This window comes from Capricornis sumatraensis, chromosome 17 (genome assembly GCF_032405125.1).
Source record: "Capricornis sumatraensis isolate serow.1 chromosome 17, serow.2, whole genome shotgun sequence".
Classification (NCBI taxonomy): domain Eukaryota; kingdom Metazoa; phylum Chordata; class Mammalia; order Artiodactyla; family Bovidae; genus Capricornis; species Capricornis sumatraensis.
Window position 1 is genome coordinate 57,743,014 of NC_091085.1, and position 142,943 is coordinate 57,885,956.

At 48.6% G+C, this 142,943-nt stretch overlaps 1 protein-coding gene and 1 non-coding gene across 6 annotated transcripts; one reads left to right on the forward strand and one right to left on the reverse strand.

Moving 5' to 3' along the window:
• Nucleotides 1–20,461: 20,461 nt before the first annotated feature.
• On the forward strand, nt 20,462–113,784 carry SCARB1 (scavenger receptor class B member 1). 5 transcript variants are annotated; one of them, XM_068989555.1, is made up of 13 exons: nt 20,462–20,769; nt 70,028–70,185; nt 73,329–73,470; nt 77,719–77,922; nt 80,390–80,485; nt 82,746–82,861; nt 85,507–85,673; nt 92,613–92,731; nt 98,181–98,254; nt 102,980–103,031; nt 103,880–104,026; nt 107,918–108,046; nt 112,885–113,013. In XM_068989555.1, exons 1-12 carry the CDS (start codon nt 20,644–20,646, stop codon nt 108,044–108,046), a joined length of 1,530 nt encoding a protein of 509 aa, XP_068845656.1. In that variant the 5' UTR covers nt 20,462–20,643; the 3' UTR covers nt 112,885–113,013. The 5 variants fall into 5 exon arrangements, with proteins under 5 accessions (XP_068845656.1, XP_068845658.1, XP_068845657.1 ...); XM_068989557.1 differs by having other exon boundaries at nt 107,921–108,046; XM_068989556.1 differs by lacking the exon at nt 107,918–108,046 and having other exon boundaries at nt 112,885–113,784.
• Nucleotides 113,785–121,716: 7,932 nt separating this feature from the next.
• Nucleotides 121,717–121,789, reverse strand: TRNAG-UCC (transfer RNA glycine (anticodon UCC)). The gene has a single exon. It is a non-coding gene; the product is annotated as a tRNA-Gly (tRNA).
• Between the last annotated feature and the right edge of the window lie 21,154 nt (nt 121,790–142,943).

Genomic DNA, 142,943 nt, shown 5'->3' on the forward strand with positions numbered 1-142,943 from the left:
CAGTCTCATCATTTGGCCCATGCAAAGTCTGTTTATATTCTTTTAAGAGTTAACTGAATGCATTTATATGAACTGTGCAGAATAAGCAAATCCACAGAGAACGAAAGTAGAGTGGTGGTTGTCAGAAGATGGAGGAGGGGGAGCAGGGAATGACTTTAAAATGGTATGCTGGGGTTTCTTTTTGAGGAGATGAAGATGTTCTGCAATTAAATGGTGGTAATCGTTGTACAACATTATGAATATACTAAGAGTCACAGAATTATACACCTTAAAAGACTGAATTTTATGAATAAAATTGTTTTTTAAAAGAGGAAGTTAAGGGACTTCCCTGGTGGTCCAGTAGTTAAGACTCCACGCTTCCACTACTGGGGGCACAGATTCGATCCCTGGTCAGGGAACTAAAACCCTGAATGCCATATGGTATGCCCAGAAAAAGAGAAAAAAGAAAAAAAAAGTTGATTATTTTATTTATTTAAAAATTAAAAAAAAATTGCTCTCACTGTGCAAATGCGCACAAATATATAGAGATGCAAACTGTGTGTGTGTGTTTTAAAACTTCCATTGTTTTTAACAGGGAGTGATAAATTGGGAGTTTGGGATTGACATATACACACTATTATATTTAAAATAAATAACCAACTAGGATCTACTATATAGCATAGGAAACTCTGCTCAATATTCTGTAATAACCTAAATGGGAAAAGAATGTGAAAAAGGATAGACACATATATACGTATAACTGAACAACTTTGCTGTACCCCTGAAACTAACACAACATTGTTTATCAATTATATCCAATATAAAATGAAAATTTTAAAAAAATTCCATTGCTTTTACCTTAGCATTATAATGGTTACCTATAATATCATAAGGATGCCAGATCCTAGGCCTGGGGAGGGGTTAGCAAACTCTGCTGGTTAAATACTGTCAGGATTCTGTGAGACGGGGAGGAAGGGATGGGGAATGGCTGCTGGGTAGACCTCCGCTATTGGAGTTTGGAATGAAGCTTTTGGAGGTTTTAAACTCTGAAAAAAGTTATAGGCAAAGAAGTGATTCAAAATAACCCCATGGTTTAACAGTAAAGTGGGTAAAACAAGTTTAACAGCTGTTGTTTTTTTTTTTTTCTCTTTGGCTGTACCTTGTGGCATGTGGAACTTCCCAGATCAGGTATTGAACTTGGGCCCCCTGAAGTGAAAGCCCAGAGTCTTAACCACTGGATCTCGAAGGAAGTCCTCTAACAGCTTTATAATAATCTCACGCTGGCCTCCTTGATGTGTTTTAAAAATAATAAATACCAAATTCTTCAGAATTAAAAAATAATATTTATTTATTGGTTGCACTGGGTCTTTGTTGCTGCAAGCGAGATTTCTCTAGCTGTGGCCAGTGGGGACTACTCATCATTGCAGTGTGCGGGCTTCCCATTGTGGTGGCTTCTCTTGTTATGGAGCACAGGCTCTAGAGCCTGTGGGCTTTATTGGTTGTGGCTCACGGGCTTAGTTGCTCCACAGCATATGGAATCTTTCCACTAGGGATTGAACCGGTGTCCCTTGAATTGGCAGGCAGATTCCTATCCACTGTACCACCAGGGAAGTCCCTCAGAATTTGTAAGAGTGGAACAAGTAGCTGGGGGACAGGCAAGGGAGGGGACTGAATTCATCAGGTAGGCCTTTCTGTTTATCTTGAATCTTGTAGCACTCAGGCTCTAAAAATCTGAAGACTTGGCTTCCAATCAGGGCTTGGTCACTTCTTGGTTGTGTGACCTTGGACAGAACACCTCACTGTTCTGTGCCTCAGTTTCCTCATCTGGAAAGTAGGAATACTATGGGTTCTGACATCAGAAGGTCAGTGTGATGATTCAGTTAGCTAAGATGTAAAGCATTCAGAATAGCACCTGGCACAGTCCAGGGTCCCTCAGTGTCAGCTATTGTTATGATCAACATCAGTTATGCATTGAAGTGTGTGCTCCAAGAAGCCATGTGGATCCCTAACCTCAAGCACCTTAGAATGTGACCTTATTTGTTTATTTATTTGGAGGCAGTACTGCACAAAGTAATGCTGAAAATTCTCCAAGCCATGCTTCAACAGTACATGAACTAAGAACTTCCAGATGTCCAAGCTGGATTTAGAAGAGGCAGAGGAACCATAGATCAAATTACCAACATCTGTTGGATCATAGAAAAAGCAAGAGAATTTCAGAAAAACATCTGCTTCATTGACTATGCTAAAGCCTTTGACTGTATGGATCACAAAAAACTGTGGGAAATTCTTCAGGAGATAGGAATACCAAACCACCTTACCTGCCTCCTGAGAAACATGTATGCAAGTCAAAAATCAACAGTTAGAACTGGACATGGAACAACGAACTGGTTCCAAATTGAGAAAGGAGTACATTAAGGCTATATATTGTTACCTTGCTTATTTAACTTCTATGCAGAGTACATCATGTGAAATGCCGGGCTGGATGAAGCACAAACTGGAATCAAGATTGCTGGGAGAAATATCAATAACCTCAGATATGCAGATGGCACCACCGTTATGGCAGAAAGTGAAGAAGAACTAAAGAGCCTATTGATGAAAGTGAAAGAGGAGAGTGAAAAAACTGGCTTAAAACTCAACATTCAAAAAATGAAGATCATGGCATCTGGTCCCGTCACTTCATGGCAAATAGATGGGGAAACAATGGAAACAGTGACAGACTTTAGGGCTCCAAAATCACTGCAGATGGTGACTGCACACATGAAATTAAATGACATTTCCTCCTTGGAAGGAAAGCTATGACTAGCTTGGACAGCATATTAAAAAGCAGAGACATTACTTTGCCAACAAAGGTCTATCTAGTCAAAGCTACAGTTTTTCCAGTAGTCATGTATGGATGTGAGAGTTGGACCATAAAGAAGGCTGAGCGCCAAAGAATTGATGCTTGATGTTTTTGAACTGTGGTGTTGGAGAAGACTCTTGAGAGTTCCTTGGACGGCAAGGAGATCAAACCAGTCCATCCTGAAGGAAATCAGTCTTGAATGTTCATTGGTAGGACTGATGCTGAAGCTGGAGCTCCAATACTTTGGCCACCTATGCAAAGAACTGACTCAATGGAGAGGACCCTGATGCTGGGAAAGATTGAAGGCAGGAGGAGAAGGGGCCAACAGAGGATGAGATGGTTGGATGGCATCACCGACTCAATGGACATCAGTTTGAGCAAGCTCCAGGAGTTGGTGATGGGCAGGGAAGCCTGGCATGCTGCAGACCATGGGGTCACAAAGAGTCTGACACGACTGAGCTACTGAACTGAACTGAACTAACTGTGAGGCAGATAAGTTCTTAGCTGCCAGACCAGGGATTGAAGCCACATCCCCTGCACTGGAAACACAGAGTCCTAACCACTGGACCACCAGGGAAGTCCCAGAATGTGACCTTTTTTGGAAATAAAGTCATTGCAGATTAGTGAAGATGAGGTCATGCTGGAATAGGGTGGGCCTCTAATCCAAGGTGACTGATGTCCTTATGGAAGAGGAGACAGACACCTTTTATCAAGTCTGTGGGTCAGCACTCTGGTACAGCTTAGCTGGATGTTTTGCTCAAGCCCTCTGAAGACACAAAGGGAGAAGACAGCTACATGATGAGATGTGTCTACAATTCAAGGAACACCGAGGAAGCCAGCAACCACCAGAAGCTGGAAGAGGAAAGGAAGGATCCTCCCCTAAGAGCCTTCACAGGGAGTGAGGCCCAGCTTAACACTTTGATTCTAGATTTTAGCCTCCAGAATTGTCCAAGAATACATCTCTGTATTTTAAGCAGCCCCTTTTGTGGCAAATATTTTGTTACAACAGGCCTAGGAGAGCAATACTATATCTATTCAAAATTATTTGATAAATTCAAAGAAAAGTGATTCTTTATCTATTTCTTCCTGTGTCTGGGATGAGTTCTCACAGCTGAGATCAGGTAGTGAAAGTGGCTTTTGAAGGTGTTTGGACTTTGTCCTGAAGGCCCTGAGTACTCCTCGGGGTTTTAAATTAGAAAATGACTGTTTCTGAGGTGAGTTTTAAGAAGCTGTCTGCCTGTGGGTGGAGGGCGGAAGAGACAGTTTAGGCCAGTTGGGGGATGAGTCGGTCATCCAGGCAGCATGATGGTGTTTCAGTGATGCTCAAAGTGTGGTCTTGGAAGTAACAGCATCAGTGTCTCCCAGGAACTTGCTAGAAATGCAAAATTACAATCTCATTATAAAATTATAACCTACTGAATTTGGCACCCTGGGTAACAGGGGGCAGTACTTTCAACCCCTCCCCTGCCCCCAGCCCCATCAGGTGACTCTTTTTTTTTTTAAATTTATTTTATTTAAAAAAAATTATTTTTTATTTATTTAAGAGACGGGAATACGAGACCACCTGACCTGTCTCTTGAGAAACCTATATGGAGGTCAGGAAGCAACAGTTAGAACTGGATCTGGAACAACAGACTGGTTCCAAATAGGAAAAGGAGTACGTCAAGGCTGTATATTGTCACCCTGCTTATTTAACTTCTATGCAGTACATCATGAGAAATGCTGGGCTGAATGAAGCACAAGCTGGAATTAAGATTGCCGGGAGAAATATCAATAACCTCAGATATGCAGATGACAACACCCTTATGGCAGAAAGTGAAGAGGAACTAAAAAGCCTCTTGATGAAAGTGAAAGAGGAGAGTGAAAAAGTTGGCTTAAAGCTCAACATTCAGAAAACGAAGATCATGGCATCTGGTCCCATCACTTCATGGGAAATAGATGGGGAAACAGTGGAAACAGTGTCAGACTTTATATTTTTGGGCTCCAAATCACTGCAGATGGTGACTGCAGACATGAAATTAAAGGATGCTTACTTCTTGGAAGGAAAGTTATGACCAATCTAGATAGCATATTGAAAAGCAGAGACATTACTTTGCCAACAAAGGTCCATCTAGTCAAGGCTATGGTTTTTCCAGTGGTCATGTATGGATGTGAGAGTTGGACTGTGAAGAAAGCTGAGCACCGAAGAATTGATGCTTTTGAATTGTGGTGTTGGAGAAGACTCTTGAGAGTCCCTTGGACTGCAAGGAGATCCAACCAGTCCATCCTAAAGGAGATCAGTCCTGGGTGTTCATTGGAAGGACTGATGCTGAAGCTGAAACTCCAGTACTTTGGCCACCTTATGCGAAGAGCTGACTCATTTGAAAAGACCCTGATGCTGGGAGGGATTGGGAGCAGGAGGAGAAGGGGACGACAGAGGATGAGATGGCTAGATGGCATCGCCGACTTGATGGACATGAGTTTGAGTGAACTCCGGGAGTTGGTGATGGACAGGGAGGCCTGGCGTGCTGTGATTCATGGGGTCGCAAATAGTCGGACATGACTGAGTGACTGAACTGAACTGAATGAATATATTTTGCTGTACCAGGTCTTAGTTGTGGCATATGGGATCTTAGTTCCCTGACCAGGGACTGAACCCAGGCACTCTGCATTGGGAGCATGGAGTCTTAAGCCAATGGGCCACCAGGGAAACCCGCTCTCTTGTATGAGCACCAGTCATTGGATTTAGGGCCCACCCAAATCCTGGATGACCTCATCTTCACTTGATCCCACCCGCAAAGACCCTGTTTCCAAATAAGGTCACACTCACAGGTCCTGGGGGTTGAGACTTGAACATAACCTTTTTCAGGGCACACAGTTTCACACACAACATATGGAAAGACATGAAGAGATTCGAGAAATATCAAAACAAGAGAAATCTTAATGATTATTTGAGGGGAGGAAGGAGGGAAAACAGAACAAAGAGTAAAATGACTCAAATACTGTTACATAAATAACAAAGCCTGGAGTGACGCTGGTGTCTTGCTCCTCTCTGAATGAGTTCCTTAGGGTAGGGTTTCAGGAACTTGATTCCAATATATTGGGATCAGTAAACATCTTGCTGAAATAAACTTTCTGCCTGAGAGCCTGTCTCCCTTACCCGTGGGGCAGGTCTGGGGAGGGAGGAGCTGGAAGGGCACATGCCCTTCACCCATGGAATCCCCAGCTGATCGCACTAACTTCAATTCAGAACACAGTGGAAATCCAAAATCAAGATCACAGAGTGCTGGGGACACCTGAAGCTGCTCCATGTCTTAGCTGCCTCAGAGAAAGGGTGGGATGGGAGACCATGGGCCTTTCTCAAGGAGGAGCATCTAGAGGACCAGTGGATGCGGGAGTCCCTCCTTTCTGACTCAGGCTGGACTCAAAGCATTTGCTCTCCTGGCAGCTTGTTTCCCTCCCTTCTTGCAGTGCCCAGAGGTTCTGATCCCCTGGAGGACTTGGGAAGACACAGATCACCAGGCCTCACCCCAGAGGGTCTGATTCAGCAGGTCTGAGGTAAGGACCCAAAGTTTGCATTTCTGTGCTGTTCCCATTTCTAAGAATGGAGAACAGCAGCCAGAGATGAATGGCTCCGAGCCCTGGTTGCATGCAGGGGTCACTGTTCTGTGTTGTGCTTTGTTGCTCAGTTGTGCTGGACTCTTTGCAACCCCATGGACTGTAACCTGCCAGGCTCCTCTGTCCATGGGGATTCTCCAGGTAAGAATACTGGAGTAGGTTGCCATGCCCTTCTCCAGGGGATCTTCCCGACCCAGGGATAAGGGGAGTTAAAAATACTAATGCCAGTGCTGGACCCCAGACTGCCAGAATCTTCAAGGATGGAGCATTACCTCTGACTTTAGAGCACCCCAGGATTCTAAAGGATAGTCAGGTTTGAGGTTAGCATCATTCTATCACTATGATTGGCTGAGCAGTAGACACAGTGTCCACAGTGTCTGGACAATAAGACAAAGGGGTGGTTGCTGGGGGACTTCCAGGTTAATAACCACTATCTTACATTGCAGAAGGTACTACAGCAGGGAGACAGAAAGAATCTGAGTTCTCAGTGGTGTCCATACTTGATCACTGAAACTGAGAACCCTGAAGCTGCACCATCTCAAGACTTCCTGAGATGTGGAAGTAATAAATGTCTTTACTATTAAACACAATGGGTTGGTGCTTTCTAGTACTTTCAACTGAAAGCATTGCAATTGCTACAGATGCGAAATCTTTTGGCAAGGAGCCAGCAGCCGTAATCAACAGCTTTATTGATTTCTTTATTCTGTGAAAGTCTACTGAGGGCATTCTGTGTGTCAGGATGGTTCTGGGTAGAGAAGAGCTTGAGAGAGGGCCTTGCTGCCATAGAGCTGCATTCCAGTGGGTGAAGACAGACACAAAAGTAATAATTTCAGATAATGTTCAAGAAAGAAAATAGAGTGGTTTGAGAGTGCGGGAGACTGGGGCTTCCCTGGGAAGGTGACATCTGAGCAGACACCTGGATGAAGAGGAGCCAACCATGTGAACATCCCTGCAGGAAGGATTCCAGGTAGAGGACACAGCAGGTGCAAAGGCCCTGGGGTGGGAGTGAACTTTGTTCAAGCATCTGAAATGTGGATTGTGAAGGTGGCATGATTATGGCAGAGGTTTTCAGGGAAGTAGCTAAAAGCACACAAAAGCTCCACAGTCCAAATTTCTGTCTCAATTTCTTAGGGCTTTTGTTCTTAGGCCCAAAGTGTATGAGCTCTGGTTTGCTGAAATCTGAGTGGAGTTTTTCAGGCTTCTCTTCCTAACTCAAGAGAACCACTTAACCTCTCACTGTGTGTGGTCAACTGTACACTGGTTTTTTTCAGTGAAAGCCAAGTGTTTGTGCTTCAGCCTAACTAAACGGCTCCATCTGCAGTAAGTCTCCGTCTGTTTTGCTATTTTTTTTTCTGCCAGAGCAACATTTTCTGTTTTGCCCAGAAAACTTCAGCTCCTGTCATGCCCCCTTCCTTTCCAATACCCACATCCTTTGCCTGGGGCCTGCTGAGGCCTGGGGCCATATCCCACAGCCTCAGAGCAAGAAGATGGCTAGGGCTTTCCTGGTGGCTCAGTGGTAAAGAATCTGCCCATCAGTGCAGGAGACAAGGGTTCGATCCCTGGTCCAGGAAGATTCCGCATGATGTGGAACAACTAAGCCTAACTATTGAGCTTGAGTTCTAGAGCCCAGGAATGGCAACTTCTGAGCCCACACACCCTAGAACCCATGCTCCGCAATAAGAGAATCCATTGCAATGAGAAGCCTGTGTACACAACTAGAGAATAGCCCCTACTCACTGCAACTAGAGAAAAGCCCGTGCTGCAGCGAAGACCCAGCACAGCCAAATATAGATAAATAAATAAAATTGTTTGAAAAAGGAAAAAAGAGGATGGCCAGGCAGGAATGTTGTTGAGGCCAATGTTGGTACAAAGACTCTTTTAGAATAGAAAAGTCCTTTGCCCTTTTAAAAAACTCCATTCAACTTCAGAACAGCAAAGTTGCCAGTTTCTTTCCTAAGGGGGATATTGTTTCTGGGCACCAGGCTGAGATGTGTGTGCCAGAGGTGGCTGAAACCTAGGTACAAGCAGATTCCAAAAATATTGTTTGGCAACCAATGGATGGCGACACTATTCTGCACATTGCAGCCAGCTACAGAAAATCCTTTAGGCAAGATGTGGTGGTACCAAGGGGGACCACTGGACACTCACTCACAGGGCTTTTTAACTGTGTTTGCCGAGAATTTCCAAGGGAGGCGAGGGGGACACAGCCTCACACAGGTCCCAGACCTGTGGTGACAAAAGTATTATTTTCACATCAATGAGTCTATAATGCCACCTGAGAAAAATGCTCTCAGGGAAAGAAATCTGCTTCAGGGAGGGTATATTACAGAGGTCACAGAGTGGACCTGCTTCAAAGCAAATAGGATCAAGTTACTTCCTGCTTAAATCCCAGGGATAAAGCCCAGACCCCTCCCCAGGGCTCACAAGGCCCTGAAGCTCTGGCCCTGGCCCAGGTGCCCCACTTTTCCCCCTGCCACTCCCTGAGATGCAAGCTTCCTAGCCTCTTGTGTGGATCATCTGTTGTGTTCAGGCTGTGCTCACCCCAGGACCTTGTTATGTGCTGTGCTCACTGCTCTAAACACTTTTCACAGGTCTCCATTAAAGTCTGGCTCCAGTGACACCTTCACAGACAGACCTCCCCTGGCCGACCCATCTCAAGTAACTCTCCTGTCGACATCTTCTTATCTTCTTTTCATGACACTCTGACTTCACCCTGCCTGATTGCTTATGTCTGTCTCTTCCACTGCTATGAAAGCATCACGAAGGCAAAGACCTCGCTTGTCTTCACAGCAGGGCCCAATGCAAACCCATTCCATGGTTTGTGGAATGAATGATGGAGCTACCTGACCACATCTGGACCAGCCAGGGAAGGCTTTCTAAATTGACATCTAGTGGACAAGGAGGGCCTCTCCTCTGCTTAGTTTTGTTTTGTACTGTGCAGCATGTGAAATCTTAATCTTCAGATATATGAGCTTATTTGATTCACATCTGCTGCTAAGTCGCTTCAGTCGTGTCTGACGCTGTGCGACCCCATAGATGGCAGCCCACCAGGCTCCTCCGTCCCTGGGATTCTCCAGGCAAGAACACTGGAGTGGGTTGCCATTTCCTTCTCCAAAGCACGAAAGTGAAAAGTGAAAGTGAAGTCCCTCAGTCATGTCCGACTCTTAGCAACCCCATGGACTGCAGCCTACCAAGGCCCTCCGTCCATGCGATTTTCCAGGCAAGAGTACTGGGGTGGAGTGCCATTGCCTTCCCTGATTCACACCACAACCCTCCAAAATAGGTATTATTAGCCCCATTTTACAGATAGGGCAATTGAAGTCCAGAGGAGTAAGTGTCAAGTTGAGCCAAGATTTGAACCTGGACTCTCTGGATACAGACTTGCTGTTTTTTATGACTATGCTTTCTTACTTCCAAGCTTTTGCCCTCAGAACATTGTCTCTAGGAGTCTCTTCTTTCCCAACTAATTCCTTTTTCACCACCGTATCAGTTCCTGTATCTGTCAGGTTCCAAGAAGGAAGAGAACAGTGCACCTCAAATAGAAGATTTTGAAGAGGCTTTAATACAAGGACTGTTTTAAAGCTATTAGGAAAACAAGAGATCATGAAGATGTTCTCCCTCCTCGGGCTGAAGATTGGAGGGGAGGGAATGATTTTAGAAACTGGAAGGAGAGGGTCTGCCTTGCCTGGAAAGGATCACTACCAACCTGAGTGTTTCTGTTATCTGTTGCTGCTAAAAAAAACAAAACAAAACAAAAAAACACTCCAAAATGTAGTGACTTTGAAGCAACAAAAACTTAGAATTTATTATCTTCTGGGTTGAATAGTTCTGGAATGCTGAGATGCCTGACAGGTCCACAAATGCTAGTTGCTAGCTGGGAGTTCAGCTGGGCTGTTGTCTGAAGGCGAGGTCCTCACTCACAAGGCTTGGGCTTCCTTACAGCATGGTGGCTGAGTTCAAGAAGGAGTGTTTTAGGAACTTCCCTGGTAGTCTGCAGTTAAGATTCCACACTCCTAACACAGGGGGCCTGGGTTCAATCCCTGGGGAACTAGATCCTGCATGCCACAACTGAAGATCCCACAAGCCACTAGTAAGACCTGGCACAAACAAATAAAAACAATTTTTTTTTAAGGAATGTTTTAGGAGGTGAAGGCAAAAGCTTCTGATGGCTCAAGGCCCACTCTTGGAGGCGACACAGGGTCACTTCTGCCACAGTTCAACCTGTGATTGAAACTAATCTGGGTCACAGTGTCAACCCAGATTCTGGGGGAGAGAAAATCGATTCACAATAAGAGGAGTAAGAAGGGGATTAGCAGTATAAATTTTTTAAAGTATTTATTTGTGTTAGCATGGAGAACAAGCTGTCTGTTAAATTCAAACCTTTTATTTTTATTATATTAATTTATTTATTTTTGGTCACACCATGTGGCATGTGGGATTAGTTCCCTAACCAGGGATTGAACCCACATCCCCTGCATTGGAAGTGTGGACTCTTAACCACTGGATCACCCTAGAAGTCCCAGGGGTATCTTTAATCTGTGGAAATATAGCTGGAGGAGGCTGGAGAACATCTCATTTTTCGTCACTCACCTTCTTGGGGTCTCCTAATTCCCATTGGCTAGAACCAGCTAAAACACAGAAGACAAGGGAGCTTGCTGACCTGGTTCCTGTGGGTCATCTTCTTAAGGAAGACATTAGGGTGGAGAAGCAGAAGGTGGTTTTGAGGGCGAGGATAATATCCTGGCATAGGACCTCCCACTCTCAATTCTGCAAGAACTCTTTTTTCCTTTGTTGTGCAATTTCTAATTCTAGGCCTCTGTGATTATTTATCTGTCATCAGTCTTCAGGACCGAGAGCTCCAAGAAGACTGGTGCCATGGCTGCTTTGCCCACCATTGGATCCCCCCAGTCCAGCACTGTGCCCGTCTTTACTCTTGACTTTCAAGTAGCAATCGGGGAGATGTATCGCTATTATTACTATTTTTTAAAAAGGAAATTGTCTTTGTCTGTTCAGTCTGCTGTAGCAGAATACTACAGACTAGGTGACTTCTAAACAGCAGACATGTATTTCTCACAGTTCAGGAGGCTGGAAGTGCAAGACCAAGGGGCTGGCAGATTCTGTGGCTGGCGAGAACCCACTTCTTGGTTCATAGATGGTCACAGGCTTCCTGGTTCTCATGTGGCTGAAAGGGTGAGGGAGCTTTCTGGGGTTTCCTTTATAAGAGCATGAATTTCATTCAAAAGAGCTCCAACTTCATGACTTCATCACCTCCCAGAGGACCCATCTCCAAATACCATCACGCTGGATGTTAGGATCTAATATTTGAACTTCTGGGTGGGGAGGGGGAAATGGGATGCAAACATTCTGTCTATAGTAGGAACATACACAAAAGTAGAGAAAATCGTGCCATGAACTCCCATGTACCTGTTTCTCAGATTCAATTATTATCAAGTTTTTTTGTTAAGGTTGCTTCATTCATTCTTTTAGTGAATTATTTTGAAGCTAGGCTTAATCATGATGGCCTTTCCCCTCTACATCTTGCAGTATGTACATCTAAGAAGTATGAACAGGTATTTCCCTGGAAGTCCAGAGATTAAGACTCCACCCTTTCAATGCAGGAGACATGGGTTTGATCCTTGGTCCGGGAACTAATCTTCCACATGTGGTGTGGCCAAAAAAAAAAAAAACAAACCAAAAACCATAATGCTGTTATCACTTCTTCAAAATTAGCAGTCATTGAAATATATATATATCTATATATTATAGGCTGCGTTGTGTGGCTTGGAGGCTCTTAGTTACCTGACCAGGGAGCAAATCCACACCCTCAGCAGTGAAAGTGCCAAGTCCTAACCACTGGACCACCAAGGAATTCCTGAAAGATATTTTAAAATCTAAATCAGGTCAGGTTACTCTTCTGCTATGAGACCTATGTGGCTAAAAATTGGAATTTTTTACCATGGCCTAAGGAAAACATGATAACTAAATTTATTGCACAAACTTTGAGAGTAAGAGGGGGCTGCTATCAGTAATGATGTTGGGACAAGAGATATAAACTGGGTGGTTGTGCTGAGGGGCCAGCCCTTCATGACGCCATCTCTGCTTATCTGATCCTTGCACAGATGGGACATCTCCTTGCACAGGGTCTTTGCATTTATTGGCTATTTTGCCAGAATGTCCTCCCTGGTCTGTCTCACCCTTTTGGTCTCACCCCTCCACCCCCTCATTTCTCTGTGGTATTACCTCATTTGTTTCTCTCATTGGCACTTTCGCATCATCAACATCCTTATTTACTTGCTTAGGCATGTTTTGTTTTGTTTTAAAATCTCTCCTACTAAAAAGGAAGGCCAGGCCAGAGTGGGGACTGTCTTGTTCATTGTTCTGTTCCAGCCCTTTGTACACAGTAGGCCTGGCACAGAGTGGGTGCTCGCTGAATATTTGCTATGTAAATGAATGGATGGGTGTAGATCCCTTCTCTGGGCCAGTCCGGCAGGGCCAGGTGACCTCAGAGGAGCCTTCTGGGTCCTAGGACTGGAACCATCCTCACATCTCCAACTGTTGTGGGCTGTGGGAGCAGACAAAGGCTCTTCTCTTGCAATCTGGCAGAAACAGAGCAGAGTTATTAGCCCCTGGCATCTGGCTGAGCCCTCCCACACACTTATACCTTTGATCTGGAAGGTGGTTTTGTGTTGGAGGCTTAGCTCTTGCCAGGGAGGCATGCCTCAAGTGCTGAGAGGCGGGGGCAAAGGTGAAGTTCAACTCCCAGCTCTTTGAGAAGGAAGGTGTCTGGAGATGCCCAAGGTGGTGGATGATTCTGCAGGAAGTGGGGCTTGACTGAGTCTCCTAGGGGATGTGGGGGGCAGTGGTTTGGAGACCTCCACTAATATTAATATTCATACAATTGCAAGAGTCTGTGTGTTTCCAAAATGGCGTCAGTGAAGGATGTGAATACCCAGGGTGACCCCAGCATCAGCTTGGGCAAGAAACACTTTGAAGTGCAAAAGGGGAAGGTGGGAGTGCCTGAGCCTGGGTTATTGTGGTTGGTAACCGTGCCACCAGCAGGAACCATGTTGTGGATCCTCTCATAGGATGTCAAGCCAACCAGGCGTCTACTACTTCTGAAGAGCGCACTGTTGCATGGGGAGTCTGTAAACACGATCACTGTATCTCCTGCTGGTTTAAACACAGCAGGTGTGGGACTTCCCTAGAAGTCCAGTGGTTAAGGATCTGAGCTTTCACGGCAGGGGGCACGGGTTTGATCCCTGGTGGGGGTAGTGCAGCCGCAAAAATCAAAACAAAACACAGCAGATGTGTTCATTAGACACAGAGAGCAGGAATCACAAGAGCGTGGGCCCTAGAAAAAGGGAATTCTTCCATGAAGCTCAACTGTTTTGTTATTCATTTAATGACTTGTCCCCCACTACCCTCTGCCGCCGTTACTTAATTAAACTGGGTCTTTCCTCCTTTGTTTTTTCAGTTTGCTATTTCTGCAGCCCTATTGTATTGATAAATACAATAATAATCTACTTTCCTAAATTCTAAATAAGTGTTTTTGGATTGTAAAAAACAAAATGCAAGGGTCATTTTCACCTACTGAAGAGAAACAGCTCCTAAGAAGTCATTTGCAACAACATGAGAAATCAGCATTTTAAGGAAAATCTATCCAGACACACTTCTTTCTCAGGACCTTTGCACTGACTGTTGCCAGGGCCTGAAAAAACATTTCCCCAGATATCTACATGGCTTGTTCCTGCACTCCCTTTAAGTCTTTGCTCAAATGTCATCTCACAGAGGTCCTCCCCCAACCACTTCCCTTTAAATTGCAACCCTCCCCACTGGGAGCACTTATCCTGTATTTTTCCTTCTAAAGCACGTATCATGCGCTAATACAGTTCAGTACAACAGAAAAGAAATTTAAAAATAATTTAGTAGCTGCATATATATGTGTGTATATATATATTGTCCATGCTGTGCAGCCTGGGAGATCTTCATTCCTTGACCAAGGATCAAACCTGGGCCTCAGCAGTGTGAGCTCAGAGTCCTGACTACTGGACTGCTAGGGAATTCCAGTAGCTGCATTTTAAAAAGGAAAAAGAAACATGCAAAATTCATTTTTATAATATATTTTTATCTAGCCCAACATATCTCAGTGTTATCATTTCACTGTGTAATCACTATAAAAATATTGAGATATTTTGTGATCTTTCTTTCACAGTAAGTCTTTGAAACCTGGTGTGTATGAAGGACATAGCAACTCTCACTTGAGGCAAGCATGATTTTGAGTGCCCTGTCACCACACATGGTCAATGGCGATCATATTGACTAGTGCAGCCCTGGCATGTCATATAATTGACCAGTGATTATGCTTACCATTTACTGATCTTGCTTGTCTCCTGGAACAGAAGATCCACATGGCCAGGGAGCTTTGTCATGTTCATTGCTGGGTCCCTAGTCACTAACAGAGTGACTGACACATAATAGGTGTTCACAGTAGGTGTTCATCAACTGAGTGATAGACTGCCCTAATGGTCCAGTGGCTAAGACTCCACACTCCCAATGAAGGATGCCCCTGGGGGCTCGACCTCTGGTCAGGGAGCTAGATCCCATGTGCTGCCACTGAGAGTTCCCATCCTGCAAAGAAGATCCCACGTGCTGCAGTGACATAGGCTCCAGATGTGGCCTAAAGTGATAGCTTTTGGTTCCTGGTTGGCTTTTTCTTTCTTCTCTGTGCTTTCTCTCACTCTTGCCACCATCTACCCAGCTACTTCCTCTTTTCCCTCTCTCCACTCTTTCTTCAGCTAAGAGAGTAGTAATTCACATCTAGGCTCTGGAGCCAAGCAACTTTGTTCCATCCCGGCTCTGCCACTCACTGGCTATGATTCTCTGAATCAAGTCATTCAGCTTCCCAGAAACACTTCTCATGCTTTGCTCTGGGGACTAATGATTCTACCTGGGCTGGGGTGGAGCAGACAACATGTGACAGCCTGCATGGAGTGTTGATTCCCTGTTTTGCTGGCACTGTGTTAAGCATGTAACCAGGATGCCCACTCACACCAGGCAGTGGGCACTGTTGAGATGATCTGTACTGCCTAAATAAGGAAGAAACCAGGGCACAGAGAGGTTAAGTGACTTGCCCAAAGCCAACCAGCTATGCAATCTGGATGCAGAGGTGTGTGCGTGTGTGCTAAGCTGCTTCAGTCCTGTCAGACTCTTTGTGACCCCATGGGCTGTAGCTGGCCAGGTTCCTCTGTCCATGGGATTCTCCAGGCAAGAATACCGGAGTGGGTCGCCATGCCCTCCTCTAGGGGATCTTCCCCACCCAAGGATCGAACATGAGTCTCTTAGTCTCCTGCATTGGGAAGCAGGTTCTTTACCCTTAGCGCCACCTGGGAAGCCCAGGTGCAGAGGTAGGTTTATTTATTTATTTATTTGTCTGTGCTGAGGGAGAGCGGAAAGCGAGGTCAGGGAGATGAGGGTAAGCTTGTGGGCTGTGATAAGGACTTTGACTTTTACTCTGAGTGAGGTGGGAAGTGTAGGAAAGTTCTGTTGTTGTTTGCTTTGTAACAGCTTTATTGACATATACTTCAATGATGCTATAGTTCCAACTCACTCATTGAAAGTGTACACTTCAATGAATTTAGTATTCACACAGCTGTACACCAGCCCCACAATCAATTCTAGAATGTTCTATTACCCCCAAAAGAATCCTTAGTAGTCACTCCTGGTTTTTTCTGCCCCTACCTCCCCTCCCCTGCAAGCGTAGGCAAACACCAATCTGCTTTCTGTCTCTATGGATTTGCCTACCCTGGACATTTCACAGAAATGGAATCACAAAGTACATGGTCTTTAGTAACTGTCACTTTCACTTGGGGTCATGTTTCCAAACTCATTCCATGTTGCTGCCTGTATCAGCACTTCATTATTTAATGCTAGTATTTCATTGTGGGGTATTTCATATTTTATTTATTTATGCATCAGCTGGGGGATATTTGGGTTGTTTCCATTTTTCAGCTATTGTGAATAGTGCTGATGTGTGCAAATTTTTGTGTGGACACAGTTTTCATTTCTCTTGTGTATCCCCAGCAGAGGAACAATGGGGACTTATGGTAATTCTGTGTTTAGTTTTTTATTAGAAAACTAATTAATTTACATTTTGACAGTGCTAAGTCTTCATTGCTGCACTCAAAGTTCCTCTAATTGCAGCGAATGGGGGCTACTCTCTAGTTGTGGTGCACAGGCTTATTGTGGTGGTTTCTCTTGTTGCGGAGCACAGGCCCTAGGGCACATGGATTTCAGTAGTTGCAGTTCCTGGGCTCTAGGGCATAGGCTCAGTAGTTGTGGTCCATGGGCTTAGTTGCCCTGAGGTATGTGGAACCCACCTGGACCAGGGAATAAACCCTGGTCCCCTGCATTGGCAGGTAGATTCTTAACCACTAGGGAAGTCCTGTACTTAGTCTTTTGAGGAGCTATTTCCAGACTCTTCTCCACAGTGGCTGGGCCATTTCACAATCCCACAAGCAGTGTATGAGAGTCTCAATTTCTCCATGTCTTTGTCGACACCCTCACCAACTGTCTTTTCCTCATGAGGGGATTTTGAGCTAAGGAGGAACATCGTCTGACTTGGTGTTTACAGGATGTCTCCAAAATTGACGTTGATTATATTTTGTTGCTGTTTTTCAGTTGCTGTCATGTCCAACTCTTTGCAACCCCATGGACTTCAGCACACCAGGCTTCCCTGTCCTTCACCATCTCCCAGAGCTTGCTTAAACTCATGTCCATCGAGTTGATGTTGCCATCCAACCATCTCCTCCTCTGTCACCCTCTTCTCCTCCTGCCTTCAATCTTTCCCAGCATCCAGGTCTTTTCCAGTGAGTCGGCTCTTTACATCAGGTGGCCAAAGCATTGGAGCTTCAGCTTCAGCATCAGTCCTTCCAGTGAATATTCAGGATTGATAATATTGTACTGTCTTTTATCTTTCTTTTTCTCCTGCATCTTTGTCTTGCCTTGTCCTGGCAAAGCCTTTCTCTGAAACATGATGGAACATCTTTTCTCCAACTTCTTAGGTCACTCCCCACCTCCCCCCATCGGATGTGACTACCCCCTAGCAAGGTCATGGCTGGTCACGTGTCTCAGATATCCTTTCATCTCTGTCTTTCTCTTGTCAAGTGACAGTGTGGCGTGACATGAAAACACTCTTGCTGCGGCCTTGGGGGCTCTCTTGGGTAAGCGTCACGTACATTTGGACCTTGAAGATTTGAAAGTTAGATTGGGTGAGATGGTCAAGGCGAGTCAGTCCTTGCTGAGGGAAGCTGGGTATCAAAGCAGAGGGTGATGTCAGGATGAGGACAGATCCCAGATTGTACTTAATTAGTTAATTTCCAAGAATTCCAAAAATCAGCAAACATAAGGCAATCCCCAGAGCTGATGGCCGCTGTAGGCCTTAAAGAATTCAAGGCAAGGATATTAACTAATTAATGAATTGGTCGATTAATTAAATAAGTAATTATTTAAAGCCTTTAATGAGTATGTACGAGATGTCAGTCATTGTTCCAGGTGCCGGGGATACATCCATGAGCAAAAACAGGCCAGTCTGTCTCTCTTGGGAGCTGGAGAGAGAAAGAGGCAAACAAATAAATGAAGAAGACAATTTCAGATAAAATGGGGTGAGTTGATAGAGTGATGGTAAACCTACATGGGAAGGAAATCCAGAAAAGAGGGGATATACGTATATGTACGGCTGATTGACATTGCTGTTCAGTAGAAACCAGCACATTGTAAAGCAGCTATACTTCAATAAAAATTAATTTTAAAAAAAGAGTGACTGGTGGGTTGGGACTTTCATGTTGGACAGATTCGACAGTGAAGGTCTCTTTAAGGAGTGAGGTTTGAAGTGAAACCTGGAGGAGAAAGAGTCACACCTGGGCAAGGGCAGGCAGAGGGAATGGCATATGCAAACGCCCTGTGGCTGGAACAGCTGTTTAAGGAACAGAAAGAAGGGCCCGGAGCCTAGGGTACAGAGAACAAGCTGGTGAGGTTGGGAGATGCAGGCAAAAAGGTGGGCAGAAGCCAGGACAGCTAAGACCTCGGGGCAGCAATAACAAGAATAGTTAGCTTTATGGTGCTTTCATCCCGGGGCACTGTTCTATGTCCTGTTACATCTTCCCACTCATTTAATCCTCACAACAGCCCTTGAAGAGAGGCTTTTATTTTTATTTATGTATTTAGTATTCTTTTGATATGGACCATTTTTAAAGTCTTTATTGGATTTGTTACAATATTGTTTCTGTTTTATGTTTTGGTCGGGAGGCATATAGGATCTTAGTTCCCCCACCAGGGATCGAACTCACACCCCCCTGCACTGGAACATGCAGTCTTAACCACTGGACTGCCAAGGAAACCCTAGAGAGAGGCTCTTCTTATTTTCATTTGATAGGTGAAGGAACTGAGGTGCAGAAAGGGCCAAGCCACTTTCCCCAGGACCCTAGGGTAGGAAACCCCGGAGTAAGGACTTCTTGGAGCCTGTCCCCATCTGACACTATAGCCACCTGATCCAGTCACCTCTGCCCCAGCCACCCTGATCTAGGTCGGGGGTTGGGTCTCTGCTCCTGGTAACCTGGACAATGTTGGGTCTCCCGAGGAGAAGACAGTGGTAGGCAAGGCAGTCACAGCATCTGCTTGATACATACTGACTCAGGCCAGGCTGTTGCTTAAGGATGGGCATGGAAGAAGGCTGCTTCCGGGCCAGGGTTGAAGAAGAATTTCATTCTGAGCCCTCAGGGACTGGGCTGCCTTACCCATGTGTTGGGGATCCCTGCGTGACCCCAACTAGACAATGAGGGGACTGACTTATATCAGGGATCCAGGACTCAGTGCAGGGTCGGGGGGCCTTATGGAGGACTGCAGGGGGGCACATGCCCATGTTTTACTATTTTGGGGGGGTGTCAGTAATCCATCATTCATTTCCTCACCTGCCCATCCTCTGTCTTCCTGTTCATTAGAAAGCAGACACTTGGATTTGTTGACCTAACCCGCTGTGCCTGTTTCCTTATCTGCAAAATGGAGTCGGTGTGGGCAAGGCTCTTAGCACAGAGCCTGGCTCCCAGAAGGCTCCTCACTGCTTCATTCTAAAATGTTCCTTGCGAGCAGACATTCCTAGCCAGGCAGCGTTCAAGCTACTGAGAAGGGGAGGGCGGGGGCAGAGAGACAAAGCTTCTGCCCCGTAGCATTTTAGGGCCTGGCGATGGTCGCAATGCAAGAACAAATGAACGTGGCACATGCCTGGTGGCGCCCCTTGATAAGGGTGAGGGGAGAGCTGACGCTATTCTGTTTCACACAGGGTGGCTGGGAAGGCCTTTCCGATAAGATGGCCCCAGCAGTCGTGAAGGAAGAAGCCGGGCAGATACCTGGGTGCGGGTGGGGGGCGGACAGAATTCCAAGTCGTGGGGAGTATGAAGTCCAGAGGCAGGAGTCTGCTAGGCTTGTTCCAGGCAGAAAGAGGCTGGAATAGAATGTGTGTGCACGTGTGTGTGGGGTTGGGGTGGGGTGGGGAGTGGGAGCATGGGGCTAGCTGAGGACGCAGAGGTGGGTGCGGGGTCGGGGGGGGGAAACTGGAGTTCCTGCAAGAGTTGGGAAATTTCTACTAAATACCAACAATGATGACGGTCAGGACAGAGGAAGTGGGAGGGGAGGAGGGGTGAAATGAGAGTAGGAGGGGGAGGGAGACAGCGGGAGGAGGGGGAGAGAGATGCGGAGGAGGGAGGAGATGGAGTTGCTCATGGTAAGGGATGAGCGGGGAGCAGGTGGGAGTGAGGAAGCGGGGAAGGGTTAGCAGGTGGAGGCGAGCCTGGTCCAACTTTGCACGCGGGCCACGAGGGCCCCGGGGCTCCCTCCGCCAGAAACGGAAGCTAGGGCGCCGGGTTCCCGGCGGTGGCCCCGCCCCAGTCGGACCGTCTGATCCGCGCCCCGCCTCGAACACGCCCCTTGCTAACTTAGGCCCCGCCCCTTCGCCCATGCTCGCCCGCGCCGGCCCAAATCCCGGTGCCCAGGGCGTCCCGGGGGGCGGTCCGCCCCAGTGATGGCGCATAAAACCGCTGGCCACCTGCCGGGCCGCTCCTCCGTGCGCTGCGAGCCTCGTCCTCGGAGTCGCTGCCTCTATCACCTCCGTCCCCGTCTCGGTCCCTCCACAGGCGCGGAACCCCGCGAGCACCGCGCGGGCGCCGGGGCGCGCAGACATGGGCAACCTCTCTAGAGCGCGCCGGGTGACCGCGGCGCTGGGTTTCATCGGGCTCCTCTTCGCCGTGCTGGGCATTATCATGATCGTGATGGTGCCCTCAATCATCAAGCAGCAGGTCCTCAAGGTGGGTGAGGGGCTTGGCCTGGGACCCGTGCGCGGGATACCGTCCGAGGCTGGAGGGCGTTGGGCGCCCGGAAAGGCCAGGCGCGCAGCCGGCGGGCTGGCGACCCGGTGCCGGGATCCGCGTGCCCTGGGCCCGGGCCCCTGAGCACCGGAGAGACCAGAGGGCATGAGGCAAGCCAGTTGGCCATCTTTCCCAGGAACCTCCCCGACTCAGGACGCAGGCTGAGTTTGGGGGCCAAGGAGGGCCCCCAGGGCCTTCTGCTGGAAGCACTGGGCTGGGGTTGGGGAAGCCTTGAAGGAGAGACCACCTGGGAGCCTCACCTCACCTGAAGGTGAGGGGTCCAAGGCGGGCGTGGAGTGTGCTCGTGTTTCTGATGCCGCCAGGAGAAGCCGAGGGGCAGACTCCATGCTTGCCTACCGTACAGCAGCCTCTGACGGTCTCTGGTAGAACTGGCACTGCACTTTGCTTGCTTCCTGTGAGCGCAGGCGGACAGGAACCCTCCAAGCATGTGCATGTGAGGCTCACATGGGTGCCCAGGCCGCCACTTGTTCCTGCTTCCAAAACCTCCCCATGCAGACCCCGTCTTAAAGGCAGAATGGGTTGCCCTCTCCTCCCCTGCGGCTGCCTTCCTGATGCAGATTGGCAGTGATAAGCTGCTTTACTCCCCAGATCCACGCATGGGCAGGAATAAGCCCAAGGCTGCATAAACAGGGTCCTTCAGGAGCCCACAGCCTGAGAGTTTTCCTCTGATCCTAACCTTATACACCACTGCCCTTTCAACCAGGGAGACAAATTAAGGCTGTCAGCTGGCCTTCAGACCAGCAGACTCTGCCCTGGGTGTCTGGGCAGCCTGTTTGAATGAGCCTGGAGTTACTGAAGGACAGGCAGATTCCAGAGTATCACATTCGAGCTAAAAGCATTCAGAGTTTGAGGCCAAGGCTACAGCACCTGCAGGGCTCAGAGGGGAAACTGAGGCTTACCTTGGTGCCTCCCAGATACAACCGAGATGCAGAGCTGGGATAAAGATGTGGCTCTTGTCACTTGCTAATTGATTGCTCTTTCCCCCTGCTTTAGGTGAGTTTCTTGAGAATGAGGACTGGGTCACATTTCATGTCCATGCCCCATGCCCAATGCAAGATGCTTGAGAGATGAATGAATGAATGAAGGCTGTATCTGCGTAGACCCGGCTGCCATTTTTTTGGCTTTAAAAATGGTTTTTCTTGAAATCTCTGGGCAAGTGGTTGTCTGAGTCATATTGGCCACACCATGTCCTTTGTTTTGTTCTCAAATCTTGTCCCATTAAGTCCTGTAATCTGATTGCAGGGAGGTCCTGGCCAATGGTGACACTGAGTTCCTAGTTCCTCTTAGTGGTTTTTTAATTTTGCCTGTGAAGTGGCGGGAAAAAGTTTTGTGGGGAGACCTCAGAGCAACAGAACTGCGTCTTTTTATCCCATGGTGGCCAATGGGTGTTTTTGCTTTGCTTTTCAAAGTAGCTGTAAGAAAAAAAAAGAATGTAGCTGTGAGAGCTTAATCTCAGTGAAAGCTGGCTGTAAATGCCTGCCAATTTTGTAGTTTCTGTGCTGTGTGCGTCATGGAGGGATGGTCTCTCGTGTGCTGTACGCATGGTGAACCCTGTCGTGATCCTGTGCAAATAGCCTCTTGCCTTGGGGGCGGCGGGATGGGGATGAGTGGAATTTATAGTCGATGAAGAATCTTGTCAACCCAGTCCTTCTTGGACTTAATGCAGGTGTTTTCTTTTTATGGCAAGTCAGAAGGATGTGTGTGTGTGTGTGTGAGTGTACATGCGCACATACATGCCCTACCTAATTTCTCATTCCTCCTCTGGGCTTCCAGAGAGGAAAGCGCCACTGTCCTCAGTTGTCCCGGAGCTAAGATTTCCAGGCTTAAACTTGAGGGAGAGTCACCCAGCATCTACCACAAATATCCCAAAGGTGATTGGTCTGTGGCTGAGTGGTGTGAAGACACGGAGGCGAGCCCAGCCTGTGCCAGCTTCTTGGACAGCTCAGGCCACGCTCTGGCCAAGAGCCTTCCGTCAGAAGACTGTGTTCAGGAGACTGAGTGAGTAGTACGTTAGGAGAGGAAGGGATGGCCTGTTGGTGTTTGCTTTGGCTGCACGTGTCCATATACAACTTGAATGGGAGGACTTGTGCTTTGATTTCTACTGTTTTATGCTTTGGGGTTAATGAAAGAAGTCCATGTATATAAAAGACATGCATTCTTTTTTTAACCGAGAAACTGTTTCTTTTCTTTTTTAAAATATAATTTTATTTATTTGTTTTGTGGCTGTGCTGGCTCTTCAGTGCTGTGCGGGCTCCTTTCTAGTTGCGGCGAGCAGGGGCTCCTCTTTTCGGGGCACAGGCTTCTCATTGTGGTGGCTTCTCTTGTTGCGGAGCAGGGGCTCTAGGGCACTCGGGCTTCAGTGGTTGTGGCATGGGGGCTCAGTAGTTGCGGTTCCTGGGCCCTGGAGCACAGGCTCAGTAGCTGTGGTACATGGGCTTAGTGGCTCTGCAGCATGTGGGATCTTCCTGGAACAGGGGGTCGAAACTGTGTCTCTGCCATTGGCAGGTGGATTTTTTATCACTGAGCCACCAGGGAAACCCCAGGACATGCATTCTTGTTTGTAAAAAAAAAATTCAAGTTGAGGGAAAACAGGGCCTCTCCCCCAGCTCATTTTATTCCCCTTCTTGATAGTACCAGCATCGTCCAAGATTATCTTCGTAAGAAGACTTTTATAGAGCAACACATCATGGATGTGTATTTAGACATAGACATATAGACATAATATATACTTACATGTATTGAACTATACTATGTGTAAACAGCCTGCAGTTTGCTTTCCAATTCACAGATATCATTTGAAAAATTTTCCATATCTGTCACATTTTCACTGTTGCATAGTATTTCTTTGAATACTGTACACTTACTTACCTGTTTCTCCATTGACTGATAATTTTCTCATACGTGCCTTTCTGTGTACGTGGATAACCACTTCCACCGGGTGCATTTCTAGAAGAGAAGCCTCTAGACCAGAAGGTCTGTCCGTTTTGAATTTGGTCACAGCCTAATGACCCCTCTGACGATCAAGAGCATTTATAATTCCATCCAGAGTATGAAACTACTCACTCCCCCACATCTCTGCCATTATTGGTGACGACCAATTTATTAGCATCTTGAATAATTTTGGCGGGTTAATCTGATGCGTGTAATTTACGTTTCTCAGGTTGCTGATGGGGTTGCACCCATTTTGACACTGGTGTCAGTTTCCAGAGCTCAGGGTTTGCAGCCCTGGCCGTGCCCTTTGCTTGCTGGGGACCTCAGGCCAGTTACTTCACCTCTGAGCCAGGGATTGTGTCTGCAGCTCTGAGGCAGGAATCAGATCTAATTTGCTTCCTGTCAAGATGATGAAGTACAAAGGTGATGACACGTGTGTCACACCGCCCTGGATGTACCCGTTTTCTCATTTGAAGGTTATCACACGCTTGTAAGCTGTTGTGGTGTTTTTCCTTCCTACAGATAAGGAAACTGAGGCATACAAAGCCCAGAGACATGTCAGGGTTCACACAGCTCATGGCAGTTATGGTCAGGAATCCCGACCACAAATCTGGGTCTACACTTCAATAGGGGAATAGGAAGGAATGCAGAAGTCTTTTATCCAGTGGATTTCTGGGCAGAGATTAGAGAGAAAGAACTAGATCTTTATATATTTGGGCACAGAAAAGCAAAGCGGCCGAACACATGACTAACGGGAAAAAAAGCTATAAGGTTCTTTGTGTTAAAAAAAAAAAAAAAACGCACTCCACGAAACTCTGTATTTTCACTAGATTTCTATCAGTGCATGTGAAAGCGCAGAAGATGTGGAAGGGTGCACCAGACTGACAAAAGTGGTTACTGGGAATCGGGGGTGTGGTGGGGGAAGCATGCTTTATCTGTGAAGTTCATACCTCTTTTTTTAATAATTAATTAATTTGTCTGGGCCAGGTCTTAATTTTGGCCTGTGGGATCTTTTTTTTTTTTTTTAGTTGCAGTGTGCGGAGTCTTTTTTAGTTTCGGCATGCAAACTCTTAGTTGTGGCTTGTGGAAACTACTTCCCTGACCAGGGATTGAATCTGGGCTCCCTGCACTGGGAACCCCCTGACTTTTTCTTTTTAAACATGGAGAACATATTCATGTATTCTGTGTTTAGTTAAAGGTTAGTTATGAATCCATAGCTTTCCCCCAAAGAATGGCCAAATGAGTTCAGTACAGAGTGTGGGAGGCGCACAGCCGAGGGGACCTGTGGATGGAGCTCCCTGGGAGAGGCCTTGAGGGAGAATGAGACTCATTTCTTCTCCTTTCTCCCCGCCAGTGGGGAGGGTTGGATGAGAGGTGTTCAGACTGAACGCATTTAGGAGTGTAATCAAGGATGACTTTGTGCCAGGCATCTTTGTAAATGTCAATCATCTCAATTAGTCCTGGGAGAATTCTGGGACACACCTCTCATTGTCATCGTCTACAGTTAGGGAAACAAAAGCTTAAGAGAGTATTTGCTGGTGTGTGTGTGTGTGTGTGTGTGTGAAAATATCCTGAGGCAAATCCCAGGAGGACGGTCATGCTTGTATCCATAGCCTCGAATGGAGCCTGGCATGCGTGGCCCTCTGTTTGCATGGATTGGGAACCCTGGGCTACATCTCTGGGCATGTATTCCCAAATTACTGGCTGTCTCTGGTCCACCAGGGGAGGTCCTGCTGGGCCAAGGGAAAGGGGCTTATCTGCTGGGCCACCATGTGTAGAGATGGACTTGGTAGCCTTCTTCACGGCCAGGGGTGGGGAAAGTGGGAAACCGAGTCTCTCTCTCTCTTTTTTTTTTTTAAATATTTTATTTATTTTGGCTGTACCGGCTCTTAGTTGAAGCATGTGAGATCTTTCGTTGTGGCGTGTGGGATCTAGTTCTCTGACCAGGGATCGAACCTGGGCCCCCTGCATTGGGAACTCAGACTGTAAGCCACTGGACCACCAGGGAAGCTCCTTCTCTGCCATCTTTAAAGTTTTATAGTTGGAATCAGCCTTGGGTGCTTTATCCATTCATTTTTCCAGCTGCCAAATTCTTCCCTCACCTGTGTCCCCTGCTCGATAAATGACACCTCCATTTGTTCCCTCCAAGTATAGAGACACAAACCTTGGGTTATCCTGGATGCATTTTGTGGTATCCTTGTATCTGCTCCATCAGCAAAATCTATTAGGATTACCTTCAAAACATATTTGCATTCTGACACCTTCTCAATACCTTTACCATTCTGGCCTCCTCCATTCACCATTTGGACTGACGCCGTAGTCTCATCTCTGGTCTCCATAGACAACCTGATCACGTGCCCTCTCTGCTTACAGCCCTTTGAGGTATCCCCATTTCACTCTGAGTGAATACCAAGGTCAGTTTGGTGACCTGAACTCCCTGCCATGATCCAGCTCCTGTTACCTCCTTCACTGCACCCCCTGCCTTGACCCCCTGTTCACCTGCCGCAGTGTCCAGTCTTCAGCGTCCTTGAGCCCACTGAGCTTGGTTCCACCAAACTCTGGCTTGCTTTCCCCACCGCCCTGAGGGCTCACCCCTCAGGCGTGCATAGCTCGCCTCTCACGTCCCTAAAGCCACCCCCAACTTATGTTACATGTTGATTTGTGCATTTTCTTTCTCCCTCGTGGGCAGGAGTGGGGGCTGTCCTGTCACTCTCTGTGTAGTGTCCCCAGGACCAGATCAGTGCTTGGGTTCACAATGGGATGGTGGGATGAACAGACCCTGAGTGCTTTGAGGTTGGGCTCTTTCCTTGGCCTTTCCCCACCCCAACCCTCAGCCTCCCTATTTTTACCCCCTCTCCCTCTGCAAGGGCCACCCATGGAACCATGCTCTGCCCCAGTTGCTTTTCACCAAGGCGTAAATGCTCAGTCGTGTGTGACTCTTGGTGGCCCCATGGCCTGTAACCCACCAGGCTCCTCTGTCCATAGGAATTTTCCAGCAAGAATGCTGGAGCCGGTTGCCATTTCCTCCTCCAGGGGATCTTCTTGACCCAGGGATTGAACCCACATCTTCTGCATTGACAGGTGAGTTCTTTACCATGGAACTGCCTGGAAGCCACCAGTTGCTTTTCTCTCTCTGGCAGTTTTCTTTTGTGCATCAGTTCAGAGGTGGGGGTTGGGAGAGAGAACTGTTGGTAGACACCAATTAAGCACCAGATACTGTTCTAGGTGTTTTACCTGCAGTCACTCACTTCATTTAGTATCTAAATAGCTTCCGTTGCCTCCTTTTTTATTGAGGGAAATGGAAGCACAGAGCCGAAAAGACACTTGCCCCAGGTCACACCGCTGTAGTGCTCTGGTGGGTAGCTGTAGCTCTAGCTGGGTGGGCTGTTGCCCTGTGGACCCTCTCTTCCCCACTCTGTATCCCTGAGAGCTCAGCTTGGTGTTTGGAGACAGGGCAAACCCTTCCCCTGGTCTCTGCTTGGGTCCGCTATCCCTTGTCCTTTTCCTGCACAGACAGTGGGGCGGTAGGGTCCTTCCCAGGCTTTTCTCCTGATCATCACCTCCCTCAAACTGTGAGTGCAGGTGCCTCCCGACGCCTTCCCTCCATGGCTGTCCGATAGGCCTGGGTGGGCTCTAGAATCACCGATGCCAAGGGAAGCTGGCCTGTGGTCCCAGCAATTCTCAGGGTGTCCCCGCTGTCCTGAAGGGTCTGCTTGGCCAGCTCTGTTCCCTGTCCCCTGTCTGGGGCTCCAGAAAGCCCCAGGGGTCGTGTCTCGGAGGGTGTCAAAGTGTTGAGGGCTGACTGCATCTGGCTGCCTCTGGCCATGGAGGATAAGGCTGTAGACTTGACTCGTGGCCACCGATCGCAGGGGACGCACTCCCTTCTCAGGGGGCAGTGGGCTCGCAGGTGTGTTCCAATTTTGTGGTGTTTTTCTTCCTCTTTCCTGCCTGGGGCTTCCTACCCCTCTGGTGTGTGAGAGGGCGGCTTCCACTTACTCCAGAGCCAGGGCTGAAAAACATGGGCTATTTTTAGTTTCCCTGAGTGTCGGTTATTTTTGTTTCCCTCTGTATCCTCATGGATTTGCTTCACCAGTGTGTGTGTTTGAGAGTGTGCTGGATATACATGTTGATGTATGTATATGCATGCCGGTGGTACATGTGTGACGCACAAACATGTGTTGGCATGCACCCATGCACACTTGTGTGTGACCATGTGCTGAAGCATGCACACATTCATGTTGCGTGTTGGCATGGGGTACAGTGTCTTTGTGATAGCGTATGCGTGTATGTACATGAACACATGTGTACACATACATTGACATGTGCCCAGACTTGGTTCTTGGCACACATGGGTTCACACGTATTATTGTTATCCATGTGTATATGCGTGGGTTCACATGTGTGTCGACACATGCTGGGCGTATAGTTACACATGTGGACACACATGGTAACACGTGTTCTGAGTGTGTTGGGGTGTGTATGCACACGCGTGGCCATGTGTCCTATTGCGGTCTGGCCTTCTGGAGGCCTGGCCCGAGGCTGTGTTCAGTGCACCTAAAGAAAGAAAGAAAGAAAAAGTGAAGTCACTTAGTCGTGTCTGACTCTTGCGACCCCATGGACTGTAACCTGCCAGGCTCCTCGTCTATGGAATTTTCCAGGGAAGGATACTGGAGTGGATTGCCATTTCCTTCTCCAGAGGATCTTCAGGAGGGCTTCCCTGGAGGCTCAGATGGTAAAGAGTCTGCCTGCAGTGCGGGAGACCCGGGTTCAGCGCTCCTGGCTTTTCCCATTTCGTGACATGTTCCCCAAGCCTTCCTAGGATGACTCATACTTGCCAGGCCTTCTGTCTGACCCATGTGATTAGCTAGAATTTAGAGAAGCTTGGCTACCTGGAATCATCCTGTTACGACTTCAACATGTAGCAAACGGGACGGAAGTGAGTGGATGTCAAGGACTTGCTCGTTGAAGATTTTCATTTTCTCTTGGGCAGTTTTATTCTGCTGGAACTTGGGCCCAGGCACGTCTGCTCCGTCAGTGACTGTGGATCTTGGTGCCTGGAAGCATGATCCTATGTGCTTGGTCAGCAGCAGAGAGGCCCCCCAAGGCAGGTTTCAGCCACAAGGCTGACTTCTCTGGCTCATCATCTTAGAATTAGAGAATTTGGTTACAAGAGCACCTACTCCCCCTCTCCCCACCCCGCTTCTGTGCCATAGAGATCCAGCAGCTTCATTCCCATAAACACATTTAGAGTGCAAAGAATTCAACTGTAGGTAGGACTCAGCCAAAAAAAAGACAAAAGGAGAAGTTCTTTAATGTGCCTCATCTCCTGCCTGCTGGTTCAGATGTGACCTTGGCCTCCACTGGCTCTTGGAGGGGCCATGGGAGCTGAAATGCAAAGAGAAACAACAAACAACACCAAAAAGCTCATTCTTGGTTTTGGGGCTCTCTGGGGCCCTGGAGCTGGCGAGTTACAGCCTGTCCAGGGGTGCCTGGGACCCACATTTGAAGCTCAGAACCTCCCTGAACCCAGAGGTCCGGGCCCCTGGTGACCCTGGGCGCAGCTGGCTTCATTGTCTGGCTTCCTTCCCCCACCTCCACCCCATCATTTCCTCCTGTGCCCCGATTTATTGCTTCGTGCTGGGTAGGAGGAAGGAATAGGAGTGGCCCGACCTGTGCTTGCTTCCTGGCATTTGGGGTGAAGTTCCTTCCACCTTTTCTGGAAGCTGCTAGAAGGACTCTTGAGACACTTTGATGTGTGGTCTCTTGGGCTGCTCTTGAACTCAGATGCTGGTGTCTCCTTATCTCCCTGACCGCTGGCCATTGGCACGTCCCTGCACTAAAGCCTTTCCTGGCTGAGGTCACACGATCTCACACATCTAATGCTATCTTTGTCTGGGCCCCTCCTAAATTGATATCCTAGGCCCAGGCCTTTCCCCTTGAACTCCAGCCTTGAGCATCCAGTGGCCAGCTCTGTATCTCAACCTGGGTGTTCAAAGGCAAGTCATGCTTACTCTAGCCAGCGCTTGACTTCCCATCACTGCCCCTGCCCCAGAACTTCATTCCTCCTGCCACGTTCCCATCTCAGGCCATTGCTTCTCATCTGCCAGCTCCCCCGGCCAAAAGCCTTGGGGTCAGCCTTGACTCTCTCACTTCCCACGTTGGACCTTTTGTTTTTGGCCTCATCTTCAAAATATTAGCAGAGAGACCTCCCTGGTGGTCCAGTGGCTGAGACTCCACGTTGTCGATGCAGGGGGCTCAGGTTTGATCCCTGGTCAGGGAGCTAGATCCCACAGGGTGCAACTTTTAAAGTTCTCATTCCAGGGCTAAAGATCCCGCATGCTGCAATTAAGAGATTTCGCATGACATAACAGGAGAAAAAAGGTCCCTCATGCCGCAATGAAGATCAAATATCCCCTGTGCCCTAGTTAAGATGTGGAGCAGCTAAATAAATAAACAGATAAACGTAAGATAATAAATAACCCGAAAAACACAAAAGTAAAAATATACCCAGAGTCCAGCTTCTCTCCACACCCCAGGGCCACCACGCTGGTCCAGGGCACCAGCCTAGATTCTTGCTCATCTCCCTGTGCCCACCTTTGCTCCCTGGCTAGGTTTTTTAGCACAGCAGCCGAAGCGATCCCATGACATCTGCAATCAGAGCATCACCCTCTTCTGCTCAAATAAAGCCCGACAGTGGGCCCACACCATCCCCTCCGAGCCAAGGTGAGACTTTATGTTGGCCCTTAAGGGGCCATCCAAACCTCACCCCTTTCTGTCCTCCCCTTCAGCTTGACCTTGCACCTGGCCCTGCTGGCTGGTCCTCAGACTAACTGGCCTATCGGCCTTATTGAGTTCTTCCCTCGCCCACAGCTCTTTCCCTGATGTGACGTGTGCGTGATTCTCTCTCCTGCCTCCTTTAGGCCTTTGTTCGGACCTCGCTTTCTCATGGATCTTTCTCTTTTATTGTTTTGGTCTCACTGTGCAGCGTGCGGGACCTTACTTCCCCTACCAGGGATCGAACCTGTGCTCCTTGTAGTGCAAGTGTGGATTCTTAACCATGGGGCCACCAGGGAAGTCCTTCTCTCGTTGAATATTGCAAGTTTTCTTCCCTTTCCCCGGTGCTCCGAACCTTCCTTACCCTGCTGTTTTTCTTCTGTTGCCTCGTCATCCACTGAGATACTGCAGAATTCACCTTTGCATCCTGTTTATTGCTTATTGTATGTTTCTCTCTGTGAGAGTGTCAGGCCCATGAGGGCAGGGACCTTGGTTTTTGTTCATTGCTGTGTCCCACGCACTTGGAACGATGCCTAGCACATAATGGTAGGTTCTCGAATGGTTGCAGATGTTTAGAAGACGAGAGTGGTTTCACAGGGAGGTACGTGACCAGTGGGAAGTTGTCACCCTCTATGGTGACGTGGGGGGGCTCCCCTCCCCCTGTGTGGCTGCACTCGACATGAAGTGGTCCCACCTCTCACTCACTGCAGGAGCTCCCTCTCCGGGCCATCTACTCCCGCTCACGCCACCCGTGTCCATTTTCCCTGCCACAGTAGAATGTTCTTTATTTTGTTTCTTCTTATTTGGGATTATTTTTGATATTTCTTTCTTTCTTTGGCTGTACCTCACAGCCTGCGGAACTTCCTTGACTAGGGATTGAACCTACACTCCCGGAAGTGGAAGCATGTTGTCTTAACCTCTAGACCACCAGGGAAGCCCAGCTGCACTTATATATGTATGTAGTGTATTTATTTATGGTTGTACTGGGTCCTCGTTGCAAGGGTTGTTTCCAGTTGCAGGAAGTGGGGGCTACTCTCTAGTTGCGGTGTACCGGCTTCTCATTGAGGTGGCTTCTCTTGTTGTGGGGCTCCGGCTCTAGGGCTCACGGGCTTCAGTAGTTGTGGCCCACAGGCTTAGTTGCCACGCGGTGTGTGGAATCTTCCGAGACCAGGGATTGAACCCATGATCCCTGCATTGGCAGGTGGATTCTTATCCATTGGACCACCAGGGAAGTCCCCCTATGCTCTTAAAAATAATGTAAATTGCATCATTTCACAATACGGATGAAAACCTTCTTGGGTGTGGTGTGAAACCCATCTGCTCCTCACAGCCTGTGAGCCCCTTTCCTGCCTCCACTCCCTGCACTTACTCTGTTGTAGCCTCACAGACTTTTCTTCCTGTTGTTTTTTGTTTTTGGTTACGCCACGCAGCTTACAGGATCTTAGTTCCCCGACCAGGGATCGAACCTGGGTCCTAGGCAGTGAAAGCATGGAGTCCTGACCACTGGACAACCAAAGAATTCGCCTCATGAGCTTTTCTTTTCCTCCCGTGCACAGGTGTTCTTTCCTGCCTCAGAGCCTTTGCACAGACTGTTCCTTCTCCCCACAAGCCTTTTTCCTCCTGACTTTTATGCTGGATTCTTTTCTTATTTAAGCTCAAATGATACTCTTGACGATTACCCCTTTCCTCCCCACCTCCCCACCCTATGAACCTACCCTATCTGTGTTATAAGCATTCCATGTTATTATCTTCTAAGCTGTCACCATTCTGGAATAATACTGTTCACTTGGTTGAGGTTCCCCGAGGCAGGGGCCTTGTCTGTCTTGCTCATGACTGTATCCCGTGGTTGGGAACCCTGGTCTAGGGCAGAGACCTGGCTGGGAAGGGACCTCAGGCCGAGGCAGTGAGAGGAGTCTAATCGGGATCTTCAAATTCATGGATTTGGAAGGAAGACTCTTTGGCTTCAGTGCTGGCTCTTCCCCTTCTTCCCCTCCTATCTCCCGCATCAGAGAAGACCTGGGAGCCTGGTCTTTGTGGTGTGTTCATGGATTCAGGACCTGAATCTCAACAAGTCCTGCCTGTGTTCCAGAGATATCTCTCTGACTCCAGTGACTGGGTGTTTTTCCTGGCTGAGCGTTGGTGTCTTCTGATTGATTCCTCCTCTGCCCCAGTTCAAAGGGACACCAGTTTATGAAAGTTGTCATTGGGGCCGTCTGGAGGTGGTAGGTAAAGAAACAGCACCTGGCTTGGCCCAGGGACCCAGGGAGGTGTGGAGGCTGGCCTGGAGCCACCTCACTCTGCCTCTCAGAGGGAGAAGGGTCCTCCTGCTGACATCTTGGCTTCAGCTGGGTGGCTTGGATTGGGGGAGGGGTGGTATTCCCCTCCCACTGCATTGAGGCCCTGGTTCATCATTAAAGTGGAATTGTTTACGTGTCTTGTCCTCATGGGCAGAAATGGCGTGAGGCTGGAGTTGGGAGATCCAGGTCCAGTTTGCTGGTGATACGTACTCCCTCTGTACGTATAGGATCTCATGTCGTCTCAACCAGGCAAAATCATTTACCTGCACTCAGTAAACCACGAGTCCACTGGGTTAGTATTGGCCTAGAGGGTGCAGAGAGAGGGTGGGGAGGGAGCTTCCTGTGGCCCTGTTGTTTCTCCCGTGGGTCCTGTAAGGGGTCCAGCCTGAATGCAATCCAAGAGATAAACATTCATTTTTAAACCTAGGGCTCAGATGGGCACCTGCGCCACGTGAGGGAGAAACTGGTTGCTTTTAATTTCCCCATGGGTCTCCAAAGGGAACTTTATGGAGGGACCTTCAGAGGTAGAGAATTTTCCCAGTGGCTGGGGTAAAGTTGTAGTATGAAGGCTCATGGGCTCTGATGGTCAGGGCTTGTCTCGTACGCTTATCCCTGAGCTAATCGCTGTAGTTTGAGAAAGGAAGGGACTGCCCTGATTGGTCAAGCTTGGATTAAATGCCCATCCTTGGAGTTGGAGAGGGAGGTCTTTTTTCCCCCTAAAGCAGGGAGACTGAGGTGGGGTGGGTGGTGCCTTAAAGGGAAAGGGTGGGAAGGACTGTTAGGAGAAGGAGGAAAGGATGACAGGTAGCAGAAATGATTGATGGATGCTTTTCTCCAGAATAGCTTTCTCACTTCATCTCACTGCCTCTCACTGCCTCTGCCTATTGTAGTGTTAGAGATTATTTTCTTGTCACTACCTTGAACTGCTTGAGAGGGTGGTAACTGATCAGCTAATTGTTTCTGTAACAGAATGTTTCATAAACTCAGATTGTTAGATCTGGCACTCAGTTCCATCTTTTATTCTTTCAGAAAACAAAAACCCAGAGGGAGCAAGGATTTAAGTAAGGCCAGAGAGCAAATTAGCAGTGAGTATCTGCCTGCAGTGCAGGAAACCCAGGTTCGATCCCTGGGTCGGGAAGATCCCCTGGAGAAGGAAATGGCAACCCACTCCGGTATCCTTGCCTGGAAAATCTCATGGACAGAGAAGCCTGGTGGGCTGCAGTCCATGGGGTCGCAAAGAGTTGGACACGACTGAGCAACTAACACTGTCAGGGAAGACTGTTGCCAAGTGGGCAGGGAAAGTGGGCGAAGGTCCGATGGGCTGGGGGAGCAGGGCTTGGGAGAAGCCAAGCAGTTGTGAAAGCAAATCATGAGCTAATGTTTTTCAGGTAGAAAGTTCCCAGGGTCCCTGTCTGCCCACCCGCCCACCCACCTCCTGGAAGCAGGATTGGGAGGAGGTGTTTGTTGTAACCTGGGAGAAGTGTCAGGGCTGGGGTGTGCCAAAGTGCAGGCTTTGTCTTTCCCAGGTGGGAGCCACCCTTGGTGTGCACTGGAGGGGGTGGCGTGGAAGAGAGGTAAGCCAAGTTTCTCACCTTCATCAGAACTTGCCCAGGAACAGATGCAGAGGAGTTGACCAGGAATCATTGTAGCCAGCAGGTACATTCTGCAGTGAACCAGCACACCTGTCATCGACAGTCCCCCGGATGAACTCCTGACAACCTTGTTGATCCTTGTCCCAAACCCTAGGACATACCCTTCTTCACCTAGGACAGTGAGGAGGTCGGTGTGGGAGTGACCCTCCTGGACAGCCAGGCCCCGGGGGTCTCTGGGAGCATCCCCTTGTGCACAGAGAGTGCCCTGTGTGCCCACATGAGACCCTTCCACCTGAATGAGAAGCATGGGACAGACTGGAACAGGGGGAGATGGAAGGCAGTGTTGACATGTCACCATCAAGGTCAGGCATGGCTTCTCAAACCCCCAGGATTCTCTCTAGGGTCTGGCCAGAGTTTTGGCATCCAGGAGCTAGGTGGACCCAAGAGCGTAGACTTTGGAGCCAGGCAGCCTGGGTTCAAATCCTGGTTCTGCCCTTTCTTAGCTGTATGTCTTTGGACAAGTGACTTAACCTCTCTGTGCCTTATTTCCTCCTCTGTAAAATGGAATTAATGAAAGTATCTCCTATACAGGGCTCTTATGAAGATGAGGGGGTGGGCACATGTAAAGTCCTTAGAACAGTGGTCCCAGCCTTTTTGGCACCGGGGACTGGTTTCGTGGAAGACATTTTTTCCAGGGACCCAGGTGTAAGGGGGATGGTTTTGAGATGATTTGACGCATTACGTTTATTGTGCACTTTCTTTCTGTTTTTCTTACATCAGCTCCACCTCAGATCATCTGGCATTAGATCTTGGAGGTTGGGGACCCCTGACTTAGAATAACAGCTTGGCAAGTGTCACCTGAGTTTTTTCTCTTGTCATCATATTAACCTTATACACACACCCATTGTAGGATTAGTTAGTTGGTCACTTTACCAGAATGGGACTGCACTATGCCCTCTTTCCAGCATCTTGCTTTTCTGACGCCATCTCTTCTCTGAATTTTCCCCAGGCACCTGGGTAGCTTTCAGTGGGTATATAGATGATTGAACATCCCACGGTTGTACCAGCCATTCCCATGAGCAGTAGTGTTCTTTTCCCACCCTGATGTTTCAGTTTGAAAAATTTTGTTTTGGGAAAGTTGCGAACACAGTGCAATGAATTTCTATAAGCCTTCTCTCAAGCTCCATTGATGCTGCAATTTGTGGCATTTGTGTCCTCTGTCTCTCGTGGCCAAACCATCTGAGAGTTGCTTGCGAACGTGATGACATCTCACTCTGGAGCACTGCCGCGTGCGTGTCTTAAGGACAGGAATATTTTTTTTCTGTAACCACCAGTCACCGTCACACGCAGAAAGGCTTGTGATGGCTTGCTTCTTTGATCTCATGCTCAGATGACATTCAGAGTCCCTTACTGTCCCATGAGCCCTATTACAACAATTTTTTGTCTTTATTGTTTGAATCATGTCCTGTGTCTGGTTGCCTTCTTTCTCCTCCTTTAATCCAGACTATCCCTCCAGCCCTGTTCTTTTTACCGAACCCTTCACAACATTAGCGTTTATAAAGGGACAGGCCAGTATTTTGGCAGGATGCCCTTCAATTTGGATTTGTCTGTTTCCGCGTGAGTGCACGTTTTCTTCTGACAGATTCCTACACAAAAGTCTCCTTGTTTGAGTCAGATGGGAGTAGAGTCGGGATGGATGTTGGGACTCCCCTCTCTCACCCCCAGCTTGGCAGCCAGCCCCCTCCTGCAGCCGGCCTGGGCCCCCCCGGGTGAGTTTGAACCTCCCCTTGGACTGGAAGAAGCCCCTGATTCCATCCGGCTTCGGCTCTTTCAGCTGTTCCTCCATCTGCTTCCTAATTTTCTTAGCTCTGATTCCTTGCCCTCACGCCCAGGTGTGTGATCCTTCCAGCCGCCCTCAGCCAGCCTGCCCACTCCCCTCCAGCCCTCTTCATCTCCCAGGACCATGGAAGCGTGATGGCCTGTTGCCGCCTCATCCTCTGGCCTGGGAAGGCATTGCACCTCTGGGGTGCCAGAGGCTGTCTGGTGGAGATTAGATGGCAGGTGAGGGCCTTCTTGTCTTCCCCGCATGTCCCTCTGAGCCTTACAGAAGTTCTTATGCCAGGTCCCCCTGACCCCATCTGGCCTCTTGGCTGGCGGATGAAGGTCACTCGGGCTTTACTCGGCTGGGAGCCTGCTGCCACCGGAATCCCTTGGCAGCTTTGAAAGACCAACTAGGCCTCGGGACTTCCTTCGACTGCCTGTTCCCAGGGTCCCCAGATTCCACCAGCTGCAGCCTCCTGCTTTGGATTTTCAACTTTGAATTTTGTCTTTGCTGCGTTTCTCTTGTTGCGGCGCACAGACTCTAGAGCGCAGGTTCAGTAGTTGCAGTGCATGGGCTTAGTTGCCCGAAAGCACGTGGGATCTTAGTTCCCTGACCTGGGATCCAACCTGAGTCCCCTGCATTGGAAGGCGGATTCTTAACCACTGGACCACCAGGGAAGTCCCCTTTGATTTCTTTTTATTGTGAAATGTTACATACTTGTCTAAGACACACATGTTAAATAAATATCTAAGATAAACATCAGTGTGATCATCTCCAGATAAAAAAGCAGAACCTCAGCTGCCCTCCAGAAGCCCCTGCAGAAGAACCTGTGCTTGTTTCCAGCTTGCTTGGCTTTTTATTGTGTTACGATGTCTACATCCCTAAACACTGGGATTAGTTTTGTCTGATTGTGAACTTTACATGATTGGGATCTTACTGCTATGATCTGACTTCCTGTATTCTCTCAAAATTCATACTTTGAAATCCTAATGTCCAAAGTGATGAAGTTAGGAGGTGAGGCCTTTGCGAGGTGATTAGCTTATGAAGGTGGAGCCCTTGTGAATAGGATTAGTGCCCTTTAGAAAAAACACCCCCCCCCCCCCCACCACCTCACAGAGAGCTCCCTTGCCTCTTCCATAATGTGAGGACGCAGTAAGAGTCTCTAGCCCAGAAGAGGGTCCTTACCCAACCAAGATCTCAGACTTCCAGCCTTCTGTTTTTGTAAGCCATCTGGTCTATGGCATTTTGTGAGAACCACCCAAATGGACTAAGACAGAAATTGGTTCCAGGAGGGGCTCTGCAGTAATATACTTGAAAACGCAGAAGTGCTTTGGATCTGGGTAATGAATAGAGGCTGGAAGAGTCTTCAGGTGCTTACTGGAAAAGCCTATTACTGCCATGAAGAGATCATTAAAAGCAATTCTAAGGACTTCCCTGGTGGTCCAGTGGTTATGACCTTATGCTTTCAATGCAGAGGGCATGGGTTCAATCCCTGATTGGAGAACTCAGCTCCCACATGTCACCCTCATGCTGTGTGGTGTGGCCAAGAAAATATATTTTTTTTTTAAAAAAAAGAATAAAGTGATTCTAGTGGGGGTTCAGATAGGAGAGTTGTTGAGAAAGCCTCTGGTTTGTTAGAGAAACCTAAGAGGTTGTGAGCAGAATGTTGGTGAGGCCATTCTGATGATATCTCAGGTGAACAAGAGGAACTTGGAAACTGGGGGAAAGGCAGTGTTGTGAAATGGCAGAGAACCTGGCTGAGCTGTGATTGTGTTGCAACGTTCTTGGTAGAATCAGTGGGTGATGAAAGCGGCTACCTGGCCGCAGCTGGTTCTGAGCACGGTAGCTCTGGAAGGCTTATGATCAAATGCCAGCAGAGGGACAGGACTTAAAGATAGAATTGATACTCAAAAGGGAATCTGATCTTTAAAAATTGGGAAAATTCTCAACCTATCTGTATTGGAAAACAAAAAACAAAGAAACTGCCTGTTGGGAAGAGAAGACCAAGGGTGTGGCTAATGACAATTTGATAAGATTAGTGTGTGTGTCAACAAGACAGTCTCCCACCTGAGCAGGAAAATAGCCAGATTGGACTGAAGAAGATGGGAAGGCGTGAGGTGGGAGGCCGGGATTCTTAGATTTTCCAGGATAGGACTAGGGAGCTATTTGACTGGGAAAGTAACTGGTTAAAACGAGGGAGGAAGGACCAGAAGGCCATTCAGAGATCCCCAGGGCTTCCTCCTCAAAAGTGAGGTCATTGCCCACGTTTCAGAGGACCTCTGCTCAGTGGAGCCATGGGGCCCGGGCTGCCCCCACCACAAACCCAGGTAGGTGGAGCCACCAGGGGGCGAGTATCGCCTGGAGAGCCTTAGGCCTGCAGCTACCCCCGCAGAGCTGTGGGGGCCCAGCCACAGCCCCAGTGGGTCTGGAAGACAGGACATCAGCCCAAGGATGGGTTCTTCTTGAACCTTGGAGTATATGTTGATTACCCCATTAGGTTTGGGGGTCACCTTGCACCTGTTCCTTTTTTTTTTTTTTTCTATTTCTCCCTTTGGAATGGGAGTGCCTATCCTATACCCGTCTCACCACTGCATTTTGGAAGCACATAACATATTTGATTTCACAGGTTCACAGCTGGAGTCTCGCCTGTTCTTTTTTTATTTTTTAAATTTATTTTTATTTTTTTATTGGAGTATAATTCCTTTACAATATGTGTTAGTTTCTGCTGTACAATAAAGTGAATCAGCTATACGTATACATATATCCCCTCCCTCTTAGACCTCCCTCCCACACCCTCCTCACTCATTTTTGATTTATATAGTTAGATGAGACTTTGGACTTAACTTTTGGATTGATGACTTGTGAGAGAGACATGGATATGGGGCAGCATTCATTATGGCCTGAATGTTTGCATTTCCTGGCCCCCCACCCCCCCGCCCCCCACCAATTCATATGTTGGAAACCTAATACCCTCAGTGATAGCGTTGGGAGGTCAGGCTTTTGGGAGGTGATTTGGTTATGAGAGTGGATGGAGCCTTCCTGAATAGGATTAGTGCCCTCATAAAAGAGACCTTAGAGAGCTCCCTCACCCCTTCCACCATGTGAGAACACAGCGAGAAGTCTGCACGCCAGAAGAGCACACTCATTGGACCACGCTAGCACCCTGACCCCAGACTTCCAGCCTGCCGCCTTATGAAATGAACATCTGTTGTGTATAAGCCACCCACTTGGTGATGTTTTGTTACAGCAGCCCAGCCCTGATGGAATAAGACACATACTCTGTATTTTTTTTTTTTTTGTCTTGTTCTTGCTTCCCATTATGTTTGTGAGACCCATCCATGTTGTTGCAATAAACTACACCCCATCTTCATATCTGTAAAATATTCCATGAGGCTGTCCTGGTTTCTCCATCCTGTGAGCATCTCCACCTCCAGGTTATGAACAGTCTTGGCCCTCGCCCTCAGAGTACACAAGCCTGATTTCCTCTAGGGTCCACGAGAAGCGGCAACCCTGCTGGTTCCCGGAAGTGCCAGACTTCCGAAGTGATCCAATCAGTGTTCAGTTTCATCACAGGCTTTTAATTTAATAACTTATAGAGGTGAAATTCATATAACATAAAATTAATCATTTAAAGGGATCCATTCAGTGGCAGTTAGCACATTCACGGTGCTGTATAACCATCACCTCTGTCTGCTTCTAGAATGTTTCTATCACCATCCTTTCTTCCTTCCAACTCCCCTGTCCCCTGGCAGTCAGTAGTCTGCTTTCTGGCTCTAAGGATGTATCCGTTCTGGACGTTCCCTATAAATGAAGGCCGACACTGTGTGGCCCTTTGTGCCAGGCTTCTTTCCCTCGGCATTATGTTTCCAAGGTTCTTCAGGTTGTAGCCTGTGTCAGCCCTTTACTCCTTTTTATGACTGAGTTGTATTTCACTGTGTGTGGAGGAAACACATTCTGTTTATCCATCTATCGGTGAGGGACACTTTGGTTATTTCCACCTTTTGGTCACTGTGAATGGTGCTGCTGGGGATTTGTGTGTACACATGCCTGTTTACTTTCCCTTTTAAAATATTGTCTCCTTTAAAAAAATTATTTTATTTTTGGCTGTGTTGGGTCTTCGTTGCTGCATGTTGGGCCTTCTCTAGTGCTTGGCCTTCTCATTGTGGTGGCTTCTCTCATTGTGAAGCACAGACTCTAGGCTCTCAGGCTTTAGCAGTTGCAGCTCCTGGGTTCTAGAGCTCGGGCTCAGAACTTGTGGTGCATAGGCTTAGTTGCCCCAAGTCATGTGAAATCTTCCCAGATCAGGGGTTGAACCCATGTTCCCTGCATTGCAGGGCAGATTCTTAAACCACTGGACCACCGGGGAAGTTCCTTTGTCTCCTTATGTTTCTTCTTCTCCTCCTCCTTCTCATGTCTCACCCCTCCCTGCCCCTGCCCCCATCCCCTGGGGGGTATGTCTTTAAATAGGACATGTGTGTCCTTGTGCCACAGGCGGTGCCAGGGGTCTGCTCAGAACAGTGGTCCGGAGCTCAGTTTTGAGCCAGGTAGGTGTGGCAGCCCATCCTGGCTCTGCCTTTTGCTTGTGCGTGACTTGGGGCAGGTTTCCCAAGTCTCTGGGTTTGGTTAGACTCCCATAAAATGGTACAAACCACACCTTCCCAAAGGGTTGAAATGAAGATCGAATGGGCTAATAGGTGGCAAGTGCTTTGAGCTGGGCATGGCCAGGCAGGTCCTATGCCTAGCACATGGGCTGCCAGAGCCTGGGAAGAGAGCAGACCTCTTTCTTGGTACCCGACTCCTGCTCTTAGCCCTACACTTGTCCCTTCATCATTTGGAAATCTATCCACGTATTCTTGTCTGCCCCGTGGCTTCTTCTAATGCCTGGATTTCCGGGTTTATATTCCTCTCATTTTATTTATTCTTTTTACGACGGGTGTCTGGTTCCTTCCACTCCTGCCTCCCCAAGCAGCAAACATCCTGGAACTTCCCATCGTAAAGTTCTCACATATTTCCTTGGAATGTGCAGGGCCTGGGGCAGCCAGGTCGTAGGGCACGCATGGGAAGGGGGAGGCGCGGGAGCCAGAGTCATCAGATGTGCCTTCCAGAAGGGTTCTTGCCATGCCCTCCCACATCTCCTCCAGCGCCTGATACCATCTGGCCTTCTAGAATGCCAGCGGTTGCCATGGGTGTTGTTTTGTTTTGCCTTTCTGAGTTGTGTTCGATCCTTCTTCCATTTGTAAGCCAATGGGAGGACAGGGTTAAGGCTCAGAGTTTGGGGGGGCCCAAGGGGGGTCACACAGTAAACTGGGGATAGACCCCAGGATTTGGACTTGGTTTAATTAGAAATCTTTTGTCCCCAGTGACCGAGGTCAGCTGCAGGGAGAGGACAGAGGATGCGAGGGGCATCTGTTCAGCTGCAGAGGCTCAGTGGGAGAGTTCAGGCTTATTCAGGATGTGGAGGGATTGTGGCTGACCCCACGTACCCTGGGCTATTGTCTGCGGTCAGCGTAGGGGTCCCCTCCTGCTAAGGGTGTGCTTGTGGTCACCTTGCTGTGTAATTGACATGTGTATCTTAATTTCCGAGGGCTTTGTCTTCACGTGGCTGTCCCCTCTGTAAGCCTCTGTGTCCTTGTCTCTTATTTCATTTAACTTTTGGCCACACTTTTTTTATTTGGCCACACTGTGCACATGCAGGATCTTAGTTCCCCTGCCAGGAGTCACAGCCACGCCCCCTGCAGTAGAAGTCTTAACTGCTGAACTGCCAGGGAAGTCCCCTCCCTGCCTTTTCTTATCTGTCACTGAACTTAGGACCCACCCTCAGTCCAGGAGGACTTCATCTGGAGATCCGTAACTTGTTCACATCTCCAGAGACAGTTTTCCAGTGTTGCCTTCTGAGGTTCCAGCTGGGCATGACTTCTTGAGGATACTGTTTGACCCAGAACCAAGTGTTTGTCCGACCTTCGGACCGGCAGAACTCCAGGTTCAAATCCAGGCCCTGGCTCTTGGGTTCTCTAGGAACTTGATTTTCTTCTGAAAGTCAATGTCCTCTTCTGCAACTGGCAGCCCATTTTCTCAGTTCCCACAAACTAAAATACAGGTAGAGTGGCCTCTGATGTGGCATGACAGCTTAAGACACGCCACTTAAGACAGCTGGACGGGATGTGTCGAGACAGCCCCTGCTGGCACCAGAAATAAGGAAAATAAAATAGGGGCACAGTGAAAAAAATTGAAAGTGGGGACTTCCCTGGTGGCCCACTGGTTATGACGCTGAGCTCCCAGTTGCAGGGTTCGCAGGTTCCATCCCTGATTGGGGAACTAGGATCCCACATGCCATGCATAGCCTGGCCTAAGACAGGATAAATAAAGATTAAAGTTTCTTAAAAAAAAAAAGCATACAGAAAAAGAGTCACAACTGCGATTGAAAAAAAAAAGAAAAGGCAGTACATGAAAAGTCATAGCTCCCTTGCCCCACAGCGGGTCCTGGCTCCAAAGGCAACTTGTTTCAATAGTTCCTTCCTGACAAACAATGTTTGTGTTCACGGGGAGCGGGATGTCTTCCCGTCTCAGGCCCACCCACCAGGACCCCGCATGCCTTTCTCCACTTTGGGTTTGGCACTAAGGGGTTATCTGGGAGACCTTTGTTCTAGCCCGGACACCCTCCTGTTCCTGGGCTGAGGGCCTGTCTGTGTGTGTACAAAGCTGTGGGCTTCGTATACGGAGCGCTGCAAAGGGTGGGGCTGTTTCTCTATTTACTGCTGAAGCAGTGACCAAAGGCCTCGTGCCTTGGGACCTGACAAAGGAAGACACAGGTTGGGATCCATTCTGAAGAAACCTTCCTGCTGGCGACAGCCATGGTGTCTTCTGGAACTTTCTCAGGGCAAGTGTGTTTCCTGGGACTTCTGTAACACATGATCACAGATGTCTTTTATTTTACTTTTTGACCACACCTCAAGGCATGTGGGCTCTTAGTTCCCTGACTAGGGTTTGAACCCACACCCCCTGCATTGGAAGGTGGAGTCTTAACCACTGGACCAATGGAGAAGACCCATACAGATGGGTGGTTTAGAATAGAGATGTCTTCTCTCTCAGTTCTGGAGACCAGAAGTCTGAAGTTGAGGTGTTGGCCATACTCTCACTAAGGAGCCTGTGTCTTTTGGTGACTCCAGGCACTCCTTGGCTTGTGTCCTCATCCCCCTAGTCTCTGCTTTTATCTCCCATGGCGTCTGCCTCTGTATCTTTGCTACTGTGGACACTTATCATTGGATTTAAGGTCCACCCATGTAGTCGAGAATGATCTCATTTTGAGATCCTTAATTACATCTGCAAAGACATCTTTTTCTGGGATTTCCCTAGTGGCCCAGTGGTTAAGACTGTGTGTTCTCAATGTGAGGGCACAGGTTCTGTTCCAGGTTAGGGAACTAGATCCCACATACAGCATGGTGCGTGCAGCCAAAAAAAAAAAAAGACCTTGTCTCCAAATAAAGTCATGTTCACAATTTAAAAAAAAATTAATTTGGCTGTGCCAGGTCTTTGTTGTGGAATGCAGAATCTCTTAGTTGCAGCATGCAGGATCTTTGGTTGCGGCATGTGGGTCTAATTCACTAACCAGGGATTGAACTTGGGCCCCCTGCATTGGGAGTTTGGAGTCTTAACCACTGGACCACCAGGGAAGTCTCCACGTTCACAGGTTTTGGGGCAGAACTTCCTGTGTGCTCGGCACCAGGCTGCCTATGGTATAGGCTCATTGGATCCTCATAACCTCTTCTGAGTTGCGGTAATGTTTATTTTCCCCCTGGAGTCATGGAGGCTCAGAGAGGTTGAGGCACCGGCCGGAAGTCACACAGCTGGTGCAGCCAGAACTTGGACCAGTGCTTGAGCTCCTCACTTTTGTCCCAAGGTTGCAGCCCAGCCTCTCCCAGAATTCAGACCAGGTTGGAGAGATGTTTTGTGTGGTCCATGCTGCTATTAAAAAAATGAAACTGGTCACCAAAGTTTAAAGATGGGCCGATGACAGATACAAATCTAGGTTTCTAGGCAGTGGTGACAGTTTGGAAATTCTACGCGGCAGCCATTGGCCAGGGACTGTCGCTGTTGGATGAGGTCTGTTCCTCGGTAGGCCTCTTTCTTGCCAGGTTGATGTTTCCTACTTCCATGGCCATGGGGAAGTGACTTGGCCCTTCCAGGCCTCAATTTCCGTCTCTGTAAAATGGGGATAATCATAGCCTTGGCCTCATGGGTTGTAGCTGTGAGGGATAAGTGGGTTGATAAATGGGAAGTGAGTAAGTGCTGTTGGCTGCGGTTGTGAGCTGTGAGGTGGCTGCATCAGGTTGGCCTTGTAGCTGTTAATTATGTGTGCATGCGTGTGTGCTCAGTCATGTCTGACTGTTTGTGACCCCATGGACTGTAGCCCACCAGGCTCCTCTGTCCATGAGATTTTCCCAGGCAAGAAAACAGGAGCAGGTTGCCATATATAGGGGATCTTCCCGACCCAGGGATCAAGCCTGTGTCTCCTGCACTGGCAGGTGAATTCTTTTACCACTGAGCCACCAGGGAAGCCCAGCTGTTAATCATCAGCCCTCTTTTGGAATAAATTCAGACTTAGTTCATGGAGGTCGTCCAGGGTCCTGGGTGATGGAAGTGTTGGCTGTAGCGGGAAGCTGGGCAGTCGAGAGCCCCTCAGGGTTCTGGTGCTACTTATGTCCTTAGGTGCATTGTAAATCTCGGTTTCCGTATCTCTGACAGCACTTGTGCTTTTTGCCTGCTTAAGTGAGGGAATAGTGAAAATAATTTTAAAATATAATTTATGACTATAATTATCATTCTATTGATAGTATATGTGACAGTATATATATAGGGAGGGTGAGGATTCAGAAAACTGGCCATACTTGGGCAGTTATCTCATCTTCCTGAGTTTCCTCAATGTCAGATGAGATGATGTTAGTGTCCACGGCATGGAGCTCTCTGAGGGATCCAGGGAGCAAAGTGCTTTTGAGTGTTCCCCACCCTTACAGAGAGCCAAGGGGATGGTGGGGGTGGTAGAGGGGGTGGGGCTGATGGGAGTGGTGGGGATGGGGGTGATGATGGGGGTGGTGGTGCTAGGGATGGGAAAGAAGGGCGTGTGTCAGGGCACATGGAATAGCGTCGCCTGGGGAAGTGGGAGCCGAGGTGGCTGCGGCCACGGGCCTGGGCTGGGGCTGGAGCTGGAGCCTGTCCCTGGGGGCATCCTGGTCCTCCCTGTCTTGTCTTGCAAGAGGATGACATCACTGACCTCCATGTTCCCTTGGGCTCCGGCAGCTGTGATGTGTGGCCTGGGAGCCCAGATAAGTGGGGCAGAGCTGTCAGCAGTCCCGGCCACCTGTGTCCTTGGCGGGGGAGGGAGAAAGGCCGGGGGCTGGGGCAGAGTCCAGCTGAGGCTTTTGATGTCCTTTCAACCCGGGGGAAGGAGGGTGAGTGTGGGGAGGGTGTTTTTTGAATCCTCTTCGTGGTCTTGGACTCGAGCAGGCTTCAGTGCGTGTTTTCTGAGCAGGTACCATGAACCGGGCATTGTGCGGGGCAGGGGAGCTGCAGTCGCGGACACCCCAGGCCAGGTCCTTCTCCTCTGGGTGGGTGGTTGGGAGGGCCTCCCTGAGGAGGGGCTGGTTAAGGTGATGAGGAGTTGGGCGTAGGAACAGCAGGGTGGACCGAGGGCACAGCAAGCGCAAAGGGCTGGATGTGGGAGGTTGCTTACTGCACTGGAGGAAGAGGAAGCCGTGGGCTTGGGGAGCAGGGACAGGGAGAGGGTGGTGAGAGGTGAGAGGCGGGCTGAGGGCTTGTGGGACCTGGGGAGGAGTTTAGATATGGTTTTCAGTTCCTTGAGATGCCAGTGTTCCTGAGCAGGGGAGCCCACGATCTGATGCGTGTAACAGAGCCCTCTGGTGCTGTGAATAGAAAGCGGGGGTGCGGTGGGGGGGAGGGCCGGGGGGCTCGGCGAGGAGACAGTGTGATTGGAAGGAGCGAACAGAGTCCAGATCTCTTTTGCAGGGAGAGTCAGCCACATGTGCTGACAGATGAGACTTGCGGTGTGGGGGCAGAAGAGAAGTCAAGCTCTGCAGTTTCTATCTGAGGGACCCCGTGGATGGTGGAGCTGTTTTCCCAGATGGAAATATCCAGGAGGGCGATCAAAAGCAGGTGGAGGGACTTCGCTGGTGGTCCAGCGGCTCAGATTCCATGCCCCCCATGCAGCGGGCCTGGGGTTGATCCCTGGTTAGGGAACTAGATCCCACATGCTGCAACTAAGAGTCTTTGTGTGTGCGTGCACAGTCGCTCAGCCATGCCCGACTCTGCCACCCCATTGACTGCCAGGCTCCTCTGTCCGTAGGATTTTCCAGGCAGGATACTGGAGTGGGTTGCCATTTCCTACTGCAGTATATCTTCCTGTCCCAGGGATCGAACCATGTCTCCTGTGTCTCCTGCATTGGCAGGCAGATTCTTTACCACTGAGCCCCTTGGGAAGCCCCAGCTAACAGTCTGCATGCCACAACTAAAAAAAAGATCCCGTGTGCCACAGCTAAGAGCTGGTATGGCCAAATAAATAAGTAAGTATATATATAAAAGGAGATGGAAAGTATAGGGCATAAATCTGGTCTTAAAGTCTTGGTAGGACAACTCAATCACACCAAAAAACAATCCAATTAGAAAATAGGCCAAGGACTTAGAGATTTCTCCAAGGAAGATATACAGATATCCAACAGGCACAGGAGGAAGCACCCTGCGTCACTCATCATTGGGGAAATACAAATCCTAACCACAGTGAGTGATCACCTCATGCCTGATGGAAGGGCTGCTATTAAAAAAAAATGACAGTGATTGGCCAGGGCGTGGAGAGGTTGGAACCCTTCTGCTGTGTTGGAGGGATTGGAAAATGGTGCAGCTGCTGTGGGGTAAGTCTGGCAGTCAGTGCCTCACTCAGAAAATGAAAACATAGAATTGCCATCGGATGCAGCAGTTTTACCTGTGGGATACACATTCAAAATAATTGAAAGCAGGGACTTGAAGAGATAGGTGCACACCCTTCTTCATTGCAGCATTATTCACAATAGCCAAAAGCTGAAAACAACCCACGTGTCCCTCCATAGATGGAGGAATAAACAGAATGGTTCATCCATATTTTGGAATGGGATTCAGCCTCAGAAAGGAAGGAAATTCTGACACAGGCTACAATATGGATGAACTTTGAGGATATTGTGCTGAGTGAAATAAGCCAGTCACGAAAAGAGACATATTGTATGATTGATTCTACTTACGGGAGGTCCCCATGGGAGGCAAACTCAGAGAGACAAGGGATAGAAGGGTGGGTACCAGGGGCTGATGGGAGTACAGTTTCAGTTGGGGAAGATGAGAAGTTTTGGAGATGGGTGATGGTGATGGTTACACAATGATGTGAATATACTTCATGCTGCTGAGGCGTAGACTTAAAAATGGTGAAGATGGTACATTCGATGTTAATGTGTATCAGAGCACAATTTTAAAGTCATGATAGATTTTAACCTGAGGGAGGGTTGGTACCTGTCCCCTTCTTGCCCCCCAACCTCATCCCAGTGGCATGGATCGGGTTCAGTAGGTGGTAGACCGGGCCCCCGGGTGATTACAGCATGCCCAGCTGCTTGCAAAAGATGAAGCCTTTGAAGGTGGCAGCCCTGAGCCTCTGATTCTTCCAGGCTTACAGCACCATTGCGCCATCTTACGAGACCTTGGCAAGTTTCCCAACGCGTTCTTGAACCCGGGCCAAGGTGAGTGGAGGAAGCTTCATTTAGCAACCGTCGTGTGGCCTGTCTACACCCGGGTGCCTTCTTCAGAGCAGTTCATGTCCTTGGTCACTTGGCGCTGCCACCGAGGAGGAAGGGGAGGTACTCGTGTCTCCATGGGGACTGACGGGGAGGGGACAGGGGTTGCCACATTAGTGGTAGAGGACAAAGAGTAAATATTTTTCAGCTTTAGAGGCCAAACAGGTTCTGTCTCAGCCTCTCACCTCCACATGGTCCTCTCTGTGGACATCCTTGAGACATTCTGAGCGGGGGCTGTCTAAATGTCACAACAGCTTTGTTTGAGGACACCAACTTGTGAATTTCATGTAAATTTCATGTGTTGCCAATAAGTATTCTTTTTTTTTTTTTTCAAACATTTAAGAATGTATGGATGGGAGGAGAGTTTGGGGGAGAATGGATACACGTACACGTATGACTGAGTCCTTTGGCTGTCCACCTGAAATTATCACAACATTGTTAATCAGCTATACTCCAATATAAAATAGAAAGTTAAAAAATAAAATCAAAATGTAAAACTATTGTTAGCTCCCAGGATGCCCAGAAACAGGCACCAGGCCAGATATGGCCCACGGGCTGTAGTTTGCTGAGCTGTTTCATGCTTGAGAAATCGCCCACTTTCTTATTGGGGTGAAATTAGGGTGTTTGAAGGCTTCCCTGGTGGCTCAGAGGTTAAAGTGTCTGCCTGCAATGTGGGAGACCCGGGTTCAATCCCTGGGTCGAGAAGATCCTCTGGAGAAGGAAATGGCAGCCCACTCCAGTATTCTTGCCTGGAGAATCCCATGGATGGAGGAGCCTGGTAGGCTACAGTCCATGGGGTCGCAAACAGTCGGACACGACTGAGCGACTTCACTTGGACTTTCTAGGGTGTTTGAAGGAAGGGCTACCCTCTGCCTGATTTATATGGAGAAAGTAGGGCTGAAGTCAGTCCTGGGGGAGACTGTGCTTGTCTTAAAGAGCAGGGTCAATTGCACTGCCTGGAGTTCCCATCATGGTGGTGTAGTCGGTGGAGGATGAGACTGTGCCTGATTCGCCTGGGGTCCTAGAATCGAAACTGTGTGTGTTTCAGCAGTTTTCTCCCTTCCCTGTGATCCTTTCCCATCCACACCTACGGTAAGCCTTTACCAAGGCAGTAGAATGTTAGGGCCCAGGCTCTGGGTGCAGACTCGAGTTGAGGACCCTCTGTCACTACTGGGTTTGTGCCCTTGGGCAAGTAAGTGGTTTAATCTCTGGGTGCCTCAGTTTTCTCATCAACAGAACAGAGCAGATAATGGTACCTACCTCATGGACTGTCAGATTTACATGAAAGCATTGCTTTAGATGGAATCCTCTGGGCTGCAAGCAACAGAAAACCTGCTTCCAAGTGGCTGGTATAATAGGGAGCTTTATTATTGTGCTTCGGAAGAGACTGGAGGTGGTGGATGTTTCCAGATTTATTCAGCAGTTCAGTTATTTCAGGGCACTGGGTCAGTGTCTATGTGACTTTCTGAGCCTTGCCCTCATAATCTCATGATGGCTGCCATAGTGCCAGACATCACACTGTCACACACATCATTCAAAGCCAGAAGGAGGGGTGGTACAACGAGAGAGCTCTGTTCAGTTCATCCTCTTATTGCAGAAGATTTTTTTTTTTTTTTTCTCAGAAGCTACCAGAAGCTAGACAGGCTCATGGGCCTGGACCACAGTCGGGGCCCATCTTCTCTGAGATTTAAGGCTTTGTGCCCAATACTGGAAGCAAGTCAGGGTTTGTTTTGTGGAAGAAGGGGATAAAGGTGACCTTTGATCCTGGTACCCAGTAAATGCTGGCATCATCATATCAGACAGGCAGAACTTTCACAACTGAACATCCTCAAGTAACCAGCAGCATCTTAGTATCCCCTGGTGCTCCCCACTCCCTTGTCACCCAGCCCCAAGGGTGACTGCTACCCTGACTTCTTCCAGCATGGCTTAGTTTTACCTGGTTTTGTATTTTATCAAAATGGAATCACGTACTGGGTACTGATATGGTTTGGCTTCTTTGCTCAACGTTAGGCTTGTGAGATAGACCCACATTGCATGTGGCTGTTGTTCCTCAGTTCAGTTCAGTTCAGTTCAGTCGCTCAGTCGTGTCCGACTCTTTGCAACCCCATGAATCGCAGCACGCCAGGCCTCCCTGTCCATCACCATCTCCCAGAGTTCACTCAAACTCACGTCCATCAAGTCGGTGATGCCATCCAGCCATCTCATCCTCTGTCGTCCCCTTTTCCTCCTGTCCCCAATCCCTCCCAGCATCAGAGTCTTTTCCAATGAGTCAACTCTTCGCATCAGGTGGCCAAAGTACTGGAGTTTCAGCTTTAGCATCATTCTTTCCAAAGAACACCCAGGGCTGATCTCCTTTAGCATGGACTGGTTGGATCTCCTTGCAGTCCAAGGGACTCTCAAGAGTCTTCTCCAACATCACAGTTCAAAAGCATCAATTCTTCAGCACTCAGCTTTCTTCACAGTCCAACTCTCACGTCCATACATGACCACAGGAAAAACCATAGCCTTGACTAGACAGACCTTTGTTGGCAAAGTAATGTCTCTGCTTTTGAATATGCTATCTAGGTTGGTCATAACTTTCCTTCCAAGGAGTAAGCATCTTTTAATTTCATGGCTGCAGTCACCATCTGCAGTGATTTTGGAGCCCCCAAAAATGCTGTGTAAATATGCCATTGTGTGAATATACAGTGATGTCCTGGTTAATAGCTGGGTTGTTTCTAGTTTGGGGCTACCAGGAGTAAAACTGCCGGGAGCATTTGTGTGGATGTGGATTTTCTTTTCTCTTAGCGAATACCCAGGAATGAGATTACTGGGGTATTGGGCGTGGACTTTTGCTTTAGTAGCTAACTCCCGAATAGTATCCCAGAGTGTATACCAGAGTGTATCATCACTCACACCAGAGTTTGCTTTAGTAGCTAATGCCCCAGCAGTATCCCAGCCTATTGACAGTCCTGCCAATGTTTTGTTTCTTTGGCCACATCACATGGTATCCGGGTTCTTAGTTCCCCAACCAGTGATTGAACCCGTACTCCCTGCAGTGGAAATGTGGAGTCCTAACTGCTGGGCCTCCAGGGAAGTCCCAGTCCTGCCAGTGTTAAATGATGTCCCACTGCTAGTAAATAGGCTTAATGAGCTGAGCTTTTCCTATTGTGTGTCTGAGTCATTTGTGGATAACCTGTCATTTTCCTAAACCCTACTCAGCTCTGTCTGATGAACTTTGCTTCCCTATGGCACTTGAGGACCAGTTGTGAGCATATTAGATGCTTAGGCAGGGTTGGAATGAATGAATGAGTACCATATTCTCATCCTGTGTTACTGTAGGTCAGGGCTTACAAACTCAGATCCCTGGAAGGGCCATGCGGACAATGCCAGTGAATAAAGCAGCCTGGTGTGAGGTGTTAGGGAGCCATGGAGCCTCTGGTGATCCGGATTGCAAGTCCTGTGCCAGGAGCAGCTGCTGCTTAGTTCAGCATGCTGGGCTACGTGGGGATGCAGACCCAGAGCCAGCACACCTTCATGTTTTTTGGAAGAAGCTGGAAATCCGGAACGTACCTGCCATTTTTAAGATGTTGTCAACAAGTTCAAGTATTTTGAAATACAACGTGATCCCAAACTCATCCGATGGCCAAAGCTGACAGTTTGTGGAGTTGGCTTCAGGAAGATAGATCTGTTTCTCTGGGGGTACGGTAGGGGTTGCAAATTTTAACTGGTTTAAAAGAACATGTTATGAAAATTTCAAATGTGCATTTAAAAAAAGAGCACAGCAAGATTGCCACGTGCCCTTCGCCTGCTTTAATAGACATTGAGTCCCTGCCTTCCAGTTTCATCTGTACCGCCACCCACATCCATTTCCCCTTTCCTGAGTTATTCTGAAGCAAGTATCTGACATCAGTTCATCTTAGTCTCTGACACTGTGGTTTTCTAACCGTCTCATGTGGCAGGAGCCCCAGGAGGGCTTGTTAAAACACAGATGTCTGAGTCCCTCCCCCAGAGATGCTGAGTCGGCAGGTTTGAGAAGGACCTGAGAATCGGCATTTCTATCAGGTGATGCTGCTGGTCCAGGGACCACACTTTGAGAACCACTGCTCAAACAGGCCCATGGTAAACAACAATGATGTAAAGCGAAGGACTTCCGCCTCTGAAGCTGCCACGGGGCTGTTATCCCGTCAAAAAGAATTCCGAGGTATAGTGAGGCATTTTCGAAATGATGAGCTTGTTCAGTTGTTCAGAAATGCCCTGGGCCCCCACCTCTGAGTCCCTTTTGCGGGGCTGAGGGAGTGTGCCTCAGTGGTCACTTGGTCCCTGCCCAGCCAGGACACTTCCTGAGACCCTTAGAACCCCGAGTCTGTCTGTCCTCTGACCTTTGCTCCCCCATCTGCCCTGTGGGCACCTGTTGGCTTTTGGAGGGTTGCTTTGGGAGATACCTCCCCACCGCATTTCTGATGCTGCCCTGGGGAGAGGGGAGGCTGGCCTTTCAGGCTCTCAGCTTTCTGGCTGACAGTGCAGCTGGCGGAGCTCCTTGGGCCGCATCGCAGTTCCTGTTCCGATGGACACCCTGTGTCATTATCAGGCCAGGCTGTGTTTTGGTCTTAGAATTTGGGAGGAGGAAGGGGCCTGTCCGAGGCCCCAAAGGGGCTTCTCGCAGACCTGAGTTTTGAGGACAAAGGCGCCCCCCCACCCCGCCCCACTGCAGCACATGCAAGAAGACCCACCCAGACTGTGTTCTCCCCCGTGTTTCTTTAAAAAAAAAAAAAGTTTAGTTATCTATTTTTGGCTATGCTGAGTCTTCGTTGCCACAGGGCTTTTCTCCGCTTGTGGTGAGGGGGGACCACTCTCACTGCGGTGACTTCTCTTGTTGTGGAATACAAGTTCTAGGGCACTTGGGCTTCAGTAGTTGCGGCACGTGGGTTCAGTAGTTTCAGCTTTCAGGCTCTGGAGCGCAGGCTCAGTAGTTGTAGTGCATGGGCTTAGATGCCCTGCAGCACGTGGAACTCTCCCAGATCAGGGATTGAATCTGTCTCCTGCATTGGCAGGTGGATTCTTTACCACTGAGCCACCAGGGAGGGAAGTTCAGATTGCAGATAAAGGGTGGAGGTTCACACAAGTAGGGGTGGACTGAGCATCCTGGGTGTGGGGCTGCACTTTAGGAGGACAGTGGGCCTCCCGCGGTGGGAGCTGGTCCACCTTGTTCTGGCGGGGTCTCTGCTTGGTGGCTGCAGACAAGGATGCCCTGGAAAGGAAGGGGCACATGGGGAACAAACGTCACCCTGCCCTGGCAGTGGGGCCCTCCTGGGTGTGGGTGGGGCTGTGTGGGAGGAAGCCTCGCATCTCTGAATGGGTGTGGGAAGCAGGATGATGACCCCTCAAAGAAGTTCTAATCCCAGGACCTGTGGATGTGTTACCCCTATGTGACAAAAGGGGCTTTGTAGATGTGATTGCATTAAGGAGTTCAGGATGGGAAGAGTGTCCGGAATTACCTGGATGGGACTAATGTCATCATAAGGGTCCTTGTAAGAGGGAGGCAGGGGAGTCAGAAAGGATGCGATGATGAAAGCCGAGGTTGGAGTGATAAGGGGGCCAAGGAATGCAGGTGGATTCTAGGAATTGGAAAAGCCAGGCGACTGGATTCTCCCAGAAAGCCTGCAGGAGGAACCAGCCCTGCAGACGCCTTGATTTTAGCTCTGGTATGGTGTGTGCATGTTAAGTCATTTCAGTTATGTTTGACTCAGTGGGACACCATAGACGATAGCCCTCCAGGCTCCTCTGTCCATGGGAATTCTCCAGGCAAGAATACTGAAGTGGGTTGCCATTCCCTTCTCCAGGGGATCTTCCCAACCCAGGGATCGAACCCATGTCTCTTAGGTCTCCCACACTGGCAGGCGGGTTTTTACCACTAGTGCCACCTGGGACCCATTTTGGATTTCTGACCTCCAGAGCTGTCAGATAGTAAATGTGTGACATTTTAAGCCAGTACATGTTTGATAATTTGTTACATGGCAATAGAAATTGAATGCAATGAATCTGCTTCCATTTAAGCTAGGGAAGTAAAAAAAAGAAAAGCCAGGGGTAAATTTATAATAAATTCTGGCTTGGGTTTAAATAAAATATTTAAACTTAATGTTAAATAAGTTATGGCAGAAAGTGAAGAGGAACTAAAAAGCCTCTTGATGAAAGTGAAAGAGGAGAGTGAAAAAGTTGGCTTAAAGCTCAACATTCAGAAAACAAAGATCATGGCATCTGGTCCCATCACTTCATGGGAAAGAGATGGGGAAACAGTGGAAACAGTGTCAGACTTTATTTTTGGGGCTCCAAAATCACTGCAGATGGTGACTGCAGCCATGAAATTAAGACGCTTACTCCTTGGAAGAAAAGTTATGACCAACCTAGATAGCATATTCAAAAGCAGAGACATTACTTTGCCAACAAAGGTCCGTCTAGTCAAGGCTATGGTTTTTCCAGTGGTCATGTATGGATGTGAGAGTTGGACTGTGAAGAAAGCTGAGCGCCGAAGAATTGATGCTTTTGAACTGTGATGTTGGAGAAGACTCTTGAGAGTTCCTTGGACTGCAAGGAGATCCAACCAGTCCATTCTGAAGGAGATCAGCCCTGGGATTTCTTTGGAAAGAATGATGCTAAAGCTGAAACTCCAGTACTTTGGCCACCTGATGCGAAGAGTTGACTCATTGGAAAAGACTCTGATGCTGGGAGCCATTGGGGACAGGAGGAGAAGGGGACGACCGAGGATGAGATGGCTGGATGGCATCACTGACTTGGATGTGAGTCTGAGTGAACTCCGGGGGTTGGTGATGGACAGGGAGGCCTGGCGTGCTGTGATTCATGGGATCGCAAAGAGTTGGACACGACTGAGCAACTGAACTGAACTGAACTGACTGAATGCTATTTTGTTTTTTATTAATTTTTTTGTGCTGGGTCTTCGCTGTGGTGTGTGGGCTTTCTCTAGTTGCAGTGCACACAGGCTTAGTCTCCCCATGGCATGCAAGATCTTCGTCCCCTGATCAGGGCTCCCTTGCATTGGAAGGTGGTTTCTTAACCGATGGGCCACCAGGGAAGTCCCAATATTGTTTTAGTATATCTACTTTTAAGCATTTCAATATTTTCTCAACGAATTTAATGTTCTGGAGCATTACTGGGGCTCTCATTTTTTCCTTTGCTTCTCAGCTCTGATATAACTCAGCCAGGCACTGATGTGACCCTCATGGAGCCCTGTGTGTCTCGATAGCTTCCTATTTTTAAAACAAGTTTAGATTTACAGAAAAATGGAGAAGACAGTACGGAGGGTGCTCTCGTTTCCCACACTTGGCTTCCCCTATTGTTAACATCTTTAATTAGTGTGGTCCATTAGTGGTGATCCATTAGTATTAACTGATGTCAGCACTTTGTTGGGGTTTCCTTAGTTCCTATCTCATCTCCTTTATCTTTTCCCTTTAAAACAATTGTTTTTGGCTGCACCTCAAGGCATGCGGGATCTTAGTTTCCTGGCCAAGGATCGAACCTGCGCCCCATGCAGTGGAAACGTAGAGTCTTCAACCACTGGACCTCCAGAGAAGTCCTTCATCTCCTTTTTTCTCTCCTAGGATCCCGTCCAGACACCATGTCACCCTTAGTCGTTGTGTTTGCTTAGGCTCCTCTTGGCTGTGCCTGTTTCTCAGGCCGTTGTTGGCTTTGGTGACCTGGATGATTTTGAAGAGCACTAGTTAGGGGTGTGGTTGGATGTCTTTCCATGGGGATTTGTCTGATGTTTCTCTAGTGATGCTATTGTGGTTCTGGGTTTGGGCAGGAAGGGCAAAGAGGCTCAGTGCTGTGCTCATCTCATTATGTCAATATGACTCCCCAGTTGAGGTTGGTCCTCCCTGTTTCCAAACCCTATTTACAGATGAGGAAACCAGGGCACAGAAAGTTCTGGTAGATGGAGAAGGGCAGGAAGTTAGGAGATGGGGAGTGGCTGGCTGCAAACATAGAGCTGGGTCCCCTTGCTTGTAGGAAGGGCCTCCAGACCCCAACTCCACCCCCCCCTTCCTCCTGGGTCCCCAGTGGTCTCCTTGCTGGTCTCCCAGAGGCAGGCTGAGAGCTTCAGAGGTCAGATTTGACGGGATACAGTCTCCCTGTTAAGCCTATGTGGGCTGGGTGCCTCTTGAGGGAGTGCTAACAGCTCAAAAGCCCTCACCCTTTATATTAAAGATTATTTTGCTTTAATTTTTTTTCATTAAAAAAAAATCTAAATTGCCTGGCAGTCCAGTGGTTAGGGCTCTGTACTTCCACTGCAGGGTACATGGGTTTGATCCCTGGTCCTGAAACTAAGATCCTGCAAGCTGAGTGGTGAGGCTGGGGAAAAAAAAAAATTTCTAAATTTAGCATCAGTGCAGGAAAGTGTACAACCTTAGGTGTAGAGGTCGATGAATTATATGGATGTGTGTTTGGCATGCTCACCTGTGGAAGGCTCTCCTGAATCCCTCCATGTCAGCTCTCATCCCAAGGTGCTGCAACCCCCGCCTCTAGCACCAGAGATTAGCTTTGCCCATTCCCTGGAACATCACATCAATGGGCGTCGAGTTTCTGTTGGTCATCACTGTGCTCGTTTAGGTCATCTGTGTCCATTCCTTTTCTTTGCTTGGGTGATGTCCCATTGTATGAACATGCCATTTGTCATTCATTTGTTGACATTTGTGTTATTTAGCTTTAGGAGACACGGCCACATCATTTTCTGTACTGACTGTACCAAACTGCACTTTCACCAGTGTGCATTCTGGTGGCTCCACATTCTTGCTGACATTTGTCAGTCTTTTTCTTGTTAGCCCTTTTGGTATATGGTATAGGATCTCTTTGTGAGTCTAATGGATCTTTCTCTGAGGACTCACTGACCAGGGCTGATGGGGTGACTCCATGAAATCATGGGGATTGTGTTTCCTATCTTTCTTCTCTACCATTCTTTGTGTGTGGCTGCCATTCTCAAGGCTGCCTCATGACCCAAGGTGGCTGCTTTGGCTCAATCTATCATGACTGCCTTCCAGGCAGTAGGAAGGGGGACTTATCAACAAATACATAGGAACTGCTGATGTTGATAATCCTGGGGAGACAAAACAGGTGATGGATGGAATGTGATGGGGGAAGGACTGCTTTAGAAAGGATAGTCTCTTTGTCCATTTTGTTCAGTGCTATAGTCCCCAGGACCTAGAAAAGAGCCTGACATGCAGTGAGAAACCAGCAAATATTGTTGATGGAAGGCCTCATTGAGAAGGTGACTTTAGACTTGAGAAATGAAGGGATCATCTATGTAGACCTTGGTGGGAAGATTGCCCTTGGAGGAGCAAACGGTCAATGCAAAGGCGCTATGGCAGAATCTTGCCTGGTGGGCTCAGGAACAGTGAGGCCAATGTGGCTGGATCAGAGTGAGGGAGGTGGACTGTAAAGGGAGCTATGATTAGTGTAGCTGCAGGGAGCCAAAGGGTGTGAGACTTTGTAGGTCACTGTTAAAGATTGGGATTTAATCCCTAGATAAGTAGGGAGCTGTGGGAGGTGTTTGTCCAGGAAGATGCCATTATCAGATGTACCTTTTAAACCAGTAGCTCTGATCTTTGGGGAACAGCCTAGGGACAAAGGCAAACGTGAGAAAACCAGTGAAGAGATGACTACATTGGTCCAAGCAAATGATGCTAGCGGCCAGGGTGGTGTTGGAAAAAAGTGGATGGATTTTGGGTGTGTCTTAGAGCAAGAGCAGCCAAGACTTCCTGATGGATGGGTTTTGGGTGGGAGAGAAATGGAGGAGTCAAGCATGACTCAACTTCTTAGCTTAAGCAACTGATTCTGCTGTTTTAGCAATGTGCTTGGGTTTCCTGTTTGTTTGTTTTTTTTTAATCTTTTCTTTAATTCTTCTTGCCTTTAAAATCAAAGGAAGTCAGAACTTTAGTCAAGGGTATGGCATCCCAAATCCAGACTGAATCAGTCCACACTACAATCTTCCCTGAGTTGAGCCAACTCATTGGAAAAGACCCTGATGCTGGGAAAGATTGAGGGCAGGAGGAGAAGGAGGTGACAGAGGACGAGATAGTTAGATGGCATCACTGACTCAATGGACATGAATTGGAGCAAACTCTGGGAGATTGGAGTGCCGCGGTCCATGGGGTCGCAAAGAGTAGGATACGACCCTACAACTGAACAACAATGACAACAAAATGGCCCCCATGGGGCTGGGGGGTTGTCTCTGGATCCTCAGATCCAGGAGGTAGAGAGTGACTGACTGGAGCGGGAAGAGTCTGGTCTCATCCCAGAACCCGGCCTCATACAGGTGAATCAGAGTCTTGGTTCATCTGGTTATTAGAGGTGTGTTTCCTGTTATCAGTCGGGGCAGGATTGCATTTTGCAATTCATTGGGCAGATCAAATTAATGATTAATTTGTGAAACTCCTGTCCTGTGTGCTCCAAGCCCAGTGGGAGAGAGACGTGAGGACACGGGCCTGCATGTTGATGCAAAACCAGGGGCTCAGGCTCTTCCTGCACCTGTGACCTCAGGTGATATTTGGCCTTCAGGCCTGTGTCTGTGTCTGTTCAATGGGCCTTTGAGAATATAATGAGGCAAGGTAGGCAGAAGTGTTTTGTTACCGGACCAGTGCTGTACAGATGGTGGATAGGATTCTCTGGCTTCCCTGCCCTCCCCAGCTTCTCAGGGACCCCATATTATTCATTTATCTTTATTTTTAAAAAATATTTACTTATTTATGGCTGTGTTGGGTCTTAGTTGCGGCATGCAGGATCTTCCTTGCGTCATGTGGGATCTTTTGTTGCGATGCACAGACTCTAGTGGTGGTGCACAGGCTTCAGTATTTGCGGCACTAAGGGCTTAACTGCCCCTCAGCATGTGGGATCTTAGTTCCCTGACCAGGGATCGAACCGGCATCCTCTGTCTTGCGAGCAAGGAGAATTCTTAGCCATTGGTCCACCAAGGAAGTCCCTTGTTCATCTATCTTTAAATTCAGAACATAGCATCTAGCACGAGATGGGGTGACTGTCCGTGGAATGACCCAGGTCTCAATTAGATCAGAGGAGGCTCATCTTAGGTAGTTCCCTGAAGGCTTCTTGGAGGAGGTGGCACCTGGAGAGTGGAGTTTTGGAATTGGCAGTCAGAGTCATCCTGGGAGCAGGGAAGAGTGCAGTGGGAGGCAGTAGGCACTTGTGGTTCAAGCAACACCCTGATCACTCTGCTTTGCCCTGGTGTTTTCTCCCTGGATTGGGCTCAGCAGGGTCTCCCCCTACCCCCCCGCCAAAAAAAAAGTATGTCCAAGTCCTAACCCCCGTTACTGGCGAATGTGATCTTATTTGGAAATAGGGTCTTTGCAGATGTGATGAAAGTATGGATCAGATGGACCCTAAGTCCAACAAGAATGTGTTTATAGGAAGAGGACACACAGAGAGGCGGGGGATGCGATGATGGAGGGAGAGAGTGGAGGGAGGTGGCTACAAGCCAAGGAATGCCTGAGACCACCAGGGGCTGGAGGAACAAATTAGTCCTCCCCTGGAACCTTCAGTAGGAGCCCTCACCTCAATTCCGGACTTCCAGCCTCTAGAATTGAGAGAGGATAGATGTTTTACGTCATCCAGAGTGTGGCTTTGTTACAACAGCCCAAGGAGCCTTACCGCTCCGGAGATGGGCAAGGGGAGGTTTCCTGGTGGGTGGTTTAACTGGGGTTGCAGACTTCCTGGCCCCAGTGACCCCTTGAGAGATGCTTTCCTGGCGTCTGTGAACAGAGATCCTGTGATCAGGCTGCTCACTCCTAAGAGTGAGGACAGAGGCCCCTGACGTTGTGGGGCCCCTCTCAGCCTCTGCCTGCTTCTCTACTCCAAGCTCATCCCAGGCTTGTGCTGGAGGCCTGCATGGCTGGCCTGAGTTCCTTGGAGGGACAGTTATGTGAAGCCCGAGCCTTTCCCCTGCCTTCTGTGGGCCTCTCTGTGAAGCAGAAGACTGGTCTGGGATCCCACTTCCCTGCTCCTGGGCCTCAGGAGATCTGCTCTGCACCCCCTCTGGGCAGGGTCTTTACTGCCCCACCCAGAAAGGAAATGGGAGCTGTTGGAGGTGGACCACTGCTGATCTGATTCTCAGCATCCATTCACCCCAGTCTCAAGGCTGCAGCCTGGCCAGAGAGGTTGCAGATTGCATTTTAATTAAAATTATAATGTTTGTTGTTGGTCAGTCACTCAGTTGTGTCTGACTCTTTGCAACCCCATGGACTGCAGCACAGTGGGCTTTCCTGTCTTTCACCATCTCCCAGAGTTTGCTCAAACTCACGTCCATCGAGTCGGTGATGCCATCCAACCATCTCGTCCTCTGTCATCCCCTTCTCCTCCTGCCCTCAATCTTTCCCAGCATCAGGGTCTTTTCCAATGAGTCTGTTCTTCGTATCAGGTGCCCAAGTATTGGAGCTTTAGCTTCAGCATAAGTCCTTCCAGTGAATATTCAGGGTTGATTTCCTTTAGCATTATAATATTTAAGATTTACTTAATTGAGATTTCTCTAGTGGTCCAGTGGTTGAGACTGCACTTCCACTGCTGAGGGCCTGGGTTCAATCCCTGATCAGGAAACTAAGATACTGCAAACCTTGTAGTGTGCCACCCCCGCTCCCAACCCCTACCTTGTAGTACCTCAAGTACAAGCTTTTTAAAACATACACAAAGGAGAAGGCAGATAGCTGCTCCCTAGACATTTCTACTCTGATTCTGTTTGTTCCTGAGCTCATATTGCTGAGTGCCTGCTGGGTGGCAACCTCTGTTCCAAGCCTGGGAGATCCATCAGTGAATAAAGCAACTGAGGATCTGGTCCTGGTGGCTTTATGATCTAGCAGGAGAGACAGATGAAGAACAGTAGACATAATTAATTGTAAGTATGCCAGAAGGTAACAATGACTCTGGAAAACATAGAGCTGGTTAAGGGGTTTGGGGATTTGGGGGTAGATAGGGTGTGTCTTCCTGAGAGGAGGCATGTGAGCAAAGATTAAGAAGGGTGAGAGATTTGGCTATGCTGCTACCTCATGAGAAACATTGAGGGCAGAGAGAACAGCCTATGCAAAGGTCCTGGGGCAGGGCTGTGCCTACTTGTACAAGGGATGCCAAGGAGGCCAGCATGGCTGGGCTGAGTGCCAGGGACACGGCAGGATGTCAGATCTGGAGAGGCCACAGGGGCCAGGCCAGTTGGCTTCTAGGCCAACACTTGGCTGGCAACTTAACTAAAATGTTTTGTGTTATTTTGTGTGTGAAAAATTCATGTGAATAGGCAGTTGCTGTTCAGTCCCTCAGTCATGTCTGACTCTTTGCGACCCCATGGACTGCAGTACTCCAGGCTCCCCTGTCCTTCACCATCTCCCAGGGTTTGCTCAAACTCATATCCATTGAGTCAGTGATTCCACAAACAGGCCGTAGTGACTGTTATCTTTCTGCAGCTTGTCTTTTTTTCACTCAAGTTTCTTTCTGCCACGAAGCATGTGGGATCTTAGTTCCCCAACCAGGAGTTGAACCCATACATTAGAAGCATGGAATTTTAACTCCTGGACCACCAGGGAAGTCCCTCGATGATTGTTTTGCAGGCATCTTGCATGTGTGTGGAAACCTGTAGGGCATAGTTGTCCAGCTCCGGGCTGCACGCAATCCTGTCTTGGGAAGCGAGATGACTGGGGTGGGTGGGGACCAGCACTGTAAGAACAGAATGGACGAGGAGAGGATATCCGAGTAGCAGATAATCCTTTGGGAGTGTAAGTAGCATCGTGCTGGAAAGTCAGGTGTTCTTTCCTGAAGCTTGTTTCCGTCGCCCCAGGTGTGCAGGTAGTGATCCTGGGTGGGGTCAGCAGTGTCTGAAAGCCAGTGTGCCAAGCAGGGCACTGTAGGGTCATGGGGAGGGGAGTCGGTGTGCTCACATTCTCGGGCATCTCTGACTCCCACACCTTTTCCTGGGCTTGTTTTTCTCAGGTGACTTAATTTGGGTCCATCTTTTGGGAAGTGATCTTGTTTTAATTTGCAGTTAGTCTTTTTTTCTCTTTTTTTAAAGTTGTGTCAAGGCTTCCCTCATTTTGCAGTTGGTAAAGAATCTGCCTGCAATGCAGGAGACCCTGGTTCAATTCCTGGGTTGGGAAGATCCCCTGGAGAAGGGCTAAGCTACCCACCCAGTATTCTTGGACTTCCCTTGTGGCTCAGCTGGTAAAGAATCCTCCTGCAGCGTGGGAGACCTGGGTTCGATCCCAGGGTTGAGAAGATCCTCTGGAGAAGGGAAAGGCTACCCACTCCAGTATTCTGGCCTGGAGTAGTCCATGGGATCCCAAAGAGTTGGACACAACTGAGCAATTTTCACTTTCACTTTCTTTTTTCAAGTTTCACTTAATAAAAAACTCACCATTTAAACCATTACAAACCATACAATTGAGTGACATTTAGGACATTCACAATGTTGTACAACCATTACACACATGTCTAGTTCCAGAATATTTTCATCACCCCAAAATGAAACCCTGTAGCTGTTAAGCAGTCACTCCCCATGCTCCCCTGGCAACTCCCAAACTGTTTTCCGTGCCTATCAGTTCAGTTCAGTCGCTCAATCGTGTCCGACTCTTTGCGACCCTGTGGACTGCAGCACGCCAGGCTCCCCTGTTCTTCACCAACTCCCAGAGCTTGCTCAAACTCATGTCTGTGAAGTCAGTAATGGCATCCAGCCATCTCATCCTCTGTTGTCCCCTTCTCCTCCTGCCTTCAATCTTTCCCAATATCAGGGTCTTTTCCAGTGAGTCAGTTCTTCACATCAGGTGGCCAAAGTATTGGAATTTTAGCTTCAGCATCAGTCCTTCCAATGAATATTCAGGCTTGATTTCCTTTAGGATGGCCTGGTTTGATCTCGTTGCATTCCAAGGGACTCTCAAGAATCTTCTCCTATAGATCTGTCCCTATAGATTTGCCTATTTTTTTTTTAAACCATCTTGCACAGCTTATGGGATCTCAGTTTCCCGACCTGGAATTGAACCTAGGCCACAGCACTGAAAGCCCGGAATCTTAACCACTAGCCTGCCAGGGAACTCCCTTGCCTGTTCTAGACACTTCACACAAATGGAATCATATAATACGTGTTTTTTTTTTTACTGTCTTATTGCCTATAGGAATGTTTTAAGACTTCCCTCATGATGTAGCACATATGAGAATTTCTTTTTTTTTTTTTTAAGGCTGAATAACCTTGGCTACACCACATTACATTCATCCATTCATCTGTCAGTGGACACTTGGGTCACATCCACCTTTTGGCTCTTATAGATAATGCTGCCAGGAGCACAGACTAAGCAAGGCGTGATGAAAATGTCCCATTTCTTGTTGCCAGACAGGTGAGGTATGTACATTTGATAAAAGTCAACAACTGGGACTTCCTCGTTGGTCTGGTGGCCAAGATACCTTGCTCTCATTGCAGGGGGCCTGGGTTTGATCCCTGGTCAGGGCACTAGATCCTGTGTGCCACAACTAAGAGTTCGCACGCTGCAACTAAAAGATCACCCATGCTGCAACTGAGACCTGGCGCAAACACATTAAAACAACAACAGAGTCAGCAAACTACGTTTTAAAATGATTAATGATCAGGACCTCAAAAATATTTTGCTAAGTAAAAGGAGACGTATATGGTCTTTTGTATCTCTGCTTGTTTTCAAGAAATAGAGAATTATGGATACATTTGAAGACTTGTATGATTCTCTTTACGGGGCTTTAAAGGTCACTCTAGTGGTAAAGAATCTGCCTGCCAAGCAGGAGATGCAGGTTCAATCCCTGGATGGAGAGGATCCCCTGGAGAAGGGTATAGCAACCCACTCCAGTATTCTTGCCTGGAGAATCCCATGGACAGAGGCGCCTGGAGGGCTACAGTCCATAGGGTTGCAAAGAGTCTCTCAAGAGTCTTCTGTAGCACCATAATTCAAAAGCATCAGTTCTCCTTTTTATCTATTTATTCCCTTGTATAGATACACAGCAGTTGATTTATCCATCGTGAACATTTGAATTGTTTTAAAAACATTTGAGATTGGTGGACTTTCAGGTAGGTCACATTCTTAGAAGCTACCTAGCTTTTACACAGGCTGTGTCCCCTGTCAGTAACACCCTCCTCGTCTTTTTTTCTTGACAAAGCCCAACTCTTTCACACGCCCTCTCTTCCAGGCAGCCCTCTTGCCTGTCCAGAATGAGCTTAGAGAATCTGGTTGGATAAGAGGGAGCTGCATCCAGAAAGGGATCACCTTGGCTTTCTTTCTTGGTCTTTGTGTGTGGGCTGTGATCTTTGACCTTGGGGGTGTGGGGGCAGGGATAGAATCAGCTATGTTGGGCAAAAGGCCCTGAGCTTGGCCTGCGCACTGTTATCTAATCAGCTGCCTGGTCCTAATGCTTTTGGTCCAGTGTGACCGTAAGAAAGTTATCCCTCTGATTGTAAGCGGTGCAAAGTCCAACCCCCACCAGAGGTGGGGCAGCAGTTGGGGAGGGGGAAGGGCTGGTCACTTTGTGCCAGGTGACTGCATGGTTGACCTGCTGGGTCCCTAGGCTCTACTTGCCACTGTTCTAAGCGTTTTACAAAGGCACTTAAACCTCACACCAGACCTATGAGATGGATGCTATCATTACACCCATTTTATGGATGAGAAAACTGAGGCACAGAAAAGATTAATAACGTATCCAGGAGGCAAAGCTGGCTAATGGGAGATTCCCTGTGAGTGAGTACCCACAAACAGAGCGGAGCCCCAGAACCCCACAGTCCCTTCTGTTGGAGAGAGAAACGTAAGCCTTCATCTGGTGATTCATTGATTTGACCTTGATTTAGCCCTGAATTGGGTGGGAAGACCAGGAGATTAGGAAAGCACAGCAGAATTCCGGAATTTCAAAGACTTCTCCAGGCTTCTCTGGGTCACCATACCTTTGCTAAAAAACGGGGCTGCGGGAGGGAGGCAGGAACTGTAAACTGTTTTGTTTTTTTTTTTTTTAATTTTAAGCCACTTTACTGCTGTATGATTGACATAATAAATTAGTTGTATGTATATAATTATACAACTTCCCTAATGGCTCAGCAGGTAAAGAATCCGCCTGCAGTGCAGGAGACACAAGACATGGGGTTCGATCCCTGGGTCAGGAAGATGCCCTGGAGAAGGAAATGAGAACCTACTCCAGTATTCTTGCCTGGGAAATCCCATGAACAGAAGAGCCTGGCGGGCTATAGTCCATGGGGTTGCAAAGAATCGTACATGACTGAGCGACTCAGCACATATACAACCAGATAACTTTAGAGAGAAGTGAAGCCATCACCACAATCTGCACTGTAAACATGTCCATCACCTCTGAAAGTTTCCTTCCTTCCTTTTTATTTATGGTTGTTGTTGTTCAGTTGCTAAATTGTGTCTGTCTCTTTGCAGCATCATGCACTGCAGCACACCAGGGTTCCCTGTCCTTCACTATCTCCCGCAGTTGGCTCAAACTCCTGTCCGTCGAGTCGGTGATGCCATCCAACCATCTCATCCTCTGTCATCCCCTTCTGCTCCTGCCTTCAATCTTTCGCAGCATCAGGGTCTTTTACAATTATGTTTCCAATGTTATATGATATTATTGTTAGTCATGATGAATAAAAGATCTGTATAGTGCCTAGAGTTAGCAGTGCTACATGGTAGGGAACTCCCTGGCGGTCCAGTGGTTAGGAATCTGTGCTCTCACTGCCAAGGGCCCAGGTTTGGTCCCTGGTTGGGGAACTAAGGTCTCACAAGCACAGCAAAAAATAGAAAACCCACTGCATTGTATATTTAAATGTTTGCTAAGAGGTTAGAGCTTATGTGTTTTATCACAAACACATAAAAAGAAGGAAACTGGGTTGATGTGTTTTCTTCTGACCGCTCATCTCCGAGGGGATGGAGAGAGGGCACGACAGACCATCTCCGCCCGTGGGCCTGTCTTTGTTCCTTCGTATTAAAATTTGAGGGTTCCATCTGACCCCTAAACCCACCACCAACTTCCAGGCTGAGGTCTGAATTCCACTTTCTTGGCTTCCTCAGTAGCTCAAGTGGTAAAGAATCTGCCTGCAATGCAGGAGACATGGGAGATGCAGGCTCGATCTCTGGCTCGGGAAGATCCCCTAGAGGAGGAAATGGCAACCCACTCCAGTACTCTTGCCTGGGAAATCGCATGGACAGAGGAGCCTGGCGGGCCCCAGTCCATGGGGTTGCAAAGAGTCGGACGTGACGGGGCAAGCATTCACCTCATTCACCAAGCCCGTGCTGAGGGGGCAGGTGGTGGGGCTGGAGAGGAGCCACACAGCCTCGCTGGGCCTCAGTGTCCCGGCCTGTGACACGGAGAGGTCCGCCTCTCTGGGAGATAGTCTGGGCAAGGTGCTCTGGCAAGTGTGGCAAAGGGGTCTCCTGGGGTCCAGCTGTGGCCTGAAGACGCGCCATCTGCCTCCTGGGTGTGTTGATTTTGAGTAATACCGTGTTGCTCTTGAAACAATCGGGAGATGCCATAGAAACATCCGGATTTCTGGCAGCTCACAGAATTTGGGAGGAGCTGGAAAAACCTGAGCCCCAGGGACCTTGGGGCCCAGAAGGGAGTTGCAGCTGCTGCCCTTGTTTAAGGTGAGGGCCATGACCCTCTTGGTTCGAGGAGTCATGGTGTTGGTTAGGGAAGTGACAATGATGTGAAGAGCCTAGAACAGCACCTGATACACAGGCAATCCCTGGGAAGTGCTTGTTTGTTTGTTTTTAAATTTTATATTGGTATAAAGTTGATTTATAATGTTATGTTAGTTTCAGGTGTACAGCACAGCAATTTGTATATAGTAGTGTCTCTGTGTTAATCCCAACCTCCTGATATATACTTGCCCCCACCCTTCCTCCCTGGCACCTGTAAGCTTGTTTTCTGTGTCTGTGAGTCTGTTTCTGTCTTACAAATAAGTTCATTTGTATCATATTTGAAGATTCCTCATGTGATACCATAGGATATTTGTCTGTCTTTGTCTGACTTACTTCACTTAGTGTGACAATCTCTAGTTTGATCCATGTTGCCACAAATGGCATTATTTCATCTTTTCTATGGTGAGAATATTCCATTGTATATATGCCATAACTTCTTTATCCATTCATCTGTGAGTAGACAGTTAGGTTACTTCCATGTCTTAGCTATTGTGAACAGTGCTGCAGTGAACATTGGGGGTGCATGTATCTTTTCGAATGAGTTTTGTCCAGATATATGCCCGGGAGTGGGATTGCAGGATCATATGGTAATTTTATTTTTAGTTTTTTGAGGAATTTCAATACTGTTCTCCATAGTGACTGCACCAGTTTACATTTCCACCAACAGTGTGGGAGGGTTCCCTTTTCTCCATACCCTCTTCAGCAAGGAAATACTCATTTGTGTTGCTTTGTACAAACCACATTTTCTAGTCACCTTTATTTGCATGTACTGGATGCTCAGGTTATAAAAATGATCCTGGATTTCCCTGGTGGTTCAGTGGTTAAGAATGCCTGCCAATGCAGGGGATGTGGGTTCGATCCCTGGTCTGGGAAGATTCCACATGCTGTGGGGCAACTGAGCCTGTGCACCGCAAATCCTGGGCCTACATGCTGCAACTACTGAAATCTGAGCACTGCAACTAGAAAGTAGCCCCTGCTCACTGCAACTAGAGAAAGTCTGCACGCAGCAGTGAAGACTCAGCGCAGCCAAAGATAAAGAAATAAATTTTAAAAATCTTAAAAAAAAATAATTCCTGTGACTCTTGTAGCTGGTAGGCAGATGTGTTCATCAATAAAGGATTGTTACACCCGAAGGCGAGTCTCTGATCTGATATTTTCAAGAGAACTTTGAAATCCAGATTTTATGTTAAATCATTTTTTTGTGTGTGCTTGACAATGAGTTCAACTTTTCTTCATTGAAGTGCAATGTAGATCAAATGAAGCACAGCTGACGCTACAGAGTCACGGGCCCCATTGCACAGATGGGAAAACTGAGGTTCAGGGCTGGCCAACTTGCCCTCAGGTCTGACTCTCTCCAAACCCTCTTCTTCCCAAAATCTACTGGCCAGCTCCAGTCTTCTTCCTTCTCCAGAGCTCCTGCCCACTGGTTCTGGGACAGTCTGTCTGGAGACAGTGGGAGTGGCTGTCCTTGTCCTGGGAGGCCACATTCAAAGAAAAAGTGAAGGTAACACAAGCTGTTCCAGACACTTGGCTTTGCAACATGGAACAACTACCTGATGGGCTGGTCAGGTTGCGAGCGGGATTAGGTGGCAAGGGGTTTTTGCCAAGCTTTGTAAACCTGGAGATTTATAGTTCACATGGCGCTAGTGATAAAGAACCTGCCTGCCAGTGCAGCAGACACAGGAGACATGGGCTTGACCCCTGGGTCAGGGAAGATCCCCTGGAGGAAGAAATGACAACCCACTCCAGTATTCTTGCCTGGAGAATCCCATGGACAGAGGAGCCTGGCAGGCTACAGTTCATAGGATCACAAAGAGTCAGACATGACTGAAGCGACTTAGCACAAGAGTACAACACATAAATTTCTGTATTTCTGGCTTTTCATCAAAAATTGCTCTTGCTCTCATCTCCTGCCCTCCCACTCACAGGCTCTGCTCCCTACCACACTGGCCTCCTTGCTGTTCCCCATTGCTCTGTCTCAGTTCTCCCAGCCCCAGGGCCTTTGCGTGGGCTGTGTCTTATGCATGAAATTACCCACCACCACTAAATCCACGTGTTCCCTCCAATGCCTTTAGTTTTTAATTTTGGTTTAGTTTTTGGTGCTTTGTTTTTCCTTACACTTCACCTGCCTGGCTCCTCTGTTTAAAATTGCAGTCCTCCTCCCAGTCCCTGCTGTGTTTTCACTTTTCATACACCACGTATTTTACCCTAATTGTTGATGACCTGTCTTTCCTCTACTGGAATAAAAGCCCCACGAAGTTAGAGATCTGGGTCTGTCTTGTTCACTTTTTCTAACCCCAGCTGTTAGAAGAGGGCCTGGCATACCATAGGTGTTCAGTAAATGTGTATTGACATGGAGAACAAACTTAGGGTTACCAAAGGGGAAGGGGGGAGGGATAAATTAGGAATTAACAGATACACATGACTATATATACAATCGGAGAAGGCAATGGCACCCCCACTCCAGTACTCTTGCCTGTAAAATCCCATGGACGGAGGAGCCTGGTGGGCTGCAGTCCATGGGGTCGCTAGAGTCAGACACGACTGAGTGACTTCACTTTCACTTGTCACTTGTCACTTTCATGCATTGGAGAAGGAAATGGCAACCCACTCCAGTGTTCTTGCCTGGAGAATCCCAGGGAAGGGGGAGCCTGGTGGGCTGCCGTCTCTGGGGTCTCACAGAGTCGGACACAACTGAAGCGACTTAGCAGCAGCAGCAGCGTATATACAATAGATAAACAACAAGGACCTACTATATAGCACAAGGGACTATATTCAATATCTTATAATAACCTACAGTGGGAAAGAATCTGAAAAAGAATATATATATATATAATTGCATATTTTGCTGTACACCTGAAACATTGTAAATCAACTATAGTTCAGTTTTTAAACATGTGTGTTAAATGAATGAGTGAATGAATGAATGATGAATTTGAGCTGTGGTTGAGCAGTGGCCACCTCCCAGTCTCTTGATCAGGCTGTTGTTATTAGAACACATTTAAAAATAATGCATACAAATAATATCAACTATTAACATGAATTATGTCATGTGTCAACTCTGGAGCAGCACGTGTCAACAGCTTTCCCACCTCCTCCTGCCCCTAGAGCATCTCCAGGGAGTCCCTTCCTCAAAGACCCTGTGGAGTCTGTGATGCAGGCTGGCACCAAGCAGCCGTTTTGGAGCCTTGTGGTAGGGCAGGTGGGTGGGTAGGGGCCCTGGCCCTCTTCCTCATGAGCTTGTTTGTCTTGTCCCCCACAGAATGTGCGCATCGACCCCAACAGCCTGTCTTTCAACATGTGGAAGGAAATCCCTGTCCCCTTCTACCTCTCTGTCTACTTTTTCAACATCGTCAACCCTGAGGAGATCATCCGAGGCCAGAAGCCACAGGTGCAGGAGCGTGGGCCTTATGTGTACAGGTGAGGATGGAGGAGGTTGGGCTGGGACTCAGGTCATCACCCCATTTTACAGAGGACGAAACCGAGGCTCCTTGCAGAAGGGCTCATTCAGGGCCAATCTGCTTGCTCCAATCCAGTGCTCCAGTGCTTGAGACTTGGGAGTGACTGCCTGGCTTTGCCACTCAGCAGGTCTCTGACTGTGGGCAGGGGCCTTTACCTTCCTGTCCTGCAGTGTCCCCTTCTGTAAAATGGGGATGACTGTATCCATGGTGGAGTGGTTATGAGGACTGGATGAGATAATGGGGAGCCCAGCACAGTGCCTGGCATGCAGTAAGTGATCAGTAAGTGTTAGTTATTAACACATTATCGTTTCCTGAGTTTGGCAGCTTGCCACTCAAAAGGCAAGCGTTGGATTCCCTGGCAGTCCAACAGCTAAGAATGAGCACTTCCACTGCAGGGGGCGCAGGTTCGATCCCTGGTCAAGGAACTAAGATCCCACATGCTTCGAGGTGTGGCCAAAAAGTTAGAAAAAGAAAAAGGCAAGTGCCTTTGGGAAAGGAAAGATTGCTTTATCCAAGAGGCCAGCAATGTGGGGAGAAGGCAGATTCATGTCCAAAAACCAACTCTAAAGATTCTGCTCAACCATGAAAGTTTTTAAAGGGAGAATCATTTGGAGAAAAGGTCAGGGCCTTTATCTTCTTCCACTGTGTGCAAAACTTTGTTCTGATTGGTTGGTGGTGCAGTTAACAGGGAGGTGTTCTAGGAATCTTTTGCTCGGCCAGAGGATACCATCTTCCACCTTGGTGAGGTCCTTAGTTCCTGCAGAAAAACTCAGAGATACTGTTCTGTGTGTCCCTTGAGGAGGAGCCAGGACCCTGCCCCAAGGCTGCACTATTGTTTCCTGACTGCCCCTCCTTTGCTTCTGCATCGCCTCCCTCCCCTGATAAACAACTGTTTGAACCTGCCCCCTGGAACTCAGGGAAGGTCAGAGAGGCTGAATGAAGCTTATTCCCTACAAGAAAATTGGGGACATGGAAAAGGATTTTTACCTGGGAGGGCCCCACAGGGTCCTGCTGTCTTTATTTATGACCACAGCTGTCACAACTTCTTCATTTGATCATTTTCTTTGGGAGGGTGAAGCTCTCCAGTGGCTACTGGGCTCCATGGGGTTGGCTGGAGCAGTTTTCCAAGAGAGGCTCTGCCACAAGGCTCCAGAAGAGCTGTCAGGTGCCAACCTGCACCACAGATTCCACAGGGACATTGGGGAAGGGGCTCCCTGGAAGACAAGACCCGATTTCTGGTGCTGCCCATTCTGCCCTCAGGAAACTGCAATCCTGGCTTAGCTCATCCATGCAAGGCTTCTGTGTCGAAGCTGAGCCTGGTTTGCCAAAGTTCTTACTTATCTCTTCATTCCATAAGTATTTATTGAGTACTGAACATCTCCTGTATGCCAGGCACTGTGCCAGTTCACTGTTAAAGGCAGACAAAAGCCTCTGCCTCACAGAGCTGACATTCCCGTCGGGAGAGAATAAACAAGTGGACAAATGAGGGGAAACCTGGCAGGATAAGCGTGGTGCAAACAAAGCAGGTCAAGCCATGGAGAGTGCTGGAGGCAGGGCTTGGCGGGGGCTGGTCTAACTGAAGGGTCAGGGAGGACCTCGACAAAGGGGGACAATTCCCTAGACCCAGATGGTGAGAAGCGGGCACTGCAGTGTGAGGATCTGGGGGGAAGTGAGTCCTGGACAGAGGGAGCAGCGAGTGCAAAGGGCCTGAGGCGGGAATAGCCTGGTAGTCGAGGAGGGGAGAAGGCATGTGTGGCTGGCGTGTTAGGAGTGAGGGGAGAGTGAGGGGGAGAGAGGAAACCTGAGAATTGGACGGGGCCGGATGGTGAGGACCCTGGAGGCCACAGAAGGAGCTCAGTTTTATCCTGTGTGCAAAGGAGGGTTTGGGGGAGAGGATGACGTGCTCTGATTTCCCCTTTTCAAAGATTCTTCTGGATGCTCTGCAGAAAATGGATTGCAGAGCATGATGGAATAAAGACAGCATAACAGCAATAAAAACTGCAGCTGATAAAATGCTTTTCTCTGTGCATTAGGCAATCGTTTTAATTGCTTGACATGCATTGAAAGTGAAAGTGAAAGTTAAGTCGCTCAGTGGTGTCCGACTCTTTGCGACCCCATGGACGGTGGCCCACCAGGCTCTTCCGTCCATGGGATTCTCCAGTCAAGAATACTGGAGTGGGTTGCCATTTCCTTCTCCAGGGGATCTTCCCGACCCAGGGATCGAACCCAGGTCTCCCACATTGCAGGCAGACACTTTAACCTCTGAGCCACATTAGTTCACTCAGTTCTCACAAGTAGGGACCTAATGACGTAAGTCTGCTTATTACACCCATTTTGTTTTTTTTCCTTGGCCGCACCTCGTGGTACGCAGGATCCTAGTTCCGCATCAAGGGATGGAACCCACGCCCCCTGCAGCGGAAGCATGCAGTCTTAACCACGGACTGCCAGGGAAGTCCTGTTGCTCTCGTTTTAAACGTGGGAAAACAGGCTTGAGTAGTAAGAGATGGAGACAGGATTCAGGCCCCCTGCCTTCTGTCTTCAGAGTGCATATTCCTACCCACCGTCCTCACTGCCTCCCTCAGAAAAGCTAGGATGCCCAGGCGGAGGGTGATGAGGGGCAGGGGGATGGTGGCAGCTTGCTCAGGGGGAGGGAGCGTATGGGATTTGGTGACAAGAGGCTTCTGTGCCTGTCCTGCAGTAGGTGGGCTTCCCAGGGGGCTCAGTGGTAAAGAATCCGCCTGTTGATGCAGGAGATGCAGGAGACCCGGCTTTGATCCCTGGGTCAGGAAGAGCCTCCTGGAGAAGGAAATGGCAACCCAGTCCAGTATTTTTGCCTGGAAGATCCCATGGACAGAGGAGCCTGGCAGGCCCCAGTCCATGGGGTCCCGAAGAGTCGGACACAACTGAGTGACTAACACTTTCACTTTAAGAGGATCCTGGCGGGCTACATACAGTCCTTGGGGTCACAAAGAGGCGACTAAGCACGTGCCACAGTGGGTGGGTGGTGGAACAGACATGTAGGAGACAGTCAAGCTGGGCACACAGACAGCTGAGGGCCCCCCGGGCTCCTGGCAGCTGACCCACCGGCTTCCTCCCCCAAAGGGAGTTCAGGCACAAGAGCAACATCACCTTCAACAACAATGACACGGTGTCCTTCCTGGAGTACCGCAGCTACCAGTTCCAGCCGGATAAGTCCCGCGGCCAGGAGAGCGACTACATCGTCATGCCCAACATCCTGGTCTTGGTGAGATACCCCTGGTCCGTCTCTCTGCCTGCCCCCTGCACTGGACGGTCCCTTGAGGGCTCAATCTGTGGCTCCTGGGTTGACTCGGCGGGCTTCCTGGGTGCATCTTGGTCTCTGGTTGGGGGCATTGGTCAAAGTCATGGCCTTTTCAATCTGCAAATCTAGGGACTTCCCTGGTAGTGCAGCGGTTAAGACTTCCGCTGCAGGGGTGCGCGGGTTCAACCCCTAATCGGGTGCAACAACAAAGGCAAATCTAGAATCTCCAAAAGGGAGTACTTGGTGGGAAGCTGAATGGGGGCGCAGTGTGCTTGTCTGTGGTGTTTGGAGGGAGGTTGTGGACAGAACGTCCATTCTCTGCAGGTAAGAGTCACAGAAGTAGCTGGGTTTACTGCCTGCCTGCCGTGTGTGCCGGGGTCCCCAAGACCACCCCCAGGTTCGCTGACTCACTTGTAGGACTTGCAAGACCCGGCATATATGGTTGTGCTCTTGGCTATAGGTTGGTAGAGTGGAAGGAGGCAGAAGAGAATCAGCAGAGGGAAAGGGCACGTGGGGTGGTGACCAGATGCAGGCTTCCAGAGCCACCTCACAGGGCAGTCACGCTTCGTTCCTTGAGCGGTGATTTATGACCACACACAGGTAGGTCTCCTCTACCAGGAATGCCCACTACAGAGACTCACGCTTCGTTCCTTGAGCGGTGATTTATGACCACACACAGGTAGGTCTCCTCTACCAGGAATGCCCACTACAGAGACTCAGCGCCCAGGTGTTTACTGGGGGCTCGTCATGGAGACGCCGTCTGCTTGGCACAGATCCGTGTTCCAGGAAAGCAGGTGGTACAATCCAGGCACAGTGAGCCCCTCTTATCAGTTAGGGAGCGGTGGGAGCGCTCCTAACATCGAGATCTCAGACGCCAGCCAAGGCCCAGGCCTTTCTAGAGAGAACTGTCTCAGGTCTGCTATGTGAGCATCTTGCTGACACTACGTGTTAGAACTTGTATGCCAGGCTTCACACATACCACCTTGTTTACCTGTCAGCAGTCCCACGATCATTAGGTACCATTATTTTCTCCATTTGTAGAAGAGGAAAACTGAAGAACAGAGAGGTTAGGTGACTTATCTAAAGTCACTCAACTAGCAGGTAGCAGATTAGGGTTTTGAAACTAGTTTGGTCTATGAGGCTGCCACTCTGTGGTACTCAGCCTCTCATTCAATCCTCTGTCCACCCAGCTGAGGATCAGCAGATGTGTGCTCCAGGGCTGGCCCCAGGCTGGGCTCAGGATCAGATGTGAATGTACCTGGGAAGTCTGTTGGGTGGACAGGATGGAAGCTCAGATAAATGCAGCCTGAAGCCTTGCTGCTGCCTCCCTCAGAGTCATAGGTGCATGTTTAGGCACTGAAGTCACTTTCCTCCACCAGTTAGGTTGGCAAAGACTGTGTGATAAATGCCCAGGGCTTAGGAGCGTTTGTGGGAACAGACACTGTCGTTAGGAACGGAACTGGTATGAGCTGTTGGAAGGTAATTTTCAACTTAAATTGAAGTAATTTTTCGGTGTAAATTGCCTGTGCTCTTGACCTCAGAAGTTTCATAGGTAGGAATGTGTGTTCTTGATAGAATAACACATGTGGGCAAAGATGTTTTTTCTCAAGGATGTTTATTTCAGCAACGTTTTCAGAGCAAACATCTACTGATCATCATGTGGAGTTATGTTGTGATATCTATTGCAGACAAACAGTGGACTAGTGTACATCCAGCAAAAGGAGGCAGGGCTGCAGAGGGTGTCGTGGAGCAGTCTCTTAGTTATGTCTAACTAGGGAAAATCGAACACAAGCAAAGTGCCCCTACTTATTGTTTCTGAAGGAGAAATACTTGCATGCATGCACACACCCACTTACACACGTGCTTTTACATGCCTAGACCAGCTGGGCTTTTTCTATAAAGGGCCAGATAATGTTTTAGGCTTTGAGGGCTAGACATTCTCTGTTACAGCTGTTCAAGTCTGCCATTATAATGCAAAAGCAGGGGCTTCCCTGGTGGTCCAATGGCTAAGGCTCCGAGCTCCCAATACAGGGGGCCTGGGTTCGACCCCTGCTCAGGGAACTAGATCCTATATGCCATAACTAAAGATCCTGCATGTCTCAGCTAAGTCTTGAAGCAGCCAAATAAATAAATAAATATTTTTAAAATGCAAAAGAAGCCCAAGACAAAAACATAAATGAGTGGGTGTGGCTATATGCCAAGAGACCTATTTCGTGGATATACTGAAATGTGAGTTTCATATAATTTTCATGTTTTTCATATGGTCTTCTGTTTTTCTTTCAACCATGAAAACATGCAGAACATCTTAGCTCCTGGACTGTAAAAAGCAGGCCATGGGCTGGCTTTGGCCCATGGACCACAGCTTGCTGACTTCTGGTGTTGATGCTTCCTGCAGGAATACTCAAGAACCCAGAGCAGTGGGTTGTCTTGGGGGAGGCAATTAGGAAGAGGAGGGTCACGGGTTAGAGAGGGACTTTTACTTTATATCCTTTCACGATTTTTAAAAACCATCTAAGAGACTTCCCTGGTGGTCCAGTAGTTAAGAATCCACCTTGCAATGTAGGGAATACAGGTTTGATCTCTGGCTGGGGAACTAAGATCCCACATGCCGTGGGGTAACCAAGCCCACACACCACAACGAAAGATTCTGCATGCCACAACTAAGACCTGACACAGCCAAAAAGGAAAGAAAAAGAGGAAATACTGACTTAGAGAAACACAATGCCAGTACTTATACAAAATAAATAAAACCCATCTATTTATTACCCTAAAAATCATAATGTTAAGGAGACCCTTGTGAATTCTTATAGAATCAGACCTTTATGTTTAAGAAAATGCTGGTTCCCTTGCTCAGACAGTAAAGCGTCTGCCTACAATGCGGGAGACCCAGGTTCGATCCCTGGGTCAGGAAGATCCCCTGGAGAAGGAAATGGCAACCCACTCCAGTATTCATGCCTGGAAAATCCCATGGACCGAGGAGCCTGGTAGGCTACAATCCATGGGGTCGCAAAGAGTCAGACACGACTGAGCGACTTCTGTGTGTGTGTGTTCCCCTTTCTACAGGTAGAGATTAGATACTCAATGTGCTTATGCTTATTGTTCAGTCGTGTCTGACTATTTGCTACCCCATGGACTGTAGCCCACCAGGCTCCTCTGTCCTTGGGGATTCTCCAGGCAAGAATACTGGAGTAGGTTGCCATGCCCTCCTGCAGGGGATCTTCCCGACCCAGGGATTGAACCCAGGTCTTCTACATTGCAGGTGGATTCTTTACCATCTGAGCCACCAGGGAAGCTCAAGTATACTGGAGTGACTAGCCTATTCCTTCTCCAGGGAAACTTCCCAACCCAGGAATTGAACCAAGGTCTCCTGCATTGCAGGCTGTTTCCTTACCAGCTGAGCTACCAGGGAAGCCCAGATATTGGATGAGGTGCCTTTAAAAAGTAAACCAAGTGCCAAGATGGTATCTCCAGAGGAAAACAAAAATTCGAAAATAAATTCACCCATATTCTAAGCACCCAGATACTAGGTAGAACTGGTGCTTGGGGCTCCTGGAGTTTGGAAGGGAGATGCTAAGGAAGTAGAGTGCAGTCTGCATCAAGATTCTTTGCTTATAAGGTGACAGGGAAAGGTACTCTAAATTGGCATAACTAAAAAGGGCGTTTCTGGGCTCATGTTACTGAAAGGTCAGGAGTTGGCCTGGTTTCAGATATGGCTTGATCCAGAGTGCAAACGAGGTTGCCCAGATCTGTGTTGGTTCCATGATCTGGCAGATCCACCCCTCAGGGTGGCTGCAGCCTTGCACACACCATGTTCGAGGGCAGCCAGAGCCACCGTCCCTCTCTACCCCACAACCCCAGCTGATTTGCTCCTTGTGGCTTGTTGGTTCTGATGGGGCTGCATACATATTCCCAAACCAATCACTGTAGCCAGAGAGAGGAAGGTTTCTGATTAACCAGGACTAAGGCACATGACTGCCTCTGGGGCTGGGGGTGGAGTTAACTCGGCCTAAACCCGAGAGCACAGGTGGTCCTGTTACTGAAGGATCAGGGCATGGTTCCGGATGCCCCAGATACCCCAGATGTCCACTGCAGGGATCCTTCTAGGCCTGACCATGTTCCAGGATGGCTGTGCCTTGAAGCTTGGCTTGAGGTCCAGGGAGGGCAGACAAGCTGTGTCTAGCCTCTAACCTGTGGTGTCCCCTGGCTCTGCAGAGTGCATCGATGATGATGGAGAACAGGCCTGGATTCTTGAAGCTGATCATGACCTTCGCGTTCAGCACACTTGGCCAGCGTGCCTTCATGAACCGCACTGTTGGCGAGATCATGTGGGGCTATGACGACCCCTTAATCCACCTCATCAATCAGTACTTCCCAAACTCGCTCCCCTTCAAGGGCAAGTTCGGCTTATTTGCTGAGGTAAGTGTGGCCCAGTGAGAAGTTCGGGGCCTCTGTCTTGTCCTCCACTGACACAGCCTGGAAACCAGTTACCAGCTTGCTTTTGGAGCTGGCAGAGGCCCCAGGAGCTGTGGGTTGTCAGTGACAGAAAACCTAACTTAAGCTGGCTTAAGCCAAAGTCAGTTTCAGTTAAATTCTATTTATTGATTTATTGGTTCATATAACTGAAAACTGTAGGGAGAGAGATTTAGGTACAGCTTGATCCAGGCTCAAATGATGTGACTGGGGCTGAGCTTAGATGGTTGGAGGTTGGTGCTGGAAGAAAGTGGAATGGCTGCTGAGGAGGCAGGTCAAAAATGTCAATTATTGCTTTGCTCTGAGTTGCCTGCTTTTTCTTAATCTTGATCCAACCTAGTGGTGTCAGTGATTGGGATCCTGAGTCATGATCTGATGTAGAGTCAGATCCCTGACCTCTGATCCCTGACCTTGGCTCCCTCAATCACAGATTGTAAACAGCCCTCTGAGTTGCACCAGCCTGAGTTTCCTTTTGGGGCTCTGCTGATCCGGTGTTGGGGGTAGTAGGAGGGAGAAATCATGATTCAGTTACAGGCATGTGATAGCTGCTCAGTAGATTTTTGAGCAGGATGACAGGTTCTGGGTGTGTGGGTAAGTTGACAAGTTTAAGGTAATTTAAGTGACATGATTCTTGTCGAAGCAAATTGTAAACTGGTAAACAAATGAAAATTATTACAAATTGAGTCACGTGCTTATAAACTATCTTTGACTCAGTATAGTGGAAATCCCAAAGCAATAGCCCAGCAGTGTTGGTGTGGTGGCTTCCCACTCTTTAGGGGTCTAGAATTCTACTTCTCTGCTCTCCCCACCTTACAGTGTGGTTTCCATACTCAAGATTACTGCATGGTCCAAGAGGCTGCTGGGGCACCAGCTGTCACACTCACTTTCCAGGTAGCAGCAGGAAGGAAGAAGTGGTAGGGGATTTAGGGGCAGTCGGGGGAGTTGAGGACAAAGCAGCATGTCCTGGCTGTTTCCCTCTTTGGGAGGGAGATTTCCTCCCAAAGCAATTTCCACTTGCTTTCCATTAGCCAGAACTAGACCTGTGGCCATACTTAGCTGCAAGGGAAGCTGGAAAATGTTAGCTTATAGCTAGTGTGTTGATGCCCTGAGTAAGGTTTAGGTTTTGATATGAAGGAGAAAGGGGAGAATGGACTCTGGGTAGTAACTAGAAGTCTCTGATACATTTTGTTATAATTATTATAATAGATTCTTTTAGGCGAGCATTTATTAATAATGATAACAGCAATAATAAAAATAAAAGCTAGCATTTGGAGATATTACTATTTCTTAGGCACTGTCCTCAACAGGCTTTACACATTAGGTCTTTTAATATTCCCAGTGTCTCTTTGTAGTGGTCTCTGTTACTGTCTCTTTATACTGGCTGAAGTTTGGGTTTTTTGTTTTTTTTTTGTTTTTTTTGAGTTTGGGCTCTTGAAGCTCTGAATGGACAAATGACAGGGCACACTGATATTAGGAAGCTAGAATAGGCTTTGAACTTAGGCCCTGTTGGCTTACCCAGTCAGTAATCAATGTAGCTATTCGGCCGGTAAACAAGCCCTATTGAGTTTCTCACGGGTGCTGTACCTTACATTATACAGCGTCCTCAGAGGCAAAAGGGTGCTTTCTAAATTTCACCCAGTGGTCACTCATTTGTGTGTGTGTGTTTTGTACAGTTTTGCTTTGAATTAGAAATCTTTTTCTAAGAAATTCCCTCAGGGTGCCAAAGCCTGGACTTTCTGTCTGGAAAGAACTTGGTAAACATCAAGTCCTCTTTGCCTGTATGTTTCAGGATAGGCAGGTTAAGCAGCCCTCAGATCTCCATGGCTTGGAACAGCAAAGGTTTATTCCTTACTTGTATGCCAGGTCTAGTGTGGGTGACCAGGGCTCCTCTGCTCTTTGTGGTCACTCAGGGACCCAGGCTGAGGGAGGCTTCTGCTGGATACATGCCTCTCCAGTCTCGATAGCAATGATGGAAAGCACAGTGACATGTGCATGACCAGCCCTTAAAGCTCCCACCCGGATGTGACATTATCATTTCTCTCCTTTCTCATTGATTGTTTTCACTGATTGAAGAGGTCACGTGGCCATGCTTTCTTGTAACTTGGGGAATGGGATGGAGTGACCCTACCGTTCACCTGAGAGGAGAACCAGACTCTCCTGGAGTCAGGAAGGGAAAATGGGACGTTTTCTAGGACGGACGTGGTCTTCAGAGGAGTGTTCCTCCTAGAAAGCCCTCAAGTCCTCCTCTTCTCGACTGCCCCAGTGCTGGACTTGCAGCGGTGAACAAGACAATGAAGCCCTTGTTCTCTGGGTGAAGGGGGAGCAGCCTGTGGGTGGGCCTGAGAATTGACTCCCCATGTCCTTTACCTCCATCCTGGGGCTTAACGATGTCATCCTCTGCTGTTGTCTGCAGCTCAACAACTCCGATTCCGGCCTCTTCACCGTGTTCACAGGGGTCAAAGACTTCAGCAGGATCCACCTCGTGGACAAGTGGAATGGGGTCAGCAAGGTGAGGGCCAGAGGCGACAACCATCCTGTGCAGGGACTGGGTGGCGGTGGCAAGGGCCAGGATCCGCTGCCCAGAGCACCTTCTTCCCTTAAAAACAGGAGTTGGGGATTGACATGTACACACTGCTATATTTAAAACAGACAGCCAACGAGGATCTCCTGTGTGGTACAGGGAGTGCTGCTCAATATTCCTTAATATCCTAAATGGGAAAAGAATCTGAAAAAGATTAGACACATGTGTATGTAAAATGGAATCCCTTTGCTGTACACGTGAAACTAACACAACATTATAAATCAGCTATCCTTCAGTTAAAGAAACAAACAGAGGAGGGGATTGCATCTGTAGGGGAGATGCTCTTGAGTCCCGGACCTTATCTGTGTTTAAGGCTCAACTAGGACTTTCTCGGTGGCTTAGCGGTAAACAGTGCGCCTGCCAAGCAGGAGATCCCTGGAGGAGGAAGTGGAAACCCGCTCCAGTACTCTTTCTTGTTTGAAAAATCCCATGGACAAAGGAGCCTAGTGTGCTGTAGTCCATGAGGTTGCAAAGAGTCAGACATGATTGAGCAAGCAAGCAAAGCCTCAGGTAGGATGTTCCTGGCGGCCCGGTGGTTAAGGCTCTGCCCTTCCATTGCAGCAGGGGTGGGTTCGATCCCTCCTGGGGGAAGTTCTGTCCATATGCCCCAAGGCATGGCCAAAATGAAACAAAAGGAAAACTAGTTCTTGGTTTCCAGTGGGTGGGTGGAGCATATGATTTATTTAGCTTTGGTTCTTCACTTACGAGAATGCTTCAAAAATATTACACTGAAGATACAGCCATCCATTGCACTGAAAGATTGTTGAATTAAAAAAAAAATTGCGCTAGAAACACAGGAAGACATTCACATTAAAAAATAAAATAATAGAGACAGATATAAAGTGCACTTTGTACGTCTTCACACACCCAGCCCCATTCCCATCCGAACTACAGAGGAAACCCACAGTTATCAGTATTGGGTATATGCTTCCTGTGTATTTTTATCCATTTGAGGTGCGATTTTTTTTTTTCTTTCTTCTAGGAGCAGAATGAAATCATACTATGTGCATTGTTTTGCAACTTGCTTTTTTCACCTGAGCGGCCTTTGGGCATTTCTCATGAAAATGATTATGTAGTGATGGTGCCCACACCTTCCAAATACTCATCAGGGTGATGGTTACAGAGACCGGAGGGCTGGGGACAGATTATCCCCCATCAGGGCCCGGACTGACAGGATCACCATCGCAACCAGTAATAACCATTCTGAATGGACACTGTTGAAATTCTCTTGGGCTTGCTTTCTCAAGATAAAAATGTACAGGGACTTCCCTGGTGGTCCAGTGGTTAGGACTCTGTGCTTCCACGACAGGGGGCCCGGGTTCAGTCCCTGGTCGGGGAATATACAGCGTGGTATGGCCAAAATGTGTGTGTGTGTGTGTGTGTGTGTATGTTGTTGTTGTTTAGTCTCTAAGTCATGTCCAATTCTTTTGTGACCCCATGGACTGTACCCACCAGGCTCCTCTGTCCATTGGATTTCCCAGGCAAGAGTACCTGAGTGGGTTGTCAATTCCTTCTCCAGAGGATCTTCCCAACCCAGGGATCAAACCCGTGTCTCCTCCATTGGCAGGTGGATTCCTTACCACTGAGCCACCAGGGAGGCCCAATATGATGTACATATATGTATACACACATACACACACACACATGAACATATGCTTAGAAACCTTCTACTAGGACAGATGGGTAAAAAGTGAGAAGTCTGTTTTTTTCTGTCCGAGTGTCACTCTCCAGAAGCAACTACTGTTTTGCAATCTCCTGGTAGCTACCATTATGATTTTAAATATTCTACTTACGGGACTACCTTCTCACTTGATCTGCTTTGACGACATGCCTGCCCACTTCCTGTCTGAGAGGCGATGATGTCTGTCTCTCGCGCTCACTGTGCTCCTTGGAGGTGTGAGTGACAGGTCTGTTTTACAGATGAAGTTACTGAGTCCCCAGCAAAGTTGTACATTCAGGGATACACAGTCAGGGAATGGGGAGCTGCCATCGACAGTCCCTCTGGCTGGCTGTCTACACAGCCTGATCTTCTTGTACCAGGACGTCTATCCAGGAGGACTGGCTTCTCTCAACTGGGTGGTGACTTCACACGGTGTGTGAAGTCGGAGCTCTAAGTCACCTGGGCAGTGTCCAAGTCTTTATGAGTCCTTGCTTGACTAAGAGGCCACGTTTAAATGCTTCCCCACAGGTCAACTTCTGGCATTCCGATCAGTGCAACATGATTAACGGAACTTCTGGGCAGATGTGGGCACCATTTATGACCCCCGAATCCTCGCTGGAATTCTACAGCCCCGAGGCCTGCCGGTAATCGCCCTGATGTGTGACATTCCGGGCCTCCTTCTGCTTTGTGGATGCTCAGAGCCGAACCAAGTGGCTTGTGGTGTGTGCTGCATGTCCACTCGCCCCTGGCACCAGCTTGAATTCTCTTTGGCTGCTCCATGAAGAGCCAAACTCCAACCGCTGGTGCTTTTGCAAGGCTCAGGGAGGCTGCTGGCGGTTGTTGAGGCTTGGTGGTGGTGATGGACAGGAAATGGGCAAGATGGCAAGGGGCCGTGGAATAAGGCAACGAAGGGCTCCCTGTGCCAGCTGCCCTGTTTCCAGTTGGGTGCTGAGAGGCCCGGATGCCTCTGGCAGCCCCTCTGCTTTCCAGAGTACAGCCTCAGAGGTCAGCCTGGGGCTTAACCATTCCAGTGGCCCCAGCAGAGGGGCGAGAAGAGACAGCGGCTCCTAGAGCCTTTCTCTGGGTGTTTCCCTGTTCTCGGCTCCTCTGTTGAGGCCACTCTGGAAAAATCCTTTGCTTGGGCTTTTACTGATGTGAACTCAGGAGACCCACCTGCCACCCTAGCAGATCTTGACACAGCCCTGTCTGCACGAGGCGCTGGGGTCCTGGCAGGGACAGGATGGCCGGGTCCTTGGTCCCTGGGGGTTGTGTCCTGGCAGGGGACTCAGGCCCATGGACCCGCAGGGGAGGGTCAGAGAGTGGAGGTGTTTTTGTTCTGTGTGTGTTCACTTCCTGAAATTAGAAATTTCGACTTAGAGAAGCGTTCCCAGAAAGTGCAGTTTCCTCTGCATTTGTTGTTGTTTAAAACGTCACTAAGTCGTGTTCGATTCTTTTCTGACCCCATGGACTGTAGCCTGCCAGGCTCCTCTGTCCATGGGATTCTCCAGGCAAGAGTACTGGAGTGGGTTGCCATTTCCTTCTCTAGGAGATCTTCCAGACCCAGAGATTGAACCCTCGTCTCCTGCATTTCCTGCTTGGCAGGCAGATTCTTGGCAGGTGGATTCTTGGCAGGCAGAGCCACGAGGGAAGCTGTTTCTCTGCATTCCCTTCTCCAATTTCCCTGATTGTTTCTTTTGCCCCATCAGCTTTATCCTCCTCACTTCTCTCTCCCTCTCTCTCTGCTTCCCTCCCTCTCTTCTCTGTATATTTTTTCTGGACCCCTTGAGAGTATGTTGGACACCTAAATACTTCAGTGGGTGTTTTCTAAAAACAAGGGCATTTCCTTATGTAACCACATCACGCCACCATAATGAGAAAATTTAGCACTGACTTGATGCTATTGTCTAGGGTGATACTGTCCAATAAAAATATAATACAAGTCCCATCCACAATTTTAAATTTTCTAGTGGCTGCATTAAAGAAAAATCAGTTAAAATCATTTTAATGATGTTTTATTGGACCCAGGAGATCCAAAATGGTATCATGTCACAGTGGGTAAACAAATGTAAAATACTAAAGGTGGACTTGCCTGGAGGTCCAGTGGTTGAGACTGCACACTTCTACTACAGGGGTCACGGGTTCTGTCCCTGGCCAGGGAAGTTCCACATACTGTGCAGTGTGGCAAAATAAAAAAAAAAAGAGAGAAAAATATTGAAGAGCTGTTTTCCATTGCTCGGGGGTATCAAGCCATAGGAATCTGGAGTGTATTCGACACAGCCACATCCCAACTTGGACTGGCCCCATTCCAAGGGCTCTAAGGCCATGTATGCTGAGTGGACCCTGTGGATAGGACAGGTGGGGTGGTTCTGATCCACAGGCCATGTTCACGTTTAGAGGCACCTTTGAGAAATAAGGCAGGGTGAACAGAAAGAGGGTGAATGGGGGTGGGTTATGGTGCCGAAACGGGGCCTGAGTGAAGAACTGAAGTCTGATGTGGAAATAAGAGAGAGGAACGTTCCAGGCACTGGGAGCAGCAGGTACAAAGGCCCTGGGGCAGGAGGGAACATGTTGGAGGAATGGCCAGGAGGCCCATAGGGTGCAGTACACGGTGTTGTTGGGTTATTGTTCAGTCGCTAACGTCGTGTCCGACTCTGCGACCCCATGGACTGCAGCATGCCAGGTTCCTCTGTCCCCCACTATCTCCCAGAGTTTGTTCACATTGATGTCCATTGAATCAATGATGCTGTCTAACCATCTCATCCTCTGCTGCCCGCTTCTCCCTTTGCTTTCAGTCTCTTTCCTAGCATCAGGGTCTTTTCCAGTGAATCAGCTGTTTGCATCAGGTGGCTGAAGTATTGGAGCTTCAGCTTCAGCATCAGTCCTTCCAGTGAATATTCAGGGTGGGTTTCCTTTAGGATTGACTGGTTTGATCTCCTTGCAGTCCAAGGGACTCTCAAGAGTCTTCTCCAGTTAGCAGGGGCTGAATCCTATAGAAGCTTGTGGCCATGGTGATGATGTTGAATTTTATTCTAGATCAGACTGGAAGCGGTTACAGTCTTACGTGGGGTTGTGATATATTTTGTCCTTGTTTTAAAGCTTGTGGAGAATGGATTGGTGTAGGTGGTGGAGGCAGGGAGACGCATAAGGAGGTTGTTGTAATTTGCCAGGGAGAGATGGGGCAAACTGGGACACGGAGGGGTGGCCATGCCTGTGGGGAATGAGCTTACTCAGGCCACCCAGTTCTGGTCACTGCCTTCTGGGATGTCACCTACATCATCTGTCCCTGCAGGTCCATGAAGCTCGTCTACAAGGAGCAGGGGGTGTTTGGAGGCATCCCCACCTTTCGCTTCGTGGCTCCCAACACCTTATTTGCCAACGGGTCCGTCTACCCGCCCAACGAGGGTTTCTGCCCCTGCCGGGAGTCCGGAATCCAAAACGTCAGCACCTGCAGGTTCAGTATGTGTCATCCCTGATGGGAGGGCGGGAGGGTGTGGCCCGGGATGAGGGCTTTATCTGCCTCTTTAATTCCTGGCCTCTGTACCCTCGATAATTCCATTAGTCTAGAGATAATGAGGGCGGCAAGAAGATAACTCGGAAAAAAAAAAAATGCCATGTGTATCTGTTGCTGTCGTAATAAATTCCCACAAACTTGGTGGCCTGGAATAGCACAGGTTTATGATCTTAAGCACTCCAGTGGTTCAGAAGTCTGACACAGGCCTCCCCATGCTAAGGGCCAGGTGTCAGCAGGCTGCATTCCTGTCTGGAGGTGGAAGGGGTGGCTCTGTTTCCTCACCTTTTCCAGCTTCTAGTTTTTGTTGTTCAGTCACGCAGTCGTGTCCGACTCTTTGCAACCTCGTGGACTGCAGCACCCCAGGCTCCCCTGTCCTTCACTGTCTCCCGGAGTTTTCTCCAATTCATGTCCATTGAGTCGGTGATGGTATCTAACCGTCTTATCCTCTGCCACCCCCTTCTCCTCCTGCCCTCAATCTTTCCTAGCATCAGGGTGTTTTCCAGTGAGTCAGCTCTTCACATCAGGTGGCCAAAGTATTGGAGCTTCAGCATCAGTCCTTCCAGTGACTATTCAGGACTGATTTCCTTCATTATTGAATAATTTGATCTCCTTGCATTCCAAGGGACTCTCAAAAGTCTTCTCCAGCACCACAGTTTCAAAGCATCAATTCTTTGGCACTCAGCCGCCTTTATGGTCCAACTCTCATGTACAGATGGTCCATCCGTACATGACTACTGGAAAAACCATAGCTTTGACTAGATGGACCTTTGTCGGCGAAGTGATGTCTCTGCTTTTTAATACCTTGTCTAGGTTTTTCATAGCTTTCCTTCCAAGGGGCAAGCATCTTTTAATTTCAAGGCTGCAGTCACCATCCGCAGTGACTTGGAGCCCCAGAAAAGAAACTCTGTCACTGCTTCCAGCTTCCAGAGACCCCTAGAATTCCTCGCTCAGGGTTCCCTTCCTTCGTTTTCAAAACCAACAACATCACAGCTCTCTGATCCCACTCCTGTGGTCACATCTCTTTTTCTGATGCTTTTGTGCTTCGCTTTTCTAGTTTTAGGGCCCTGGAGACTATATCTGGCCTACCTGGATAATCTAGGCCACACTCCTATTTTAAGCTGATTAGCAGCCCTCATCCCTCCTGTAGCCTAATTCCCTCTGTAACCTTTGTAATCCACAGGTCCCAGGGGTTAGGAAGCAGACATCTTTGGGAAGGGCATCATTCTGCCTCCCCAGCCATGATAGGTAGCTTAATAATGAGGCGTCGTAGGGAGGACCTTTCCCCTCATCTGGGGAGGAAAGGAAGCTGGCAACGGCCTGAGTTCCATGAAATCTTGTTCAGCGTGGGATTTCCCTGGCTGTCCAGTGTTTAAGGCTCTGTGCTTTCTGCTGCAGTGGGGCTCAGGTTCGATCCTTGATCAGGAAACTAAGATCCAGCGTGCCTGTCGCATGGCATGGCCAAAAAACTACAAAAAATAAATTAATTAATTAAAAAAAAATCTTGTTCCGTGGCATGCAGTTACGGGCTTGGGTGTGGTCCCTGGCGCTGCCACATTGTCCTCCAGCATCGTCAGGGTTTCCTGGTTGTGTGCCAGTCCTCGAGGCACCCCGCCTCACGCGCTTACTGTGGAGACTTGGATGTCAGCGCAATTTGCCTCTCCTGACCCTCATCCAGGTCACTGGCAAGCCCGGCCTTCAAGTTGATTCCTGAGTCCTTCTTCTCTTCCTGCTGCCTCATGGCCAGGGCCCTTCAGTTGGCCTTCCTCTTGCATTGTGGCTACCCTCTGTGCCACCCATTTCTCAGACTTCCCAGTATGTTCCCCTCATGTGGCTATTTAAATTGAAATCAGTGTCTTCCCTGGTGGTCCGGTGGTTAAGGCTTCCACTCCAAGGGTGTGGATTCGATCCCTGGTTGGGGAACTAAGATCTTGCATACAACATGACATGGCCAGGAAAAAAAAAATAAATCAATAAATTGAAATTGGTTTGATTGAAATCAAATTAAAAAGGTGAAGGTGAAGTCGCTCAGTCGTGTCCGACTCTTTGTGACCCCGTGGACTGTAGCCTACCAGGCTCCTCTGTCCATGGGATTCTCCAGGCAAGAATACTGGAGTGGGTTGCCATTTCCTTCTCCAGGGGATCTTCCCGACCCAGGGATCGAACCCAGGTCTCCCACGTTGACGGCAGACGCTTTAACCTCTGAGCCACCAGGGAACCCCAAATTGAAAAAGCAGTGCCTTATTGCACTGGCCATATTTCAGATGTTCCCCACCCACATGTGCTGAGTCGAATGACTGTCCCATGGGATGAACAGTGCAGAAAGAGAACATTTTCATTATCGTAGAAAGTTCTATCGGACGTGGTTCCAGCCAGCCGCCCAGGGGGCCTTTCCGAGACTCTGATTGGCACCCAACCATTTGCTTTAAATGTCTGACCCCTGCGCCATGCATGTAGAGTGAAGTCCTTACGGGGGCCCCAGTGTTGTCAGGATGTGGCCTCTGCCGGTCTCTCTAATGTGACTTCTTCCCGTCCTTTCCCCTTACCTATTCTTTAGCCCCGCTGCCTTTGCCCTCTTTCTAAGATAGATCTAGTTTGGTCCTGCCTCAGGGCTTTTGTATCAGTTGTTCCCCAGGCTGCTGTAGATCTCTATGGGTCTTTCCCTCACCCGCTCCTGGTCTGTTCCAATGCCACCTCCTCCAGCAGGCCCGCTCTGATTTCCCACTCTAAAGTTGCTCTCCCCACCCCACCTCCCAAATACTCTATGTCTTTTCACCTTTTATTGTCTTCCTGGTGCTCATCACCCCTGGAAATCACTGAAAGTGTGTCCACTGGACTGTAAACACTGTAGGCAGGTCTGTGTCCTCAGCTTCTAGAATTGTTCTCGGTATGTAGTGGGGACTCATGCAGTGGGTAAACATATGGATGTGTGGGTGTATCCTACTTAGGAAACTGAGGCTCAAGGCTGGGGTGTGACTGAGCTCACAAGGCTGGTAGGACAAGAAGCCATTCCTCATCTTTCTAGGTCTTGTCTTTTGGGGCCTGTTTGATTAGAGCCACGTTGTCAGCTGGCGATGGGGATTCGGGAGGGGTTGTTTGCAGGAGGGTTGGGAGGCGGGACTGTCAGCAGGTTGGATGGTTTCCCCAAGTTCAGGCAGAATGAGGTACTTCATGGGCAACATGTTTGAAGCTGGGACCTGGAAGTGCCCATCTCTGGCATGGCCTTTCCTGGCCCTCCTGCCCTTTTCCTCTGTTTGCTTCTTTCTTCACTGGTGTCTGTGGGAATTTCTGCTTGTAGGTGAGCTGACAGTGCAGAGACCTGGTAGGCTGTGTGCTACACAGTTGCCATAGCAAGTGGCAGACGCTATACCAGCCTGATTAGGCCGAAAAGGGCACTTCTTGGTTTATCTTTGTATTAGGCATGGCTCCAGAGCTCGGCTGTGGTCCGAAGCTGCCTTTTGCCATGGGCCAGCTCGATTTTCCTCTGGATTGGTTTCATTGCCAGGGAGGCTTTCGGCTCCAGGGTCCAGGCTCACCTCCTCCCAGTGGAAAGGGGGCCACTGGGTCCTCTGTATTCCAGCAAAAGTCCCAGAGTTTGCTGTGATTGGGCTGGCTTATATCACATGACCGGCTGTGAACCAATCAGCAGCCAAGGGTGGGCTATGTGGATTGGGCAGGCTGTATCACATGCTCAGCCCCTGGTTCCAGTGAGTGGAGCCAGCACCCACATGGCAAGAGGCTGAAAGTAGGGGAGGGGCTTAATTGAAGCGTAGGTTCCAGGAGGTGGTGCCTACTGGGCAGGCAGAAACAACATATCCGTCCACTGCCAAGGGCTAGGCTTGAAAATTACACTGCTTCATCTTAGCACATGTGCCAAAAAGAACTTCAGAAGTGCAAGGGAATTATGTATGCATTGTGTAAATGCAATTTTTTCTTTTACATTGAAATAGACATATATACAAGAAAGGTACCCAGCTGACACATGCACTTTGAAAGTCCGCAGAGGGATGGAGGAGGAGAGCAGGAGTGATCCTCTCAGTCGCTGGCCTCACTTCCAGCACCGTGGCTTTGCCTGCCTTTGGTTTTTATGTAAATGGCGTCATAAAGCATCTATTTCTTTTTCTCTATTTCTGGCTTCTTTCACCCATTTTCGAATCGGTGAAGGCCGTCCCCATTGTTGTGAGTGTTCTTTTCATTGCTGTGTAGTATTTCAGTGGGACCGCACTTCCATTTCCGTACCTCTTTTACTGTTCATGGGCACCCAATAAGGTTCTGCTCATTGACCATTACTCCAGTATTGCTAGAAACGTTCTCATACATGTCTTTGGGTGCACTTGTGTGCGTATTTCTGAAGATAAGAAATACCCACTCATTTCCCTTTCTGGGTCTTGAGGAGCTCTTGGACTCAGAGAACTGTCTCTCCTCCAACCTCCGTGCTGTGTAAGGTCCTGAGACTTGCTCACTGGAGCCCCTTAATTGTAATCCATGGTGATCCTGGGCAATTAGCTCTGGTTAGATGTGTCATAAAGCTGTAAATTAATTACCACTTATTACCTGGGCGTTGTCTCTCTCAATCTGTTTGGAAATAAAATAGAAAAAACACGTACATGCATACATGCTATTAAAAAACCAAGCAAGCTGAAGCAAGAGCAGGTGATGGCAAATTGGTCTAGCCCTTCTCAGTCTCCCCCCAGCCTTGCAGGCATGATGGAGCTTGTTTGAGGTTCATCATCTTCTAGGGCCTGGCTTAGTGACTGCTTCCCTTACCGGGGGGGAGGGGTTCCTCGTGTGTTTGCTCTGTTGATTTCCTCTTACAGTAGAGATGGGAGAATGGGAAACAAGGTTTTTCAAATTGTGAAACCTTGTCCTTGGTGGTTCCCAAGACCCCAAATGTTCAAGGAGGCAACTTTAAATAAAATTGACTTACATGGTACGAGGGGGTCTTCTGGGGTGGCTCAACTGGTAAAGAACCCACCTGCCAATGCAGGAGATGCAAGAGGGGAGGGTTCGGTCCTTGGCTCGGGAAGATCCCCTGGAGAAGGAAATGGCAACCTGCTCCAGTATTCTTGCCTGGAAAATCTCATGGACAGAGGAGCCTGGTGGGCTACAGTCCATGGGATCACAAAGAGTCGGGCACAACTGAGTGTGTGCATGCGTGCAGATAGGGTGAGATAGGACTTCTGTTTTCCATTCTTTTTGTCCTTCTGATTATCTCCAGGAGAAAGTGTTGGTGCTAAGAGGGCTTGAGTGCCTTTCTAACACTTATCTGTCCTTTTTGACAGAGAAAGAGCAAGTTTTAGGGTGCCAGCCTCTTTTTTTCGTGTAGGTAACAGTCTCTGGATAGAATCTACAGCATTCATTTGTTCACATTGTATTTATTCCTGTATCTATTTTCTAATTCCGGCAAGTGTGTACCAGTTATGCTTCAGATAGCAAGCATCTTTAAAATATAGCTGTTGAAATAAAGCAATAGCAGCTGCTTCAAAGAAGCACATTATGTAACAGTGCAAGGGGTATCCAGATATGGCAACACATCAGAGAAATACTGGGAATAATAAGTTAATGTTGAGAAACTTGAAGGGAATGGATGGAAAAGGACGCTGGGAAAAATGAAGTCAGACAGCAGTGAAATCCCAGCTTTTATTTTAAACCGGTGCTTGGCTTTGCTAAGAAAAGCAGAAAGAATCTAGACATTTGAGGTTGCCAGGCACACATAAACAGGAATGTGGGTCACCTGGCTGGCAGTTGATGGGCTGTTACTTTTAGGGGAGGAGACCTTGTGAGTTTTGTTCTTTCTTTTTTTCGCATCACAGTGAAGTTCCTGTAATATCCAGTTAACCATTTTAAAGTTTACGATTCGGTGACATTTAGGACATTCAAAATGTCACGCAGCCTCCACCGCAGTCTAGTTTCAGAGCGTTCTCATCAACCCCAGAGGAGCCCCTGTACCCCTTAGAGCTCACTCCCCGTCTTTCCTCTCCCCGGCCCCTGTCACTGCCAGTCTGTGCTCTGTCTCTGTGATTTGCCCATTCTTGACCTTTGCCAGGTTCTGAGAGAGGCTTATTCTTTTCCTCCTTGACTCATTGTCCATCAGGCTTGTTGTTTGTTGTCCTGAGCACATGAGGATGCCCTGGTGTTTGCCTCGCTTGGTTGGTTGATGGAGAGGTTCAGCTTCGGGTATCTGGGTGTGAATTCCTCACTCGGAGGGACCCGAGTCAGTGTCTGTTTTCACACGCTGGCGTTCATCCCACAGACCAGCTGTTGGGAGAGAAGGAACGAAGCAGGTGTGTCTTCTCCCCTCCCGTGGACGTTAGGGAGACCTGAGGTGTGCACACCCGAACAACTCTGATCATTGCATTGCCTGCAGAAGACAGTCCGGGTTGCTTGGCTTGGCAATCCAGAGGCCCTTCCTCTCACCCAAGTTCAAGTCTTTGTATCCTCAGTTTCCATCATTCCCTCCAGGCACTGTCTGCTCCATACGCACTGTGCATTTTCTCACCTCCTTGCATTCGCCTCTGCCATCCCTTCACCGGGAATGCCATCCCCTGACCTCCTCTGCCGGCATCTTTGAGCCAGCGTCTTCTCCTTGCTTTGATTTCTCCCCCTTTACCATTCTTATGGCACTGAGCTTGTCCCTTGCTGGGTGGGTTCCAGTTCCTGGTGCCTCCTGGGTGCTTGGTAAGTAATTACACGCTGAATGAGTTCTGTCTAGTTATTGCTGTTTGCATCTTGTCATCATCACGAGGTGGGTGCACTGCGGGCAGTGGCTGTGTTTTCATCGCCTGTGCCTCCCTTCACCCAGCTCAGGGCATGACGTGAGCAGGTCTCTGGATGTGCAAACGTGCTGCCTTTGTCTGACACCCCCTCTCTGCCCCTTTGCTTTCCAGATGCACCCTTGTTTCTCTCCCATCCTCACTTCTACAATGCTGACCCAGTCCTGGCAGAGGCAGTGTCTGGCCTCCATCCTAACCCAAAAGAACATTCCTTGTTCCTGGACATCCACCCGGTGAGCCCCTGCCTGTCAGCCTGTGGGTGGGGGTGGGGGGAATTTCTGTTTGGGGCACACTCAACTTTCTCCTCTCCCTGCCAGGTACCAGGCTGTTCCAGGGTGGGGGGGATGGGAAGCCTGGGTTTCTTTGGCATTGATAGCTTCTAGGCTATCAAGTCATCAAAGTTTGCCCTGACTCCATAGTGCAAGGACTTTATTATCTCTTTATAAGGGAATTGTCTCTATAAAAAGATCATAACACAGTAAATTAATTAGGAATTATCAACCTGTAAATTAGCCAGAGGCAGCCCTCTGGCTGTGCCAACATACCATAAAGATCTTTAGGTACCGACAAGAACCTGGAACGTCTTGCAGATAAACTGGGTTCTGGGGAATTTGTCCTATGTAATGTTTTGTCTACAAACAGGGACCAGGAGGATATCAGACCTACACGTGTGACCCTCCCTTGGGCATGTCTTTACCCTATTGCTTCTTCTCTTAGGGCCTCCATTCACTGCAGATTTGTCCCTTTGGACTTGGTGGCTTTATTGTTAATTAAAAAAATTCTTTGGTCTCTGTTTCTGGAGTGGACATTCATGGTCTCCCCCCCATAGGCCTTTTTGGAAGCTCTTCTTCTTGATGCTTCTTCATGCTGTTTTCCTTGGTACTACTCAGGTTTTCTTAGCCACTGACTCAACCCACAGCCCCTAGCACTCCACCTTCTAGCTCTTTCTCTTCTTTTTTCACTAAAAATCCAGACTGGGAATTCCCTGGCTGTCCAGTGGTTAGGACTCCATGCCTTCGCTGCTGAGGGCATGTCTTCAATCCCTGTTTGGGGAATGAAGATCCTGAAAATTATGTGGCTTGGCCAAATTAATAAAATAAAATAAAACTGGGTTAGTGAAGTCAGCCATGACTGCACACACTTCACATTCATATTTCTAGAATGCTCATTATGCTCCGGACATAATCCTATTCATCCACATGCACCAACTCATTTAATTTTAACAATAATCAGGGAGGTGGGCATTGCCATTCCCATTTTACAGATGGGTAAACTGCAGCCCAAAGAGGTGGTGCTCCAGCTAGTAAATGGGGTTCTTGGCTCCATCAGGGAGAGAGCTGTTCTGTCTTGTTAATTGCTTGAATTCTAGCGGTTAGCACAGAAGTACTTGTATCTCAGTAAACATGGGTTTGATTTACTGAGATCCTAGTGGTTGAGAGTAAGTAAGGGATAAGGCTGACTTCAAACATAGGTCTTCTTTTTTAATTAAAATTTTTTTTATTTCAAAACATTTTTTCTTTAAACCTGAGTATCCTTTGTGTATGTCTGTTTTTAAAAAAATTAGTATACTTTGGGTTTTTTTGTTTGTTTGTTTGACCATACCACGTGGGGTCTTAGTTCCCTTGACCAGGGATCAAACCCTTGCCCCCTTCAGTGGAGGTATGGAGTCTTAACCACTGAATCTCCAGGGAAGTCCCTACTTTGTTTTTGTTTTGTTTTTTAGATTAGTTTTAGGCTTACAGATAAACTGAGCAGAAAATACAGAGTTCCTAGACCTCATTTTCCTTTGGCACGAAGTTTATTACAGTTGATGAATGAATGTTATTATTAACTAAAGTCAGTAGCTTACATTACACTTCACTCTGTGTTGTTCAGGTTTATGGGTTTTGACAAATGCATGATGACCTGTATCCACCATTCAGCCTCCTAAGAATGGTTTCACTGCCTTCAGAATCCTGTGTGTTCTGTCCATTTATCCCCTGACTACCTTATACATTCACCGCCATCAAACTCTTGGCAGCAGCTGATCTTTTGTATCTCTATAGTTCTGCCTTTTCCAGAATGTCATATAGTTGGAACCCTCAAGTATGTAGCCTTTTAAAGAAATTGAAGTATAATTAATAGACCATTTTATTCAAGTGACAATATGTACTTGTGCTCAGCTGCTTCAGTCGTGTCTGACTCTGTGCGGCCCCATGGACTGCAGCCTGCCAGGCTCCTCTGTCCATGTGATTTCCCAGGCAAGAACACTGGAGTGGGTTCCCATTTCCTCCTCCAGGGGATCTTCCTGACCTGGGGATCAAACCTGGGTCTTCTGCATTGGCAGGTAGATTCTTTACCACTGAGTCTCCTGGGAAGCCCCAGTGTATAATTCAGGGATTCACAAGTTTTAAACCTTGTACTACACTTACAGTTACTTAATTTAAAATATTGACTATACAAACAGGTCTTTTAATGCCCACTACCATCTGTCCTGTATTAACATACAGTTGATGAAGTGAGTATGAATGAATTAAGTTGATCATAATTAATATGATTCTATTACATGTTCTAGATTAAATTCAGTCTTTATTGTTAGACATGTTAAGGCTTTTCCATATTGTCCTAAACTTTTAACCAGTTTTTAAAAGGTTTTTATTAGGGTCTTCCCTGGTGGTCCTTTGGTTAAGGCTCTGCATTCCCAATGCAGGTTTGATCCCTGGTCACGGAACTAAGATCCCACGTGCCATGCGGTATGGCAGAAAGAAAAAACAAAGGCTTTTATGAGAAAGCTAACAAATGGTTTTCTACTTTCTTTTTTAGTTCATTCATTTCACTGCTTCTCTCTCTCTATTCCTTTCTTTCTCTCTGCTGACTTTTCTCTGTTCTCACTGGTGACTTTCATTTTAACGTGTAGACTTCCTTTTTCTCCCCCCTCATTAAGAAAGAAAGTTAAGTCTGGGAGGCTGCAGAGATGCAAAGAGTTGTTTTGCAGCAGTGCATCAGCAGATGCAGAAGTAGGCTTCTCCTAGTTCTCACTGCAGGCCGGAGGCAGACAGGGAGAGGAAGTGGCCTTGGATTTGTTGTTGATTTGGGGAGGATGAACATGGGGGTGGATCTGCTGATTTCTGATTTCATTAGCTTTGAAAACAATGCCTCCTGGGAGCGACTTATCTGTTGCCTGCTTTTCTGCTTCTGAAACCGGGGGAGGGAAACCCCTGACAGATGTGGGTTCATGGGGCAAGTATCTGTTCTGTGGGGTTGGGATGGGGGGGAGAGGCAGGGCTTTGCTCAAGAAGAGGTGGCCAGACAGCAGCTGGAGGAACAACTAGGGAGGGAAGAAGACATATTTCCTGGGGAAGGAAGTGGCCCGAGTAGAGACCCTAGCATGTAGAGTCTGGAGAGCAGGATGTGTCGGGGTCTACAGGATCACCCTCAAATTGGAGGATTTGCTAGAAGGATTCCCAGGACCCAGCAGGTACTCACACTCACTTCTGTGATTTGTCACAGTGAAGGACAGAAAGCACAGTCAGTAAAGGGGGAAGGCATGTGGGGTGAAGCCTGTAGGAACCAGACACAGGCTTCCAGAGCCTTCTCCTGGGAGATCACACAGGGCACACTTCGCTTCCCGTGTGAGCTGTCCTCAACCAGGGACGCCCAGTCAGGATTCAGCGCCCAGGATGTTTACTGCGGGCACCCTCTGCCTGGCACGGACTCCAGACTCCAGGAAGGAAAGCAGGTGTCAGCATAAACTAAACTGTTTCACAAACCCTCTAGGCCCAGGGAGCCTCTCTTATCTGTCAGGGAGAGGTGGGAGCCCCCTGAAATCCAGGATCCCAGAGGCCAGACAGGGCCCACCATGCCAGGAGGGCAGCCTCAGGCCCACTGGATGAACGCTTTTTCACACACGGGGGATCTCACTCACATCCTGCCAGGTTCTCAAGTTCAAACTCTCCCCGGTCATGGCAGCATGGCCTTTGGCCAGTTCCTCTGTGCCCTGGGGCCCCAGAAGACCTCAGGATGCCGGGCTATGCTGGAAGATAATGCCTGTTTCCGCTGGTGTCCGTGATAACGACACAGCGTTTATGGCTCTGAGTGTGGCTGTCTTGCATCCCTGACTTTGCCCTTGCAGAAACCCTACGAGGTGGGCAGAGTTGTCTCCACCTTTCAGATGAGAAAGAGTCTCAGCTGAGAAGCAGCAGTCTGTCCTCAAACCTAGGTTCCTTTCCATTCTCATTTCCTTTCTTTAAAAAACTTTATTTGGCTGCGTTGGGTCTTAGGTGCACAGTGTGGGATCCTTCATGGTACACAGATTCTCTAGTTGTTGCACAGGCTCAGTAGCTGTGGCACGAGGGTTCAGTTGCCCTGAGGCATGTAGGATCTTAGTTCCCCCTCGAGGGATCAAAGCCGTGTCACCTGCATTGCAAGGGAGATTCTTTTTTTTTTTTGCAAGGCAGATTCTTAACCACTGGACCACCAGGAAAGTCCCTCCAGTCTCATTTCCTGACACCATTCTGGAACCACCTTCCTGTTTTTTGGTCCTAGATGTCTGTCACTTCTCCCATTATTGACTTACTACTGAAAAAACAAGATCTCATTAAAAAAAAGAATCCTGTGCAAAGGAAGCTTTCAAATTGGAAATTAAAAATTTCTCCAGGACTTCCCTGACAGTCCAGTGGTTAAGACTCTGCGCTTCTAATACAGGGGGCACAGGTTTGATCCCTGGTCAGAGAACTAAGACCCACAGGCTGCATGGGGCAGCCAAAAAAAATTCTCTCCAAATGGAGAGTTCACTGGCAGTCCAGTGATTAGGGCTCCGCCCTTTTGCTGAGGTGACCTGGGGTTCGATCTGTGGTCAGGGAGCTAAGATTCTGCAAGCTGTGCAGTGGAGCCAAAAAAAAAGGAAAAAAAATTTCTCTAAGAAGGTTAACATAAAATTAAACACAAAGAAAACATATCACTAAACTCTCTGTGAAATATCATTGCCTGCCCTTGGCATGAGCTCTGTTGAAATGGAGAGTCCATGAAACTGTATTTCAGAGGCACTGGGAAGCAGGCAAGTTTCCCCGGTGGCTCAGTGATAAAGAATCCTCCTGTCAATGCAGGAGAAGCGGGTTTGATCCCTGGGTTGGGAAGATTCCCCCGGAGAAGGAAATGGCAACCCACTCCAGTATTCTTGCCTGGAAAATCCCACGGACAGAGGACCCTGGTGGGCTGTAGTCCACGGGGTCACAGAGAGTCGGACACGACTGAGGGAGTGAACAATAGGGACCAGGCATGCTTCCTGAGTCAGACTTGCTCTTTTAGATGCTGGCAGGAGGGAATGGAGAGGGGTGGGTGATTGGAGAAGATAGAGACTTTATCAACATGCAAATATATTTTATTTTATTTGGAGGCTGGAGGGAGGGGCAATGGCTGAGAAATATCCTTCTGTACTCAGGAATGCTTTGTATGAGTGGAAAGATGGAAAGGATTATTTTTTCCCATCCAGAGAGAGTCTGGTTCTCTGGAGGGGATCCCTCAACATTGTGGACATAAGAGACATTTGGGGAATATGTTTTTACCCATCAGGGGTTAGAGTGGGTAGAGGAGACCCCAGCAGATGGGCACTTCACCTTCTTGAATGGGACCAGGGAGAGGGGATTGGACGGGATTCCCGGGGGTCCAGGAAGGGCTAGCCCCTCACTGTGCTTGTTGCCGCAGGTCACTGGAATCCCCATGAACTGCTCTGTGAAACTGCAGCTGAGCCTCTTCCTTAAGTCTGTGAAAGGCATCGGGTGAGTGGGGTCTGGGAGCCGGGGCTGCCTTGTGGTTGAGAGATCGGGGACTCAGGGAGACTCTGGCCTTTTTCTGGGGAACTCAAAGTCTGGGGAGGGATGTGGGATTTGGTCCCTGCCCCTTGAACTCCTGAGGGGAATCTTAGCTCTGAGCTGAGTCCAGACCACATCCTTACACCCCTGACCTTTTCTCTGTTGACGTTTGCCAGAAAGTTCTGTCCAAGCTGTTTCTCCCTTGACAGAGTAGCAAAAATTAAATCATGCCCAAACCAAGTGTTTGAAAATGGAAACTTGGCCAATAGCATTCTCTAGTGAGGCCATTCACCTGGGGGGAGGAAGGGTTTTTTTAAATTATTTTTTTAATTGGCGTGTAGTTGCCTTACAGTGTTGTTTTGTTTCTGCTGTACAGCCAAGTGAATCAGCTGTATGTGTGCATTCATCCCCTCTTCCTTGGGTTTCCTTCCCGTTCAGGTCACCGTGGAGCACTGAGTAGAGTTCCCTGCACTGTAAAGCAGGTTCTCACTAGTTATCTAGTTCACACATAGTATCCATAGTATGCATGTCAGTCCCAGTCTCCCAGCCCATCCCAGCTACCTTCCCGCCTTGGAATCCATGCTTTTGTTCTCTAACGTCTGTGTCTCTCTTTCTGCTTTTCAGATAGGTTCATCTGTACCATCTTTTTAGATTCCATATATATGTGTTAATGTACAACATTTGTGTTTCTCTTTCTGACTTATTTCATTCTGTGTGACTGTCTCTAGGCCCATCCATGTCTCTGTAAACGGCATAACTTTGTTCCTTTTTATGACCAAGTAATGTTCCACTATATACATATATTCCATATATATATATATTCCATATATGTATATACACACACACACACCACACATCTTCTTTATCCATTCTTCTGTTCATGAGCATTTGGGTTGCCTCTGTGTCTTGGCTGCAGTGAGCCCTGGGGTGCGTGTATCTTTTTGAATTATGGTTTTCTCTGGGTACATGCCCAAGAGCGGGCTTGCCGGGTCATACGGTGGACAGGGGAAATTTTTTAAGTGCAGGTTTTCTTTTTCTGTGTTTTTGTTTTTCCAGTAGCAGCTTCATCAGGATTTAATTCACACAGTACAAAACTCACCCTTTAAGAATGTACAGTATAGTAGGATATTCACAGAGTTGGGCAACATCGCCACAGTCAATTTTGAAACATTTCCATCAACCTGCAAAAGAAACCCCGCACTGTTAGCCGTCACTCCCCGTTTCCCTTAGGCTTAGGCAGCCCTTAATTCACTTCCCATTTCTGTGGATTTGCCCACTTTGGCCATCTTGTGTGAACCAAGTTGTATCACATGTGACTGGCTTCTTTCACTTAACCTGGTGTTCTCAGGGTTGATCCATGTTGTAGCAGGTGTCAGCACTTCAGTCCATTTTATTGCTGAATAATATGCCATTGCCTGGCAAGACCATGTTTTTATTCATCAACTGGTGGACATTTGGGCTGTTTCTACCTTTTGGCCGTTATGAATAATGCTGCTCTGAATCTTTAAAAAAGTTTCCATCTTTTGTTTTCGGCTGTGCTACGTCTTTGTTACTGTGCTCAGGCTTTCTCTAGCTGCAGCGGGCAGGGGCTACGCTCTAGTTGCGCAGCAGGGACTTCTCGTTGCGGTGGCTTCTCTTGTTGTGGAGGACAGGCTCTCGACGCACAGGCTCCGTAGTTGGGGGGTACCGGCTTAGTTGCCCCTTGGCACGTGAAGTCTTCCTGGACCAGGGATGGAACCTGGGTCCCCAGCATTGGCAGGCAGATTCTTAACCGCTGGACCACCAGGGAAGTCCTGCTCTGAATATTTATGCCTGAGCATGTGGATGTCTGTTTTCATTTCTCTTGGGTAGATATCTTACAGCAGAATTGCTGGGTCCTCTGGCAGCTCTATGTTTAACCGTTTGAGGAGCTGTCAGACTGTTTTCCAGGGCGGCTGCACTATTTCCCACTCCCCCACCAGCAGTGTGGGAGGGCGCCAGCATCTTCACATCCTCGCCAACTCCTGCTATAACATCACTATAAAATAGAGCTGGTGGCTCACATGGGAATGAGTCTTGCCTACAATGCCGGAGACCCGGGTTCGATCCCTGGGTTGGGAAGATCTCCTGGAGTAGGAAATGGCAACTCACTCCAGTATTCTGGCCTGGAGAATCCCATGATCAGAGAGCCTGGCAGGCTACAGTCCATGGGATGGCAAAGAGTTGGACACAACTGAGCAACTTTCACTCACTCATTCAGGATAGAGCCGGGTGAGGGAGCATGCTGACTGGTTGTTTTGTCAAGGTCTGTACTTAGTGTGTTTGAAATAGTTCCATTTAAAAAAAAAAATCCTTCAGAAAGATTCCTGGGCTGCAGGAATGTGAGCATCTGTTTGGCTTTGTGAGATGTCTCTCAGCTGGAAAAAATAACACTTTGTCTGAGTGCACTGGGGATCATTTGTATAGCTCATCTGCACTCCTCTGCTGGCCTTTTTTTTTTTTGATTCAGTTTCTTAGTTTTTAATTTTTTGGCTTTGCTAGGTCTTCGTTGCTGTCTCGTTGCGGTGCACAGGCTTCTCACTGCAGTCGCTTAGCTTGTTGTAGAGATCAGGCAGGCTCAGTAGTTGTGGTGCTGGCTTAGTTGCTCGACAGCACGTGGAATGTTCCCGACCAGGGATTGAACCTGTGTCCCCTGCTTTGGCTGGTGGATTCTTAACCACTGGACCGCCAGGGAAGTCCAAGCTTTCCACCTTTACCTTTTGAGTCTGCTCAGAGAGTTTGTTCCTGAAGTGTTTGTGGCTGGTGAAACAGCCCTTAGGCGTCTGCTGCTCAGGCTGGAGTTCCGGAGGGCCCCCCATCACTCGATGCCTGGTCTGCTAACTTCATGCTCAGGGCGGGCAGGTGACTAGGATAGAGGAGCCGGACGGGCTGGGTGGGGACCGGCCAAGGGCCAGTCTCTGTCGAGCACCAGGGGCCTCAGGCTCAGTGTGGCCACGTCTGATGCATTTGCAAATGCAGGTTTCAGAATCTGGATTTTAACATATGCTTTCTCAGTTTCACCTGTTGGGAATTCATTCTGATTCTTGACAAATGTTGCCCAAGCCAGCCGTCTCTCTGGGTGGCTGGATTCTGCCTGTTGGTGGCCACACACTGCTACTTTGATCTCTCTGGGACTCTGTGTCCCCAGCTGTTCAGAGCTGCTGTGGGCTGGGGTGGTGGTCTCAAAGATGGTGTTTATCAACATCCCTGAGGGCTGTTGAGGAACCAGTGTGGGAAAAGTCTAGAAAGCCATCTAGCTGTGACTTCTCTGAGGAACTTCTGTGCTGTTCGGTCACAAGATAGAGGCACGAGGGTTGCATGGTCTGTGCATTTAATTGACATCAGTTCTTACAAACTCAGATTAAAGAGGCCAAAGTGAAGGGGGACCCCTTCCTTGTATTTCTAGAATGTTTTCCATGTCTGTCTCCTCTGTAGGTGATACTGTGTAAATTCATTTCACTGCCCAGCACTCTACTTAATAAGTGATCTCTGAGAATTGTGATTGAGGATTTGGGCCTTTTGTGCCTATCCCCCAAGTGAGTTCCATCTCCCCTCCAGCTGTGCCTTCTTTAAGCAGACTCAGGAATGTGAAGTTACGGAATATTTGTTTGTTCTATCGTTTCCTGGCATTTAACAGAGCTGCATGCTCAGTCGCTAGGTCATGTCTGACTCTTTAGGACACTGGACTGTAATCCTCCAGGTTCCTCTGCCCATGCAGTTTTCCAGGCAAGAGTACTGGAATGTATTGCCATTTCCTCTTCCAGGGGATCTTCTCAACCCAAGGGTTAAACCTGTGTCTCCTAAGTCTCCTGTACTGGCAGGCAGATTCTTTATCATGGAACCACCCACCTGGAAAGCCATTTAACAACTAGACAACAGTAATAAACACTGAACACTTTCTATATGCTGGGTATTTTTCATGTATCCACATTCAGTCCTCACTAGAGCCCTGTGAAGAATTCATTGTAATCCCCATTTTTCAGAGGAAGCACAGAGAGGGTAAGGAGCATGCCCGAGGTCACACAGTTTGTTGGTAACTGACCGTGTCGGGGGTTCCCAGGACCCCTCTCAGGTTCGATGATTCACTGTGAAGACTCAGCTGTGATTTATTATATAGAAAATATTCAAAACATAACCAGCAAAGGGGACAGGCTCACAGGGTGAAGTCTTGGGGAACCAGACAGAGGCTTCTAGAGCCCTCTCTTAGGGGATTCACACAGGACATGCTTCCTCCTCCCAGTGATGAGTTGTGATATGTGTGAAGTGTCCCCTACCAGGGATGCCCAGTAGAAACTCTTCCCAGGGGATGTTTACTGGGGGCTGGTCACATCAGCGCTTTCTGCCTGGTTCCAGACTCCCTGAAGGAAAGCAGGAGGTCAGCATAAACTGCGTTGTTTGTTAGCTGGGTACATTGCCATCCTGAATAAAACTGGCATTCTATTTCAAAGAGGAAGAAATGGACATCAGCTAGGTCCCTGGCAGCACCCACCACATAGAAGACATGAAGTTTTCATTTAAAAAGATATTGTCGGATTGTCAGGTTGCTTCCTGTCAGGAGATACCCATTCCTCAAGACCACGCCGATCTAGTCGCTGTAGAATCACAGGTCCAGAGCTGTCTGACCTGAGGCACCCCGACAAAACTTCTCACGTGCTTGATCTCCCTTATTTCCAGACAAACTGGGAACATCCAGCCAGTGGTCCTGCCGCTAATGTGGTTCGAAGAGGTAAGGCTGCCTCCCTCTCCCTGGGTATCAGGTACCTGTGGTCATGGTGTCTGATGCCTCAGTGAGGAGCTGATGTGGGCATTTGAGGCAAGAGGCTGTGTGTGGTGGGGAGGCGGGGCTGGGTAGCTGGACTCTGTGATGCAGAACAGTCTATTAGAAATTTCGCCCTCTCCAAGCACCTCATGTCAATTATGCCACTGGACTGAAAGGCTCACCTGAGATGAGGTAGATGAAGCTGCCTGAAATTATAAAGTCCCTGGTCAGAGTATAAAATAATATTGCTAATGCATGTGACCACTTCTCCAAAGATGAAGGGAAGTTTGTTTTCAGTGTGTCAGCTTTTTATTGAACTTCCTTTTCTCCCAGGTTTTCAAGATTCCTTCTGGCTTAGTTCATTTTAATTCATGGTGAGCTAACAGCCGGAACAGACAGCCTCCAAATGTCAAATTTGCTTCCTGCTCACATCACAGTCTGGTGGAGCGGGGAGGTGGAGCGGGGAGGTGGGACATCTGGGCTTCTTCCATCGTTTGGTCCTGACCTTTTGGAGATCCTCAGAATCCATTTCTGTTCAGTAAATTGGCAAAGAGATGGAGAGAATCACATGGGAGCCAGGTGTGGAAATTGTAACATCCTTGTGCCCACATCCCATTGGCCAGAAGAAGTCACGTGGACCTGTCTAGCTGCAAGGGAGTCTGGGAAATGTAGTCCTGATGTGTGGCCCTGGAGGACATAGAGGCTGGCCTAATGCTTTGGCCAGTGGACTTGGGATGGGGAAGGGGTGGAGTGGCATCTGCACCCTCGGCTCATAGTATGTGGCCCTAGTCCATCTGTTTGTCCTTCTTCCCCAGAGTGGGGCAATGGAGGGTGAGACCCTTGAGACGTTCTATACCCAGCTGGTGTTGATGCCCAAAGTGCTGAACTATGCCCAGTATGTGCTCCTTGCCCTGGGCTGCATCCTACTGCTCATCCCCATCATCTACCAAATCCGGAGCCAAGTAAGTAGTGGTCAGAGCATGGCCTGGGCTGAGTGGTCCCTTGCTTGCCTGCTTGGGGGAAGGAGGGGCTCAAATCAGATCCCCCAACTGTCCCTTCCTGCTGTGCGCATGGACACAGCCTGCACCCTCAGCCTGCACCCACTTCGAGGAACAGTCCTAGGTCTCTACTTGGGCTGGGGAGCCATCCATCACTGCATCCTTGCCTCTCCTGCATCTTCTGTTACCACTTCTCTGCCTGTCCTGGGAGGCTTGGGGGCCCAACTTTGGAGGGACTGCAGTGGTTTTGGATCATGAGACCTGGGACTCGAATGGTTTGTTCAGCCAGCCAGCAGCTGCTGGCTGCCAGGTTCTGGCAGGTACAATGCATACAACAGTGAACAAGACAGTTCCTGCTGATGAGGGTGTGGGGACCAGCATTCTAGTTGGAAAGACAGGTGGGAGTCGAGTAACTAAACAGAAGAGGTGATTTCACCAATGATAAAGATGATAGAGAATGTGCTGGGCTCAGGGCAGCGCTGTCCAGGACAGATACCATATGAGCCACACGTGTGATTTTAGGTATAAGGGAATTAATTTCAATCATATCTTTTATTTAACCTGGATATATCCAAAAGATTACCATTTCAATCTGCAATCAATATAAAAACATTAAGTACTTTTGCATTATGTTTTTGAGTGAAGTCTTTGGAATCGGTGTGTATTTGACACTTACAGCAGATCTTGACTCGGACTCACCCCATTTCAAAGCCTCCACAGCCACATTTGGCTGCTAGACTGGGCGGCACAGTATCCAGGGAGGTTGGGGACAATGATAGCGATAACGTCAGAAGACGTTTCTCTGAAGAGGTTGAATTTAGGCTTAGATGTGAGTGCTCAGCAGAGTCACGGAAAGACTGCTGCAGGTGGAGGGATGGCCAGTGCAAAGGCCCTGAGGCAGCAATGGCGGGGCCTGTATTACAGGATCCTGCTGCACTAGATTGGCTGCAGGGGAGTGGACATAGGGGCAACAGGGGAGGTGGTATCTCAGAGGCAGAGGCAGGTCATGCCTGGCCCTGTAACTCGGGGTGAGCGGCTTGGAACTGATTCCAAGGGATGACTGGAAGCTTTTAACTCATTATTGACTGGGGAATTTTTACAGAAGCAAATGCCTGTAGCTGGCAATTTTTATTTTGGCCAGCCAAAAATTCATTCTGTTATTTCACTATGTGCAGGTTATTGCATTCAGTAGTCACCCCGACACACCTGTACAGTCTTCTCGTTTTCATGAAACATTGTCTTCAACCCGCTCCTCTGTAGAAACAAAGGAGCATTCTCTAGCATCGTGAGTTCTGTTTTCACTTTCTGCATCAAAGTCAATCACTAAGGTTTTTTGTCTCTTTGTTGGTCTAATATTCACATTGTCTGAATCAGAACTATGTTCTGAAGAACTGTCATCTTCTGAGACACTAGTATATATGTTGCGTAGACAGTCAGAGAAAGTATCTGCCTGAAATTCACCAAAAAATTATTCTTCACTCAAAATTTCACAATGTGTCATTTTTGGGAAAATTTTACGTTTATAATATAAACAGGATTGGAACAAAAACCTTAATGAAGCAAACCGTGAATGGTAATGACAATCATAAGGTGTATAATGAGCCCTTGATCAATTTTAAGCTCTAACAACTTCGCATGGCATTGTTAATTGTATTAATGTGTTGTTTTTTTTTTAACGTGTTAATTCGCTCTCTAAAAACATGTTGATATGTCTCTGGTCAATAATGGGTTTAAGGAGAGGAGTGACTGGGTCGGTTGACATGTGGCAACTATTAATAGGCCTTCCAATGAGAGAGCAGAAGCAGGGGGACCAGTGAGGAGGCTCAGGTGAGCTAGGATACTGGCTTGGACCAGAAAGGGAGCAAGTATTCAGGCACAGGAGCCCTGAAGAACCAGTCCTGGGGCATCTGCCATTCAAAGTCAGGAAGAAGATCGGGGGACAACAAATACCCCCTTTCTTTTTTTTTTTCTTCCTTGGTCTTTTTTTTCCCCCTGCCTTGCAGCAGGGCATGCAAGCTCTTAGTTCCCCGACCAGGGATTGAACTTCTGCCCCCTGCAGTGGAAGCACATAGTGTTAACCTCTGGACTGCCGTGGAAGTCCCAAGGAAAACCCCTTCTTGATTTGGCATCTTTCAGTAATTCGTTCATGGCATTAACTGACACGTTCACAGCTTATTTTGAGGGGACACTGCACAGTTTGGGAGGTACAGACCTGAATAGGATGTGAGGTCTGGAGACCAGGGGGCTTTAGGCAGGTTACTGCCATCACATGGTGACAAGGGCCCCCGGGGCAGAGGACTTGGGTGAGTAGCTAGCTGGTAGACAGCAGACACCACTCAGTGGCAGAGTCTTGCAAGGCCATATTGAATCCATGAACCAGAAACCCCCACTTTGGGCCCCCCCACTCCAAGTTTTCCTGGAGCCCTAGGCCTCGGCCTTGGAGGGGGGTTGCCCAGCTTCCCTGCTGCCCCCTCGGGCCACCTGCAACACCCGCTTTCTGGCTTTAGCTTTGGCAAACAGCCTTTGCTCTTTTGCCTTTTTCTCAGAGACAGATTGCATGCTTGCTTGCTTGTTGGTAGCTGGGGCAATGATAAACCTTTCCAGGCTCTTAACCTGGGCTTTCAGACCTTTATCACCATTTCTATTCCAAATTCCCCATCCTTTGGGGGAAAAGGTTTGCACTGGTGTGAGGGTACCAGGGCCTCTGGTGTCTTGAGCCCCCGATGAACATTGGGGACCCTGTCCTCTGTCACTGCCCCAGCCAGAGCAGAAGGGAACTCGCGATGGTGTTTGGAATGAATTATGCTGGAGGACAGAGGGGACCAGAGGCCCTAGCCCCCAGTCTGTGGATGACTCCCCAGGCCCAGCATCACCGTGGGTTTCCAGGAGTGAAGACATACACAGCCACCCAGGCGGGGATGGGGGTGGGGGTGAGGTGGGCGGGTCCAGGGGAAGCAGCTGGTGAGGGACGGGGCCAGACAGCCCCCACCCCCTGTCCCCTCTGTCTCTCTCCTAACGGTCCATCAGAAGGGGAAGGGGGAGGAGACTGAGGATGCAGGATGTGAACACGTCCCTGCTTCACCCCCCCCAACCCTTGTCTCCCAAGTCCCATACGATTATTCATCGTTTCTATTAATGACGGTGAGGCTCCCTCCCCACAGGTTATACTGAGGGCCCAGTCAATGAAATTTATCCCATTGTGTATTTTGGACAGAGGAGCCTGGCAGGCTACAGTCTATGAGGTCGCAAAGAGCTGGACACCGCTGAATGACAAACACGTGTATTTTTTGGTTTAGCAAGGGTTAGGCCTTTTGTGTTTTTATATATTTCCCCTGAAAAAAAAAAAAAAAAAGAATGGCACGTCGTTAAACTCAACATATTTTAATTCTCTTCAAAGACTTTTTTTTTGTTCAAGTCATTCTTGAAAAAAAAATTATTTTAAACAGAAACACCTCTGTTTCTGGTCTATTTAAAACGCCATCTGCTAGCTCAGTCAGTACAGCATGAAGTTCTTCACATGCCACTTGCTCACCTCTCTGAGACTAGGCCGAGCCACCTTGCACACCGTGGCCCATCGCCCCTCCTCAACTTGGCTTAAATTTTCAGGCCGAAAGACCCTTTTTAGTTTGCCCATCTGACCAAATGTGTTTCCTGAAGATGCTGGTGTATCTGTCTTCGGTGAAGGGCACTATCACTTCCCAAATCTCCCAACTGCAATCATTAACGGTGGTTGGACGCGAATGTTCTGTACCCCACCCTCTGCTTTTTGAAGAACCCTGCAAATTGAAGAAACCTATAAAACCCATGTGTGTTCAGCTACAACGGCAACTATAAATTAGCTTGGTTATCTTCTAGGAGAAATGCTATTTATTTTGGATTAGTTTTAAAAAGGGCTCAAAGGATAAGGAGGCCGTTCAGGCCTATTCTGAATTCCTGATGACATCAGCTCCCAAGGGGACTGTACTGCAAGAAGCAAGACTGTAGGTGGGTACCAGGTAATGCCCCGCCCCACCCCCCACCTCCTCCCGTAGTGAGTAGAATTCTGGCACCTTGAAACTCTTTGGATCTTATACATCTCTTCAGCCTGCACTTCACCTGTCCACAGACTGAAAATATGTACTTGTATACTTTGCTGTCTTCTTACATTCTGAGTGATCCCAGGTGTGGTAGGGGATGGAGGGCGACTAGTGGGCTGGTGTCTTATTTTCAAGGTTGTCTTAAAAAGGCAAGATTGAGGTTTAGGTCAGCTGCATCTCAGACTTCCGGTCCAATTGACTCTTCTGGGGAAGTCTGCTAAAAATGAAGATCTGAGGACATTCTTCAAAACCTCCTGAAATAGAATCATGGACGGGCCCCGGGAATGTGTTATTTTAATTCCCTGGTGACTCAGTGGTAAAGAATCCGCCTGCCAGTGCAGGAGACGTGGGTTTGATCCCTGGGTTGGCAAGATCCCCTGAAGAAGGAAATGGCATCCTGCTCCAGCATTCTTGCCTGGGGAATCCCATGGACGGAGGAGCCTAGCGGGCTACCATCCATGGGGTCGCAGAGTTGGACACGATTGAGCGCACACGCACCAAGGGGATTATGAGTAGATTGGTCTATTTATTTATTTTTGGCTGCGCCCTGCGGAGTGTAGGATCTTAGTTCCCCAACCAGAAATCGAACCCACGTCCCCTGCATTGGAAGCGTGGAGTCTTAGCCACTGGACTGCCAGGGAAGTCCCTGATATAGATTCCTGAATTAAGTGAATCTGGGATGACCAAGAAAGAAACAATTTAGGCATCACGTGGGCACCCACTATATATCCAGAACTCAGTAGGATTGCCAGATTGAGCAAAAACAAACCCATAAAACTCCCAAGAAATAACAGCAGCAAAGAGATGCTCAGTTAAATGTGAATTTTAGGTAGACAGTGAATGATTTTTGCCTAAGTGTGTCCCATGCAATTGTCGGGACACGCTTATACTGAAAACCTGTTTGTTGGTTACCTGAAATTGACATTTAATGAGCTGCCCTCCCTGTATCTGACAACCTACCTGCAGGAGAAATAGGCTGGTGCCTTGTGGGTTCACCTCCCTCTGGGCTGTGTTCCTTTAGATCTGAGGTCTTAGGAGAGCCAAGTCCAGCCAGGGGAGGTGACAGGCAGAGCTCTGAGCCCTACTGTTGGGGTTTGGGCAGCAGTGAGTCAGTCGCACTATGGTTTTGCCTCTGATCATAGCTGTTATTTTGGTTTCTGAAAAATGTGCCGCCCTCGCCAGCTTCTGGGGTTGTGCCTGCTTGGGTTTAAATAGCTTTCTTGAGAGCTAAAGCCTGAGGACGAGTCGACAGCCCTTCTCTTTGGGGCCAGTTGGCTGCTCCAGTTTGCTTCGACTGCCAGGGTTGGAGGAGGAGAGAAAACGGAACACGCCAAGTGCTGGGCGTGGGTGTGTTTGCTGGCAGGCGCTGCCAGTCCCTGCGAGGAGCAGAAGGGAGGGACAGCTGTGTCCTCAGCCAGACTCTGGGGGGCTCCTCCTGCCGATCTGGAGATAAGAGAGCCCGACCACGTCAGGGCTGAGTGTTAAGGGGGTGTCCTCCTGAGCTTGGGAGCAGGACATCCTAGCCAGAGATGGGTACCCCGCTTTCCTTCCTCTCTCCCAGAATTCCTCTGGGACGCCTTCTTAGGTACAGTTTGGCCCCTTGGATACCCCTCCCCCTTCCAGCCAAAATTCCCTTCTGCAGAAACTTGTTTGGTGTTCTGGGGGTGTAAGGGTGAGGTCTTCCTAGAAGTGGGTTATTGGCTTTTAGCACGGATAGAGCTGGTGATTGTGAGGTCTCAGCCCTGTGGCTATGCCTCCCTGGACACAGCCAGGATATCCTGCCCACTGCTCCCTGCCCCCTCCAAAACAAAACCCCACACCAAACACTGGAGTTTCCTCTTGACTTTACCAACAGAATTCAAGCTTCAAGTTATCAGGGAAGGCTTTTTTTTTTTTTTTTTTTTAATCTTTTGGCCATACCACACAGCATGTGGGATCTTAGTTCCCTGATCAGGAATCAAACCTGCGCCCTGTACATTGGCAGCGTGGTCTTATGGACCACCAGGGAAGTCCCAGAGAAGTTTGATTAAAGAGGTTCTATTGCCTGCCTTCTGGAAGGCTAAGCCCAGATGAGACCCAGCCCAGATGAGACCCCTATCCCCAGTCATGTGTGCTTGGGGAAGGCAGTGTCCTGTTCGTGCTGTTTTAGGGGGCCAGGCGGCACCTGAGAAGTTGCCAGTGGTCCAGAAGACCTAGAATCCCTTCAGGGAAGCCTCTAACCTGTTTTGAACACCTGGGGGAGATCCCACACCTTGCCTTGCACTTGGGCATGGGGTGACCTTGAGCTGCTAGCCCAGAAAGATGTCTTTATGTGAGTAAGAAAAAGACAGCCCCTCTGTGCAGACATGGCCTGCTTTAGGACTGAAGGTTTAGAACACAGAATACAACCCATGTATAGCCCCCTTGGCTGAGTGCCTTTGTGCAGTGATCAACCTGGACAACTGTACCAGCCAGCCCTGCAGAGCATGTTCCTGGATCTATCTTTCTTACCTTCTCATGAGTCTCATTATTTCCAAGTCCTCATTACTCAGTTAAAGGACAGTGTTAGGGAACAGGAGGAGGAGGAGGAATCTGTCTCAGGTTCTGGTTCCTTGAGGGTTTGTTACATGTGTCTTTCTTGGAAAAGCAGTTTCCCTTTCACTTTAAAAAAAAAATTTAATTGGGGGCTAATTACTTTACAGTATTGTGGTGGGTTTTGCCATACATTCACATGAATCAGCCATAGGTGTGCATGTGTTCCCCATCCCGACCCTCCGTCCCACCTCCCTCCCCATCGCATCCCTGAGGGTCATCCCAGTGCACCAGCCCCGAGCACCCTGCCTCATGCATTGAACCTGGACTGGCGATCTATGTCACATATGGTAATATACATGTTTCAATGCTGTTCTTTCAAATCATCCCACCCTCGCCCTCTCCCACAGAGTCCAACAGTCTGTTCTTTACATCTGTGTCTCTTTTGCTGTCTCACATATAGGGTCATCGTTACCATCTTTCTAAATTCCATATATATGCATTAATATACTGTATTGGTGTTTTTCTTTCTGACTTACTTCACTCTGTGTAATAGGCTCCAGTTTCATCCACCTCATTAGAACTGTTGAGTGAGGCTGTCTCCAGTCATAGTTCTTTGGGTCCACGTTGCTGAGAATCTGCCCCCCACCCACCACCCCGACTGTCACATGCTGCCTGTATGTGGGAGTGTGGGTCAGCAGGGGTCACTGGTCTTGCTCTGACACCGTCCCACTGCTCCTGGCTGGAATGTGGCTCAGTCTGGGTAGCCTGAGATCAGAGGACCCAGGAGTTTCACCTTCCCCTTGGTCCTGCCAAGAGTGGGGTTTGATTTTTCCCCACTCTGCAGTGAGGCAGACCTCTGGGCTTTGTGAGCAAGGTCCAAGCTGGCAGGGGTTTTGGGGGTTTTCCAGCCACAGCTGCTGGGCAAGAAGGCATCTCTCTCCATTCTTCAAGGGGAATGAAGATAGAAGGCTTAGGGGGATGAAAAGTTACCCCCAGTTTTTATAATCACAGCTTACCTTAAAAAATTTTTTTTGTTGGAGTATGATTGCTTTTCAGTGTTGTGCCAGTATCTGCTGTACAACCAAGTGACTCATCTATATGCATGCATCTATCCTCTCCCTCTTGAGCCTCCCTCCCACACCCCCATCTCACCCGTCTAGGTCAGCACAGAGCCCGGAACTGAGCTCTCTGCGTTATACAGCAGCTTCCCACTGGCTATCTGTTTTACACATGGCAGTGCCCACATGTCAGTCCTGATCTCCCAGCTCGGCCCGCCCTCCCCTTCCCCTGGGTCTGCATGTCTGCTCCCTACATCTGCTTCTCCATTCTTGCCCTGCAAAAACGTTCATCTGTTCCATTTTTTTTCTAGATTCTACATACATGCGTTCATATACGATATTTGTTTTTCTCTCTCTGACTTACTTCACTCTGTATAACCAACTCTAGGTCCATCCATGTCTCTTTAATTTCATGAAATTTCCTTAAATTGTGAAATTAAAAAAAAAAAAAGTAAAGCTAGATGAACTACCCTGAGCTCCCTCTCACCCAGGCTCAGCAACAGCAGTTGTTCACATCTTGTCCTAGCTCTCCTTTCCAATGTATGCCCTTGGCCCCACCCCCCAAGCCCCACAGCCCCACCCCCTATCCCAAGACAGTCATTTCTGGGAATTTGGTGCGTGCCTGTTTCCCCCCTCTAAATCTGTATCCATGAGCAACAGATCAGCGTTTGAAACATTGTCTCTTTAGGACATGCTGTATCAATCACTCTGCAGCTGGTTTTCCCTTTCTCGATTTTCTGTTTGGGACAGCTGTGTAGGTTGACTACCACCTTGTGACTCTATGTTTTCGATGCATTATAATATCAGTGGACGTTTAGGCGGTTTCCAATTTTCCTGTGTCGACAGTATTGCTTATATAAGCCCTGAACATCTTGTTCTGCCCTTCTCTCTGGATTAGGCGAGTCCCTTTGGACCTGTTTCCCCATCTCTAAAATGGGGTGAGAGCAGGGCGGGATGGTGTTTCATGAGATGGGGAGACCCTTACAGTTGCGGCCCAGGAGTCTGTAGGTCACTCCAGTCTTTTCTCATCTCAGGCTTGATTGGTGGGGGCTGCTGATGGGGACTCCCAGGGGGGTTTCCATGCTGGTGGAGGATGTGCAGGGGCGGGGTGGGGTGTGGGCGGGGCTTGGTGGCCAGCCTTAGTGATGCAGCGCCCCCTGCCTTTTCTCCACAGGGTTCCAAAGATGCCATCAGCCAGCCCAGTCTGGCTGCTCAGCCAGACCAGCTTCCCAGCCCCTACACACCGCTTCTTCAGGACTCGCTCAGTGGACAGCCCACCAGTCCCAAAGTCTGAGCCCCCCACCTCCTGCACATTCCACGCGCACACACACATACACACGCATGCCCCTGGCACGTGTCCACAGGTGTGTGCAGACACTCAGGGATGGAGCCGCTGCTGAGAGACTTGGGGTAAAGACTGGTCAACAAGGACTCTTCTGGAAACGTCTCTCCAAGTAATCCACAGGCCTGGCCATAGGTGCTATGGGCATGGGGTCCCCTAGCCCAGGCTCTTAATGACTCACGTCACTTCTCCCCAGCGGCCCGCTCCATCTGTCTTGAAACACTGCAGCCCCTTCCTCGTGGCTCATCCAGGCATGACAGGGCGTTTACCCTGAGAGGCCGCCACTGTCCCCAGATCCAGCCTAGGAGTGCTGACTTCTTGTGCCCAAACCTGGTGGGCAAGGTTTCATGGTTCAGCAACCCAGCCCGGACCAGAGCTGTAGCCACTGGACACCCATCTGGGCCTCAGAAACGGAGATGCATCCTAAACCCCCTGCAGGATCATGGGTTTGGGTGTCTGGGTCCCTTCCCTCCAGCCTAAACTGACATCATCCTGTATACTGAGCCGGTCACTTCCTGGCAGGGGTGGCGGGAGCCTGTGCCCTGAGCTGCCCCCCACCAAGGTCTGCAGCTCCCAGGTGCCAGAGCAGGGGTAGAGAGGCTCCGTCCGGGACGTCAGCCTGGGTGTCTGGTCAGGAGACCCGCCCGTCTGGGACTCCTGGTCTCTGGGACAAGCCTCTGTCTCTTTTCTACTGGAAGAAAAACTGAATATCATCTTTTAAAAATAATTCACAATGGAAGTAATAAACCTTTTTTAAAAGTGATCGCCTGAGTCTGTAACAGCCTGTTTGTGGGAGCCTGGCTTGGGGGTGGGCTGTGGTTCCATGGGAAGTTCTAGGCTCTTCTTGAGTGCTAAGTCACTTCAGTTGTGTCTGACTCTCTGAGATCCTATGGACTGTGGCCTGCCAGGCTCCTCTGGTCCATGGGGCTTCCCAGGCAAGAATACTGGAGCGGCTTGCCATTTCCTCCTCCAGGAGATCTTCCCAACCCAGGGATCGAACCTGCATCTCTTGCATCCCCTGCTCTGGCAGGCGGGTTCTTGCCACTAGCGCCAGCTGGGAAGCCCCAGGCTCTTTTTAGGTAGCATCTCATTTCTGGATGCTGCCATGAGTGTCTCTCAGAGACTGGGCTGCAGGCCTGCCTCTCCACTGTTTCAAGAATTCCAACTTGGGTATATTTAACATTTTATATGAATTCTGCATGAATTCAGTTCTCTTAAGAAAGAATAGCATCCATGTGAACCATTATCCCCACCCTGCCTTTTGACCCACCTTTTGATTTTTGAGTAGAATTCCCTCACAGGTACATATCACAGGTTTCCAACCATCTGTGAGTTGAAGGACATTTCACGTGTCCAGTTTTTAGAAAGCCACTACAAACACGAATATACAGGTTTTTGTATGAACATATATTTTTTCTTTTCCTTCTTTTTTTTTTTTTTTTGCCCTTGGGATCTTAGTTCCCCAACCAGGGATTGAACCGGGGCCCACGGCAGTGGAAGCACAGAGTCCTAACTACTGGCTCACCCGGGAATCCCTGATTTTCATTTCTCTTAAGGAAAATACATAGGAGTGAGAATGCTAGGCCATATGTTAACACATAACATAAGTGTGTGTGTAACCTTGTTCACAGTAGCCGCCCCATTCTACATTCCCACCATCCAGGTATACCTCGGTACTTTCAGGTTTTTAAAAAATTGTTATCACTTGTAGTGGTATCCCATTTTTGTGTGTTTTTTATTTGCATGGAAGTACATTTGCTAATGAGATGGTGGTTTCCTCTTCTCTCTCAGCTAATTTATGTATCCGTGAATGACTGTGACTGCCAGAATGGGACCGATTTTGACATCAATCCTAGTCTTGTTTTGCATAAGTGCAGAGAAGCCTTGTTTACATGAATAAATAGCTGGAAGTCGAAGGAATATTCTGATAGCAGAGTCACTCAGTTCTTTAATTTTTTTTTTTTTAGTTTTAAAAGATGAGGGTATTTTTATTTGAGATTGGAGCATAGTTGGTTAGCAGTGTTGTTAGTTTCAGGTGTACAGCAAAGTGATTCAGTTATACACATGCATACATGCACTTTCTTTCCAAATTATTTTTCCATGTAGATCATTAAGAGTATTGAGCAGAGTGCCTCATGCTATACAGGAGGCCCTTCACTCAATTTTTAGACTGCTGAGTAATGGGCAAACATCGGGTGGTGATCTATCATCAAAAAAGTATTTTTACTGATCGATCAACTGACACCTCCATCTGACCTTTCTTCACGTTCATAGAAGGCTACAAAGTGGAAACCACCGACTTGCAAAAGGATTAACAGTCTTTTAGATCAGTTCTTGAAACCAGTATTTGAGAGTATCCTTCTGGTGGGGGCTGAATGGCCGAGAAGGGCTGCACCTGCCTGCTTCAGAGTGAGGGGCTTGTGAGGGGGCCCAGGGAAGAGAGCTTGCTGCCTGCTTTTGGGGAGACTCACAGGTGACAAGTGTTCCTCAGCTTGAGTTTGAGGACCACTGAGAAGACTGCTGACTTTCCCATGTCCAAGCCTCATCACAGACACTTGCAACTTTTGCATTTAACCCTGCCTGCTCATGAAGGAAAAAAGAGACAGTCTCTACAAACCATTCTGCTGTGTGTGTGTGTCTCCCCAAGTGATCACAGGATGGAAGAATTAAGCCTCCAGGCATATCATTATGTCATTATGTAGAAACATCTTGCTTCTGAATATCTTGGTAAAGTTCAAGCTAATTTGTGTTTTTGGTACTAGCTTGGTCCTTAAACCCAGCCACTGACTTCATTGAGGGTTGAGAGGAATTGCCCTCTGGCCTCACAGGGGAAGGATGGGCTTCGAGGCCACCTTAAGAGACATGGCATCATGCTTTAACATGGCCAGGGCCTCGAGAGTTCTTGGAGTACTTTTGACTCAGGCTTTATTCCTACCCTCTCACTTTACACTGCAACCCTGCCTACGATGTGACTTGGCTAACAATATTTTTCTTCAATTTGATCCACTTTTTTGACTTAAAAGAAATTTTCTTTAAAAAAATTTGTTTTTTTTTTTAAAAACAGTTTTATCTGAACTTGTGGGTCCAACAGGCAAGTTAAAATTTTCTTGCTGTTGTTGTTAGTAGATTAGTTGTGTCCAACCCTTTGCGAGCCCATGGACCTTAGCCCACCAGGCTCCTTGTCTGTGGAATTCTCCAGGCAAGAGTACTGGAGTTGGGTTGCCATTCCCTTCTCCAGGGGAGCTTCTGACCCAGGGATCGAACCTGGGTCCCCTGCATTGCAGGCCGATTCTTCACTTTCTGAGCCACCAACAAAGACGTAACTGTGTGGAATCTAAAAAATAAAGCAAACTAATGAATATAACAAAAAAAGAAACATACTCTTAGATGTAGAGAACAAGCCAGTGGTTACCAGTGGGGAAAGGGAAGTGGGGGAGGGACGTGATAGGGTTAGGGAACTAAGAGGTACAAACTATTATGTATTAAAAACACTAGCTGCAATGATATACTGTACATATAGCCAATATTTGATAATATAGCCAATATTTGATAATAACTATAAATGGAATATAACCTTTAAAAATTGTGAACCACTATGTTGTACACCTAAAGCTTACATAATATTGTACATCAACAGTACCACAATCAAAAAGGAAAAAATATTTTAAAATACTTGACTATTAAAGCTTAAAGGTGTTCATCCAGGTACCACCAGACCTGCCTAATCCCAGAACTCTGTACTGAGCCTCACTGTGCCCTCCCCTTCCTCCTCTCACCACTCTGCCTGAGGAATAAGCGTCTGGCTCAGTCCTGGCCATCATCACTCAATTCCAGCCATGCCCCCTCTTCCAGGAAGCCTGCCTGATCTTTTCTGCTCACTCAGCTCCCCCCAACCTCCACCCCACAACTCCCTGCTTGGGATTCCTGGGTTGCTGTGTCTGTACCTTAGAAGATACTAGAATGTTCTGGAATACTGGAAGCCCTAACCCCAGTTACTGGAGTCCCTAAACCCCGAGAGTCTGTAATGTAAGCCCTGCCGCCTCACCAGAAACCAGTTTTAACTGGTTTTTACTGGTTTTAACTGGTTTTAACACATTCCAATGTATTCCTTTGCTCATTCAGATGGTCACTCTTTCAATCAATATTTATGGAGTGTTTGCTACACACTGAGAATGAAGCTATTAGGGTGGTTTTCCTAGTATTAAAAAAGAAGAATACCTGCTTGGCAAAGTCAGTGTGGAGCTCAAAAAAGTGGGCAGACCCGATTGGTGGGTTCAGGGCTGGGGACCCTGGGTTCAACCCTCCAGTTCCAGGGCTGTCCTAATTGGTATCCCTGGGGTCTCTCGCCTGGAGGAGGCTCTGGCAGCCTGGTCCATCTGGTTCCCACGCTTGTCCTGTGCGGTCCCTTCCTCCAGCAGGGCCCTGAGAGGTCCTCCTGCAATGTAAACTATCACCACGCTCATCTTTTGTTTAAATCCTTATTCGATTTTTCCCCACCTGGAGGGTCAATCCCCTTCTGGCCGGCTGATGGGAAAATCCTTCCCCTTTTCAGGCTGCGATGCTGGGCTTCTGGGCAATTACAGGTTTGGCCACTGGAGGGCGAGCTGCGCACACAGGTTGTTAGGAGGTCTGGGTTCTCGTTCTCAGAGGTCCTCATTCTCAGAGGTGCTGAGATCACCTCTTAAATTCCTTAAATTGAAAGTGGGAAAACGCGGGGGTCACAGTCTGGCTTCAGGAACTTGCAACCTCCAGAAATTTCATTTTATGCCTCAGTTTCAGTCGCTCAGTCGTGTCCGACTCTTTGTGACCCCATGGTCTGCAGCATGCCAGGCTTCCCTGTCCATCACCAGCTCCTGGAGCTTGCTCAAACTCATGTCCATGGACTCGGTGATGCCGTACAACTGTCTCATCCTCTGTCGTTCCCTTCTCTTCCTGCCTTCAATCTTTTCCAGCATCAGGGTCTTTTCCAGTGAGTCAGTTCTTTGCATCAGGTGGTCAAAGTATTGGAGTTTCAGCTTCAGCATCAGTCCTCCCAATGACTATTCAGGACTGATTTCCTTTAGGATTGACTGGTTGGATCTCCTTGCAGTCCAAGGGACTCTCTAGAGTCTTCTCCAACACCACAGTTCAAAAGCATCAGTCCGTTAGCACTCAGCCTTCTTTATGGTCCAACTCTCACATCCATACAAGACTACTGGAAAAACCATAGCTTTGACTAGACAATCTGCATATTTTCTGGGAAGCGTTTCCTTAATATTCTTCAGATTTTCAAAGGGGTCTTGACCTCCAAGGTTCCTCTGAGCAAGAGTGAGACTCCAATAAAACTAGGTTCATGGCATATTGATGCTTCCTTAACATGAAAAGGAAAGGGCTCTGATCTTGGAGGCAGGTCACCTGCACACGAGTCCTGTTGTGCCAGTTGCTGGGCAGCCTTGGAGAACTCTGTAACCTCTCTGAACATTGAGTTTCCTGCCCTTGGGAGTGAAGATTGTTGCTCTATGAATTCCTGAGAAGACTTATGAAGGTGGAATAGAAATGAATATGTGAACATACAGGGTCCAGGACTATTGTGAAAGATCTCAGATACTGAGCCTCCAGCAAGCATTTATTAGATACCTACTGTGTGCAGAGCACTGGGTGGGGCACTGAGAGGGAGTCTCTCTCAAAGGGCTGTGTAGATGCACACATTCATTCAGCTAGTATTTTCTGGGTGGCAATTGTGTGTCAGATGCTTGAGAACACACATTGGGAGTTGTCTTGGTTGGAGATGCTGACACAGAGACTCCTGGCCAAGGGGTGTCCCAGAAGGGCAAACTGGGGTCAGTTTGGGTAGAGGGTAGTTTGTCAGAGAGGGTAGTCTCTCAAGGAAGACCAGCAGGCACTGGGCTTTGGGGGGAAAGTACCCAGAAACCAGAGGAAACACCGAAACAGTCAAAAGGGATCTGTTTGGATCTGTGAGAGTACCAGTGTTCTCTGCCTCAGAAACACAGTGGTTGGGGGCTTCCCTAGTGGTAAACAGATAAGAATCCACCTGCCAATGCAGGGGACACAGGTTTGATACCTGGTCGGGGAAGATTCCACCTGCTGTGGGGCAACTAAGCACAAGCACCACAACTACTGAGTTCCTGCACTCTAGAGCCTGTGCTCTGCAGAGAGAAGCCCCTGGTTGCCTGCGACTAGAGAAAGCCAGCAAGGAAGACCCAGGGCAACCACACATTTTATGTGTGTGTGTGTGTGTGTGTGTGTGTGTGTGTGTAGTGGTGGACGAAGCAGGAGGGGTCCCTGCCCTTGTGGGTTTATATTCTAGTGGGGGCGACAGTGAACAAGTGAGTAAGATAACACGAGACAGTGATCGGTGCCAGGGAAGAAGTAAAACAGGTGACGTGAGGAGAGGAAGAGTTTCGTGTGCGTGTGGTGGCGGGCGGGGGGGCAGGAGTGCTACTTAGATGAGAAGGGTGCTACTTCGATGTCCTCTGAGAAGGGCCATTTATGCTGTTTCCCAAAGGATTTGAAGGGATCAGGGAAAGAGCCCGTTACGAACCGAGAACTGCACGTGCAAAGGTCCTGAGGTAGCAGCATGCAGACAGGAAATGAGCGTGGCGTGGCGGGACTGTGCTCAACACAGAGAACTGGGCAGGGGCTGAATCCGGCAGGGCCCTGGAGTTTGGATTTTAAGTATAGTGGGAGTCATTGGAGCGTTTCAAGCTCGGCAGCAAGGTGATCGCTGATTGGCTGTGTGGGGAATTACGGTGGGGGCACAGGTGGGTGAAGAGACAGGTGGCAGGAAGCACGCTACAGTTTATAAAACCTCCCTTGTCGCCCTGCCCTTGCCATGGAACCCTCAGAGCGCTCGTGGAATGGCCGGGGCAGCAGAATCAGGCCGGATTTACCAGTGGGGAAACGGAAACACATTCCTTACTTCTCGGTCTTTTCTGCTTGCTGGGTGATCCCTTGAGGGGAGGCCGTCTGCCTTTGGCTTTTCACCCTCAAGGCCTTGCCCTTTGCAGTTTGATTCTTTTTCTGTATGTAAGCATTTGATCACGCTCTGCCTCCCTCCTTAGACTCTAAGCTCCTGAGGGCATGTACTGGGTCTGTAGGGGGTACCAGCTGTATCCCTGGAGCCTGGCACAGTGCCTGGCAGGAAAGTGGCTGCGCAAAGGCTTTGTGGAATAAACGAACGAATGACGGGGGAGTGGTGAACGTAAGAGATGTGATTGAGGGAGGGCAGTGTGCAGAGCACGCCCAGCTGCCTCGCTCTGCACCCCTGCCTTCTCTCTCCCATCCCCACCTTGTGTTCAAGACCCAGAGCCCGCCCAGGGCCCCGCCAGATGCTGGAAGTGCAGACCTTGGCCACCAGGGGGCGCCGTGGGCCCGCCCTCTGAAGGGCAGCTCCTGGTTATGCATTCAAAAACCTGGGGGCCTGAGCCACGTCTATTTCTTTTTTGTTTTCATTCGAGTGGAAAAAAAAAAAAAAAATAGAAGAAAGATCGACAGATCAGCGCTGCATAACCTGTGCTCCTTGTGTTTCTCCATTGTACATATTAAGAGTTTCTACACATAAAAAATGCTCTGCAGTATTCTCGTGTGAAGTTACAGGGTCTGTAAAGTTATTAATTAGCAGTGTCTGCAGAGGGCCGGATTGGCTGACGGGTAATAACTATGATTCTTTCAGTCTGGATGGCCGGCTCCCAGGACAGTGCCTTCAACCTGGTCTGGAGAGTGGCTCCTGGTGGCTCCAGGCCTCGGGGCTGACACTGCGCCCTGCCCCCACCCAGAGATGGGCCTCAGCCTCATCCAAGTCGCAGATGCTGGGGACTCTTGGCCCAGAGCCGGGCTCTGGTGGACTGGTTTCCTCTCCTAAAACAGGTTGCTGCCAACATTAACTGAATGCTTCCTATGTGCCATGCACTGCTTTAAACTCTTCATATGAGGGCGTCTCATTTTCCTCATAACCCAGGTGAATGTTCTTATCATCACCATCTTTTTACAGATGAAGAGACAGGTGCAGAGAGGACAGGTAAACACCCAAGGTCTTATGGCTGCTAAGTGGCTGCTAAGTGTCAGAGTTCAGATTTTAGGCTCAGCAGCTGGGTCCCAGGCACGCGTGCTCGTCTGTCACCCAGCGCATCTCCTCGTGGTCCAGTTAACCAGGACTCATGACTGTTGTTTGTCAGAGACTCCTACTCTCTCTTTTTTAATTAAAAAAAAAAAAAAATATATATATATATATATATATTTGGTGGTACCTTGTGGCATGCATCTTAGTTCTCTGAGCAGGGATCAAACCTGGGAACCCTGCATTGGAAGATCAGTCTTAATTACTGGACCAACAGGAAAATACTGCCCCCTCTATACCCCACCTTTAAAGGTATGAAAGTAAACTGAAAGTGTTAGTCGCTCAGTTGGGTCCAACTCTTTGCTACCCCATGGACTGTAGCCTGCCAGGCTCCTCTGTCTATGGAATCCTCCAGGCAAGAATACTGAAGTGGGTAGCCGTTCCCTTCTCCAGAGGATCTTCCTGACCCAGTGATTGACTCCAGGTGTCCAACATTGTGGGCAGATTATTTACCATCTGAGCCACCAGGGAAGCCCCTTTTAAAGGTATGTGCATCTTTATTATTTTTTTTTTTAATTTTTTCGGTCGCACTGTGTGACATGTGGAACTTCCCTGAGCAGGGATTGAACCTGGGTCCCCTACATTGGAAGTGTGTAGTCTTAACCATTGGACCATCAGGGAAGTCCAGAGACTCCTGCTGTCTTGTATCCTTTCTGGAAATCATGCTGGGGAAACCAGCTTTGAGGAACGTCATTTTCAAGCAAATACACAGACGGGTCCTGATTCTGGAGCATCTGAGATTGAAAAGTTTGTTTACTCCCAACTCAATCCCGGCTGCATCCAGAAAGAGGTCCCACACACCAACACGTGCCCTGCGATGCCAGAAACGCCCTTAGCGGGGGTACATCCAGGCTCGTTCCAGAGAGGTCGAGAACGGGAGGGAAGGAGAAGAGTAAGAATAAACACTGCTAAAAATAGTGCTTGGCTCTCTCACACCCACAACAAGACTGCAAAGGGAGGGCAGAGGAGACTGGAGGAAGCCGCCCAGGACTTTTGCCAGAGGGAGGGCTAAGGGCCACTGCTTCAGTGGGGGCTGTTTCTCAGACTGTTCTCTCCCAGGGCTCGGGTGCCAGCTTCTGAGGGTTCCCGGCCTGGCATGCCTCCCCAGAGGGTGAAGGCCAAGTGGCCGTGTCTTGGAGTCTGGAGTCGTGAATGTTCCCAGATCTCACAGGCACTTTTGCCATGAGGCCTGAGCCGCAGCAAACTTGATAACATCCAGAGGTCCTCAGCTGAAGATGAAGGGGGTCCTTGGAGATGGAGATGTTTGTTTTCAACTTTAAGTGACAGATGTTTGAGCAACATCAGTCACGATGCACATTTCTGCACACTGACTCTCATCCACCCCCTCAACTTCCATGATGAAATGGGACTTCCGCTCCCCCGGGGAAGACATCTCAGCAGATGGGCTGGAATAATGTGGTGTGGAAGGCATCCTTGTGGTGGCCTGGTTTGTGGCAGGCTCTCAGAACTGTGGAACGTTGTTCTGGTCTCTGGGATCTTCCATCTGTGCCCATGGCCCGCCCCATCTGCTTTTCCCTGGGCTGCTGGAATTTCTTCCATTTTAGGGGACAGGAACTCCCAGAGGAGACACTAAGAGTGTCTGGTCACAGGGTGGTGACCCAGCCCCTGTGGTCTCTGGCTGTGGCAGCTGCAACTGTTTGGGGGAAGGACATGGTTTCTTCCATGATATCAGATCTAGAGATTAGGCAGCCAGTGGGGTTTGGAAGCCAGAGCTGTTTGCAAAAGAGGCCCCAACATGCTGTATTCTGCAGGCAAGTCCCTTTGACCCCTTGGTGCCCCTGCCCTCCTCCCTCCAAAAGACACTCTAATTCCTGTTGCGTTGATTTCATAGGTCCTCATGATGGTCACACAGAGGACTTTTCTCTATTTCTTTGGCTGCGCTATACGCCATACAGGATCTTAGCGCCCTGATCAGAGATTGAACCCTTGCCCCCTGCAGGAGAAGCACATCTTAACCACTAGACCTCCAGGGAAGTCCTGAAAAGACAAACGCGTCACAAGGTACTCTTGGATCAAACATTCAGGATGCAGTTTACCTAAGTATCCATAAGGTCGAGTAGAGGTGAGCTGTGAAACCATACAACCCCAGGAGGTGTTGCTCTCACACATGGCGTGGGCGTTCTCCCAGGTGAATCATGGATGGATCTCTACTGTGTAAAACTAGCTTCTTTAAATGTTATGTGGAGATCAGTGGAAGTGTCAGTCATTCAGCTGTGTCTGACTCTTTGGGACCCTGTGGACTGTAGCCTGTCAGACTCCTCTGTCCATGGAATTCTCAAAGCAAGGCGCCTGGAGTGGATAGCTGTTCCCTTCTCCAGGGGATTTTCCCGACCTAGGGACTGACCCCGGATCTCCTGCATCGCAGGCAGATTCTTAACTGTCTGAGCCACCAGGGCCAAGTTCAAATGCCCACAGAACCAGGCAGCAATGTCAATATGCCTAGAAGGCCTGGTGTTTGGTCTCTGAATGGTAGGGTAGCTAGTGGGAGAAGGTTTTATCTGCCCAAAACTTAACAAGAGAGCTAGTGGTTATATGCATTCCCAAAGTGACACCTTCTCAACACTTTTTAAAGGTACACAGATGACACTGTTATTGCTAAGACTTTGATGAAATTATGTTAAAGTGTGAGAGTGAGGCTGTTACACCTGTAGTTAAAGAGAACGTCATTTTGTGTCTGGGGTTCTGGGTTATTTGACACCCTGCCTTGCAGACTCCAGTCCAGGCAGCCTCTCTGTCATCTGAGAGCCTGGCTTTGTCTTCAGTCACGCTGATGACTGCCTGATCTGATGGGAATGCAGTCTCTGGTTGCCAGGTCTTTCAGTGTTTTTTTTTTTTTAAGTTTCAAGAGAATTTTTTAGAAAGTGAAATCTCCTGGTTTTTAATTATTGGCAACATTTCCAATTAAATAAAATACTGTGTGGGCCGAAGCAAACATGTCTTGAATAGGACTTGGTCTATTTGTTTTTGCTCAGTATTTGCCTTTGCTTGTTATTTGTGTAATTTAAGTATAAGTGACTGTGGTGATATGCCCTTTTCTGGAGGTGTGTAGTGAGGTGTCTTGTGTATACTCACTAAATCACTCAATCGTGTCCAACTCTTTGCGACCCCATGGACTATAGCCCACCAGGATCCTCTGTCCATGGGATTCTCCAGGCAAGAATACTGGAGTGGGCTGCCATTTCCTTCTCCAAGGGATTTTCCTGACTCAGGGATCAAACCTGGTCGCCTGCATTACAGGTGGATTCTTTACTATGTGAACCACCAGGGAAGTCCCTCAGAAAGATGTCCTATATCAGCCTAATTCCCTGAACATGTGTGTTTTTTAACTTTTATTTTTGGCCACACCAAGTAGCTTGTAGGATCTTAGTTCCCCAATCAGGGATTGAACCCAGGCCCATGGCAGTGAAAGCCTGGAATCCTCACCAGTAGGCCACCAGGGAACTCCCAGAATTTGTTTGTCTTATGTACAAATTTATGGTTGAACAGGTCATACTTCAGGGTTTATAAGTGGTAATGGCTGAGATACTAGTTTCCAGAGTTAGATAGAACTGAGTGTAAATCCCAGATCTGCTATTTCTTAGCTTTGTGATCTCAGGCAAGTAAGTCACTTAACTTCTCTGAGCCTTGATAGCCTCATCTATAAAAACGGAGATAACAAAAATACGACTGTGGTAGCCATTAATGGTCTGTACACCAGATCTTTTTAACTTTCACCTTCTGGGCATTTGGGTGGAAGATATTTCCTGACCCTCACGTGGTTGGTTGGGATCACTCTGGCCAATAAAATAAGGGTAGAGTATCACTTGTATCACTTCTTGGGCTGCAGCATTTAATTGCAGGGATGAGAATCTCCCTTTTTTCTCAAAGAGGTCACTTAACCTCTCTGAGGTTGTATACTCTCTGGTGACAGGCAATGTCTGAGATTTTTGGGTGCTCCATCAGCTCGGGTCTCAGAATGAAGACTCCACAAAATATGGCCCCATGTTGACTTCTATAACATGAGCAAGAAATAAACCTTTGTTATTTTAAGCCTTGTTATTTCCCTGGGATCTAGGGGATTGTTTGTTACTGCAGCATAACCTAAACCATCCTGGCTGATACAAACCGCCTCCTGAGGAATGTAGTGAGGATTGAGTGAAACAAAGCCTTGAGGGGACTTCACAGTATCTGGTACAGAATGAGGGCCCCATGAAAGATAGATTCCTCTTAGGTCATTCAACAAATATTGACTGAGGACCTACACCTTGCCAGGCCCTGGGAGATAGAGCAGTAAGCAAAACAGACCAAAATCCTCGACCCACCAAACTTCCATTCTAGTGACCTGGTGGCTGTTTCCTCTCTCAACTGGGTGCATGAGTTAAATGGAATCATTTGTTTTTATCTGGGCCCATGGTGGACCAAAAGCAAGCCTGCAGATACCATTGGTGGCAGGTAAACAGGGGCTGGGGGAAGATACCATTGGTGGCAGGTAAACTCTCTGTTTGGAGGAGGTAGCAGGCAGGTTGTGGCAATCATGAATGTTTCAGGCCAGGCCACCCCAGCCTGCCCACGGTGACGTTAGTAACAACCAGGCCTTGGGCAGAGGTCAGTATTGACTTTCCCTGGGGAGCAGGAGACACAGAGCTCATACAAGACACACCTGCCCCAGGTTGGGGAGGAAGGCACCGCACATCTTAGAAAACCTGAAGGTGTAAAAGCTTTCTGTTCAAGCTCCGCCCCCTTTGACACCTAAACCAGGAAGTGGGTGAAAAGAGGGTGTGGGGAGTTTCTGAAAGGACACTAATGTTTGTTTGTTTTTTTTTAACCACATTCCTAGTTCCTTGACCAGGGATTGAACCTGGGCCCCCTGTAACGGAAGGGCAGAGTCCCAACAACTGGACCACCAGGGGATTCCCATCAAGTGCCTTTTCACGTGCTTAGTGTTTGTCTTTCTTCCCTGTTGGCTCAGTGGTAAAGAGTCTGCCTGCAATGCAGGAGACCTGGGTTCGATCCCTGTGTTGGGAAGATCCCCTGGAGAAGGGCATGACAACCCACTCCAGTATTCTTGCCTAGAGAATCCCTATGGACAGAAGAGCCTGACCAGCTACAGTCCATGGGATTGCACAGAGTTGGACACAACTGAGTGACTAAGCACAGCACAGTGCTTGCCTTATCTTATGCTTTCAGTCCCTACAAATTTCTCCTACAAGGAGAAGTTCACCCCAGATTACAAGTGAGGAAACCAAGACTCAGAGAGTTTGAGTAAGCAGGCAAAAGCTGCCCAGCGAGGTAATAGGGCAGGTGGTATCCAAACCCACGGCTTCTGACCCCAGTGCGTATCCTAACCTCTCATGATATTCTTGGGAACGAGAGGAAAATACAGACAAGACAGTCTTGGGCCCCCTTCTCTAAGAACCCAGCCAAGGAGAATCCAGCCAAGGCCATCTTTTATTGTCCTTTTTGGTTTCGATGATTTTTGCCCTGATGACTGAGAACCACTGTGATGGGCCTTGCCAAGTGCTCCATCTGGACTCCCTCTCCACACTCACAGGCTCCACAGAGGCCCATTATACAGATGGGGCCGCCGAGGCTCAGGGACCTGATTTAGCCACGTGGCCAGCTGGCCTAGGGTGTCTGTGGAAATGATCTGGGGTCAAAGGGAGGAGTCAGGGGCAGGTGAAGGGTCCTCAAGCTTCAGGTGCACGTCCCCTGGAGCCCGTTGGCCAGGAGCCGCCATGGCGGTGTCTCTGGCTGTGACCCTGAGCAGGGTGAACTCTAGGATAACTCCAGGCAGGCATGACATCATCTCCCAAAGGAGAGAAATGGCTGCGGACCAGACCAGAGGGTGCAAACCAGTGGCCTATAGACTTGTTGACTTTGGCTTACACAGTGTTTGAAGGCGGAAGAAAAACCTGAATTAGTGGCCAATATTGAAAAATCAAGGGATTTCATGGAAAAATCTGTGCTTCAGCTACTTTCGCAAAAATCTGAGCATCTGGCCACACTGAGCCCGCATGCCTGCCTGGCAGCTGTCTCCACCCCCTCCCCTGGGGTGGTGGCTGCTCTGAGCAGGGACACACATTCTCCGTGTCACTGCCCAGGTCAGCCACGCTCGATAAATGCTGACGTGCCCTGGTGGCATCTGAGCCGGCAACCTTGCACTGAACCTGAACTCCTGGAACAGACTTCTTGAAGCTGGCCGAGGGCTGTCCAGAACTCCGGAACACATTCTGAGGAGCCCGTCAGTGGTGCGTGGACCCGCAGCCTGGCAGTCCCTCATTTCCATTCTGCTGCCACCTTGCAACTGACCCCTTGACGCTCCAGGTTTTCTCTTGAGAAGCAGCGTAGAATCACAGGAAGCAAACCAAATGAAGATGGGGGATGGTAACAATGAAGACTGTGCCCCTCGCCTGCCCTGGCCACTGAAGTCCACGTCCTTATTCCCGGAGCCTGGCTTGGTCAGTCCCCTGCCTCCGGGCATATTTCTTCCCCAGCCCCTTCCCCTATTATTCTGGCAGCGGTTTCCCACTGGTGCCCACCCTTGGGTACCTCAGTGCCCTTGCCCAGCATTGCCCACGTCTCTGTCCATACTTCCTTTGATTAAAATCTCTTAAGCCACTGGACTTGGATTCTATTTCCTTACATCTAAGGGCTATCTCGGGCTTCCCTGGTAACTCAGCTGGTAAAGAACCAGCCTGCAAGGCAGGAGACCTTGGGTCAGGAAGATCCTCTGGTGCAGGGATAGGCTACCCACTCCACTATCCTTGCCTGGTGGCTTAGATGGAGAAGAATCCACCTGCAATGTGGGAGAGCTGGGTTCAGTTCCTGGATTGGGAAGATTCCCTGGAGAAGGGCATGGCAACCTACGCCAGTATTCTTGCCTGGAAAATCCCCATGGACAAAGGAGCCTGATGGGCTATAGTCCACGGGGTCACAAAGAGTTGGACACGACAGTGACTAAGCACAGCACACAGCAAGGGCTATCCGGCTCATTCCTGGGGCAACCTCATGGGGCAGGTTTATGAACCCATTTTATAGACGTGGAAACAAAGGCCCTGAGAGGTCGAGTTGCTCATGTAACATGACCAGCTGGCAAAGGATGAGGCCAGGTTCTGAACCCAGGCCACCCTCTTCCCTGACCCCTTCATCTCCCTAACTGCTATTGTGTCTGGGCAGCCCACCCTGGGAGCTCTACTTCCTGGTCTGTAAAATAAAGAGGAAACATAATAATGTTCTCAAAGGGCAGATGGGAAAACCTGAGACAGGGTTGGTTTTTGTGGTTATACTCCAGGATAGGCTTTTTTGGGGTGTGCCATGAAGCAAGCAGGATTTTAGTTCCCCAGCCAGGGATCCAAACTTTGCCCCCTGCAATGGAAGGGCAGAGTCCCAACCACTGGACCGCCAGGGAGCAACCACCAAGTGCCTTTTCATTTGCTTGCTCTATCTTACGCTCATCTGTTCCTACAAATTCTTCCTACAAGGAGGAATTCACCCTAGATTACAGATGAAGAAACCGAGGCTCAGAGAGAGGTCGAGTGAGCTGGCAAAAGCTGTGCGGCGAGTCTTAACCGCTGGACCGCTAGGGAAGTCCCCAGATAGGCTTTCACTGTAGGCTGTAATCCAGCCTTTCGCTGGCTACCCCTGGATGCTTAAGCTACATATCTGTATATCTTCTTCGCAAAGTGGGCAGCTATGCAGTATTTCTAGATTCTTCTCAACCACATCAAGGCCTTTTGCCTTCTCCAACAAACTCACCAACCCCTTCCCCTCTCACAAGCATATCTGTTGACCTTTGGGCTGGATGATTCCTTGTAGTGGGGGCCATTCTGGTCATTGGAGGACATTTGGCAGCATTCTTGGTCTCTACTCGCTAGACGCCAGTAGTGTCCAGCCCTTGGTTTCCAGACTGTGCCAAATGACCCCCCACCCAGAGCGGGGGAGCTAAATCACTTCTGATTGAGAGCCACTGGTTTAGACTTTGAGTATTCACCGGTTTGGGTTTTGAGCACTGAGGCTTTCAAAGCGTGAATTCAGTTGGCCCCTCTTGCTCCCAAAGTGTCAGGTTCGCGTAAATGTTAATGTTATGACTCTGACTTTTGGTTGACCCCTCTCCACTGTCCACTAGTTTCAAAAGGGTGTCCAGATTGCTTTCCCGAGCCATCTCAAAGCCTCTGCTTGCCCTGTCCCCAAGCAACCCCTCCCCCTCAGAACCCTGTTCACTCTGAACTTTGGCAGATGTTTCTTCCGCTCTTGAGGACCCAGAGGAGTTGCAAAATGGGATTTCCTCCAGAAGCTCTTCCCTCGACCTCCCTGCCCGTGAACGGAATTAATTTCCTGAGGGGAAAAAAAAAAGCACTGCCTCTCTCCTTTATGTGACATAGCAAATCGTTTTGCAGGACTAGAGTTGAAGGCTTATTAATTGTGATGGGGTGAAGCGCCCTCTGATTTGGGGGGATGGAGATGGATGGGAGGGGGCAGTGGGGGGAGGCGAAAGCCCAGCTGATGCCCTGAAATCATCACCTCCCTGCCACCTCCTGCCACCCTGGGAGCTTTGTCATTGACGAGGCAGGACACACACAGAGCCCCCATATCCATTTGTCTCTCCTCATTTGCAAGAGCTGAATGAAATCCTTCAGCGTTTCCCCCGACAGGAGAATGCAGCAACTCCAAACGAGCTATTTATGGGCCATTTTTTTCAGCATTACTTGCATATTATAATTAAGAGATAATGTCAGTGGAATAGAACATTGTCACCGGGTAATGGTCTCCCGCTGCTTCCGAAATGTCAAGGCAAAGTCACAGCATTTATCAAAAATAAATGTTGGCGGGAAGACGCGACGTTTGTTTTCACAGCAGGGACATTAATCCTGGGACCACAAGAGGGTAACGTCTTTATTTCTTTTCTCCGATGATGATGGATGCCAGCGGATGGTGGTGTTTGACGGATGTGGGATCTTGCCGGTACAGGGGGGGAGGCCAGCTGGGGAAGGGGTGCCCATGGCTGGGCCAGGTGGCCATGTTGGGATGGGGTTGGCGGGAGGCTTCTGGCTGCTCTGTCTCTGCCCAGAATCAGCCAATTCACTCCCCAAGGATGCACCGGAGGTGGCCTGTGGGGGTGTCCTGGCTCCCGATTGGACAGGACATCTTCTGCAGCTGGTGGTGGCTTGCTGATTGGGTGGGGAGAGGGCGGACATTTGGCAGAAGGCCTCTTCTCTGACTGTGCATCATCCTTGGGGACAACCTCAGTTTCTGCATCACGTTTACCTCAGAGGGAGCCAGCCCAGGCAATGGGCAGCTAAAACAGCTGACCGCTGGCGACTCCTGGTGATCCGGGCACCGTCTGCACCACATTTTGGCACAGGGACCTCTGACTCTCCAGGCAGCCTTCACGGCCGGCTTAATTGCATGTGAACGTCCCTTCTACACCCCTGCCTGAGTGATCTTTCTCAAGTGCACTTCTGATCACGCAGCAATACAGCTGAAATCCTCATCCCCTACCCCAGCCACCACCGCCCTGCCCCAGGCCCTCAGGATAAAGTCCCTGCTCAGAAATGGCTCCAGCACAACTTCTCAGCATTCCTGCCTTTCTCCCAAGCAGCCAGGCTCTGTCTCTGCAACCAACCCAGGCCTTTACTCTTGTTCCTTCCACTGGGACACCCTTCTCTGCTCTTGCCTTCACATAACCCTCACCTGGCCATCTCCTACTTCTTCAGGCCTCCATTTCAACAACTCCTCTTCCAGGAAGCCTTCCCTGACTGCCCAAGCCTGAGATATGTGCCCTTCTCATGCACTTCTCCCACAGTCCCTATACTTAGGCCCTTTACAGCACTTAATTTTACCACTGTAAGCACGTTGGCCACCTGATGCAAAGAGCCAATTCATTGGAAAAGACCCTGATGCTGGGAAAGACTGAGGGCAGAAGGAGAAGGGGGTGACAGAGAAGGAGATGATTGGATGGCATCACTGCCTCAGTGGGCAAGAGTTTCACTTCCAGGGAGTGGCGGACGAAGATGAATGACACAAGAAAGGAAAAGAACTCAAGAAAGGAAAACTCAAGTTCAGCAAACTCCAGGAGACAGTGAGGGACAGGGAAGCCTGGCATCCTGCAGTCCATGGTGTTGCAAAGAGTCAGACACGACAAGCTGAACAACAACAATTGAAGTACTTGGATTATAGTCTGTCTCCCCTCTCTCAACTGTGGTCTCCAAGAGGACCTTGCCAGCTGCTCTGTCACTGGGTACAGAATAGGGGCTTAGTACTTATGTGTTGGACCAGCTGAATAAGTGACGAAGGGCTAGAGGCCTTTTATGTGAGTTTGTATCAGTCACCTATTGGCAGAATAATGCATAACAAATTGCCCCAAATATGGATGACCTTCATCAATAAGAATTTATGTGGCTCATGAGTCTGCAGATCACAGGCTGGGGCTAGACTTGGCTGGGGTAGACGTGGTTCTTCTGGCTCAGCTGGGCTCAGACACACGTCTAGGGGCCAATGGCTATTGGCTGATCTTGGGGAGCCTCAGCTGGGATTGTTGGGCGAACTCTGTTTCACATGTGCCTCCTCCAGAAGGCTAGCCCAGGCGTGACCCATGGTGAGGGCACAGGGGCAGGAGGGCAAGCAGGAACCTGCTCATTTCGCAAAACTGGAACTCTGAACCCAGTCAACACTGCCTCCCCTGCCTCCTCCTTCAGGCCCTGGCAACCACTCTTTTACTTTCTGTCTCTCTGAATCTGACTCCTCCAGGGCCTCGTAGGAGTGGAATTATCTTTGGGGGATTGGCTTATATTATTTCACTTAGGATAATGTCCTCAAGCTTTATGCATGCTCTAGAGTGACAGGATTTCCTCCCCCTTTTAAGGCTGAATAATATTCCATTGTATGGACAGATCACATTTTGTCTATCCACTCATCCATTGATGGAGCTTTGGATTGCTTCCACCTTTTGGCAATTGTGAATAATGCTGCCAGGACCATGGGTGTGTAGTTATCTTTCAAAACCCTGCTTTCAATCTTTTTGGGTATACAGTTGACCGTTGAACAAAGTGGGGGTGATAGGATTGGACCCTCACTCCCAATCTTAAATCTTAGTATAACTTTGCAGTCAATCCTCTGTATCTAAGATTCAAACCTCTATCCATGGATTCAATCAACCTCAGACTGAATAACCTAGTGGTATACATGGTGCGTGCGTGTAACTCGCTTCCGTCGTGTCCGACTCTTTGTGATGCTGTGGACTGTAGCCTGCCAGGCTCCTCTGTCCATGGGATTCTCCAGGCAGGAATACTGGAGTGGGTTGCCATGCCCTCCTCAAGGAGATCTTCCCGACCCAGGGATCGAACCCGCATCTCTTTTGTCTCCTGCATTGGGAGGTGGGATCTTTACCACTAGCGCCACCTGGGAAGCCCAGTATACATGATACATTTATTGGAAAAAAAAAGAAAACAGGCGTATAAGTGGACTTGTGTATTTCAAACCCATGTCGTTCAAAGTCAACTATATACCCAGAAGTGGGATGGCTGGATCACAAGTAGTGTGACTTTTAAAATTATTTATTTATTTTTTGGGGGCCACATTTCATGGCATGTGCGATCTTAGTTCCCTGACCAGGGATCAAACCCCTCACTCCCTGCGTTGGCAGCATGGAACCTCAACCACTGGACCACCAGGGAAGTCCCACAAGTGGTGTGACTTTTAGCCTGGTGGGCAAACCCTTTGGGAACAGAGATCCACACATTTACCGAGCAGCAGTTGATTGGACAAGCTTTATCCTCGGGCCTGACTCTTTGGTTTGGATCCCAGCTCTGCTGCTTCCTAACTGTGTTCTCAGCTGAGTCACTCCTTCTGAGCCTCAGTTTCCTCCTCTGCAAAACTGGGGTAATATGAGCTTCTATTCAGAGAGCGAGATTACATGAGAAGGTATTTAGAGAAGAGCCTGACACAGAGTAAATAATACCCACGTGTTGTTTTATGCAAAGTTCTTGCCCTAGATCCTGCTTTTGACCCTGCCCTGGTGGATGGCTTGTAGTGATGCTTTTCTGGGACTTCCCTGGTGGTCAAGTGGTTAAGAATCTGCCTGCCAAGATTTGATCCCTGGGTTCGATCCCTGGTCCGGGAAGATTCCACGTGCCTTAGGGAAACTGAGCTTGTGTGCCACAGCTATTGAGCCCACGTGCTCTGGAGCCCATGCTCTGCAACAGAGAAGCTACTACGATGAGAAGACCCCCTCACCTCAACTAGAGAGTAGCCCCTACTTGGCGCAACTAGAGAAACCTGAGCACAGCAACGAAGACCCAGAGCTGTCGAAAATAAACAAAGTGATGATTTTCTGCCCTTTCTGAACACAACCAGCGGTTATCTGTCCTGGGCAGACCCCAGGAACAGCTGCATTAATTTTGGGTGACAGGCGCTGACACAGCTCCCCTCTGCTGGGGTGTTGGGCTCGGACCTGGGGGGCTGAGGAGGCCAGTGTTGTTGCAGGGTGAGGGGTTGGGGCCTTGGGCAGGGTAGTGGTGGGGGAGAGGTTTCCTGCCAGAGCTGTTCAGCTCCCCAATTCAGGCCTCCATCTCCCTCTCTTCCCTTGGCGCAGATTGCAATTTGGGCCCGGCAGGAAGAGAGAAATGAGCTTGCATAATAGAGGAACATTTGGTTCTTTCGGGCTGGGCCTGGAGAAGGGTTTTGTGCTGAAGTGTGCAGCGTGGGGGCAGACTGGAGACGCTGCCTGTGTGCCTGGCTCGGGGGAGCCCAGTCTGCCTGGTGGGATGGAGGTGCTGAGGGCCAGATGGATGCGAGGGGCGGGCAGCTCCCCCAGGAGAGGGCAGACCCGGAGTGGGCAGAGGGTCCTTGACTTTGCTGTTTCCAGCAGACAGGAGGGAGGGCTGGAGGGAAACCACACAGGGTGGCACCGTGGCCTCAGGGGCTCCGGGCCAAGCACGTGGCCACAGCGGGCTGTCTCTCCTGGGGCCGTTTGGGCCACTTCCTTCTCACCCCAGAGAGATTTGTGTTCTCAGCACAGAGTTGAACCTGAACTTCCCAATCTAAGGGGGAGGGGTCTCTCCAGGACCGCCAGGGCAGACTGAGAGACACAGACTAACCAAGGGTGGGTGTGATGCCCCCACCCATAATTGGACCCCTGACTCTGTTGTTTACAGGGGGACAGAGATGGGACAGTTACCCCTGCTCCCTGAGGAGATCCAACATGCAGATGGAGTGAGGATCACCACTCTGGGACAGCTCCTTTTTTTTTTGGCTGTGCTGTGTCTTTGTTGCAGTACCTGGGCTCTCTAGCTGTGGCACACAGGCTCAGTAGTCAACGGCATACGGTCTTAGTTGCCCTGGGGCATGTGGGGTCTTAGCTCTCCGACCAGGGATCGAACCCACATCCCCTGCATTGGAAGGCAGATTTGTAAGCACTAGACCACCAGGAAAGTCCCTGGGAGGGCTTCTCTAAATCCCAGAGTGTTGCTTGTGTTTCTGACCTGGTTTAGTCTTTGTGACAGTGTAGGGAGAGGAGGACAGCCTCTCAGCTTTTCAACAAAAGTTGGCTGAACACTGACACAGTCCCAGGCCCTGTTCTAGGGGGCTGGAGCTACCACCACCACCCGGAGCAGAGCAGGTTAAGAGTCACGCGTTGGGGGAAGTTATATTCCAGTAGAGCAGCTGACTTTGAACAAGGAAACAGGTAAACAAGAGCGGTCACACCTGTGTGGGAGAATGCACACGCGGGCTCCAGTTTTCACCTCTCCCTGCATCTGCGCTCTTTGCCATAGAGTTGACCCTGAACTTCAACTTGTGGGCTTGCTTTGGCCAAAACATGAAATGGAAGTGATGCTGGGCTACTCCTGTCCCTTGAGAGGCTTTGTGCTTTTCTGCACCTTTGCCATGGTGTGTGACAAACACCCTGGATTAGCCTGCTAATTCCAAAGAATGAAATTCTGGTGGAGCAGAGCTAACCAGTCAAACCCCACTCTGGATCAGGTAACCCCCCCCCCCCCCCAAGATGCAACTGACAGATGTGTGAATGATAAAGCATGATTGCTGTTTCAAGACACAGAATTTAGGAGTTATTTGTTATGCAGCATACTGGTGGCAATAGCTAACCAATACAACCAACTATTGGTAAGTGTGGCCCAAAGAGGTGAAGAGAGCATTTAGATGTTACAGAGTTGATGTGGCTGAGTCCAGACAAGAACACTGCCATCTTGACTCCAGCTTGCTTACTCACCCACTCAACCCATGTTTATTGAGCATCGACTACACACATGGAATAGTGGTAGCAGCTAGAGACAGCTCAATGAAAAAGATATTCCTTCTGTGAACAATGTCTGCTAAAAGGGAACTTCTCTTTTTCTGAGGATTTCAACAAAAGTCTGAAAATCAAGTCCCATCACCCCAGGGTATATCCTCACTGTGAACCACTCATGGCAGCAAAGGACGTGGGTTGTGAGCAACCAAGGCTAGATCTCATGTTCCCTTTCTGTAGCTGGAGGGGAGCAATGACCCCACCTGACCCATATGGACTGAGAGTGGAGGAGAGAGAATTTTCTCTAAAGAAAAAGTGTTGCTGTTAAACTTTAAGAAGGGGAAATAGATGTTGGGAAGATTAAAAAAAAGAATGATGCTCACCCCAGACCTCTGGGGTCCAGATGAGGACCTCCCAGCAGCTCTGTGGTCCTTGGTGAAGTCCCCCAGAGTCTGCAGCTGCTCCAGGCCACTCCCCTGTCTCCAACATCCCTTGCGGGAGCTAGGCCTGACTCTCAGAAGATCAGATGTGATTTATTCCTGGCATCTGTGCTGCCACTGGCTGTGAGGTGCTTTGCAGCAGAACAATAAGTTACAGGGCCATTTATCTTGTTGGCGGCTTCTGATAAAATGAGCAGCCTGAGCAGACAGGACCTTTAACGAACATGATCAGGGCTGTTTATTTAGAAAATAGAAGACCTTGAAATTGGCTTTAATTGAAGGGGTTAGAAGTGAGGGATTTGACTGGATCTGTTGAGAGTGGAGACACCCCACCTCTGGAAAGGTCACAATGATGGGCAGGCCTGGCTTTGAATCTCGGCCGTGCCTCCAAGTTTGACTTTGGGTAACTTCCATGACCTCTTCCAGCCTTTGTTTCCCCATCTGTGAAATGGAGATGTATGGGTCAGCATCACCTGAGTTATGCTGCAGTAACAAACAACCCCCTCCAAACCTCATGGCTTAAAACAACCAGTTTGTATCTCACTGATGCTCCATGGCTATGGTGGGTTGGCTGGTGACTCTTTGCCACACCTCCTCACTGTGGGACTCAGATTAATGGAACGTGCCATCTGCAACATGACCATCATTGGGCATGGGGGAAACTGTGCACTGGTGTGTTTGCTTTTTCAAATGTATTTATTTGTTTTTGGCTGTGCTTGATCTTCGTTGCTCTGCCTGGGCTTTCTCCAGTTGTGGAGAGTGGGGGCCTACTCTTTGTTGTGGTACATGGGCTTAGTTGCTCTGGGGCTTATGAGATCCTCCCGGACCACAGATTGAACCCATGTCCCCTGCATTAGCAGGGAAGTCGTGCAGTGGTTCTTAAAGATTCTTCCCATGAGCAACTTACATCATTTCCACTCATACTGAGTTGGTCCAGGCAAGTCATGTGGCCATGCTTAACTCCTGGTGGGGCGGTGGGAGTGGAGAAGAGAGACCTTGCTATGTGACCATTAGCCGGAAAGCCAGAAGGGTTAGTATTTATTAGAGAGAGATGTTCTGCTGAGCTATCATAGAAGTCAGGAATTTTCTTCTCCCTTCTGGAGATGCTAATTATCTGAGTCTAATCCATTATGCTTTTCCTGGCCAGCTTTGTCACCCTCCCCCCCGCCCCCAATTTCTGCCATGTCACTCCATCTGCTGTGAACTTCCATGTCTGGTGCTGAACATTAAAGCTGGGCAGGCTGACATTTAAGAACCCCTAAGGCTGGCATCTCTCAAGGGCCCCAAATATAGCTTCGAGAGAACTGGGGCTAGGCATTTCTTACCCACCCCCACTGTAGTCCCAGAATCTACCACAGTGCCTGGCCCACAGCAAGTGTTCAATGATTACTCGTTGCAATTGTGAAATGATGTACTGGACATCACATGCCCTGGAAAACATCAAAGTCAGGATCCTACGTGCTTGGTGCCCCAGGGGTCATGGCCACTTACTGGGTACTAGCTGAGGGCCAGGCCTCATGAGCCAATTGCCCTGCATGGAGGCATGATTGCTTTCATCTTTCGAGCAACCCCCACCTCCAACCCCACAGTAGGCATTACTGTGACAGGATTCTTTATTTGAAATTTTAACTCCTCTCCCCAAGTTTCACTGAAATATAATAGACATGCAACACTGTATTTGTTTGAGGCACATGACATGATGATTTGATACATGTACACATTGTGAAGGGCTTCCCTGGCAGCTTAGATGGGAAAGAATCTGCCTGCAAGGCAGGAGACCTGGCTTCAATCCCTGGATTGGGAAAACCCCCCGGAGAAGGGAATGGCTACCCACTCCAGTATTCTTGCCTGGAGAACTCCATGGACAGAGGAGTCTGGCAGGCCACAGTCCATGGGGTTGCAAAGAGTCAGACATGACTGAGTGATGAAGTGCGTGCACACACACACACACACACACACACACACACACAGACATTGTGAAACGTTCCCCACAGTAAATTTAGTTAACATCCATCAACTCACACAGTTACAACTTTTTCTGTCTTGTGAGGAGAACTTTTAAGATCTACTGTCTTAGCAACTTTCAAATATACGATATTGTTAACAATAAGCAGGACTCTTTATGGAGCTATTCATTCATATTTATTCACCCTGTAATTTTCTTTCATTGGATTCCAAGACAGACTTCAGCCCTTTGTATTTTCTTAATTTATGTCCCCCCACCCCCGCCATGCAGAGGGTAGAAGTTTCTGGAAGATGGTCTACTTGCTTTGTATTAATCTGGGCTCTCTAGAGACAGAGACTAATAGGATATAGTATGTTTCTATCCTTATCATCTCTATTTATCTACTTACAAAGAGTTCTTTTTTTTAATTTGGCTGTGCTGTGAGGCTTGCAGGATCTTAGTTCCCTGATTAGGGATCAAACCCACGCCCCCTGCATTGGGAGCATAGTCTTAACCACTGGACCGCCAAGGAAGTCCAAGGAGATTTATTATAAAGAATTCATTCACATGGTAATGGAGGCTGAGAAGTCTCACAATCTGCCATCTGCAAGTAGGACCCCCCAGGAGAGCTGATGGTTTGAGTTCCAGCTCAAGTCTGAGTCCCAAGACAGGAGATCAATATCCCAGCTTGAAGACAATAAGGCAGAGAAAGGGAATTCTCCCTTCCACATCTTTTTGTTCTACTCAAGCCTTCAACTGATTTAACAAGGCCCACCCACATTGAGAAGAAGGGGATGACCGAGGATGAGATGGTTGGAAGGCATCACCAACTCAATGGACATGAGTTTGAGCAACTCCGGGAACTGGCGAAGGACAGGGAAGCCTGGCATGCTGCAGTCCGTGGGGTCACAAAGAGTCAGACACGACTGAGCGACTGAACTGACTGAACTGAACCCACATTGAGAAGGGCAATCTGCTTTACTCAGTCTACTGACTCAAATGTCAATTTCCACTGGAAATATCCTCATGGACTCACCCAGAATAACGTTTAACCAAATATCTGCACAGCCCATGGTCCAGTCAAATTAACATGTAAAATTAATCATCATAAGTCTTTTGTGAAAACTTCGTGTATTAGGATATAAGCTCAGAATCTGTAACATGGGCCCCATTCCCCTCAAAAAACCCACATCGATTAAATCAAAACTGAAGTTTTTATATCTTTGATGTAAGAGGTCTGAGGGTGGGGGGTATGCCAGGAGGGCTAGGGGCTCAGCTCTGCAGCCATCAGGGCCCCAGATCCTTCAGTTCTGTTCTGCGGACAGTGACGGACCCCATGAAATTAAAAGACATTTACTCCTTGGAAGAAAACCTATGACAAACCTAGAAAGTGTATTAAAAAGCAGAGACATCACTTTGCCAACAAAGTCCATATAGTCAAAACTATGGTTTCTCCAGTAGTCATGTACAGATGTGAGAGTTGGACCATAAAGAAGGGTGAGCACCAAAGAATTGATGTTTTCCAACTATGGTGCTGGAGAAGACTCTCAAGAATCCCTTGGATGCCAAGGAGATCAAACCCGTCAATTCTAAAGGAAATCAACCCTGAATATTCATTGGAAGGACTGATGCTCCAATACTTTGGCCACCTGATGGTGAAGAGCCGACTCGCTGGAAAAGACCCTGATCCTGGGAAAGACTGAGGGCAGGAGGAGAAGGGATGACAGGGGATGAGATGGTTGGATGGCATCACCGACTCAATGGACGTGAATTTGGGCAACTCCGGGAGATGGTGAAGGACAGGAAGCCTGGTGTGCTGCAGACCATGGGATCACAAAGAGGCAAACGTGACTGAGTGACTGAACAACAAGGGATATGGATGCTCCCTCAAAGCGTGATTGAAGCAGAATCAAAACCAGATCCACGTGCCAGCTCTCAGAAATGGGGAGAGAGAGAAAAAGTGGAGGCAGGCAACTACCTGTTAAGCAAGTGGTGTGCAAGCCACACAAACCATTCCTGCTCACCCTCAAAGGGGAGCAAGAGGGGCTGTCTCTGGCTCAGCAGCCAGATCCCAGCAGAAGTTCTCTTCCTGGAGGACAGGAGTCATCCTGGAACTGGCTGAAAAGTTGCTCCTGGTTCTGGAGGGAGAGCAAGCAGTGGCGGGAAATTTGCATAGGCTGGAGTTGGCGGCAGGGAGGCCGGCCTGGTGACTTCATTTGGTGCCGGTGCTCTTGGGAGGTGTCAGAATCTAGAAGCTGCATTGTGTACCAGGAAGAGGGCGCCCTGAGTGGAGAGGTCCTAGTGCAGACAAGCTCGCTCCCCCCATCCCCACCACAGGGATGCTGAAGAATTTCCCACCAGAAGAGGCTGCACGTCCTGGATCTCCTGGGTTCTCAGTGGGAGCCAGTAGCCAGATGGACTCTCAGATTTGGTCTCTGACCTGAGCCAGCATGGGAGGAACTCCAGTCTTGAGACTGAGAATATATCTATATCTATCTATCTATTTTACCATCTTGGGAGGATATGGGCTTGGAGTTGACTCTATGTTGATCAGAAAGAAGTAAAATGGGTTCCATCTTGCAGACTTGAATTTGGGATGTACACCAATGATGCCACCTGCTGCATCAGTGTCCCCATTTTATTGGAGACGGGCTCAGAGATGTCAAGTCGCTGTCCCCTGGTCACACAGCAAGTCATGGTAAAAGTGGGATTTGGAATGAGGTTAGCAGAACCCACGGGCATCACCACTGCACCCTCCTATTCTGCTTGGTGTGCAAGTGCTGTCTGGAGTTAAGACACAAGAGAGGAGAGAGGTATGGGGGTGGTGGCATCATGCGATATGTGATCGCAGATATGTGATCTTTTGTGTCTGGTTTCTCTCACTCAGCATCATGTTTTCAAGGTTCATTTACATTGTGGCAGGTGTCAGGGCTTCATTCCTTTCTACGGCTGAATGAAATTCCATTGTATGAAGGGCCCATATTCTGTTTATTCATCTATATATGGACACCTGGGTTGCTCAAACTTTTGACTACTGTGAATAATGCTATGGTGAACATTTGCGTTGAGATTGTTGTGTGGATTCCGGGTGCCTGAGGAGAGGGCTGTGATGTGTGATGTGGGTTTGTCAGCACCATCTAGAAGGTTCAGCAGGCCCCAGCCTGGGAAGCCTCTTGCAGGCTCCTCCATATGTATGTCTCAGAAGCAGTGGGCTGTTTTCTAAACAAGTTGCCTCCTGCTGTCATCTCTGCACCCAGGCTGAGCTGGAAGCGGCTGGTGAATTATTCAAAGTGGCTTCTGTGCAAGTTCTCCACTCCCCCCGCCACGCTGCTGGAAGCATGGAGCTTGGGGAAGCCTGTCACTCAGGCGTGCAGGGGAGTTCACTGTAGAAAGTGTGGCTGACAGCTTATGTCTGATCTGCTCGTCCTGGGCCAGGCCAGTTCATTCACCTCTCTGAGCCTCAGTGTCCTTGTCTCGAAAATGGGTGAGAAAACAGGTAGACTATTTAGCCCATGTCCTAGCTACTGTAAGTAACGTTGCAAACACTGGGGTACATGTATCTTTTTCAACTATGGTTTCCTTAGGGGATATGCCCAGCAGTGGGATTGCTGGGTCATATGGTAGTTTTATTTCTAGTTTTTTGTTTTTTAAAGAATCTCCATACTGTTCTCCATAGTTGCTGTGTCAATTTGCATTCTCACCGACAATGCAAGGGGGCAGACAGATTCTTTACCACTGAGCCACCAGGGAACCCTGCCTGGCATGAGTGAGAAACAATAAAATGGCTGGCATTTTCTGGTATACGTTCCTGTTCCTTGTGACTTAGTCATTTTTCTCTTATGTCCATGCCAAAATGAAACTCTCACGTGTGCACCCTGAGCGATGGGTACAAGAGGGCGCATGGCAGCTCTGTTCACTGTGGAAAAACCTGAAACCGACCCAAATATTCACTGGCAGGAAGAAGGACACCTACACCGTGGTGTATTCACACTGTGGAGTATTATACAGCAGTGAAAATGAATAGGTAGCAATTCCAGGCCCACACAGGGTGAATCTTAGCAAGAGTGTAGGGCAGAAATTCTCAACTCTGACACTAGTGACATTTTTCTCATTATTATGATTAATATTTTCTTTTTTGACCATGTGGCACGTGAGATCTTAGTTCCCTAGGCGGGAATTGAACCCATGTCCCCTGCAGTGGAGGCACAGAGTCTTAGCCACTGGAGCACTGGGGAGGTCCCTCGTTATTATTTATTTCTTTATGGGCTGCACAGGGTCTTGGCTGCTGCTCGAGGGCTACTCTCTAGTTGTGGTGCATGGACTTCTCGTTGTGCTGGCTTCTCTAGTTGCAGAGCACAGAACCTGGAGCACGTGGGCTTCAGCTGTTGTAGCACGTGGGCTACAGCCAGTTGCGGCTTGTGGGCTGAGTGGTTGTGGCGCACGGGCTTAGCTGCTCCTCGGCATGTGGACTCTTGCTGGACCAGGTATCGAACCAGTGTCTCCTACATTGGCAGTGGATTCTTATCCGCTGTACCGCCAAGGAAGTCCCCCTTATTATTATTTTTAATAGCAATTTTATTGAGACGTAACTCACATACAGTGCAATCCACCCACTTAAATCTGGATATAAGTGTGTGGAGCAAGGAGGTGACCCTGGGGCTCACACAGAGGACCCTTTGCGAGCTATTCACCCTTTACTCCCTCATCTCAGAGTGGTCTGGGTCAGAGATGTTCAACTTTGCAAACTAAATTGAAACAGGGAGGCTTCAATTTCCTAAAGGGTAAATCCAATGACTACCAGCAGTTACCAAACATTACGCGCCCAGCACCCTGATGGATGAACACATTCAAGACAACTTACAGTCTCTCCTAGTATTATCACCATCACCTGCATTTTACAGTTGAGGAAACCGAGGCACAGAGAAGTTAGGTGGCTGGCTCAAGGTCACACAGCCACAAAGAAAAGGAGATGTGAGCTCCCTCCTTTGGATGGAGAGACTCCAATTAGGGCAATATTTTAAGCTCCCCATAGGTGAGGATCTAAACCAAGGCCAGGAGGCCTGTTAAGCTGCTTTTAGGTTTCTGTCCTGTTTCTCTGGGGTAGCCGGCCCAGGCGGCAGCTCTATCCCACACTCAGCCCCGGCCAAG

Coding starts and splice junctions, on each gene's coding strand:
- SCARB1 (XM_068989555.1), top strand. CDS start 20,644: ATGGGCAACCTCTCTAGAGCGCGCCGGGTGACCGCGGCGCTGGGTTTC. Junction 77,923..80,389: donor AGTTCGGCTTATTTGCTGAG/GTAAGTGTGGCC, acceptor TGTTGTCTGCAG/CTCAACAACTCCGATTCCGG. Junction 85,674..92,612: donor CGTCAGCACCTGCAGGTTCA/GTATGTGTCATC, acceptor TTTGCTTTCCAG/ATGCACCCTTGTTTCTCTCC.